This window comes from Panthera uncia, chromosome C2 (genome assembly GCF_023721935.1).
Source record: "Panthera uncia isolate 11264 chromosome C2, Puncia_PCG_1.0, whole genome shotgun sequence".
NCBI classification, from domain to species: domain Eukaryota; kingdom Metazoa; phylum Chordata; class Mammalia; order Carnivora; family Felidae; genus Panthera; species Panthera uncia.
The window spans coordinates 112715569-112859747 of NC_064810.1; the positions used below are offsets into that span (position 1 = coordinate 112715569).

Below are 144179 nucleotides of genomic sequence, written 5' to 3' on the forward strand. Positions count from 1 at the left end.
CTATTTGTTTTGCCTACAATTTTAATTGAAGATAAAACCTATGAGCAAATTACTTTTGCAAATAAAGTGCACAGTTCAATAAAGGTCACTAAAATTCTTAGAAAAAAAACCCCAACCATTGAAAAATAGAAGGAAATTTAGAATTATTCTCTGTCAGTGGTTCTCAAAGTGTGGCTTCTGGACCAGCAACATCAGCATTACTTGAGAACTTGTTAAAAACGAAAATTCTTGTGCTCCACCCCAGACCTATTGTTTCAGAAACTCTGGTGGAGAGGTCCAGCAGGCTTAATCTTCCCAGGTGATTCCTGTGCATGTTCAAGTGTGAGAATCTCTGGTCTAGACCATCCAATAGAGTGTCCGGTGGGTCATTAGGATGATATAACTTCATAGCAAGGTTCAAGAATTGGAACCTAAATCATTTGTGATGACTCACAAATTAGATAACCTCTTTTTCTCTTTGTCTTGAGAGAAGTATGACCATTGGGCATGATGGTATAATTTAAAGAATTTGAATTTTGAAGTGTGAAGATCTGGTTTCAATTTGCACCTTTATGTATGCAAGTCACTTAAGTACTTTGAACCATGGTTTCTAATCTGTTGAATGGGGATAATGATAGCCTCCCCACAACCCAGTCTCTTAGAGTTGCTGTGATCGCATGAAGACATGCATGTGAGGACAATTTGTAAATTATCCAGTGCTGTGCAAGTGTTAGTTTTCATACAATCATTGCTGCCAGTGTGATTGCAATTCTCAAAACTTACCCTTCTCACTTCCCCTGTCCCGGCCTCATAAAATTTAATTACCTCTTAAAATTTACATTTTACAAAGCAGATGTTTAAAAAGAAGAAATTGGAGACTTTTTAAATGAAAAAAACCAGAGTTCTTGCAATTTCTTTTATATATGAAATGATACATGTGGCTTCTTTCTTTGTTTCATGAATAGTCTTTTAAGCCTTTAATCCACAATGTAAAATGAATCAATAGCACACTTCAGTGATACCATGGCAATGATAATGCATTTGGAATGTTAAGTGTCAAATTTCCCTCACATATTTCAAAAATTGTTTTACATTTTTTTTCTGGTTTAACCTCTCTTGACATCAGTGAACTTAAGGCTTGTAATTGAAGGATAAGTGAGCAAAAAAGCAGTTCAAGTGATAATATATCTATTTCAATTCCTGTTTTCTGGACGGAGACCTTTTATGCTAAGTTCACGTGAGAATAAATTTTTATGACAAAATTATAACCCTCAGATCGCTGTTACTCAGGCAGGCTGAGATCTGTCCTGATATAATGGATTTTGTGACAATGAAATGCAAGAGAGTCTCCCAAAAGCTTTGCCTAAGGAATTTCTGACAGTAGCCTATATACTGCCAAAATTTTCAAGATGCTATTATGACTCATTTCTACTCATTACGGAAAAATGGCTTGGTATTTTAATCACGAAATACAGTTGTGAAGAAAAGGGGAAAGAAGTGTAAAGTGTAAGTGCATGATCTTTAAAATATTGTCATGTATTTATATTAGCTGCACTATTTAGTAAATGTTGCTTTTAAGATGGTTTTTAATTTGGAAGGTTGCATATATTTGCTATTCCTAATGTGACTTCCAATCATAATTTTCTGCATGTCACTAGTTGAATGAAAGGAGATGTCCTCTGTAATTAGAGGTAGTCTGAACTTCATATCGTTTCCTGCAAATTCTTTCTTTCCTAAGTGGTAGAATACTGCTTATGGTCCCATTTCAGTGGCTTCAGTTTTTTGAGGGAAAGTATATATTGCCTCAAAGTATTGTGACACATGCAGTTGAAAATATCACAGCATCTATAAAGGCCACATATTTTTTATTTTTTCCCTCTCCGTTTTATTGAGATGTAATAACATAAACATTGTGTAAGTTTAAGGTGTACAACCTGCTGATTTGATACATATATGTATTGTGAAATGATTACCTCAATAGAATTAGTTAACACCTCCATTACCTTACGTAATTACCTTTTTTTTTTTTTTTTGTGCTGAGATCATTTAAGGCTTACTCTCTTAACAGCTTTCAAGTATATGGTACAGTGTTGTTAACTATGGTCACCATGCTCTATATTAGATACCCAGAACTAATTCATCTTAAAGCTGGAAGTTTGTACCTTTTGACTAACATCTCCCCATTTCTCCCACCCCAGCACCTGGCAACCATTATTCTGCTGTTTTTAGGAGTTTGGCTTTTTTGGATTCTGCATGTGAAGTGATATCATACAGTATTTGTCTTTTTCTGTCTGACTTATTTCACTTAGTATAATGCCCTCAAGGATTATCTATGTTGTCACAGATGGCAGGATTGCCTTCTTTCTCAAGGCTGAATGATATTCCGGTGTATATGTATGTACGTGTATGTACATATATACACACGTATATACATATGTTACACACATATATGTATATTATACACACACACCCTATATGTATCTCACATCTTCTTTACCTGTTCACATATAGATGGACACCTAAGTTGTTTCCATGTCTCAGCAATTGTGAATAATGCTGCGGTAAGCATGGGAGTGCAGATATTTCTTTGAGATCTTGATTTCATTTTCTTTGGACATATACCATGAAGTGGGATTAGTGGATCATATGGTAGTTCTGGTAGTTCTTTTTTAGATTTTTTGAGGTCTCCATTCTATTTTCTATAGTGGCTGCAACAAATTTCCATTCCCGCAAGTAGTGCCCAAGCATTCCCTTTTTTTCCATATCCTCATCAACCCTTGTTATCTCTTGTCTTTTTGGTAATAGACATTGTAACAGGTATGAGGTAATACGTCATGTGGTTTCAATTTGCATTTCCCTGATGATTGGTGATACTGAATATCTTTTCATGTACCAGTTAGCTTTTTGTATGTCTTTGGAAAATGTCTATTCAGGTTCTCAGCCTAATTGGATTGCCTTTTTTTTTTTTTTTTTTTGATATTAAGTTGTATGAGTTCCTTGTATATATTAACCCCTTATCGGGTAGATGGTTTGCAAATATTTTCCCCCATTCCGTAGGTTGCCTTTTCATTTTGTTGGTTATTCCTTTTGCTCTACACAAGTTTTTTAGCTTGATGTAGTCCCACTTATTTATTTTGCTTTTGTGGCTGTGTCATATCCAAAAAATCATTGCCAAGACCAATGTCAAGGAGGGTTTACCCTATGTTTTCTTCCAGGAATTTTATGGTTTCAGGTCTTACATTTAAATCTGTAATCCATTTTGGGTTAAATGGTTTCCTTTTGCATAGAATATCTTTTTCCATTCCTTCACTTTGAACTTGTGTGTGTCCTTAAAAGTTGAAGTGAGCCTCTTATAGGCAGCATATGGTTAGTTTTGTTCTTTTATCCATTTTATGTCTTATTTATTCCATTTACATTTAGAGTAATTATTGATAGGTAAGTACTTACTGATGCCATCTTATATTTTCCTGCTGTATTATAGTTCTCTTGCTCCTTTCTTCCTCTCTTGCTGTTTTCCTCTGCAAGTTCCTGACTTCTCAAGTGGTGTGCTTTGGTTCTTTCTCTTTATCTTTCATCTATACTAAAGAATTTTACTTTGTGGTTACCAGAAGCTTACATAAGATGTCTTCTAGATGATATAACAGGGTATTTTACAGTGACAAGAATGTAAATTCAATAGCATACAAAAACTCTTCTCTCTTACTCCCCACCTTATATGTTTTTGATGCCACAATTTACCTCTTTTTATAGTGTGTATTCATTACCAAATTATTGTAGCTGTAGTTATTTTTAATTTTTTTAATGTTTATTTTTGAGACGGGGAGACAGAGCACGAGGGGGGAGGGGCAGAGAGAGAGGGAGACATAGAATCTGAAACAGGCTCCAGGCTCTGAGCTGTCAGCACAGAGCCCAATGCAGGGCTCAAACCCACGAACCATGAGATCATGACCTGAGCTGAAGTCGGACACTTAACTGACTGAGCCACCCAGGCATCCCGAAGCTGTAGTTATTTTTAATACTTTTGTCCTTTAACTGTTTTTTTAAATATGAAATTTATTGTCAAATTGGTTTCCATAGAACACCCAGTGCTTATCCCAACAGGCGCCCTCCTCAATACCCATCACCACCCTCCCCGCCCTCCCACCCTCCACCAACCCTCAGTTCTCAGTTTTTAAGAGTCTCTTATGCTTTGACTCCCTCCCTCTCTAACCTCTTTTTTTTTCTTCCCCTCCCCCCATAGACTTCTGTTAAGTTTCTCAGGATCCACATAAGAGTGAAAACATATGGTATCTGTCTTTCTCTGTATGACTTATTTCACTTAGCATAACACTCTCCAGTTCCATCCATGTTGCTACAAAAGGCCATATTTCATTCTTTCTCATTGCCATGTAGTATTCCATTGTATATACAAACCACAATTTCTTTATCCATTCACCAGTTGATGGACATTTAGGCTCTTTCCATACTTTGGCTATTGTTGAAAGTGCTGCTATAAACATTGGGGTACAAGTGCCCCTATGCATCAGCACTCCTGTATCCCTTGGGTCAAGTCCTAGCAGTGCTATTATTGCTGGGTCATAGGGTAGATCTATTTTTAATTTTTTGAGGAACCTCCACACTGTTTTCCAGAGCGGCTGCACCAGTTTGCATTCCCACCAACAGTGCAAGAGGGTTCCCGTTTCTCCACATCCTCGCCAGCATCTATAGTCTCCTGATTTGTTCATTTTGGCCACTCTGACTGGCGTGAGGTGATATCTGAGTGTGGTTTTGATTTGTATTTCCCTGATGAGGAGCGACATTGAGCATCTTTTCGTGTGCCTGTTGGCCATCTAGATGTCTTCTTTAGAGAAGTGTCTATTCATGTGTTCTGCCCATTTCTTCACTGGATTATTTGTTTTTCAGGTGTGGAGTTTGGTGAGCTCTTTATAGATTTTGGATACTAGCCCTTTGTCTGATATGTCATTTGCAAATATCTTTTCCCATTCCATTGGTTGCCTTTTAGTTTTGTTGACTGTTTCCTTTGCTGTGCAGAAGCTTTTTATCTTCATGAGGTCCCAATAGTTCATTTTTGCTTTTAATTCCCTTTGGGGATGTGTCAAGTAAGAAATTGCTGCGGCTGAGGTCAGAGAGGTTTTTTTTCCTGCTTTCTCCTCTAGGGTTTTGATGGTTTCCTGTCTCACATTCAGGTCCTTTATCCATTTTGAGTTTGTTTTTGTGAATGGTGTAAGAAAGTGGTCTCATTTCATCCTTCTGCATGTTGCTGTCCAGTTCTCCCAGCACCATTTGTTAAAGAGACTGTCTTTTTTCCATTGGATGTTCTTTCCTGCTTTGTCAAAGATGAGTTGGCCATACTTTTGTGGGTCTAGTTCTGGGGTTTCTATTCTATTCCATTGGTCTATGTGTCTGTTGTTGTGCCAATACCATGCTGTCTTGATGATTACAGCTTTGTAGTAGAGGCTAAAGTCTGGGATTGTGATGCCTCCTGCCTTGGTCTTCTTCAAAATTACTTTGGCTATTCGGGGCCTTTTGTGGTTCCATTCAAATTCCAGGATTGCTTGTTCTAGCTTCGAGAAGAATGCTGGTGCGATTTTGATTGGGATTTCATTGAATGTGTAGATAGCTTTGGGTAATATTGACATTTTAACAATATTTATTCTAATCCATGAGCATGGAATGTTTTACCATTTCTTTATATCTTCTTCAATTTCCTTCATAAGCTTTCTATAGTTTTCAGCATACAGATCTTTGACATCTTTGGTTAGGTTTATTCCTAGGTATTTTATGATTCTTGGTGCAATTGTGAATGGGATCAGTTTCTTTGTCTTTCTGTTGCTTCATTATTAGTGTATAAGAATGCAACCGATTTCTGTACATTGATTTTGTATCCTGAGACTTTGCTGAATTCATGTATCAGTTCTAGCAGACTTTTGGTGGAATCTGTCAGATTTTCCATGTATAATATCATGTCATCTGCAAAAAGTGAAAGCTTAACTTCATCTTTGTCAATTTTTATGCCTTTGATTTCCTTTTATTGTCTGCTGATGCTAGAACTTCCAACACTATGTTAAACAACAGTGGTGAGAGTGGATATCCCTGTCGTGTTCCTGATCTCAGGGAGAAAGCTCTCAGTTTTTTCCCATTGAGGATGATATTAGCTGTGGGCTTTTCATAAATGGCTTTTATGATGTTTAAGTATGTTCCTTCTATCCTGACTTTCTCAAGGGTTTTTATTAAGAAAAGATGCTGAATTTTGTCAAATGCTTTTTCTGCATCGATTGACAGGGTCATATGGTTCTTATCTTTTCTTTTATTAATGTGATGTATCACGTTGATTGATTTGTGAATGTTGAACCAGCCCTGCAGCCCAGGAATGAATCCCACTCGATCATGGTGTATAATTCTTTTTATATGCTGTTGAATTTGATTTGCTAGTATCTTATTGAGAATTTTTGTATCCATATTCATCAGGGATATTGGCCTGTAGTTCTCTTTTTTTACTGGGTCTCTGTCTGGTTTAGGAGTCAAAGTAATGCTGGCTTCATAGAATGAGTCTGGAAGTTTTCCTTCCCTTTCTATTTTTTTGGAATAGCTTGAGAAGGATATGTATTATTTCAGCTTTAAATGTCTGGTAGAATTCCCCTGGGAAGCCATGTGGTCCTGGACTCTTATTTGTTGGGAGATTTTTGATGACTGATTCAATTTCTTTGCTGGTTATGGGTCTGTTCAAGCTTTCTATTACCTCCTGATTGAGTTTTGGAAGCATGTGGTTGTTTAGGAATTTGTCCATTTCTTCCAGGTTGTCCAGTTTGTTGGCATATAATTTTTCATAGTATTCCCTGATAATTGCTTGTATTTCTGAGGGATTGGTTGTAATAATTCCATTTCCGTTCATGATTTTATCTGTTTGGGTCATCTCCCTTTTCTTTTTGAGAAGCCTGGCTAGAGGTTTATCAGTTTTGTTTATTTTTTCAAAAAACCAGCTCTTGGTTTCATTGATCTGCTCTACAGTTTTTTTAGATTCTATATTTTTGGTTCTGCTCTGATCTTTATTATTTCTCTTCTTCTGCTGGGCTTGGGGTGTCTTTGGTGTTCTGCTTCTGTTTCCTTTAGGTGTGCTGTTAGATTTTGTGTTTCGGATTTTTCTTGTTTCTTGAGATAGGCCTGGATTGCAATGTATTTTCCTCTCAGGACTGCCTTGGCTGCATCCCAAAGTGTTTGGATTGTTGTATTTTCATTTTCATTTGTTTCCATGTATTTTTAAATTTCTTCTCTAATTGCCTGGCTGACCCATTCATTCTTTAGTAGGGTGTTTTTTAACCTCCACGCTTTTGGAGGTTTTCCAGACTTTTTCCTGTGGTTGATTTCAAGTTTCATAGCATTGTGGTCTGAAAGTATGCATGGTATGATCTCAATTCTTGTATACTTATGAAGGGCTGTTTTGTGACCCAGTATGTGATCTATCTTGGAGAATGTTCCATGTGCACTCGAGAAGAAAGTATATTCTGTTGCTTTGGGATGCAGAGTTCTAAATATATCTGTCAAGTCCATCTGATCCAATAATCATTCAGGGCTCTTGTTTCTTTATTGATCCTGTGTGTGATCCTTTATTTATCCATTGTTGTAAGTGGAGTATTAATGTCCTCTACAATTATCACATTCTTATCAATAAGGTTGCTTATGTTTGTGATTGTTTTATATATTTGGGGGCTACTGTATTTGGCGCATAGACATTTATAATTGTTAGGTCTTCCTGATGGATAGACCCTGTAATGATTATATAATGCCCTTCTTCATCTCTTGTTACAGCCTTTAATTTAAAGTCTAGTTTGTCTGATAGAAGTATGGCTACTCCAGCTTTCTTTTGAGTTCCAGTAGCATGATAGATAGTTCTCCATCCTCTCACTTTCAATCTGAAGGTGTCCTCAGGTCTAAAGTGAGTCTCTTGTAGACAGAAAATAGGTGGGTCTTATTTTTTTATTCATTCTGATACCCTATGTCTTTTGGTTGGCACATTTAGTCCATTTACATTCAGTGTTATTATTGAAAGATATGGGTTTAGAGTCATTGTGATGTCTGTAGGTTTCATGCTTGTAGTGATGTCTCTGGCACTTTGTCTCACAGGATTCCCCTTAGGATCTCTTGTAGGGATGGTTTAGTGCTGATGAATTCCTTCAGTTTTTGTTTGGGAAGACCTTTATCTCTCCTTCTGTTCTAAATGACAGACCTGCTGGATAAAGGATTCTCGGTTGCATATTTTTTCTGTTCATCACATTGACGATTTCCTGCCATTCCTTCCTGGCCTGCCAAGTTTCAGTAGATAGATCCGTCACTAGTCTTATCAGTCTCCCTTTATATGTTAGAGCATGTTTATCCCTAGCTGCTTTCAGAATTTTCTCTTTATCATTGTATTTTGCCAGTTTCACTATGATATGTCGTGCAGAAAATCAATTCAAGTTATGTCTGAAGGGAGTTCTCTGCGCCTCTTGGATTTCTCTTTTTCCTTCTGCAGATCAGGGAAGTTCTCAGCTATGATTTGTTCAAGTACACCTTCAGCTCCTTTCTCTGTCTCTTCATCCTCTGGAATCCCTATTATACGGATATTGCGTTTCATCGCATCACTTAGTTCTCTAATTCTCCATTCATACTCCTGGCTTTTTTTTTTTTTTATCTCTCTTTTTCTCAGCTTCCTCTTTTTCCATAATTTTATCTTCTAATTCACCTATTCTCTCCTCTGCCTCTTCAACCCGAGCTGTGGTTGCCTCCATTTTATTTAACACCTCATTTATAGCATTTTTTAGCTCCTCCTGACTGTTTCTTACTCCCTTGATCTCTGTAGCAATAGACTCTCTTCTGTTCTATACTTTTTTCAAGCCCAGCATTAATTTTATGACTATTATTTTAAATTCATTCTCTGCTATATTGCTTAAATCGTTTTTGATCAGTTCATTAGCTGTCACTACTTCCTGGAGTTTCTTTTGAGGAGAGTTCTTCCGTTTCGTCATTTTGGTGTCCCTGTGGTGGCTCCAAACTGCAGGGCACTTCTCCTGTGCTGTCTGGAGTAACTTGTATTGGTGGGTGGGGCCGCAGTCAGACCCGATGTCTGCCCCCAGCCCACCGCTGGGGCCCCAGTCAGAGTGACGTGTACCCTATCTTCCCCTCTCCCAGGGGCAGGACTCACTATGGAGTGGCGTGGCCCCTGTCTGGGCTACTTGCACGCTGCCAGGCTTGTGGTGCTGCTTCTGTGGGATCTGGCGTATTAGCTGGGGTGGATCTGCAAGGTGCACAGGGGCGGGAGGGGCAGGCTCAGCTTGCTTTGCCTTCTGTGGTCCGCCGCGGGAGGGGCCCTGCGGCACTGGGAGGGAGGCAGACCTGTCAGAGGGATGGATCCACAGAAGCACAGCGTTGGGTGTTTGCGCTGTGCAAGCAAGTTCGGTGATGGGAACTGGTTCCCTTTGGGATTTTGGCTGGGGGATGGGCAAGGGAGATGGCACTTCCCAACACCTTTGTTTCCCGCTGAGCTGAGCTCTGTCCTCCGGGGCTCAACAACTCTCCCTCCCGTTGTCCTCTCGCCCTCCCGCTCTCCAAGCAGAGCTGTTGACTTATAACATTCCAGATGTTAAGTCCCGCTGGCTATCAGAACTCACTCTGTCCAGCCCCTCCGCTTTTGCAAGTCAGACTTGGGGGCTCTGTGTTGCTGGGCGGGCTGCCCCTCCACCGCCCCGGCTCCCTCCCGCCAGTCCGTGTAGTGCGCACCGCCTCTCCACCCTTCTTACCCTCTTCTGTGGGCCTCTCATCTACTTGGCTCTGGAGAGTCCGCTCTGCTAGACTTCTGGTGGTTTTCTGGATTATTTAGGCAGCTGTGAGTGGAATCTAAGTGATCAGCAGGACGTGGTGAGCCCAGTGTCCTCCTACCCTGCCATCTTCCTCCAGTCTCCCTTTAACTGTTTTTGAAACTATAGTTAAGTGGTTAATATAACACCATATTAGAGTATTATGAATTTGATTACATACTTACTTTTACCAGTGTGTTGCATATTTTTATATATTTCCATGTTACTAATATGAAAGAGCCCTTTCATTTCAACTTGAAGAACTTTTCAGTATTTCTTTTTTTTTAATTTAAAAAATAAAAAAAGGTTTTTATTTATTTTTTCTTTTTGAGAGAGAGAGACAGAGTGCAAGCTGGGGAGGGGCAGAGAGAGAGGGAGACAGAATCCAAAGCAGGCTCCAGGCTCCGAGCTGTCAGTACAGAGCCGAAACTCACGAACCATGAGATCATGACCTGAACCAAAGTCAGCCGCGTAACTCAGCCACCCAGATGTCCCTTTTTAAAATTAAAAAAAAAAACAAAACCAGTTTATTTATTTTTGAGAGAGAGAGAGAAAGAGAGAGAGAGAGGGAGGGAGGGAAGGAGGGGAAGGGAGGGAGGGAAGGAGGGGAAGGGAGGGAGGGGCGGAGAGAGGGAGACACAGAATCTGAAGCAGGGTCTAGGCTCTGAGCTGTCAGTGCAGAGCCTGATATGGGGCTTGAACTCATGAACTGTGAGATCATGACCTGAGCCACGCTTAACCAGTGGAGTCCCCCAGACTTCCCTATGTATTTCTTATAAGGCAGATCTAGTGATGATGAACTCTCTCAGCTTTTGTTTGAGAAAATTTTTTCTCTTCTTCATTTCCGAAGGAAAACTTTGTTAGATAAAGTTGGTTGGCATTTTTTTTTTCTTTCAGTGTTTGTCATATGTCATCCTATTCTCTCCTGGCCTGTAAGTTTTCTGTGTATAAATCTGATTGACTTATGGGGATTCCTTTGTAAATGATAAACTTCTTTTTACTTTTTAGATTCTATTGTAGAATCTACTTTTTAGATTCTATATTTGTCTTTGATATTTGCCAGTTTTATTATAACGTGCCTTGGATAAGATCTTTTGAGTTATATTTGTTTGGGGACTTACGAGCTTCATGAACTTGGGTGGGCAAATCTCTCACCAGATTTGGGATGTTCTCAGCTATTTTTTTCTTTAAATAAGCTTTTTGGCTCTTTCTCCCTCTCCTTTTCTGTGACTCCAGTAATGTGCATTTGTTTCTCTTGATGGTATGCCATAGTCCGTATAGACTTTCGTCACTCTTTTTTTAAAGAATTCTAAGTTTTGAGAGAGAGAGAGAGAAAGAGAGAGCGTGTGTGTGCACAAGTTGGGGAGGGGCAGAGAGAGAGAGAGAGAAGGAGAGGGAGGCACAGAATCTCAGGCAGGCTCCAGGCTCTGAGCTGTCAGTGCAGAGCCTGATGTGGGGCTCAAACCCATAAACCGTGAGATCATGACCTCAGCCGAAGTTAGATGCTTAAGTCATTGAGCCACCCATGAGTCCCTCTTTACTCTTTTCATTCATTAAAATATTTTAATCCTCAGGATGGATAATTTCAAAGTTCCTGTCTTCTATTTCATGGATTCTTTCTTCTGGTTGAGTCATTCTATTGATGCTGTTGCATTTTTCATTTCATTCATTGTTTACATTAGCTCCAGAATTTCTGTTAGGTTCTGTTTTATAATTTCTGTCCCTGTTAAACTTCTCATTTTGTTCATGTAGTGTTTTCCTGTGTTTTTTTTTTTTTTTTCTGGCAGGGGTGGGGCGGGCAGGAATGTTCTTTGTGCATTTTCTTATAGCTCATTGAGCTTCCTTAAAATAGCTATTTTGAATTAGCTGGTAAGTTGCAGGTCTCCATGTCTTTGGGGTCAGTTACTGGAAAATTATTGTTACCCTTTGATAGTGCCATGTTTGTTTGATTTTTCATGTTTCTTGAAATCTTATGTTGCTGTCTTCACATGTGAAGTAGCAATCACTTTATCCAGTCTTTATTGACTGACCTTGGGGAAGAAATACCTTCTGTCAGTCCTGCTAGAGATTCCGAGGCTTTTTTCAGACTTTCTGTGGATATGTCTGTTCCACACATCTTGCTCCCTCTCATGGCAGAATTCTTAAGCTTGTATGCCTTGTCTTGATCTTGCAGCGCACCAGGCTTGGTGCTTGGTGTTTGGTGTACTGACAGCCTCCCTCTTACAGAGCTAAATGTTCAAGTTTGTGGTTTCTCCTTGGCATGAAGATTCAGCCCAGCTTTTGGCAGGTTCGCTACCTGTCTGCCAAGCTTGTTCTCACTGTGATTGGTAGCACACACAGGGAGCCTGCCATGGGGTGTGGGTGTGTGTATGTGATGAGCATGTGGCACTGTGGCGCTTGTGGGCTAGATGGGGGATTTGCAGGTCACGTGTCTGTCTCCGTGACGCGTGGGTGGGCCTTATGATGGAGTTCCTGATAAGGTTAGCATCTGTGTTCCTTAGATATATTCCAAGCCCTGGCCGCTATCCTCCCAACTGCTCTTTGCTCCCTAGTCATGCAGCTCATGACTCACTGCTCTGGAGGAGAGAGAGAAATGAGTCTCTTTGGGAGCATCCCACACACCTGTGGAGGCCAGGGGCTCACACACACACCCTCTCTTTCCTCTGTGGGGAAAATTGCAGGCCAAGAGGGCCCTCTTGGGCCGAGCTGTGCCACCTTACAGGAGAGGTGATGTGGGTAGAGTAAAACTGTTCCTCTTACCCTCTCTGATGTGTCCAAATGCAGACATTTTTGCTCCAGTGGTGTGCTGGAGCTTCTCCACTAGACTCCTAGACTTCTATAACAAATAAATTGGCAGGCTTTAATCATTTTGTTAAATTTTAGGGTATTTAATTTTCTTGGTTTTGGTAATTGGAAATGTAATAGATATTTTATATATGTTTTCTGAATATTGCTAAGCAAACAAAAAAAAATTAATAGTAGTAACAACAAAAAAGAAGCAAATTGCTACACAAATTCTGAGATCCCTGAATTAGAGTTAATAGTTACTTTGATGTATGCAAATATTTTTCAATATTATGTTGAATTTTGTTTCCTATTATGCTTAAACTTTTGAGGATCAGTAATCCTTTGACTGTAATAATTTGTTGAGAGCTTTGCATGGGAGAAAATGTACATATGCACACGCACATGTCACTTTGTATCCACCATAGCAGAGCTTTGGGGAAGAACCACCCTTGGGTGTAGCAGTGGTGCCATTGTTTTTGTGCCAACCAACACCTACCTCAGTTAGGAACCACCTGAGCCAACCTCTAAGGTAAGTGTGCTTTGTCCCAAATACAAACAAAATGGAAATTAGTGGTTTACCTTGGTAAGCATTTATTATTTCAAATACTCACAAAAAATCTAGAAGATAGGCAGGATGGGAAAGGGTGATTGTATCTTACTGGGTGTCATTTGGTGGTAGATTCAGTTTTCTAACCCAAACCTGATTTCTAGTCCTATGATGTTGTGCAACACAACATCACTTTCCAAGGATTTCTACCCAGGACACATCTGGAACTGTTCTGCTAATTGTCATGAGCATAGGCTTCTACTATCCTATTTTTTGCTTCGATTCTTGAGAGCATTTTATGGTTCAAAATGATTGCTTGGAATCAGTCATCACAATTGTATTTCAGTTCCAAAGAAAGAAAGGATGGAGACGGACCAAAATGTATATGCCAGAGGTCTTTAAAGTTAGCTACTTAGACTTTGCCACATGCTGTTTACTCTTACAACTTACTGGCCAGATCAGTTGAAGAGCCATCTCTTTTGAAAGGGAAGTTTTGAATTTGAGACTTTGAGTGGCCATGTGCCCAGTTCAGAATTGGGAGACCTACTACTAGGAAGAAGGAAGAATAGATTTTTAGGGGACAACTAGAAGTTCTTAAAGTCAATCACAGTTTCTGGACTCCATTGTTTCTCGTAGATGCTCAAATAAATGAGTGTTCAACTAAGATTGCTTACTACTGCTACTTTGTATTATATGTATCCTTGGAAATTTGGAACCAATGCATATTCTTTTTTAGAAAAACTCCAATTTGTCTTTTTTATATTAAAGGTTAAAGATTAGTGTATAGTACTGAGAGAACCACGTGGTGGAATAAGAAGAGTTCTCTGTGATCTTTTCCCATGTCCAGAAAAGCCCAACATCCATCCATTTGGAATTACCAAAATCATTTAAATTCTTTATGAGAACAAGTTGCTAGTGGAGAGGGAGAGACAGAGAGAACTTGTATATTTTCAGTGATCTGTTGCAAGTTTCTCTGGGAATTATTTATTTTTTATCTAAAGAAAATCAGGCATAGATGTTTGCCTTAAATGAGAAACAGAAACTCTTGTCAATAAACCTAATGTTTACTTAGCCAATGAGCACTTACATAGTTATAGAAGATATACATTGTGTAGGATATGGGGTGGGAACCTCTGATATGACATTTTAAAATCAGTTTGGAGTTGCATGCCCACTGGAATCTCATTTATTTGAATTAGTGAAAATGGTAAGATATTTCATTTTCTCATATAATGGCAATGTATGTCTTAGCCACTAAACCAATGCCATAAAATAATAAATGTTCAATACTGAACAATGTCTCTTGAGTTAAAACTAGAAAATGAGTGAGGGTTTAGTAGTAAGAGTGTGTGTGTGTGTGTGTGTGTGTGTGTGTGTGTGTGTGTTTTGTGAGACATATTGTTAAGAATAGGAGGTAGCGGGGCGCCTGGGTGGCGCAGTCGGTTAAGCGTCCGACTTCAGCCAGGTCACGATCTCGCGGTCCGTGAGTTCGAGCCCCGCATCGGGCTCTGGGCTGATGGCTCGGAGCCTGGAGCCTGTTTCCGATTCTGTGTCTCCCTCTCTCTCTGCCCCTCCCCAGTTCATGCTCTGTCTCTCTCTGTCCCAAAAATAAAATAAAAAACGTTGAAAAAAAAAAATTAAAAAAAAAAAAAAAAGAATAGGAGGTAGCACAGTTTATAACTTGGGTACCAAGTCCTTTTACTAATAAATGAAAAATGACAAGAGAAGAATCACAGCATTGATTACTCAAACTTTCCCATAAATGACATTTCAGTTTTAAAATTTTAATGTATGTTTCTTCACATTTATTTTTATAATTCATATGAAGTCAAAGAAGCAAATACTCTGTGACACTGTCATGGACTCTGGGTCAGGAGTTCTCTCTTGTCCAGCAAGAGAGCGGATACAGGATTAAAATGCTAGATAGGCTAATGCCTGGGAGGAGACAAGAGTCCTGAGTAAGGGTCCTTGCTCCATTTTTATTAGGATCGGAAGTCTTACAAGCTTGATGGACGTGCACAGAGACAGTGAAACTGAACATTAACTCGTGGGCATGAGGGAAAGGGAGTTTTGAAGAGGTTTTAGGGGTTTGGGTCAATACAAAACAAAATCCTGGCACCTGGATGGCTAGCATGAGGCACCATGTCTTTTTATCTTAGCTAGCCTAGGGGATAAGACAAACAGAGCATGGTACCTTACAGTCAACAAGGCACGTTTCTGTTGCTAATAAGCTCTGCTCAGACCTGCTATGGTCTATAGCTCTGTTTACCTGTTTACCTATTTTGGTCCTTCCTTCCTGTGAAAGCAGCTTTATGCTATTGTACTAAATTGGGGGGCGTTTCCACGCTGAATATCCAATCTTGTTTACCTAATCTTGGATGCTTTCATTCTGAGGCTTCCTATATGCCTTGTTGACCCATGGGTGCAAGCTCAAGGAATTCCTAAGCTTATTCCCCACGTGACACTATGCCAAAGCTGTTCATTTATGGTGAAGAATAGTCTTGTTAGGTTTTTTTGGTTTTTAGCTACTCAAATGATTTTTATCTGATTGAGAAAAGAAATATTAAACTACATAATAGCTCAAATAGAATGGTATATAAAACTTGTATCTTTTATAATCTGAATAGTGGATGGGCACAGAAGATATTCAATAATTGGGATTATCTTTCTTACCTCCTCCACCTAAAGACCTAATGGAATTAGAAATATTTATGTGAATTTTAAGGTTAGAATTTCTCTTAGTCTTTTTTCAGATGAGTAAATGAGTGTGAATGAGTGAATAATTTCCATATGGTATGTTTGATAGAACAGATTTACTTCACATTTTTTCTTCTTCTAATTCTTTTTTTTTTTTTTTTTTTTTTGAGAGAGAGAGAGAGAGTGAGCATGTCAGTGGGGGAGAGGGACAGAGAGAGAAAATCTTAAGCAGGGTTCACACTCAGCACGGAGCCCAACAATGGGGCTCAATCCCACAACCCTGGGATCGTGACCTGATCCAAAATCAAGAGTCGGAAGCTCAACAAAATGAGCCACTCAGACACCATTTTCTGAGCCAGTTTGCTAAATATTTAGGTATAGATATTATATTTTTTTTATAAGAGGCAATGTAATCTCATAATCACAGTTTTGCCTTTTACTTTCTTGACTCTGTCAGCTTTTCCCCCTCTGCCTGTAAAACAACTTTGTTAGTATATATTGGTTTCCTCTGGACAGTTTTGCATGGGAAACTTTTACCTATTTCACAACTGTCAGAAATACCATCACCTTATAGATTTGATGGCATTATTTCTTTTATGGACCCATAAAGAATTAATGAGGATGTCCCAGATTATTTATCTGGTTTCTCAAGATCTTTGAGGATCTTCAAAAAACTTTGAGAGTGTTATGAGAAGGCAGTTCATAGGAAGTCAAGCAACTCTACTTGTCTTTCAGATTCTGGTCAGGCATCTGTGTTCTGGATTTCTAGAAAGTAGATACTACTGTTGTCACATGATGAGGCATTGAAAAATCGTGGTTGGAGAAAAGATATTTGTAATTCTTATCTTAAACAATAGGAACTATAGACAGTATAAAAGTAATAAGTTACTCTCATTGTCCTTGGTCAACAAGACTTTCTCACTTACACTTGTACTACATTTCCAGGCTTTTCCCCCATCCATTATAAGGGGCAGGGCTCACAGCTGAACGGACTGTCTTGGCTGTGTCTATTACTACCAAGAGATGTTTTGGCATGTAGTTTCCTCAGATGGTGACAGGTTAAATTAAACCATTTTGAAATTAAAAAAATTTTTTTGGGTGTTTATTTATTTATTTTGAGGGAGAGAGAGCACAGTTGGGGGGAGGGGCAGAGAGAAGATAAGACAGAATCCCAAGCAGGCTCTGCACCATCAACGCAGACCGCAATGCGGGGCGCAAACTCAACCGTGAGATCATGACCTGAGCAGAGATCAAGAGCTGGACGCTTAACTGACTGTGCCACCCAGGTGCCCCTAAACTATTTTGAATTTAATGTACATTATGTTGATGAGAACTGGATTGTTTGTTTGAAGCTCTGAGATTCATCTCAGTATGAACCACTTTATTTCCTACTAGGATATCCTTTTGCTATTGTGAAGATATAAACAATGTCTACTTCTATTAAAAAGAAATATATGTGCAGGCAAAATATGTTTTTGAATTGAAGATATTATTTCTTATTAACAGACTGCATGAGACACATTAATGCTTGATTATTAGTGCTAATAGAGAAATACAGAGAGTATAGTTTATCAAAAGACAAGATGCATTTTGGAATATAATTTAATTTAATTATATTAATACATGAAATGATGAAGCCATATGGAAAGTCTGATTCTGGAGAAACTGAAGGTTCTCATTTCTGTGTATCATGTTTCGCAGATGTACATATATCCCGCTGTATATCATGTTTCAAAATACTCAAAATAATACTTTTTGATGGTTTCAAACTTTATTTGGATCAAAGAAAGGTTGTTGAAAGCTTTCACTTAAAGCTGTTTGTTAAGGTGCTATTGAGAGTAAATAAAAACAAAAAGAAGTAACATAGAACTTAAGTGAGCAAGAGAGGGACCTATTCAGGTAATGTGGAAGCTATATCTAGGTGTAATTGAAGATTGACTTTCTGGCAGAAGGCATAAAGAAACATTATTTGGCTTATTCCAAACTGAGGCCAATTCTTTAGGAAGTATGCTTGAGGATATACTTGGCAATGAATTTAACAGCTAGCAAGGTCTCTTTACAGGTCGGCTTTATCTGAGATTCTGGAAGGAGAAAACAAAATTTGCCTTTATCTCGGAGCTCAAAGGCAAATGTGTGTTTGATGCCCAGGTTGTAAGCCCAGTCTAAAGAAGAACCTGATGTCGGGTCTGTAAAACATAAGCAATAAATATTTAATTAGAAACAAATGCTAATGTTTTTCTTGAAATGGAAATTCACTGGTGTAAAATTAGCAATAAAAAATAATTATGTGTACAGTTAATTGCAGTAAGGAATGGGAGTAGTGGTCTATATAGTATAGAGTGTAGAATAAAACATAATCATGGTTTTGGGATCCACCACCCATTTTAAATATGTGCTGCATTTTCAAAATTACATTTTGTTTGGGCCAGTACTCTAAATAAATTGAGTTTGTTTACTGGGCACACAGTGTTGCAGATCGAGGTGGTCTGGGCAAGTGCAAGCAGCTGTGTAAACCAACTAAGGAGGGGGTCACTGGTCACTGAAAACTCAACCAAAAAAAAATCATGCATACAAGCTAGGCAAAATTATGTTCTTCCTAATAGTTCAGGTCCCTTTCTATTCATGTTGCTTGGGTGAACTATTTTCTAGTTAAAAGACCAAGAAAGCTTAAATCAATTATTTTAAGGATGTATTTAATCCCCTAATCCAACTTTTCAATGTTAATTTTTATGAGATTTACTAAGAATGTTATTATTTGAAAATCTAAACAGACATCTAGAAGTTATATACATATAAGGTTTATACAAGTGCATGTGTATACTATAAATGCATTTATGTATATTTTCATTTGCATAATAGAAAAACTACTTTTTTGTATATAAAATAATTTATGTTCCAGGACAAGTGATGAGTTTAACTGATATTAATATTTTAGGTTTGAAGGATGAAAACTCAAAAGTTGTGATGAAGAAAGAAGAAATATTTTGGTAGAAATAGACAGGGTTGGCTCTTAAATTATTCAACAAATATTATTTATTTATTAAACAATTTTTTTTAACATTTATTTATTATTGAGAGACAGAGAGAGACAGAGCATGAGCGTGGGAGGGGCAGAGGGAGGAGGAGACACAGAATACGAAGCAGGCTCCAGGCTCTGAGCTGTCAGCACAGAGCCTGACACGGGGCTTGAACCCCCAAGCCACGAGATCATGACCTGAGTTGAAGTTGGACGCTTAATTACCTGAGCCACCCAGGCGCCCCAATTCAACAAATATTATTAAACCTTTAATATGCATGGTGTACTATACTTGGTACTGTGGAGGGTGGGTGTGTTCAGGTTACAAAGATAAAGATGATATTGATGTCTTTGGGAACTTACAGTTTAGGGGAGAGAAGTCAAAGATGCAAATCAATAGAGACAGGGAAGAATATGTAAGTACCATAAGAAAGGTAACAGTATAATCTTTATGTTGACTCTTACGTAGATTAAAAAAAATTATGTATGTCTGGTGAGGAGGTTGACATTTTATGCTCAATGCCTACTAAATACCGCCTTTATGATGGAGAGCCTTGAAGAAAAGCTAGTGTTTCTCCAGATGGAAATGGAAGAAAGGCATTCTGGCCAGTGAGCTACGAAGATGGAAAAGCATGGAGGCCTTTTTATGACGAGAGAGGTTCAGCTGGACTGGAACAAATGGAGAAGTGAGAGTTTGTGGGCAAAGCTCAGAAAACCTGATAAATCAGGACAAGGTGTTTTGTTTGGGAGGTGATAATAGTTATTTTAGTTCCATACTTAGGACTGGAAAAAGTAGAAACTGGTTAGGAGGTATTGTGAAATGAAAGCCTGAACTTGTGTAGAGTCATCACACTGGGCATAGCATTGAGTGGTCCGTGTCACAAATACTGGAATGGAAGAGTCACAAAATCTGATCAAAATGATGGAGATTTCAGTCTGGGTGGCTGAAGACAATCCACATATTATTAATAGAAACAGGAACTCAGAGAGGATAGTGATGAGGAAAAGAAAGGATAAAGGAGGGGAGACAAAAGGATGTTTAGCGCATTTAAGACGGAGCTTGAGAAAATGAATTTTGAAGTTATTGGGAGAAACATCATAAATGTTGTTTAGAAAGCAGCTCCCACACATTCAGGATCATTATCTTTTCTTGGTGAATTGATCCACTATCTTTTCTTGGTGAATTGATCCTTTTATCTTTATTAATGTCCCTCTTTGTTTCTAGCAAAGTTTTTTGGTTTGAAATTTACTTTATCTGATATTTAATATGGCTACTTCTCTTTGATTAATGTTTGTATGGTATATCTCTTTCTAGCCTTTCAACCCATCTGTGTCATATTTGAAGTGAGTTTATTGTAGGCAGTGTATTACTGAATCATTTTTTTTAAATCCACTCTGCCAATCTGTCTCTATTTAATATCTTTGGTTAAGTTTTGATATGACTTAAATCTACCATCTTATTTTTTTGATATTTATTTTGATACTGTTTGATATTTATTGTCTGATATTTGACTCTGTTTTTCATTCCTCTCTTTTATGTTTCTGGTTAAATGAACATTTTAAGGATTCCATTTTGATTGATTTATAATAACATTTTTGAGTATATTACGTTGTAAAGTTTTTAGTGGTTGCTCCAAGTATTACAATATACATACATAATTTATCACAACCTGCTAATATCAGTGTTTTACCATGTCAAGTGACATATAGAAATCTTGCACTTAGTTTCTCTTTATCTTCCTACTTTTTAAATATAGCTGTCTTGAGTACTTCTGAATATGCATGGAGCATCACATCAAATGGTGTTATAATTTTTCATTCCGCCATGATGAAGAGAAGATAGTCATTCATTTGTTCATTCATTCTTTCATTACATAATCCATTGTTCTTGTTTTCTTTCTACAGTTTCAAACATTCTCCTATTACCATTTATTTCTTATTTGGAGAACCTCCTTTAGCCATTTTTATTTTTTTTAAATGTTTATTTACTTGAGAGAGAGAGAGAGAGAGAGAGAGAGAGAGAGAGAATTTGTATGAGTGGGGGAGGGACAGAAAGAGGGCAGAAAGAGAGGGAGAGAGAGAATCCTGAGCAGGCTCCTTGTTCAGTGCTGACCCTAACATGGGACTCAATCTCATGATCACAAGATCATGACCTGAGCCAAAATCAACAGTCGTACACTTAACCAGGGCTCGATCTGACAACTCTGGGACCATGACCTAAGCTGAAATCAAGAGTCAGATGCTTAACTGACTGAGCCACTGAGGCACCCCTCCTTTAGCCATATTTAAAGGGTAGGTGTTTGGGTGATGAAATTTGTCTGAGAATGTCTTTATTTCCTCTTCTTTACTCTTCTTTCCTTTTTTTTAAGTTTATTTATTTATTTTTAGAGACAGAGAGGGAGCACAAGTGGGAGAGGGACAGAGAAAGAGAGAGAGAGAGGGAGAGAGAGAGAGGGAGAGAGAGAGATTCCCAAGCAGGCTTGTGCTGTCAGCACAGAGCCCAACCCAGGGCTTGATCCCCATGAATCTTGAGATCATGACCTGAGCCGAAATCAAAAGTTAGACACTTTACCAGATCAGTCACCCAGGTGCCCCTATTTCCTCTTCATTTCTGAAGGATATTTTTGCTGAATATAGAGTTTAAGGTAGATAGTTCTTGTCTTGTAGTACTAGAAAAATATCATCATTTCCTTTTGGCTTTCCATGGTTTCAACAAATCTATCATTTGAATTGTTTTTTTTCCCCCCCTCTGGATTGTTTCTGGTTGCTTTCAAAAGTTTTTTCTTTGTCTTTAGTTTTCAGAATTTTAAACATTTTTTTTATGTTTATTTTTGAAAGGGGGGGGGAGAATGCGAGTCGGGAGGGGCAGAGAAAGAGGGAGACATAGAATCTGAAGCAGGCTCCAGGCTCTGAGCTGTCAGCACAGAGCTCGATGCAGGACTTAAACCCACAAACTGTGAGATCATGACTTGAGCCCGTCTGACGCTCAACTGACTGAGCCACCCAGGTGCCTCTAGTTTTCAGAATTTTAATTATGATGCACTCAATGTGAGTTTTTTGAGTTTATCCTGTTTGACATTCACTCAGCTTTTTGATATATTGGTTTATGTTTTTAGGAACTTTTATAAATTTCAGTCTTTATTTTTCCATATTTTTTTTCCATTCTCACTCTCCTTCTCTTCTGAGATTTTGATGTTTTGAATGTTGGATCTTTTGTTATCGCACCTCAGGTCCCTGAAGCTTTGCTCATCTTTTTTCAATTTGTTTTCTCTCTTCAGATTGGCTTATTCTTTCTTTAAGTTCACTGATTCTTCCCTCCATCATATTCATTCTGCTATTGAGCCTTTCCAGTGAATTTTTAAATATTTTATTGTATTTTCCAGTTCTGTGATTTCCATTTGGTTCCTTTTTATGTCTTTCTTTCTTTTTTCTTTCTTTCTTTCTCTTTCTTTCTTTCTTTCTTTCAGTGAGATTATTTGTATTTTCATTTGTTTCAAGGCTATCTAATTACTTGTTAAAGTATTTTAATGATGGTGACTTTGAAATTCTTGTCAGATAATTCTAACGTATAAATCATCTCAGTTTTGGCATCTATTGATTGTCTTTTCTCTTTCATGCTGTTATTTTCCTCATTATTGGTGTGATAGTGATTTTTGATTGTATTTGGACATTTTGGCTATTATGTTAAATCTTAAATCTTAACTGATACCTATTTTAGCAGTCAGTCACTGTGTTTAGGATTAGCATTTAGGCTCTGGTCTTCTTCTGTGACTTGTGGTTCCGATGACAATATGGTTTTCAGAATCTTTGCATTGCTAATTTGGTCTGGTTGATTCCCCTAGTGCTGCTGGTCTCCCATTGATTGCTGCAGGTAACTACTACCTGAGTGAAAAGTGATCCCCCTAGCTTGGCCACTGGTGCCTTCCAGGTGACAAGTGCAGTCTCAAGCCTTTAAGGAAAGAGAGCACTTCCCTGATGGGAAAGAAGCAGAAGGAGGAGGAGGGGCCTGAAGAGAGAATCTTCTGATGTATGTGTGAAGTGTACCTGTTTTTTTGAAAATGTCAACTTTTAGAGGCAGTCGGCAGAGACCAAGTAGAAAAGGAGGAGGGGGAGGCAAACCAGGAGAGTTCATTGGTAAGGAAGGCCAAGGGATGGCAAGAAGAAGGGATATCAACAGGGTCCAGCATTGTAGGCAGTTTGTGGAGTGTGTGAGCTGAGATAACTGTAGTGGCTTTAGTGATTAAGAAGGCTGCCATTTTTAGCTAGAGTTGGGTTTAAGTTCATTAGAAAAAGGCATATAAAAATAAGAGTTTGGTAACAATGGAGTTAGGGTAAGTTGGAATTGTGTCTTGTATGGTGGTTTAGAGTATGCTAGATGTTTTAATAAACTTGGTCAATTTCTAGATGTACTAGTTCTCCATTTGCAGTTAAGTAAACTGTTGTGACGTTAAAGAGTATGGCTATTCTGTTTTGGCAAATTTATGTGACATTTCTCATTAAGATTAATAGTGGTTATTGAGAATGAATAGAATTTGTGATTTTTCATAATTATGTGATGTTACTAAGTTTAATAAATTTTCTTTTATGATACCACTTTTCGTATCTTTAAAACCTTAAATTTCAAGCAAAAACTATATAAGGCATGAAATAAATGCAACACCGAAAGCTTCTCACTTTAAGAATAAATTTTTCTAGAACTTAATCTATTGACTGTGTTACTTAGCTTTTTATTTGTGTACATCTGTACCTACTAAAATACGTATATATATTTATAAAAACCACTTGCTAAATACCAGGCACCCTATTAAGTGCTTTATGTATGTTAACTCATTTCATAAATTCCTATCACAACCTTAGGATTTAAGTACCATTTGCTGTTTTATAGAAGAGGAGACTTAGGCAAGGAGAGATTAACAATTTGCTCAAAGGCACTATCTAGTTCATAGTTGAGTAAGGAATCAAACCCAAGCTGCATATCTTCAGTTTGTGCTATTAACCATTGTACTATACCACCTACTGTATGTCAATCTATAGTTCTCCCAATTGGAAGTCTTCTTGGACTTGTGCAAGATAATTTTTTGTTGTTGATGACATTTTCTTAATATATTGATATTAAAAAAAGTCTACTCCTTTCAAGGCACATTAGGTTCAAGGAACTTACTGCAATACAGTCAAAACAAGTCAAAATAAAACTGAACCAAATTAGGAATCTGGTTTTAGTCCACAGGAGTCTACATAACATAATGCTTGTGGCTTAACATGTGTCTTTTGAAAAAAAGTATTATTGACATGCATAAACATAATGACCTGTACTTTTATGTCAATACTAAGTTCTATTTGAAGCAAGAGCTAAGCTAGGGATATGTGGGCATAAGTTGAAATTGAAGATGTGGTACTTAGACACTAAAACAAAAGCAACAGAACTAGAACCTTTACATCCTATTTCTTAATCCACCATATAGATTTCAGTTTAACACAATAGGAAGTGACTAGTGAAAGAGACATTAAACTGATTTTACGTGATCAAAGTGGCTGAAACTTTTGGCCAGCCCATTTTCCCACCAGGAGCTAGGGAGGAAGACTGTGTTTGCATAGGGACAAGGCCAAAAAAAGAGAGTCCAATTAAAAACAAAACAAAACAAAACAACCACAGAAAACTGTTGAGTTTGCCCCAACTAATTCTCATGAGTTCCAGTGAGGATACATGTTGGTTGGGAACAGGAAGGTGGATGAATTAAATCGCAAATTTATCTTGATAAAACAACTTCCATTGACCTTGTATCCTTGTAAAAGTTCAGTATAATTTGTTTCTAGAAAAATCTTATCCCCACAAAAGGGAAAAATGTGTTCCCTAGACTCACATAAAATTCAGAATCACCTGTTAAAACTGAGGTTTAAATTATCAGTTCTAAATGTTCTAATTTACAAGTTCTAAAATTTTCTTTAATATCTATAAAAAAGAATTAGGGAAAATGGCACAGTAAACAATAAGAAAGACTTACAGATAGTTGATGCTATTGGGCCATAGATGTAGCGGGTTTCATACCGAGTTGATAGAACATCAGTGCCGATCTTTGCAACTTTGGCCTGGAGAAAAAGGGAAGTTAGTGTTGGAATAATAGGAAACTATGTAAATGCTGTTAATTTATTGGGGATTAAAAAATAAATTTTACTGGTTTTTTGGCAATTGAAGATGAAAATAAAATCAATGGTTAAGTGAGAAATTTATTTTTGGGAAGATATATTGTCATTGTAAAGACAATGTGAAGACAAATGTGAAATAAGTTATAAACAGTCATGTCTCATTTTGTATTTCTACCCTTTCTTTTCTCTGTCTTCTTCCTCTCTCCCTTGTTTCCTCCCTTCTCCCCCCTCCCCCCGCTTTCTTGTTTTTGTCCTTTCTTCTAAAAATAATATTCTTTCTACTTCCTCTCAGATATTTTTTGGCTTCAGATATTTGTCTTTTCCAAAGTCAGTTTCTCCCATGGTCCTGTTTCCTTTGTTTTTATGGGCATCATATTGTCATAGGACTTTTTCCACATTGGATTTTAGCATGCCAAGGGAAGAGAAAGATGGTTGACTCCTCTTTAAAATAGTCGTTAAATTAGAGTTTCTTTTCCAGAGTTAATGCATTCATGACCTTTAATACACATTAGTGTTTTGTGCTATGAGAATGATTATTGGAATGAATTTTAATGGAATATAGTCACTAACGTATTTGTACCCTAAATGAAGATTTACTTTTAGTCTGTAATGTATATAACCAAAAGATAAATTTTTTCTTCTTAATCAGTTTAGTTGCTGCGTAGGAACTCTTTACTCAAAGTGGTTTGTTATGTGTATTTATATTTTTAATTCATAATACCATTTTTTAAGGGCAGATTGAAATTGCATCGCCGTATATTTTTGTGAACTAATCAAACTCATGGAGTTCAGATTCTCAGCTATTTTGGTTAAATAAATGACTATTGGCCACATATTGCTTGCATATTTTCTTTGTTGTATATATACAGATGGTTTTAATGACTAGTTTAAATCTCTCCTTCAACTGAAATTAAATGCTGTTGTGCTGAATACAATTGGCTGAAGTCAAAATGACAATTGTGACTTCTTTTAAAAAAATATACTTTTAAAAATATGAGGCAATATTGGAACCATCCATAGCTTTTACCAAATGTGTTATATTTATCAGCCCCCATGGGATCTGGGACACTGAACTTTATCTACTTTATTTCCTTTCTTTTACAGCAATTAACAATATCCCTTTTTATGGATTTTTGTCTATTCATACTTCCAGTTCTTGTGATGCGTTGGAACCCATATGCAGAGTTTTCGTTTGTTTTAAGCTAACATGATCAAATCAGTTTTTATGCAAAGGAAAAAGATACATAGTAGATTTTTGTTCTTGAAAGACAGTGCATTCTCAGTGAGGAGGCTTTACAAACACTTATAATGTTCTTTCTTTGGATAGTAAAATAATTAATATTGTTTCCAAGTTGATCCGGAGGATAAAAATACAATGGATCTTCTTAAATATGGCATCTTAGGGACAGGAATAGCAGATATCTTTGCTGTTCTGTTAGACTTTTGCTGTGTGTGGTTTTATAGTATGACCCATGGTGAATGTTTGGATAACAGTTTATGCATTCATGGAATTCTCCTCTGGATGGCCCACACATTTTTTCCTACTGGCTTTATCTTAGAATCACATTGAAAGATTTTATATCCTTTTATCACATGAAGAATTAATTTAGGAATTATGATTTTAACTCTAAGGTAAACTTTATTAGTTCTTTTCTTTGGTATGAAAGTGTGAAGTTCTTTCACCATAATGCAGTTGTTCATAAAGAACAGTTGTTCATGAAAGTCAGTGGTGGTGTGTGTCAGTGCATAAACCGTAGGTTTTTTTTCTACATACCAGGTCCTTGTAGTTAGGTGGCAGTTTTGATGTATATCCATAGGGAAACAATAGCATCTGGGAGTAGGAATGGAAGGTGATATAGGCCTTGATTGATTTCAGGTGGCTTCGAATGAAGTCAGTGACAGCTTTGGTCTCTTTCTCGGACTCTGGTTCTGGGCCCCGATAAGTTTCTGCACATGGGTCCTTGGTGTTCGGAAAAGCTGCAGTGGATGTGGAGGATGAGATCGCAGTTTGCTCCCCATCAGTAAAGATTCTGTCTCTTCTGATGTGGACTTGCAAAATGTTTTAAACATTTTCATTTCCCGGGTTTACAGGGCTGCCTCAATCTCTCTGGTGTCATAGTCATTGCAGACCAACTTTGTACATAAAACTCATAGGGTGACAGACCCAGCCCAATGGAATATTCTTAGCCTTGTTTATTTTGCTTCTGTTTCCCAGGGTCACAGGAATAATACATCAGAAGCAGCCCAGGGCCTGGAGCCAGATAGACCCCAGTTCCAGTTCAACCCTACTCCACAATTTGTTGGGGACTGGTGTGAATTTCATTTTTTGAGCCTGAGTTTCTTCATCCTGGTTCAGCAGGCAGCTCTCACTTAGGGATAGCTGCTATTCTCATAATTTTTATGGTAGAATAGAATTAAGAGCTGAGGTGGTATTTTCAACAAAATTAGTTACAGAAAAAATTTATGAATTGGGGTAGTGGTAATTTTTCCTTGACTGTAATGATGAAGTCATATTTGTCTAGCAACTGTCATCTGATATAGCAGACTTCTGCTTATCATTGCATTTCTGTTAAGCCTTTTCACTTTCGTTGCCCCCAGCTGTTTCTTTTCACAAACATCTGAAGAGCTATCTCTGTGTTGGTTTTAACCACTGGTATTTCTTGGCTTTTATCAGACCAGGAAGAGGAGGGACCCGAGACCTCTCTTCAGATCATCTGAATTTTTATGCATCTGGATGTGTCTGATTTTTAGCAAGCTAGATATATTAAGAAAGAGATGGTTTGATAAACAACCCCATCCCTACTTCCTCCCATATAACAAAACATTCATAATGTTTCTAAGGTAGGGATGATTATCTTTATTTTTTAGATTAGAAAATTAACACTCAGGGAATACATAATATTTGCTGAGATAAATAAGTGGTTTAACTGAGTTTGGTGTCTGAACAGTCTTTATAGCTCTTTTTCTTGAGATCAGGTCTACTACTCACAGTTCCATGAGGCATTAAAGTTCCTGTTGAGGTCAGTGCCGATGCAGTTGGAGTTTTGGTTCTTGGAACGATTTTTTCTCCACATGCGATTCTGCAGGATTGAATGATGGAAGTGTTTACATCAGATCAATTTGCATTTTTCAGTTCGATCATTTCAGATCCTCTCTGCAGGTGTCTACAGTTTTATTTGCAACATACCTAGTTAACTTGAGGCTCTTTATTATGAAGAAAAATATATTGTTTTCTTATAATTTGTAACATTTTCAGCAACATTGTTTTTTATATAAATATTCTAAGGCCTTGGTAGGATAATTTAGTTAGCTTTAAAAACTGTTGATTAGTTCTCGGTACTAGAAAATTATCAACAATGTTCTGAAATTACCTATGATTTAAATTATAACTTCATTACATTCTTCACCATTTATAGATTTCAGGTATAATACAGGTCAAATTGTGACTGTTAGAGCATAATTTCCAGAAAATAAGTGGATGTGATAGTATCTGTCTGAAAGTTCAGTATGAATCTTTTAAAAAAAAAAAAAATTTTTTTAACATTTATTTATTTTTGAGACAGAGAGAGACAGAGCATGAACGGGGGAGGGGCAGAGAGAGAGGGAGACACAGAATCGGAAGCAGGCTCCAGGCTCTGAGCCATCAGCCCAGAGCCCGACGCGGGGCTCGAACTCACGGACCGTGAGATCGTGACCTGAAGTCGGACGCTCAACCGACTGAGCCACCCAGGCGCCCCGAGTATGAATCTTTTTTAACAGCAGTGAGTCAATACAGGATTCCATTAAAGGACAGATTATTTGTGTCAGTCTTTATTTTTTGATACAGTTATTCCACATCAAATTTTGTTACAGATAGATTGGAATACAGTGCCTTTTGCTTTGAGGTCAGTGTTCTTAATATCTTTTTTTTTTTTTTTAAGTTTTATTTGTTTATTTTGGGAGAGAGAGAGAAAGAGACAGAGCATGCGAGAGGGAGTGGGGGAGGGGCAGGGAAAAAGGGAAAGAGAGTAGCCCAAGCAGGCTCTGTGCTGTGAGCACAGAGCTCCATGTGGGTCTCGATCTCATGAACCACGAGATCCTGACCTGAGCAGAAATCAAGAGTTAGATGCTTAAGTGACTGAGCCACCCAGGTGCTCCAGTGTGTTCATAATGTCTTTAAATGACTTTTATTTTTAGGTGGAATGTGCTTTTGCCATATCCTATAACATACATTTCCTTTATAATTATTGCTTAATTTCATTTTCCTCACCAGCTTCAGCGGCAAAAATTTCTTATTATTTCAAGGACACCTACTGCAACCAGCAAATCATGCTTGCCTTAGTCTGAAATTGAAATTCTTAAAAATATATTTTTCTGAATCAGAATTAACTGGCTATCCAACTTAATACATAGCAATCACTGTGCATTCAAGTTGGTAAATACTATGTTGTCCAAATGTGAACAAGAGACCATAGAGCGTTACCTGTGTCCATGACCAAATATATCCATCAACATTGAATACAGGAAGAACATAGAAATTCATTCGGTCCAGGAGTTTGGTCATAATTTTGTTTTTACCATAAGTTTTGGCTGCCTGTAGGAGTAGGAAAAAATTAAACTATTGGTGTAAAGTTTAACACCATGTGGAAAGCTGTGGTTATAATAGTAATAACTATCACTCCTTAAGTCATTTACTCAAGTTCACATGATTTCAAACATATTTCCCCTAAATAGCATAAAAATAAGTGACCCATATAAAAGTCACTTATTCAGACTGGTGAAATTAATTGAACTGAACATTCTTTAAAGGATCATTTTGTCAAGACAGTAGCATTCCACATACAGCATGCAAGATGTTTTATAGGAAGAATGGAGGCCAAGTGAAAAATTAGCAGTACATACTGTTCTAAATGGATTCTTTCCCTCACATCCTCTAGGTAAATATAGATTGAGTTCATAAACATAAGAATCTGTAACTATTGGAGAAAATTCATAAATTAATTATAAACAGGATTAAATAAAAATGTTCCATTAATAAAAGGCTCAAGCATTTAGATTGGCCAATCAACTCCTTTTCTCTTATCAGATTGAAATTTATCTAATTATCTGTACTTTCTATGGCTACCTAAAATCTCTCTCATTCTTGGAAAATCTCTTCCAGGTACATCTGTTCCAGAGCCAAGAGATTTTTTGCAGCCCTATCACATGTATTCCTTTGTAGCTCTTGGCCCTCAGCTGGAAGAGCTAAAACAAGTGTAGAGATAAATCAGTTCTCCTGGCAGAATCATTCCTAGTGAAAGTATCTATGCCCAGAAAGCCATTGTCATTCATATTACATCAACATGTTGTATGCAAAAGCTGGCAGAAAAGAGAAAGTTATTAGATGGTGGGAGTCAGAATAGACTAGAATGAGAGGAACAACAACTTATAAACTGAATTTGCCTTTAAAAAAAGTGAGTTATTTTTCACTTGGAAAGGAAATTAACTATGAAAATTCCAAGTGCCAATTGATTGGCCAATTAATTATCTAAACAGGAGCTAGAGATCTATATGCTTTGAGCTCATTGAAGAAAGGCAAAGATTGTAGCTTGTAATATGAAGATAGTTTCAGATCATCCATACTTCACTATAGGAGAAACCGTATCATGCCCCCCCCCCCCAAAAAAAAATTCTTTTACTTTTATAAACTGTCAGCTGGAAGTCAAGAATTTTGAAGGAAGGTGTCAATTTTATAAAAACCCCAACGATGAGTAAAATCCAGAGCGTTTATTTCCTGACAGCACCAAATGTGGGCCCTTCTAGTTAAGTGGAACTGCATTCATTTGGAAAGGGGTGTTGCCACTCCGTGAAGTGCTGGAGATTTGACAATCAAAGGAGAATTGTATGAGCGTTCCGATTCACTTACCTGATAGACAAACCACTGGCAGAATGCTGGGGAGATCCATTCTCGTGCATGAATGCCACAATCCATAAAAATAGCCTTTCTCCTTTCATCCCTTTTCCCAATCTATTTAAAATTAAACTTGAGATATTATTTTGCATGAACTCACACATTGATCCCTTGTTGTCCAATAACTCATTCCTGTGCTCAAAGCAATTCTTTCCCCTGCCTTCTGTTGAATAACTGTTTATGCACATATTGTTTTCAGGGAGGATCACTTCACTCTATATCCTGAAGTGTCTATACATAATTCATAATCGATTATATAGTATATCTTTAAAAAAATTTTTCCTAGTGTTAGAGTTGCTTTTATGGTTTTTAAAACAATCACAATATATTGTTTTTCTTATTTTATTGTTAATATCCTTTGGTTTGAGAAATAGATGATAGGTTATTTTGTTTTGGCCATTTCCTTTTGTTTTTCTGGCTTCATAAATGGGATGTTTAGCCTGGGGTGGAAAAGATTTTGTAGTTGTGTTTGCAGTGGGGAAGAGGAATGGTGGCTGGATATTTGAAGGGCTGTCATTTTGAAGGGAATTTAGATTTGTTTTGGCTAGTTGGAGAGAATGAATGGATGGGAATTCAGGGTAAGGAAGGGCTTCTCATTTATTAAGGGGATGCTTCAGGGAGCAGTGTCTCTGGATGTGCAAGCATCCAGCAGCAGCTGAATGGCAATTGTCAGCTCCATCATAGAAGGGAATTCTCTATTAACATAGGATTGAAATGCCTCACTTACTGTTCTGGGACCCTATGATTCTGTGATATTTAAACTTCTCTTAACTTAAACACTTAAACACACTCTGACTTAAACACTTAGTCATCAGTTACACTGAATTTTAATGGATGGAACACTATTTTATACACCAGGCACATCATAAACTCTTATAATAAAGGTATGGGACAAGGTATTTGTCTGAGTTTGTCCGTTGTGTCTCACAAATGGTTTATTCAAGGACTTTCTTGGTTTCACCTAAAACCACCTATCACTTCTATTTTTGAATGGACATTTAGAGCTTATATGTTCTTCAAAAAGATAAGACTTTATTGTCTCAAAATTCACTAGCTGTGTCAAAGTAACTTTAAAATTTTCTTTTTTAACGTTTATTTATTTTTGAGACAGAGAGAGACAGAGCATGAACGGGGGAGGGTCAGAGAGAAGGAGACACAGAATCTGAAACAGGCTCCAGGCTCTGAGCTGTCAGTACAGAGCCCGACGCGGGGCTTGAACTCACGGACCGTGAGATCATGACCAGAGCTGAAGTCGGCCGCTTAACCGACTGAGCCACCCAGGCGCCCCTCAAAGTAACTTTTAAATTAGTGTTTTTTCAACAATTATAAGAATCAGTAGTTCTTGAATTATTTTTACCTTGAGAACATATAGTGGATTATCTTCAACAGTGGTTCCAATTTTAATACGAGAGACCATTTCAGGATGCTTATGCACCATTTTTTCAGTCCAAGCAACAATCTTAAGAGCAAAACCAATTTTGAGGAATTAGAATAAAAAAAAAAAATAAATGAGAACAAATATTAAGGGTTACAGTTTTTTTACAGGCATTTTATACTATACCTTGTCCCAGTTATTGTATTTTGCATAGCTGTGCCTGCCTGGGATATCTTCTTTAACATCAAACTGTTTTTCAATCTCTTCTTGTAGATCATGGATCAAGATTCTGTGTGACAGGGGAATGATAAAATACACATTTACTGGAGGAAAAAAACCCACAGTTATCTTTCATTTACAGAAATTTTCTCTTCCTTCTGCTCTATCTTTGATCAGGGTTGTCCTGTTTCTTCATTATTCTCTAACCATCTCTTTTATAAATGTTGTATGTATGGCTTCATATATTCCCATTTATCTGGAGCTGTGCTGTTCAAGGTGGTGGTCTGGGCACATATGGCCTTAGAGCACTTAAAAATGGGGCTTGTCCAAAAAAGAGGTTGCTGATATGTAAAATATGCACTAGATTATGAAGACTTTGTATAAAAATTATGTAAAATACCTCACTAATGAGTTTTATATTCATTACATGTTGAAAAATAATATTTTTCAGTATTAGATTAGATTTAATATTAGATTAAATAAAATATATTGCTGAATAAATTTTGCCTGTTGCTTTTTAACTTTTTTAATGTGGCTACTAGAATCTTTAAAATTGGACATGTGGCATGCATTATATTGCTGTTGGTCAGCCTTGATTTGTAATCACTCTCTAACTTTCTTCAAATGCACACATACACACAATACAGGCAATAGTGGATATTCTTATGTACAAATTTGCTGACCATCCCTTATCACTTCACACTTCCAGAGCTGGGAGAAACTTGAATAACAATAATAGTATTTAGTGCTAATAGTATTTAGCGCTTACCATGTGCTAGTCATTGCTCTAACCACCTTATATACATTAACTCATTTAATTGTCACATGAAATTATTACCCCCATTTTACAGATGAGAAAACCAAGGTACAAAGTGTTTAAATAACTTGTCCATAGCTGTAGAGCTGGAAAATGGTTAGGCTGATATGGAGGGGGTGAAATAAGATGCAGGAAGAATTCTTAGGAGGCTAATATTGGGGATCCAAAAGTCTTATACCTTTACCCTCTTCTCTATTTTCATCTTATTCCTGAGTTATTTCATCTCATCACCTCATTCAGTTCCGTGGCTCTAATGGTGACATAATGGTTTCCCACATTTGTATTTCCAGTTCTGGACTCTCCCCTGAAACTACCACTGCTCTAGCTCTTCCCCTGCCTCTCCCGGGGCTTATGCGTCCAGTTGCCTACATGACATTTCCACTTGATTATCCATTTGTTTCATATGTTCCATACTTTATTTTACATACATTATTTTATTTTTATCTTAATAATATTATTACATACATTATTTTACATACATTACATACATTATTTTTATCTTGCTAATATTATTACCCTTTTACAGATGGGGTCATTGTTGCTCATAAAGCTTAAATACCCATAATTTGTGTATGTTGGGGTTGGGAATTTGAATGCAACCTTGTCTGACTTTAAGATTTATATTTTAAAAATGCCATTGTCATCTCATATATACACAAATATTTTTGTATACTTTGTCTGTTTTGGGATTTTCTCTTGTGCTCCACTGATCTGTTTTCCTGCTCTTGTGTAAGAACCAAACCATATTAAATTATAGTTTTAATATTGAATTTTAATATTTAATGTAGTGTCTCCTTATTCTTGTTTCCAAATTTTTGAGTAATTTTACCTGTTATTAATAAATTTTTTTCAGGATCATTTTAGAAATTAATAGAATTATTAGAAAAATATAGGCTCTTCATTAGAATTATATTAAATTAAGAATACATTTGAGAAGAATCTTAATAATAATGGACGATAATATAGCTGTCTGATTTTTCAGTAAAATTTTGTATATTTTGTGTATTTATATATTTTTATTAGCCTTGTGAGTGGCTTTTTTTCTCACTAAACATTTGAACTGGTTATTATTCATATATTAAAAAACTTATTGCTTTGGTTATACTTATATATTAGCTATCTTATTAGTTAAAAAACTATGTTTTTACTTCTAAGGATTTTTTAGCAATGTCTTTATGGGTTTTATAAGGGTTTTAGGGTAGTTATTTCTTCTGCAAAAAATTATGCTTTGTACTTTTTTCCAATAACTATTTTTTCCCCTTGCTTTATTGCATTGGCTAAACTCTGAACAATGGAAAATAATAGTGGTGAAAGAGGGCATTCTATTTTTTTTCCCGGTTTCAACAAGAAAATCTGTCTTTCACCACAGTATATAATGTTGATTGCCATTTGAGATTAATATGGCAATGTCTGTTGATACGATCAAATTGTTATCCATTGATGTACAGTTGCATTGAATTTTATATTAGATTCCTTAATGTTAAATATATTACAGCCATAAGAGATTAACAAACACCCTCACATAAAGCTTCATTCTTCTTATTTAAAATTTTTTTGTTTATTTATTTATTTTGGGAGAGAGAGAGAAAGAGAGAAGCAGAGAGATGAGAGAGAGAAAATCCCAAGCAGGCTCTGCTCTGTCAGCACAGAGCCTGATGTGGGGCTCGATCTCAGAAACCGTGAGATCATAACCTGAGCTGAAATCAAGAGTCAGATGTTCAACTGACTGAGCCACCCAGGTGTCCCCATAGTATTTTAGATATAATTATTAAAAAGCTTGTTTAATCTAGAAGGAATACATTGGACATAGGTAAAATGGCTTGTGGGAAGCAAGCATACTATCAGTCAGTGTTAGCTTAAGGAAAATAAACTAATAAATAGAAGGATTTAGCAAACATAGGTCAGTGGTCCTTTGGTGCAAATCCAAAGACCCAATATATTTTAATAATGTAAATAGCCCTTCTGGTTATCATCCTTTTATAGCACAGTGTGAAAATTTAGGTTGGTAATAGTAATCCCTCAACTATATTAAACTATAGTATTCACTATATTTTACAGGGCAGACGGAGATCAATGGCTTATAATAGAAATACTTCAGTGAAGTATTTAAAATCAGGGATGTTTTGAATTTGTACTTGAGCAGTTTCCTTATTTGGATTATCATATATGCCATTGACTTCTTATAAAAGCATTACTGCTGTGGATGAAATGCATGTGTATTTTCCCTCTGTTTTCAGTAAGTCCTATATAGGAAGATACTGTCTATTTTTTAACATTCATTCAAGTCATTTAGGACAGTATCATGCATTCTTACCTCCATAAATCCTATCATGTAAGGAAGTGGTAACCTGGTGGGAAGAGGCGCTATGGTCATTTCTGGGTTCCAACCCCATTGTGGCTTATACTTTATGTGATATTGGGGGAGGGAGGTTAACTATCTCTCTGAACCTCCGTTTACTCACTTTTACAATGGAACCAAACATCAGCCAGGATTGTGGTGAGGATGAAATGAATTGAACTGTGGGAAGCGATTGGCAAGCCATAGGTTCCCAGGGAAGTTGGGTCAGAAAATTGACAACCAATTCACAGACTTAACGTGTCTTTAAACAAGGCTTTGGCGGTATGTGGTTGTTTGACTCTGATACTTCGATTTCTTACGATAATGAACTGTGACACTGTAGCACCAACTCTATTTGTCGGTTTCTTCTTGCTGATTGACTGGCTGATCTGAGTTTGGAGACAGAAGATAAATGAGGTATACTTCTAATTAGAGTTTATTTAGCACATGACACCAAGTACTACTCATGAATATTGATTCCCATTAACATTACTGACAAACACATTATTATGCACATTATATCTAATTCACTGTATGCTTGGCTTTTTGACTTATGATGAATCTGGGATTTCTCAGAAGAAAAATTGTGACAACAGATTTGGAGTCACGTTGCACTAAAGCTCACGAAGCCTGAGAGAACCATTGGAAATTACATTATGGGTGGTCACTATAGACAATGAATTCCTTTAATTAATTGTTTTAAGTTCTAAAGAGGGTGTGAGGCTTTTGCTCTACCTGCATTTATGGAAGTAGAAGAACCAGGCAAAAGAGAAATTTTATGGTCCCAGAGGTTGATTCGTAACATAAGGCAGTATTAATTAGTCACAGGGAGCTCGTATCTAAGAATATTTTTAGACTTACACATATCAATTTAGCCTCTGTGATAACAATAGCAAAAGAGAATCGTGTGAGCTAAAATACGACCTTTCCACAAAGCAGCTGCATGAGGACATGAGAATGGTGCCAGATTGTTGCTGATAGGGACTAGAAATTAAGCCTAAGGCTGGAAATTAAGAGCCAGGGCCAGATGTTATTTTCATGAGCCCTTCCACTAACCAGCAGCCAGGCTTAAGCAGATGAAACCAAATTACTTTCTCCCAAATATTATTTTAGTGTTCCAAGATTTGCTTAATTTGTTAAAGAAATTCCTAAATGTAGATGAAAGGATAAATAATTATCACTGAGGATTTAATGATGGAAATGGCTAATGTTTATTGAACCTGTATTATGTGCCAGACATTCAGCTCAGCACGGTATTTACATTCTGTCATTTAATTTTCAAATCATCACTATTAATTTGGTACCATTTTCACTCCCAAAAGTTAGATAGAGGTTTCCAAAGCTGACATAACTGTTAAAATGCAGAATTTGGGATTTTAACCTAGAGGTGTCTGACCTCAGTGTTCTCGAGCCATTGTACAACAGTGCCTCCAGGCACAAGGAGTGAAATTCCCTGGGTATCGCCCTCGGATCTGTAGTCTTAGTCTGCTGAGTACTATGCAGCATTCGCCCAGCTGATCAACTCTCCTGGAAGGCTGTGCCCCAAGGTCAGGAAATAGATAAGAAGTTCAGAGAAGAGGCAGGATGAATCCTATTTTGACAATTTCAATACTCCCTCCATCTGTTAGTTTTAAAGAGTAACAGAGAAATGGAGAATGGTAGGTCAATGTATGTGACTGCCATAGGCTCTGGTGTGTGTGTGTGTGTGTGTGTGTGTGTGTGTGTGTGTGTGTGTACATGCAGTGGGGAAGCGTGTTCCAGGGAGGCAGTCATTGTTTTGTGCCTTATAAACTGGTCTGGATTGCCTCTACTCCTCCATGTCAATGTTCCATCAGGATAGGGGCTATTCAAATAGCATGATTTCATGTTTCCACAAGATCCCATTTGTCCCTAGTAGCCCCCTGAGTTACCATGTATCCAACTTTGCATTTACTGACATGGATTTCTCAACATTTGAGGCATACCTCTGTGTTGGATATAAACTTTAAGGCACTAATATATTCACTAGGAGGGAAGGGGAGCATGTGGTGATAGCCTTTAGTTATTCCTTATTATACAGTGTGTATGTGTGCATGTGTGTGTGTGTGCACTCATTTAAACACATGTATAAGTGGTCTTTCCCTCACTTGCATAAGTAGAAGTAAAGGAACCAGGCAAATGGCAATTTTATGGTCCCAGTCACTCTTGGAAAACCTCTATGAAATACCATTATAAAGATGAAGAAAATGAGGTTAAGAGAAGTTAAATAAATCATCAATGTTTAAGTAGCTAATGTGTGGTTTAAATGGTACTTGACTTGGACAGCCTCATGGAGAATCCAAATTCTTATTTACCACACTCTTCTGCTTTCCACCATGACCAACATCTCTTTGCCATCTGTATCAGGTATAACTATACCTGCTTTACTCTTGGGCAAGTAATATATAAAAATGTAGAGAAGAAGGAAGAATGAATGGGACAAGACATTAGAATGGTTTATTTGATTGAAATACTTATTTGATAGGACTGTGTATATACTTGGAATATGAATTTGTGTCTGACTAAGCTTTATTAGGTAATTGGGCATTAATCTGAAGTGTTGATGAGTAAGTTTGGTATAGAATAGTCAGTTCAATGTGGATTTCTTTTGCATTTCCCATATAATCTTATGTGCATCTTAATAAGATTTCACTTAATTATATAATTTGAGTTTTACTATATTTGTGTTACATCATATATATTGATAGTTGTTTTCTGAATTACCTTTCATTACCAGTTCTTTATTTTCTGATTTTAACTCTTGATCAAAGAAAAGATCTATCTTTTGCATATATAATCCTAGGTGTATTTTAATATGATTTCACTTAATTGTATAATTTGAGTTTTATTGTGTTTGTGTTACATCATATATATTGATAGTTTTCTGAATTACCTTTCATTAACAATTCTTTATTTTCTAATTTTAACTTTTGATCAAAGAACAGATAATCTAAAATGTATCTGAAATACAAATATCTAAAAGGTAAAGCAGTTAGTAAAAACACTAGGGTTTTTAACTGCTGACTCTAATAAATATGGTGTCTGCTCCTTTAGACTCCGTCCAATAGGTGTGCTTTTCTTTAGACATTTTTTTCACCAGTCTATTCAGATTTGTTGGTATGTATATGTTGTTTGTTTTTTGGACTTGGTCTTTTATGATTTTGTGAAAGTATAAACAAAAATGGAGCAAACATGCTACTTTCAAATCAAATCTGTCTTAGTAATTTAATTTTCTAAAAAAAATTACACAGATACTTTAAACTAAAGAGTGGTTTATATGCACTGTCTAATGAAGGGTGTCTAAGTAAATCATTGTGTCAAACCAGCCTCTTAATGTGGTTTTATTCAGACTGCTGCCTGGGTCCACCAGATGTTTCTGTTCTTAGAACACTCTTCTGTTACTGACTGGCACCAAGTAACACATATAATTAATATGCAAATAAAATTATCTATATAATTAGTACTTGGAGACAAGATTTAAGTAGTCCTTGTCTGCACAGATCACTTTACATATTTATATTTCTGAGGAAGGTAACTATCTAATTATGTGGCTTTCCCACAACTGTGGCTAATTTGGACCAATTTCTAGAAATCATGTCCTAATTAGATAAAACTAATTTTTATTGGTAGTTTAACACTTTGGGTCTTGAAGTAGATAGCAAAGAAGTATTTTGGCATAAGACAAAGTGAAAAGCACACTATATTTGTGAGGATCTGGATTTAGACCTCTGTTTGAGTCAGAATTGTTTCAGGCTAGGAGAGACCTGGAAGTCCAAAGAGGAGAGAGAGAGGTGCCACCTGCCTAGTTATCTTCTGTCACAGTGATTTATTCCACTGTCCATACTCATGTCAGGCAACTAGCTTTTTGTCTACATTACCAGAATATTAAGGAAGACATAATACTTCATTTTTCTGCTGCTATTCAAATCATATTAAACAAAATTGACAAACTAAAATTTATTTTAGCTCAGGATGGATACTTAGTAAGAATTAGTTGATCACAGGAATTTGTGGCAGGTCTATAGTAATGAAGTAAAATGAATATAGTAATTGAGGCACACATTTAAGAAGACTGGCTGTGAAGTGAATCAAGAGACATGGTCACCATGGGGTATCCAGGGTGGAGGGGTGATTTCTTTTAGATGCAAGAATGAAGACCATCTGAACCTTAGCATAAGCAGAGTCTATAATACACTACCAGTTTCTGAGATCTTCGAGGTACATTTAAAAGTGTCTATTTCTAATTTTAATGGTGAAATTTTAATGGTGAATAGAAAAGTATGTATTGATACATTACAAAGGGTTAAATGCTTATATAAATTAATTTTGAATATGTGCTCCTCAATTATTAACTTCTACATTTGTTTCACAATCTCTTTAAACAACAGCAAAAACAAAGACAATGATCAACAACAATCACAGATAATGGCCTGCTAACTTTTTAATCCATTAAGCTATGAAAAAGAATTTTGCTTACTTGTCTTATATTTGTCTTTCCTTAATTTTAATTGAGTTTATATTTATTGAGGATACTGTAGCAATATAAACACAATCAAGTCATGATAAGCAGCAGTAAATCCTGCTCTGCAATGTCTCAGCCAGAAGAAGAAGGCTTTTTTAGTTATTGCTCGATGTTGGGTAGCAGAGGCATGAAACAGCAATTCAAAAAGAAAGAGCTAGTGTTTAGCACTGTTTTGAGTGGTGAAGGTCTCAGTAAAGGGAATTGCTGGTGGGTGCCTGGGTGGCTCAGTTGTTTAAGTGTCCAACTCTTAATTTCAGCTGGGGTCACGATCTCACTTTTCTTGAGATTGAGCCCCATGTTGGGTCCTGTGCTGACAGCATGGAACCTGCTTGGGATTCTCTGGGATTCTTGGGATTCTCTCTCTGCCCCTCCCCCACTTGCCCTCTGCCTCTATCTCTCTCAAAATAAATAAAAAATATATATATTTTATTTATTTATTTATTTATTTATTTTTTTCAACGTTTTTTATTTATTTTTGGGACAGAGAGAGACAGAGCATGAACGGGGGAGGGGCAGAGAGAGAGGGAGACACAGAATCGGAAACAGGATCCAGGCTCCGAGCCATCAGCCCAGAGCCTGACGCGGGGCTCGAACTCACGGACCGCGAGATCGTGGCCTGGCTGAAGTCGGACGCTTAACCGACTGCGCCACCCAGGCGCCCCAAAAAAATATATATTTTAAAAGGAATTGCTGAGATGACAGGAGCTGGTGGAGTGAAAACAGGACCCCTCACTACATCAAACACATTTTTTTTATGTTCCCTGTGAATCTTTTTTTCTTTTTTTTAAATATGAAATTTATTGTCAAATTGGTTTCCATACAACACCCAGTGCTCATCCCAACAGGTGCCCCCCTCAATGCCCATCAAACACATTTTGTTTTTTATGTTATGTCTGTGTCTGTGATATTCATGTCTGAGCTCCCTTGTTCACTGCCCCAGGGCCTAGACTGTGCGTGGCCCATGGTTGGTGCTCAGTGAGTTTTAAGTTTCCCTTATTTCTCTGTGGGACCATAATGACTCATTTCTGTCTCTTTGGCCATTTGAGAATTCTCTCCTGTTGAATTTAAGTCTTACTCAATTGCATTGCTTTGCTTTCTCTGAGGAAGAATTTATTTCACAAAGAATTATTTATTAGATATCTTATATTCCCACATCTCTGACTTAAAGATGAGCACAGTTATTTGGGTCTCCTTTTATTTAGCAGGCGAATTCAAATTCTCAAGAATGAGGTGCTCACCATAGAGCCTGAGCTCTGTGTTGATTACCTGTCAGAGGTGATGAGTGTGGTTAAACCATCTATGCCTGCAGCAGTGCATGATATCCTTACTAGGGGATGGGTTTTGGAGATGGCAGATATAGATAAATGCCCTTCTTGCAGATCAGAACAAAAAAGATGGGAGTTGATTGGCCAAGTTTGATTTTATCCCCTCTATAATTAGGCCTCAATAGTCTGGAAGTAACTATAAGTTTTATCTCATAGAGCTTTCATTTTCTTGGCCCAATTAAAAAATAATACTTCCCTCTCAATTTCAAGATTCCTCAAACTTTGAACATCTAACACATTGGAATATTTCATAGGACTTACTCATAGTGCATTTTATTTTGATCCAAAGAAGACTGGATGGACTGGGATTCCTTTTCATTAACTCGGAAATCTATTGTCATATTAGCAGCTACGTGGTGAGCGGCATCTGGATACCAGAAGTCAAGCTGTGGAGATGAGTTCAATGTTAGTCACAGTTCCTTGTTCACTCAACACGTATTTCTTAAGAAATAATTATGTATCATATACTACAAAAAGAATTTGGGGTTCAATGTGGCTAAGGTATTGACTCTTCTCTTAATAAGCTTATGAGAGTTTGCAAATATACTGTTGAATATTAGGGAGTGAGAAAGAAACCATTTGTACTGATCACTTTGTCAGGACATAGATAGTATGTATAAATGCAACAACAAAAAAAAGAGTAGCTTTTGGTCTATCTGTTTGATTCTACCATCTTGGAGTTGATTGGAGTTGTTTCACAATTGATTTAGCCATAGAATCTGACTCTAATTGGGAATATAGATTAAAAAATGGCTCTCCCACCCTGCCCCTGAGTCAGGCCTCAAAACCAGTTGCCTCTGTAAACTTTGAAATTCCTAGAAGGTTTGTGTCCAACAGAAGGCATAATCGCCAGCCCTGTCATTTTTCTAGCAATATGTTCTTGGGCAATACTAAGACTCCTTGGGTTTCACAGGCGCCTGGGTGGCCCAGTGGGTTAAGCATCTGACTCTTGATTTTAGCTCAGGTCATGATCTCACAGTTGGTGAGTTCCAGCCCTGCATCAAGCTCTGTGCTGATAGCATGGAGCCTGCTTGGGATTCACTCTCTTCCTCTTTCTGCCCCTCCCCTGTTCATGCTCTATCAAAATAAATAAATAACACTTAAAAAAAAAAAAACAACAAACCTCCTTGGGTTTTACGTCTCTTCCCCAAAAATAGGGTTAAGAGGACTCCATCGGGAGTGTTGTAAAGATTGTGAAATGCACATGAGGTCTGGGACATGCAGGAATTTAACAACTGTTGATTCCCTTCTCTTTTTCTTCCTTTAGCTGAGAATTTCAGAAATTTGGTGAATGGACCCAAAAGGATGACATTTGGATTAAAATAAGAGAAGATTTCAGTTCTTGTTGTTGTTCTTCAAAACCATGCTCAAGGAGTGCCTGGGTGGCTTAGTTAGTTAAGCATCAGGCTCTTGATTTTGGCTCAGTTCAGGATCTCACAGTTCGTGGGTTTGAGCCCCACGTTGGTCTCTGCGTTGATGGCATGGAGCCTGCTTGGGATTCTCTCTCTCTCCCGCACTCTCTGCCCCTCCCCCACACACTGGCATGCTCTCTCTCCACAATAAATAAATAAAAAAAAAAACCATAATTGTGAAAACAAATGAAATACAATTTTACAACTTGGGAAATGTGAAGGAAAGGTGCATTTTCCACCCACCATTCCAAGCTTGTAGACATGTCTAAGTCCACCTGGCTATTTTGTAATTGATTCGCATTCTACCTCTAGGCCAGCCAGTTATGTGCTGATATGAGGCTGCTATGAACCAACCAATATTTATTGGTTTATTTTTATCGGATTCCTACGGCATAAATTGGACATATGAGGGATGCAGTATGATTTAAAGTCATTTTTGGTGTTCATGGAGCTTGAAGAGTGAGAAAAAGGGTGGTGGAGCAGGAGACCATAGAGCCTAGCAGTTTGGCAGGTTATGAAGGACTTCAAATGCCACACCAATACCAACAGAAACTTCTTTAACCATGCTTATTATGGCCAGGAGCCCTTCTGAACATTAACTCTTAGCTTACTTAGCCTTTATAACAACCTTAGGAAGTAGGTATGATTATTATCCTCAAATTACCGAGGAGGAGACTGAGATCCAGAGAGGTTAAGTAACTTGCCTAAGGCCACAGAGCTAGCGTATGGCTAGTATTTGAAACTCTGAAGGCCATGCTCTTTCCACACTAGGCGACATCTCACTAAAAAGCTTCAGGTGCAGGAATAGAATAATCAAGTTTTAGAGCAATCAGGTTGCAGTGCAGATTTGGTTTGTGGGAGGCAGGGCTAGAGGCTATTGAAGGATAAGAGGCTATTGAAAGTGTCCTGGTAAAATGTAGGGCAGACATGAATTTGGCAGTGGCAAGGGAATGAAAAGTGTGGATTTGAAACACATTTGGGAATTAGAAGAGCAGAACTTTTGACTGGTTTGATGTGGTGGTGAGGGTGTGTGTGACTGGAATAAATCCCAGATTCAGTTCTGGGTTTAAGTCTGCTGTGTCGTTTAGGTCATTTAAGTAACTGTCTTTGAACTTCAGTCCTTTTGTTTTAAGTGGGTTTATGCCACTGACACTGAAAATCTGGTGGAGAATTTGAAGTGACATGTATCGGGTGGCTGGCACAGTGTATGGGAGCAGCTGAGTAAATGATAAAGTGACTGTGTTAGCTCATTGGATTTTATTTTATTCTAAATGCTTATTTATTTGTTCTGAGAGAGAGAGAGAGAATGAGCTGGGAAGGGGCAGAGAGAGAATCCTAAGCAGGCTCCATGCCCAGTGCAGACCCCAGTGTGCTGCTCGATCCCACAACTGTGAGACCATGACCTGAGCCGAAATCAAGAGTTGGATGCTTAACCGACTGAGCCTCCCAGGTGCTCCTAGCTTTTTGGATTTTAAAATAGTGATTGAACTTTAGGACTTGAACTTTAGATTGAATTTTAAATAGGATTGAACTTTAAAACTTTCCTTTCAAAGTGGACCTACTCTTGGGAAGGGTCACATCTTGGTATTATCAACCATTACTTTGATGTTATCAGTTAACCAGTACCTTGATGGTATCATAATTTTAAGAGAAACTATGCCACTGGTGGAGATCAGGGTGGCAAAGAGGAGGGAGGGGAAAGAGGCCCCCATAAAGGTATCACAAGTGCCTGACTCCTTATTTCACAATTTTACCTAGAAAAAGCTGTTGTTTGCAAAGCTTTGGGGAGGGAAAACAGGACTGGTAATTTCGGAAAAAAATAAGCAAAAACAAGGGAAGTAGCGGCAATTGGCTGAATTACCCAAGTAGCTCCTGCCACTTCTTCCATCTTTGTTTCGGGAAGCTCCGTGTGCGTTAAAAATAAAATACAAAAGAGGCAGCTTTTAGAGAACAGAAAGAAAAGATACAATAACCCTCTAGATGCTTTACCTGGTTGGTTTGGGCCAAGTCCTTTATGACGTTTGCTTGTTTTTCATCCTGGAGCTTCACGCGGAGCACTTTCTCCCTTTGAGAATGCAAGAAGATGAAACACGTGAACTGTAAAGCAGCATTCCTTCACCCTCATCCTATACAGAGCCTGGAACACAGGGTGGGGAGATTTACCGGTCGAAGCGGACAGGAGCAATTGCAAGGGTGGTAGCAATCAGACCCACAGGCAGGATGAACCGCATGGTTCTTCTGTGCCTGCCCCAAGACCCTCTGCCAGCTTTATGCCTCAGCTCTTATCTGGATGAGCAGCTGATTTCCTGTGAGGGTTCTCTGGTGGATGAAACGTCCCTCCCCCTGCGTTTGCTAGTTGGGGAGGGAGGGGTGGGAAAAGCACTAACACTAAACGCCCATTTTGTGGCAGATGCAATGTTATGCTCCTTACCTACCTTTTACAATTGGGAATACCCATTTTACAGATGGCAAGCAAAGTAATTTTTTAGGAAATAACTTGCCCAATGTAGCAGAGCTAGTATGTTCACAGAGTTGAGATTTGAACCCAGTTCTTTGTTCTCAAATACTGCTTTTCCATATGTTTGAATTGAATGATGGAAGAAATCCGTTTAAATTTGCACTTGGAACCTGAGGTGAATTGGGGATCTGGCTACGGAACCTTGGCGGGTGGTCCTTAATAACATAAAATATGTTTTTGAAGCTACATTGTAACTTATCAAAACACAGAATATTTTGAATGTACTAAAAATACTATAACCTCAAAAACATTGATGTTTCGTCATCTGTGAAATGGAGATGCAAACTGGATTCTGGCAGGAGGCTGTGAAGGCTAAATGCGATACCATCTGTGAAGGACTTGGTGGATGGTAGGTGCAAAAAAATATGCCCGTGCCTTCTAAGCACTTGGTAAAAAGACTTACAGTTGGCCACTATCAACTGGAGTATCAGTAAATATCATGTGCTGGGTGAAAGTGATGGCTGTGTTTTTTAGAGGTGAAATATCTTTCTGTTTTTGTTTTACTGGGGGCTACTTCAGGAAAGTTTTTTTATGTTACAGCTTTTCTTTTTGGAGTTTTATTTTCTGACTCTTCAAGTAATAAATTCCTACTGAAAATAATTGACCAAAATACAGAAAATTTGAAGGAAGGTAGAAATCACCCTTAATCCTAGCATTCTTATATATTTTCTTAAAGCCATTTTTTTGTGTGTGTGTGACTAGTTTTAAAACTGTAGAGAAGGCTTGTGTGTCTGTTTTTCAGGTTAAGTAGGAAGGATGCTTGTATTTTATTTGGAGGAAAGGATCCTGCCATCTCTCAGGCTAAAACTCTAATTATAAATAATCTTGGACTTCTTAATATCTGTTACGTATTTCTGTTCCCTGTTTCTAGAATAGGACATTGACAAGTGATGCTTTTTTTTTTTTTTTTTTTTAAGACTTCCAAATCCTCCCTGATTTAGTTAGCTTCTAAAGAACAGATACAATAGATGGATTTCAAGAATATTCTGGAGCTGTTTCTCAGAACTGGTGTGATTTCTTGGCAGGCATAGTTCTGTATAATCTTGTATTATCGCCTCAAAATTTACGGAAGATCTTGGCACATGTATGGTATAGGATGAATAGCTATTGGACAGCGTGTCATTTTAGGATTGACTGTGTAAGGTGGTGTGATATTTCATAGATCAAATTAATCTCTTTCGAAAGATTTAACGTTGAATGCCTCACACAACAAAAATTTTCCACCCTTCTGGATCTTTGAACTCCGTGGAGTTTTGCAGTAGTATATGCCTAGCTGCAGTTTAAAATCTTGCTTTATTTTTTAAACTATGTATTTTGTGCATATATTTAAACATTATCACTATAAAAGATGTATCTTAGAAAATGAAAGTGAAGATTCTCTTGTGATTTTACTAGAGTCTTTCAAATGATTCTCCAAATCAAATCCAAGAAGCTTCTGGATTACCTTTAGATATATCATAAAGGATGTGTTGAAAGAAAAATGTGTTGCCTTTCATTGTGGATATTGAATATTGCAGCTTCCCTGCAAAATGCCGCAGAAATACTTGTCTTCATTCGTTGAAGGGAAGGTGACATTTCTGGACAAAGATGTGGGTGTGTGATTCAGGCAGTGAGAGAGCTGGCTAGAGGGGGAGTGACCACCTGCTCAAATGAGGTGACCTAAGAGGCTCATCAAGACCCCATTTGGCCTCCAAATAACCTCATTGACTGTCATGATTCCTTCTGTTTTTCTTCTGTGCCTGAAATTTTCTTTTGATCAACTCATATAGGTTATGTGGCAAAAACCGGTGACTACACGGGATGTTATTCTAGATACGTAGAATTCCCATATTCCAGACTTGCTGCTTTGGCAGGGTGAGAGCTTGGGACTGAGGAAGGACTCAGAGCCTGTCCTGGGATCTCAGTGTGGGAGAAATTTAAAGGAGGGAGGAGCAGAGATGCCCTTACAGCCAGAGGCTTCTGGTAGGCCAGTTTAGGCAGGAACCCTGGACAGTTTCTGGTCCACCTGGCAGGAGGTCATATGGTATTGCACTGGGAATGTCTAAAGCAGAAATCTCTTTCTGTTTTTTTTCTCAGTTTAGCTCAAGCAAGTGGCACCCCTAGCCAGAGAGCTGTTGACTTTCAGTCAGCCAGAGGTATAGCAAAAATGTTTCTGGTATGAGAAATCTTGGATACATGTGAATTTAAATGAGATCTTATTTGTGTATTTACTTTCCTAGTCCTTATTTGTCTTAAAAATTCCTTGGAATTTTTGACAATTTCTAATTTAAAGCACTTAATTTAGAGACCTTGGAGGGCTCTTTATGGTTTACACACATGACTTCTGAACTTTGGGTCACGGCATACCTTAGTTTGAGGTCAGTGTTACTTGCTAGAGGTGGATTATGGGAGTGTTTTGTGGAACTACCTGTGGATTGAATGGTATACCTTCAGCAGTGTAACTTCACTTAGGTAACTCTGGCTGAGTTAGCTTTATAATTTGTTTATAATTTAAACAACATGGGGGAAAGATAATTTAGCTAAATTACATCTATGTTTTTATTACTGCCAGTAGTGCTTGAGAATTCATGGGATTTTCTTTTTTTGCACTTACGTGTCTGTTTCTCTGCTTCTTTAAATGATGTATTACTAAATTATTTTGCCGAGGATTGCTGGACGAATTGTAGCAGCAGCACTGCTACCACCTAGTGGACAATTAATGCAATTAATCATTCTTTGGCTTGACAACTTCGAAACACACCTCGGTGACTTCAAAGGGTTCTGGTTTTGAATAGAACAGTATCAAAAATATTTTAATATATTTTGCCAGATATGGAATCCTATTTTACTTGAATCCACACAGAAAGCAATTAGCTCATATTTTAAAGTAGAGTACTAAAGTAGATTATAAATTAAGAGATGCCTGCAAATTGTAACTAGATACCTATTATTATATTTTAAAATTTGAACTTCACATAATACTCTCTAACATTACCATGTTCAGTTCTATTTCTGGGAAACTTCAAATCATGGAATAATTTTTGCCTCTTTTGTTTCAGGCCTAACAGGTGCACCCAGGGTTCCTGACACCCTCTTGTTTTATTTCCAACCTGCTTTCCACACCTTAGCTGGCTGGTGTTTTAAAAACTCTGGTCGTGTCATTTGCAATCTAATGTTTTCAATGGCTTCCCATTGTTCATATACTGATTTTTCTAAATCCTTAACCTCTTTGCTGTGCCTTATGGCCTTTACTTCCCTCCTCAGCCCCTGAACAAGCCCTTCTTCGCTCAACTCTCTAGGTTCCTCCCTCCCTGACTTTCTTCTTACAGGTTCTGAATAGTCACAGAGTTTGGAAGAGGCACTCCCTTCCTCCAGCTACTTGTGACTTATTTTTCAAGTTCCAGCACTCCCTGAGAGAGCCTTCCCCCCACCCCCCATCCGGGAGGTAGATCTTTTAAATGGTCTTTTAATGTAATTTGTCTAGCACTTACTTGCTTAGTGTAAATTAAATCATGAACTATTAAATAATTAGTTTAATAGGTAATTATTTCATGTCTGTCTTCCCAAATGTCCATTGAAGGCAGAAATGTCTTCCTTTTTCATTGCTCTGCCCCTGATTGCTTACCAAAGTGTTTGGCATGTAGTAGACAGTTCATAAAATAAATGAGCTGAGGGACACCTGGGTGGCTCAGTTGGTTAAGCGTCTGACTCTTGGTTTTGACTCCGGTCATGATCTCATGGTTCGTGAGATTGAGCCCCATGTTGGACTCCGTGCTGGCAGTGTGGAACCTGCTTGGGATTCCTCTCTCTCTCTCTCTCTCTCTCTCTCTCTCTCTCTCCCTCTCTCCCTCTCTCCCTCTCTCCCTCTCTCCCTCTCTCCCTCTCTCCCTCTCTTTCTCAAAATAAATAAACTTAGAAAAAAATAAATGAACTGAGATGAAATCTAAACGAAGATGGGGTCTTTCACCAAACTGAGTTTTCTTAAATTTCCCCTTATATTTCTCCTTCCTTATATGCCCTCATTATAACCTGTGCATGTCTGCAGTCTTCCAGAGCTGGCAAATACCCTGAGGACTTTTAACTCCTATATGGCTGATCCTCATCAACACCCTGTGTGGCTTGCTTAGTCATTTGTTCACATCATTTCTTTTTTCTAAAGAAGTAGGCAATTTGCCAGGTTTTATAATTACAATAGATTCACTTTTATTATTACAAGTATTAAAAGATCCAAGTAGTTTAATAGACCGATAGCGTAAAAGAAAGATTAGGATCTGGAAAATTTACAGGGAAACAAAAATAAGAGCTCAGGATTGGAAATAAATGAAGAGTGAGCACTTGGAAATAAGGCTGTCAGCATTTTCTACTAGTATGGATGTTCCATGACGTATCTGGCAAGGTACTTGATGGCTAGCATCGTTTCTTCACAGGTTGGCCGAATCTGGGATTCAGGGAGGACAAAGCCATATCTGCCTTTATCCCGGAGTTCGAAGGTAAAAGAATATTTGATTCCTTGGTCATAAGCCCAGTCATCAGAGCCCCCAGCAGCAGGATCTGCAATGTGCAAACAGCAGAAAAACAGAAAAACAAAAAACCAAAAAACTTAAAATCCAGGAAGAAAATTAAAAAAACAAAAAAACACACAAATGAAAGATGGTAATTTGTAATTACAACTGTTTTACAGGGAAAAATATTCTAGAAAACTGGATTATAAAGGCTATGGGGGTGTTTTAAAAACTCAGGACAATCTTACCTTTAAGCTTAATTATAGTGGGAATGACATGTTTCATACTCCAGGAAGTATGTAATTTATAATATAATATAAACTTCCCACTGTGCTTGTATGCTATAGTAGACTATAACATATGTAATTTGTTGACAAAATATATATAGTTTCTGGAAAAAGAGTATTTGTGTCCTGGGAAAATAAGGTAAGCTTCGTGATGACTGGTGATAGGCGAGAACTCCAAATCCCGAGGAAACAGGGCTGAATGATGAAATTGGAGCATCTTGAGGGCAGTGCTGTGCCTTTATATTGGTTTCCTCAGGGCCTGGCATCTGGTCTGGCATAGATTGGGTATTTATTCAGCTATTCATTCAATAACAGTTATGATGTTACTGCCACGTGGATTTTATATTTATTCAGTCATTAGCTCATTTGTTCATTCATTCATTGATTAATTCATTAATTCATTCTTTGATCTGTTTATTCCGTCAACAGTTGTACAGCCCTCACTGGGCAGCAGGCCACGGGCTGTACTCTGGAGGTGCCAGGATAGAGGCAAGATGTGACTTCTGCCCTCCGAGGTTTATGGTATAATGGAAAAAGAACCTTCATTGAACTAGTCTGAATAAAATATGCAAGAAATTCACAATATATGACTAAGTGGGCTATTTCTGTTGGAACCCTGTAAGAAAACAGTATGCCCCATATGATTCAGAGCAGTTGAAAAAAGTCCAAGAGTACAGAGAACTGTATTCAATATAAAACCTAAAAGAAAACAACAACCCAGGATTGGAGCCTCTCCAGCTGCACAGGAGGCCCTGTGATGACAGGACTGGCCCTTTTCCCTTGTATTTTTAGTCCTTTCAGATCTGGGGCAAAAAGAAATCATGCACAGGCAAAGGAAAATAGAAGTAGAAGTGGAAAGTGGGGCCTGCAGGATGTGCCTTCCCAGTGACACTCAAACTCTGTAGCATCTAAGTGAAATCTGAACTCTGGGGTCCAGCCCCTACCGAACCCTCTTGCTGTGTGTCTCTTGACATTTGCTCTAACACACTGAGTGACTGGTCAGAGGGGCTCACATCTATCCCTGGAAAGTGGCTTGAGCCCGAATTAGCCCTCACACCTGCAGTCTGTTTAGTCAGGGAAACACTCCTTCTTAATGCTTGTCTCCAGCAGTTGTCCTTCCAGGTAAAGCTTCTGAGTCATTCTCCTGGGCAGTCATCCCTGATACCATGGGATGGGCTATTTGGTCCTAGGTGGTGCTCCTTCTTTGCTCATCCTCTGTCCTAGCACTTAGCATCCCTATGTTTAGTTTTCCTGCTTCCCTACTGTGGGTTCTTAGAAGACTGTGCTGGTCTCCCCCCCTCCCCCTTTCCCTTTCTCCTTCTCTCTTGCCTTCTCTCCATCCTTCCTTTCTTCTCTAGCACCTAGTATGGGCCTGGCACATAGTAGTGGGAGCTCAATGGATGTTTATAGAGAGCAAATGTTTTTATGGGTTGAAAGGGATATTTTTTCCGAACAGAAAACTGACGACACGTTGTATAAAAAATTCACTGTCAGGCAAAAGCCACATGCTTCAGATGATCTAAGGAAAGTCTCTGGGAACCATTTGTCGCCTTTTTAGGCATGCAGTCTCTTTGCACAGTTCTGAAGCCAAAACTCACAGATTGTTGTAGCTCCTGGGCCATATGTGTACTTGGTGCCATGCAGTGTGGCAAGTTCTTTTACGGTAGCTTTAGCCAGGGCATTCTGCAAAAGAACCAGCAGTTAGTCAGTAAATAAGTGAAAGCACACACTGACAAACAAACAAGTATCTGTACATTATTTTTAAGACATTGAAGAGACACAAGACACAGTTTGGGTTAGTTTTCTACTTACTCAGGGCCCATTCTGAGTTTTTAGCTGACCTAGTCACGTGATCCAAGTCATTCTTGGGTGAGGATGTCTTACCTCATGCCCTCTCCAGGCACTCACGCCGAGCTTCCCTCTGTTCCACACAGAACGTGTTGTGTTGTGGCAATACCATTTGCTGGCCTCTGAGTTCTCAGTGATTTTTTTCTGTCTTTTATCTCCATGTCTGCAGGGTCCAGGCCAAGGCTTACCACTTAGTGGTTGTCCAGGAACTAATTGTTGGAACTCTGAGGACAATTAGCACTCTTGCCCTCTTATTTAAGAATTAGGTCCTTACATTTATTTCAAATCATTGTTGCAGTAACCGGCAATAAGTTCTATTTTAGTCGGAGGACAATCTTTTACTTTCTTTTCTTTTTCATTTACATAGAACTTAGTGTGTCTTTTCCCCCAGGTATTCTTATTTAGACTTGTTAAACTTTTTTTTTTTTTAAACCTTAGTTCAGGCTAGAGAAATGAAGCTACAGTAATCTGTAACTGTCCCAGATATCACATTCATTGATACAGTAAAATGTCACTGTATATTAAGAATTAGGCTATGTCTGAGGATTAGTGTGGCAAATCTGTATTGTCTCTGGTGCTTGTACAAAGAGAAAAGCTGGAGACAAGGAGGTCTTTGTGGTTGTGCAAAGAGGTTGTCTACCTAATGCAGGCAAACAAACAAATCAAATACGTACAAAGTAACCCCAAACAAAAGAAAACAAAACAAAAACTACCTGGAAATGTGGTAGGTTATAAAGTCAAGATGAAATAGTATTATATGAGCTGGGGTAAGAGTATTAAAAACTACACATATGAACGATTGGATATTCAATATAGTGTTTGCTGCCATCATAGAGATTCTTAGGAATTGGCAGTTCCAGGGATGAGGGTGGTTCTGGCTTTGAAGATTTTTAGACTGAAGAATTAGACAACATCTATTTCAAAATGAAGAACATTCGAATTCCAGAATTTAAAAAAGTGGCAAGTATTAACGTGTGTGTGTGTGTGTGTGTGTGTGTGTGTGTGTGTTAGAAGCAGCATCGTTCTCTTCAAGGATCCACTGCTTTTCTGTTCCCCTGCACCCAACTACTCAAGGGCAAGGGCTCTATACCCCCAATCCTCCCTAACTCCCTAACATCCACTGACATACTGCATATTTAAATGAATCACTTGAAAAGGAAGGCCTGACTTGGCTGTCTTGGGAATAGATTTGAGAATCTGATTGTTTACTACAGAATTAGCCATAATTCATTCTGGTTGTGAAACTAGCCATATTTCATACTTTGGCATCATGATTATGTCTCGTACATATGCTTGGAAAGCTGTGAGGTTGGTGATGAAATCAAAATACTCCGGGTATTGCAAAGTAGGAACTTCCCTTAGTCCTTGTTCTAATATCAAAACCAGTTTAGTGGTATCTTATGTCAAATTGACCAGGGCATGGCTATAAAACTTCAAGGTTCCAGCTCCTAAATTGCTAATGCTTTATCAACCAAGTGGTAAATTGGAAAATTTAAAAAGAATTATAAAATAGAATAATTCTATTTTTTTAGATTTTCTGGTTTGGTCCACTGAAATGGGGTAATCAGTTTCTTGGAACTAATTTATTGTTCTCAGAGTTTGGGGACAGTGACTTGAAACTTGTAGGGTTTTACTTCCCTTTTTTTTTCCCCACCTGGTAAACGAATATATGCTTTCTCTTACTGCATGGAATCTTTCACTGTTGTGGTCTAAATGTGTAGCCCTGTTGTTTGAATCTTATTCTGACCAACATACTAGAGCCAGGTCTCGTCTCTACCCTCTAGTACAGGGCCTGCTGCAGACTGAAATGAGAATAATCTATTCACAATTGCATAATGCTCAGAATAGATTTGAAACCATCTTTTACAGATGTGAAACATGGTGAGGTACTAATTATTTTTAGTAAGTAAATTGTATATTTTCTCCTCTTCTGTAATTTCATTAACTTGCATTCATCTGAGGATATCTGTAGTTATTTTTCTGTAATGCAGAACCTCGGATCCTAAAGCACTCTTATTCCTTCCCTACTTACCTTTCTTAGGCTTTTCATCTGTTCTGGGTTTTTTTTCCCCTGTCTTTAAGCCTTGAATTATTACTTTTAGCTAGAGATACAATTCTAAGAAGTTCTGAGGGTCTCAGTTTCAGCATTATGACTATGATTAACAGTACCGTATTGTACTTGAAGGTTGCTATGAGAATAGAGCTTTAATGTTCTCGCCATAACGACAAAGCAACAAAATAGCAACAGCAACAAAATGATAATTATGTGAAGTAAAGGATGTATTAGCTAATGTGGTGTCCATTTCCCAATGTATATGTGTACCAAATCAACACACTGTACCCCTTAAACCGATACAATGTTATATGTCAATTATATTTCAATAAAGCTGGAGAAATAAAGAAGTGTGATTCTTCAGGATTAGTTCCAAACATGAACAGTTATGAAGACTAGAGGAGATTTAAGACAAGAAGGTCACTGTCATTATCTATTAAACTCCTGAGTGCCTGTTGACCTTCAAGTCTCTTAATAAGGTTATTGGTATGACATAATATTTGAGTTATCTGACAAAACCGAAGGGGCCTACTTGTGATCTGTTCTCTCTTTTGACTTATCAACTTACCATTGTAGTCATAACTACCATTAGGGCCACACAAAACCGTGCAGTTTGCCTTTCCTCAAAGTGATAATAACCAAGTGCTTTCTAAGACTTCGTAAGCATCCTCTGGAAGTGGTTGTTCTGCCTTTGTTGCAGACCCCAATATCTCAGATTGATGTTAGTTTAAAAAGGATGTTAATTTGTTCCTGCCACTGGTGCACATTGCAGGAACCTTTAGTTTGTGTCAGCCTTTGCTCTCCTTGTCCTCAGTTGCTCTAACCTTTTGATACCTACTCATCACTCATCTTCTGAGTGTCACCTCATCACCACATCTCTCAGTGGCTTTCTCACCTTCTGTTGAAGTCCGGCCTCCTTTTGGGCATAGAGTGCGGGCTAGGCCCTCCCTCTTCTCCCAGTCTGCACCCCTTGCTGTGCATTCCTCTTCCTTCCGAGCTAGGTTACCTTGAGCTACTTCTTACCCATGCCTGCCTCTTCTTACCCCCATCACATTGGGTATCCTTCTCCCTTTGTTGAGGTTCTCTTCTCATCTTTGTTGATTTGGAGAATTACTGTTGTCCTTCCAGATTCAGTTTTAGTGTCACCTTCTCTGTGAAGTTGCCCCTGACTCTCTTAGAGAGCATTGATTCACCCCTCTTTTGTGAAAGCTCATACCACTATCAGAGTTCCTGTCACTCTATTCTATAATGAATTGTTTTTTTGCATCTATTTGCCCCACCCCTCAGGCAAGCCCCCCTGTGGAAAGGGATTCTTGGCTATTTACTTTGTATCTGCAGCAGATTGTATAGCATCTAGCACATGGTTGGTTGATTGAGTCTTATCCTAGGACTTTGGGGCGTTACAGATGGGCCTGATTTGGGTGGGTGTGCAGGATGCTGAGCTCTGTAAAGGCTGGGACATGTGTGAGTAGAGATTGGGGATGTTTGTGGGGAGGGTGGTGGTACCATGTAGTGATAGTTGATGGGTTGCCACAATTACACGATACGTCTGCTGTGCATTTTACTTATTTCCAGTAATTAAAAAAAAATGAAGTGTGTGGACCCTTTCTCTCAGCTTCTCCAAAGCTAAGAGACAAAAAAAAAAACCAAAAACCCAGAACAGACATTAATTGACCAAAATATCATATTTTAAATTCCAATGATCTTAACAAAAATCCCTGGAATCACTGTGGGTCTTTTCTTTTGAAGAGTTCAAATACTTTCACAAATGTTACTCATTTATCTTTCCAACACTATCTGTCCACATTTCATCAGCATAGAATTTTCTAGCAAAATGGAATGCCACGTGGGGCAGCACGCTCAGTGGGAATGTTCCAACCAAGCTGGGTGACTGACCCCAGCCAGGAATGGTAAAAGAGAGATAATTCCTGCATTCGCTAAAATGTTAGAGTGGTAACTCCTTTCCCTTGTACATTTCTGTAAAAAGGGACTAAGACAGCTGACGAAAGACCCGCAGAAGCAATGGCACATCAGAAAGCATGATCCACATCTTGAAACTCCAATTAAAGACTCTTTCTATACAACCTGTTATTTGAGGGACATCTTACATCCTTGCTCAATGGGTTCAAAATAAGAACTAACATTTACATAAAACCTTAGACTTTACAAAGAGCTCTTGATAAGAGCTAGATATTTTTATCCCCATTTTACAGATAAAAGAACTGAAACTCAGAGAGGATAAAAGAACTTTCCCAAGGGCATGCAGCCCCATAAGTGGCTGACTTGAGCTAGGTTCTTCTTGCTTTAAATCCTGTGCTCTTTTTCACTTCTCCTTGTGGCCTTCGAATACTTCAAAAGAAGTGTTGCTGGAGCTGGTTTTACCAATTGTAAAGAACAGAAGGAAGCTAAATATAAATCAGCCTCAGAGAAAACTTTGCTTTCAGTCAAGGCCAAACATGGCCAGCCTTTATTAATCCTTAGATATGAGTTTCCTACCATGTCTTATGCATGTTCTCTTTTGTCACCTGTTTTCTTAAAAAGAGGCCTTGGTCATAGAGCAAAAGACAGAGAGAGTCTAAAGTGTCACATCTAACTCAAAGCCCAAGAGACAAAAGACCAACTAGTGTAATGTTTCTCAGGCTCTGAGCTCCAGGGGGCTGGTAAGATGAATAAGGTGAGGGTGTTCTTTTCCACTGACCTGCGTTCCCAGATAACATGTGATCAGGAAGCCCCTGTCTCATGGCTGTGCCCATGGTCTTCACTGCAAGCCAGAGTCATGGGAGGTGGGGGGCTGCCTCTTCGGGTCTTCCGCTGGTCCATTATTCCAGTACAAGGAAACAAAAGTTCCAAACTGACTATGGGGTATAAGCCAATTCGAAGGAAATTTTCTCCAGAACTTTGTTTCTAACTGGAAGTTCTGAGTTTAACTATTCCTCCGGGTGAATACATGTGATAATGGAAGCATCAAAATGATCTTTAACTGCCGTTTCCTTCCTTCTGTTCTGTGATAATGGGTAACTTACACCAAGGGACCAATGAGGAATTTAACTTTTATAATTTTGATGCAAGAGGAGAAGCCTGCAAGGCCCACAGGCAGGCACTGAGGAGAAGGCCTTTGGGACTTGAAAAGACAAACATGTTTCTGAGAAAAACAGGAGGGTAAACAAGTGCAGGCTCTGGTTGCAAAGCCCGAGATTAGAGAAAGGCAAGGAGTTAGGGGAAAGGCTTGGCTTGGGAGAGCTGGGCCTGCCCATCTTGGCAGAGCTCATGGGGAGAGTGGGAATGCTTGCACTGATGTAAAGCAGTTTTTTCTTTGGCTGATCTACATACATACTTTTCAGCTCTTTAAAATCAAGGAAAATGTGAACGGTGAGTCAGCTGAAGTTGCAAAGTCTAGAGTATTTGTGTGTGTGTGTGTGTGTGTGTGTGTGTGTGTGTAGGTGGTACTTCTTCCAAATAAATATTAAAAAATAAATGCTGTATAATGAGAATGTACTGTATCTTTTGCACTTCAGATTTGCAGAACACTATAAACTATTTGTGAGGAGGGTGAAAGCCAGGGGCCTTGAGCCAGGAATGTGACTTTGTTCTTATCTTAGTTTTAAAGCAGGGTTTCTCAACCTCAGCACTCTTGACATGTGGGCTGGATAATTCTTTGTTGTGGGGGCTGTCCTGTGCATTGTAGAATGTTTATCTGCATCCTCTGGCCTCTACCCACGAGATGCCTATAGCACTCCTACAGTTATGACAACCAAAAGTGCCTCTCTGACATTGCCAAATGTCTCCTAGGGGGTCGGCCGCAGCGGGGGGGGGGGGGGGCGCAAAACTAGTTTACAGGAAAGTCAGATAAAAAACATAATTATGGTAAACACGAGTGTATTTTAGAGACAAAATTGAAAAGGAGGACAACCATTTTGAAGGTTCTCTGAATGCCTATCTTCTTTGCTGATGATGGTATAAGTGTCTCTTAAACACTGCTGCTAGGTCAATGCTGCTAAAATATCACTTTACTAGCCAGGTTGCCAGATTTAGCAAAAAATACAGAATGCCCTATTAAATTTAAATTTCAGATAAAGAGCGAATACTTCTTCAGTATAAGTCTGCAATATTTGGAAGATATGTACACTAAAAATTGTTATTTCTCTGAAATTCAAATCTAACTGGGAGTCCTGTATTTCAGATGGCAATCATATTTACCAGGTTACAGGCTCTAGGGCCTGCTATGACACGGGACTCATTGTGACGTTTAAGTCCCTCCAAAATCTCCTTACCTCACTCCCGCTCTTCCTCCACAAGAACACTTGAAACAGGCTGATCCTTCTCATCCCTCTCCATTTTTCAGTGTCCTTCTTGCACATTTGTTGGCTCTTCTGTCTGCCTAAAATGCTCTCTTCAGCCCTCTGTCACCCAAACCCTGCCCATCCTTCAAGGCCCAGAATAAATTGTTTCTCCTTTCTATAACTTTCATTGAATAGCTTTATCACATGTTACCATTTTCCTGCCCTGCATTCCTACTACTGTGCTTAGTTTGAAACTCCACATTCTGTACTTCTCTTGTACGGTTTCTGATATCTGAGTCTTAACATTTCAATAAGATCTGACGTTTCTAATAGCAAAAACCATGGTTTACGCTGAGCACTTGATAGGTACTCAGTGAAATTTTTGGTAATTACCTGATGAGCCATGTACTGACCAGGCCTCTGTAGGAGAACTTTAATAGGCCAAGAAGTCACTTAAAGTGTATAGTGATAAAACAACAACCAGTTTCTCTAATTAAATAAATTCTGCGGTTGTCATCTAAATTTTTTTTTTTTTTTTTTGTATTATAAGTGAAATTTAAAAGTTCTGAGAAAATACCTGAAGTGAATATTTTGTGTCTCAGGTCCTGGTCTGCCTTAGCTGCTGGTGGCCTGCCTGACAGTGGGACTATATCCTTGTCATTTTTGTTATTAGGCAGGGACGTGGGGACAGCTGTGATTGGGTATGCACATGGGCCTGCAATTATCCACCTTCTAATCACAGCGTTTCTTCCCTCTGATTTTTATGTTTATCTCTAATCATGGTCTTGCTTTGTGCTCACATGCTTGGGTGGAGCATTGGATTTCTATCTTGGTAGCTCATTAGCTAAAACTTTAATTAAGAGGTAGTGAAGTGCCATTGGACTAGAAGGTGTTAGGCTTTAGGAATGGATTCTTCTCTTTCGGTCAAGTTTAATAATTTTTCAGAAAGACCGTCATCTTTCTCCTGGTTAGAGAGTATATGCCCATGAAAGTATGGGCTAGAGTCATAAAGACTGGGCCCTGAGAAGTTAGGCATCTCAGCTGACCAGTGTAAATCCTTAGCAGTATCCAGGCACAGAGGTAATAATGTGTTTGTGGGAAGAAAGGCAATTTGATGAATGTTCTGCAAAATGGCTACATGGGCTACCCAATGTGTGGGTGTCTCTGGAAATTGGGGCAGTCTAGTCCTTCAGGATCCAATAGCTCTAGGCCCAAGGCTGTCTCTACTACTGGTGTTGGCTTAGCAAAACCTTCATTATTGCAGCTGGTAATTGAGAAAGCAGAACCAGAGAAATTTCAAGATTTCCAGCTGTAAAGTTCCATGCTTCTAATGTAGAAACGTGGTGTGAGAGGTATGTCCTGGCACCTTTGTGTGGTGCATATCAGTTTCCAGTTTGGTCAGTCTGGGGAACGGGTCAAGATACTTAGTTGACCAGTTATTATTCTGGGTTCCTGCTTTTGGACTTAGAAATGGTATTATGATAATAATAATTATTATTAATAGTGCCACATAGGCCCTTTTGGCGGGGAAGATGGACCAAAGATTTGGAGTTTCTTCCCTGCTCAGTAAATGCAAAGATATAGATAGTTTTGAAAACCTTTTCAATTAATTCTCCTAGTTTTTATTTACTCTGACAATAAAGAGGTCATACGATCCAGCATTTCATTATCTTTTAGAATTTTGGAAATGTAATTATATTCTTTTTGTGGGCCTTAAAACTTCTTCTGATGATAGTGATAGCTTCATATTGAATAAGTCAACACCGAGGAACTGGATAGTGTATGAAGCCATTGGAAACTCACAGTGCACTTTGTATTCTTTCTTTAAATAATGTAGTATGTGTAAAAGCAGTTAGCAAAGTGGAAAGCATTATACATGTAAGATATTTTTATGATTCTTCATATTTTTCACTGATCTGTAGACATATTTTTTGGTAGCTTTCTTTGTAATTCATGCTATTACTTCTCTTGTTCTTTTACTTCATTGGTCTTGTGCATTCTCTGAAGGTTGTCTCATGATATGAATAATTGTCAGGCAATCACATGAAACATCTTTCAGAAATGAAGCCACATTTTTATCATGACTCAGATATCAAAGATTGCCGTGTGTCCTAAATTTGCGCTGAGAATTCTACTATAGGTGCAGGATAATTTCCTTCAGTTTACAGTCTTATTCTCCTTGAAGCATTTTTTTTTTTTTTGCTACAAATATAATCTTGTAGGTTTTATAAATGTAAAGATAAATAAGAATCATATCCATATCTATGCACTCAATTCTGTGTAAGACAAAGTCCACTTTAAGAAATTCTAAGTTATTTATAATGTGGTATGCCAAGAATTCATCTTGTTAATCTTTCCCTACCTTTAGTTTTCTACAGCGGGATCACATTTTTTTCTAGCTGAGAATTAATTTAAAAGCACTAGATTTGGATGGAACATTTACTGTACCCAGATCAAGACTTCTACTTTTTGTTCTTAATATCCTCATTACAAATAAAAACTGTGAAAAAGCCAACATTTTTCTTTATGAGAAACTCAGATTCTTTTTTGGCTATGTGTATTTACTCATTAACACTACAGTTGTGAGTTGCTCTAGCAGAATGTACTTAAGAAGTTAGTGAATTGGAATTATGCAAAATAAGAAAACGATGGAAAGGATCTCTAGTTATTCAAAAGATTTAAGTTATTTTGGGGTGCTGGATTAAATTCAGATTCCCAATGAATCAAATAATCAAATTAACATTCACTTTAGATTTTACTAGTGACGCTTAAGTATTTCTTTTAAGACGCTAGGCAAAAGCTTAATCATAGAAAAAAATGATTGGAAATTAAAGTAACTTTTAAATCAATTACTGTGATATAAGTACAATTAAATTTGCAGGTCAGCCACCTATCTTGTCATGCTCAGAAAGGGTAAGAAGTAGCATATATTTTTTCTTGAATTTATTGGTTTCGTGAATATAAAAGTAAACATCCAACATAAGATTATTTTATGGTTTGTATTTTTTGTATTATGGTTTGTATTTTTGTATCCAGATTATGAATATTTTACTGGATATAATTCTGTTTATTCCAATTCTTTGTTAATTAGAATTAACTTATTCCCCAATAAGAAAAAGTATTGATGATTGGTGAAGCAGCTCATTTCCAAAGAACACTTTAAAATTTTTCTGTTAGCATTAGTCTTTTAGAATTTGGGTTTAAAACTGGATATATTAAGCAAACTGGATATATTGATTATTGTTACACTTAATATGGCTTTGTCTTTTTCTTTTCTGATGTGGCACAGTTTAAACATATTCACATGAATAAAGCAAACAACAGAGCCCCACCTTCTTTCCTCAGGGACTGAAATCTGGGATTGAAATGAGGATCTGACCACACCCATCTCTGGGATAGCAGGACTGTGAGCACCCACTGGGAACACTTAACAGATGGAGCATAATTGGAAAATTGAAATAGTTAATGGTTCCAGCTAATGATGTTTTCCTTTGTTTTTTTGGCTGTGGACAGGGAAAATGGGAAGCTTTTTGAAAAATAGATTTTTTTTTTTTAATGAAAAGGACCTAGTTTTCTAAGAGGCTGAGTTATTTTCCCGTTTTGCTCTTCACAAAATATTTATAGTATTACATATTTTATTTGGTCTCTGAAAGACTGAAAGTACAAAACAACAGTTTCCAGTTGTTAAAGTCACTGGCTCTTCAAATTTATGCATTTAGGTAAGCCAAATATCTATGTCATTGTCTAAGTGGGAGCCCCCCCCTCCCCTTTATTTTTTGGCATAACTCAAATGCTTTAAATCTTACACTTGTTCTTAAGGTCATTGGTCCCAACTTATGGCAGCCAGATGTTTCATAAACTAGAAAATATTGTTTGAAGGATTCAAACCTGCTGATTTTAAAAAATTATGCATTGATATGTGATATTTGTTAATGTGAATGTTATAAAATTCTTATATTATTTGACGTTTCATGTGGTTATATCATGATTTTCTAACAAGATTGCGTTTTTTTGTGTCATAGACACTTAAATATTTTTTTGCATTATTTCCTATATCTAGGAAGTACCCATTCATACTATTCATTCATTGATTGCTTTACTACTGTGTCTCATATAATCAAACAGTGGAATAAGCAATTTTAAGATCTTATCACTTAACCCAGTATCAACCAAATATGCCAAATTCTAATGACATCTGCCATGCTCTGCCTATGTCAGATCCAGCTCAAGGCAACTTGACAGAATTGACTTTCTGTTTGTGTGTGAGATGAAGCAACCTTGTTGATATCCCAGATGCATCTGAAATCATCATGTAGTTAGTATTGTGGTGAAGCAGGAGTAAGTGTAGCTATTGTCATTTTGACAATTAGTGACTAAACTGGTTTAAATGTTGGGAACTGTTTCCCCCCATTAAAATCATATCTCTTTTAGCCAATTTATCAGCCAATTCCAGATTCCTTATAAATCTGTACTAAGTTTTTTCTTTGCTTCTACTGCCAAAAATTAATGGAACTTTTAGAAATTGTTTTTATATATTTTTTTTCTCAGGAATAGGATTTAAAAATTTTCAACAGTGAAATACCATATTTACTACCACAACTACTTACCAGCTCAGCATTGTTCTCTGTGAGTTTATAATCATAGGAGTAAGGATAGAGCATCATTTGGGAGTATGAGTGGATTGTCACATATGCTTTGATGGAAGAGAGGTTGCTGCGGATGAAATTAGCCAGGGCCTTGGTCTCTCTTTCGGACTCTGCAGCAGGTCCACAGTAAGTGTCATCACAGGGCTTTCGAGAGGCTCCGACTTCTACAAAAACATATGTCATTAATGGAATGGTCACCTACTAAAGTTCTTACAAAGCATGCTTCAAACTTCCAAATTAGAGAGTTAAAAATAAGCTGTTTTTGGGGCTCCTGGGTGGCTCAGTTGGTTGAGTGCCTGACTCTCGATTTTGGCCCAGGTCATGATCTCGTTGTTTCGGTTTGTGAGATCAAGCCCCACGTTGGGCTCAGCGCTGACAGTGTGAAGCCTGCTTGGGATTCTCTCTCCTCTCTCTCTCTGTCCCTCCCCCTGCTCATGCTCTTTCTCAAAATAAATAAATAAACTGAAAAAGAAAAGCTGTTTTTATAGGCACCCTCGTGATCATGTAGGTATATAAGGCATGCACATACATTTAGTCATGAGATTAGGGTCTTATGTTTTTAAGCTAATGGGGTAAAAAGTTGCATGTGAAATTATCAGTGTGTCTTTGTGTAGTATTATACAATGAAATCTCAATATAGTGCAAGAAAATTAATAAGGGAGAAACTAACATACATGAGAAATTTTCTTATTACTTGTAATCATTTTCTGAGAGTTGAATCACAAAATTGTAATTATATCACATTTTAATTTAAATAATTATTTAATGACTGTCTCCTCTAGATGATACATTTCAAAGTAGTAGAATTCTGTCTGGATTGCTCAGCCTTGTGTTTCCAGCATCTAGCACAGCTGGGAACACTATACAGCACACAATATATTTTTTTGAGTGAATAGATAAACTGTGCTTTCAGAAAGCTAGAATTCTAAAATGTAAACCTTGACATTTTTTCTTATTTTAGACACTGTTTTGTTTTCCTATGTTGTTTGTCCTCCCAGGCTTTTCAACAGATGCATGGCAAAATGGTCAGCTAGATACTTACTGCACCAACCAGCATCAAAATTTCTGTTGGGGTCTGTGCCAATGCAGGTGGTTCCAATCTGGGTGGAGCGAGTCTTTCTCCACATTCGGTTCTGAAAGTGGATTGTGTGGTTAGGTCAAGTATAATAGGAAGTGGGTTGGTTTTAATTTCATCAGCCCCTCTCAGTATTGGTTCATATACCTTGGTCCAGGTGTAGATATAGCCGTCAATATTGACCACAGGCAAGACATAAAAGTCTAACATGTTGAGAAGTTCTGTCATGTGGCTCTCATGTCCATAGGTGCGAATAGCCTGTGTATGAATTAGGAAGAGAATTTCATGGAAAAATGGAATGTGTGAAATTTACATAGACTGTATGAATATTGACTTTGTTAATAATATCTACCTATTGAGGTAGCTATTTAATATTTAAAAGGCAGTTAGCAAAATTTTACCCATAGTTTTGATTAAAATAGTTTTTAATTCTTCTCTGTTTCCAGGACATTCTGTTACATCCATATATAACTCGAATAATTATTTATTTAACTTTTCACTTTAAAGATGAGCAAAGATTTAATAAAACTAGACTATTAAAAAACATATTCATTTTCTAATAGTAACTGCAGTAAATTTTTTTCAAAGTGAGTAGGATATGAAGGTAAGACCTGTTTTTAGTAAGTAAGGAATGTCTATGGGTGGCTATGGGTGTTTCTGCTATCATCTAGAAATTTATTTAAGTTTTGTGAAACCTCCTGTAGATAGTCTCACTGGAGAGAATGTCCAATAAGGAAGAGGAATGAAGAAGCCCCCCTTTATGAAGTGAGCTCACACTGGTAGATTTTGGGTGGCTCTCACAAAAGCCTGCATAAAGTTGAAAGTCTCCTTCTTACTCCTCTGTATTGAGAAGGGAACCCTGTTAAGGGACTAGCTACCCCTGCTAAGTAATGTGGACATTCCTCTATGAATGAAGGACCTCATACTCATTAATTATGTTCTTTTAGTCATAGTTCCTCAGCCACAGTATCATGTTAAACTTCAATTCAACTCTTCCCTAGGCATTTTTGAGTAGACTTTAAAATAGTTAAGGCTTCTATGTATTAATAGTTTTAATATACTTTTTGTGACTCTACACATGTATATTCATTATAAAAACACATGATAAAATATGTGATGTTTAGTTTGGAGGAGCTACAGAACCGTGTTCTTTTTAGTGGTCTAATCTTAGAGATAACCAAAGTAATAATAAAAGTTTTTCCCTTCCAGAGGGCAGATGGCAAGATACCCATTGAAGTTAAATGGTGACAACTGGATACATAACATGTCTAGAAACCAAGACCATGACAAATATATACACAAGTGTTTCACACAAAAGACCGTATTTTGTATATAATTATATTCTTAATTTTAAAAGTACTTCAATATTTTAAACTTTTAATTCTGAAATAATTTTAGACTTAGAGAAGAGTTGCTAATGCAAAGGGTTCCCGTATGCCCTTTATTCAGCTTCTCCTAATGTTATCATCTAACTCAATCATGGTACAGCGATCAAAGTAAAGGAATTAACATTGACACAGTAATATAAGTTAAACCATAGGTTTTATTTAGAGTTTGCCAGTTTTTCCACTATTATTTTCTGCTCTAGGATCCAATATACAATCCCACACTATGCTGGTTGTCATGTTTCCTTTGTCTCCTCTTCTCTGTGAGAGTTCCTCAGTCTTTGTTTTTTATGACTTTGACACTGTTGAAGAGTACTAGTCTGGTTACTTTGCAGAAGCCCCCTCAATTTGGATTTGTCTCAATTTTTCTTTATGATTAGAGGAAGGTTATGCATTTTTAGGAAGAATACCATAAAGATATTGTGTCTTTTCCGTACATAATACCCGGTGGTACATGATATTGATTTTGTCTTATGCTGATGATGTTACCAGTGATGGTAACCTTGATCACTATTTGGTTAAATAGTTTCTGCTGTTTCTCTACTGTAAACTTTGTCTTTGTAATTTAATACATATTTTTGGGGAGATACTTTGAAACTGCAAATGTCCTATTTGTCTTTAAACGTTTACTCACTAATTTTTGCATCCATACGTAGATTTTCATGAAATGATTATTACTGTGGTGTTCTAATGGTAATTTTCTCTTTTGTCCATCCTTTGTATATCCATTAGTTATAATTCTTCTTTAAGAAAGATTGTTCCTTCTTTCCCTTTTATATATTTATTGAATAATTTGTTTATATCAATATGGACTCATGGATATTTAAAAAATTTCAGTTAAAGGGATTTCACATATATCTTATTACAATTACAAGGAGTGAAAAACAGTATCATTTAGAGTAGGGACCACTATTCATTGTTGTTGTTGTTGTTTTGTGAAGTATACGACAGTTATTGTCCAAAAGATAATGACGAAGCTAGTGGTTTATCCACATTTACTTTTAAATGACCTCTCCATTATACTACCGGTTAGTCTCTCCACCAAAGGTGGGTGAGAAAGTTCTGATGAGTCCAATTTAAATAAATCAAATTTGATAACTGTTTTAAAATCTTACAGGGGTTCCTGGGTGGCTGAGTCAGTTAAATGTCCGACTTTGGCTTAGGTCATGATCTCACGGTTCGTTCGTGAGTTGGAGCCCCGCATTGGGCTCTGTGCTGACAGTGCAGAGCCTGCTTGGGATTCTTTCTCTCTCCCTCTCTTCTCTCTGCCCTTCCTCTGTGCGCTCTCTCTCAAAATAAATAAAGTTAAAAAAGTTTACAAAAACTTAAAATTTTACCTTATAAATGTTCCCTAAAATTGGGAACTTGTAATTAGGATTTTTTTTTTCTGTGTTACTACTCTTATTATAGCCTGGTTATAAGAAATTGAAGTTTTTTGTTAAATAAAAAAACACTTTCTACTTCCCTCCGCCCAAAATCATTCTATATACTGACCTCTCTCACAAACCATTGGCAAAATGCAGGGGAAATCCACTCTCTGGCATGGAAACCACAGTCCATGAAAATGGCAGGCTTATGTGGTCTAGCTTTGCCAACCTATTGCAAGCAAAGAAAAAGGGAAACGGTGATTCATCACATTCAGGGGTTAACATTCACTACCCGTCTGGGCTTTGGATTCAACAGGTGAAACTTGACAGCAGCAAGAGATATATCCTGTGATTAAATTAAAACACAATACTAGCACAGTATGTTCTTGCCTCTAGACACTCACAGTGTTTGAACTGAAGGCTTACATGGCTGTTTATTATTTTTATTAAGCTTGACAAGCTCATATTTTTCAGAAGATGCTGATTACACTGCTTAATTGTACTCACGTGGGGGTTATTTTCAGCTGCTATTATTAGGTGACATGACCAAGACAACTGGATGAGTAATTAGAAGTAATCATGATTGTTGCTAATCTTGTAAGAATTTTCTTTCTCTCCCACTTACTCCTTGTCTTTTTATTTTCTTCATTAGAATTACATGACAAAAATGGCATTAGAGGACGACAGAAACAAATTGTTGCTACGCTTTGTAATGTTGCCTGATAGACGTGAAGTTTATGAACCTCTTTAGCAAATGGATTTGCAAACAACATCTGGGAGAGAAGAATTTCATCAAGGTAGGTGATCATTTACATTGCTTACAGGAATGTGGTTAAATTTATAGGACTTCTCTTATTTTATTGCATTTTCCTTTTGAATAAATCAAAATAATGATTTAAAAATCCACATATGATAAAAGAAGCTAGGGAATCTGTTTGATTCCCTGGGGCATATAGACAGGGAAAGAGTTATAACAATGCTGGGATGAGCATGTCTGTGTAACAGATGTTAATGTGTTAGAACTCGTTGATTTAAAGCCCTCAGACATGGCAAGGTCATGGTTAAAAATGATTACCTTGAGGAGATACATAGTGCGTCCTTCAAATGTGGTTCCGATGGCTCTGCGAGAGATGAGGCCTGGATTCTCAGTGGCGACTTGTTGAGTCCAAGCCTCTATCTACCAATGCAACCATTTGTGGATTAATGTGCCATTCTTAGTTCAGTTCCCAAAACAATGTCTGTCTAAATCATGTGCACATCATACCGTTTCCCATTTGTTGTACTTCTCATAACTGTGTCCAGTGGCACGGACCTGGCTGTCAAACTGGCCTTCTAACACAGATCTCAGGTTGCTTATCAATACCCTGCAATAAACCAAAGGGGAGGCTCCTGTGAACATACGAGTATTTCCCATTGAACATGTGCAAAAACTTAGAGTCACTGTGTTAGTAAATGGTGCAGTACATTCTCCACGGAGTCGCATGTGTCCTCTGATCATTCCTGATGCCCTTCAACAGAGCTGCTCATCACAAAGAGTGAACATATCGTTGGAGAGTGCAGGTAAGGCAGGCTCTTTTCTCAGGCCAAACTTGAGATATTTACATTTCCTTGGACTCTAAATTCAGAAAATGGTTTCCCCTGGCACCTGGGGCATTCTGGATCAGGGCCTTGGGCAGCCACACAAAAGTATGCACTTGAGCCCTATCTATGGTCTTTCTTCCCCAGGACTTCCCTGGTTTTAGCACTAAAAGTCACATGTCCCAGGAGCCAGTCAGTCCCAGGTAAACTGAGACAGTTGGTCACTTGAGGGCCTTTCTCTAGGTTTTGAGAAAAATGTCTTGATGGGTGGAAATTCAGAAATATTAATAAACTAAAAATTTATTATTAGGCAAAAAATTCTGGGGTTGAAGAACTAGTTTCTGCTTGCCTATTTTTGGTTGGTTTAAAGTAATCAAAGAATGGCTCTGTAGCAAAGTATTATGAAAATTGGTGACAGACCTTTGAGGCCTGCTTATTTCCATAAATGATTGTTCAGGTGAAAGTTCCTATTATAAAAGGCAGGCTGGAAGGTGTGGATTATGTGTGACTTCATTTGTCTTTGCTACTTACTGTTGAATGTAAAAAGTATGTTCTGAAAGGACAAAATTTTATGAGCATTAATGTCCTTGATCACAGCACTGTGAATATTATGGACAGAAGCTAGTTTGCAGAAACTTGTATTATCCACAGTGAAGCCTTGAAATGTTTTTATCTGACATACAGAGAATTGCAGCCACATATCAAAAAGTCTACTTCTCCTGTGGCTGCTCCAAGGGCTTTCTGATGAAGTGTGTCAGGGACATCCTCTGAACCTCCCTCCTAGTCTCTTCTTCGTTTGGTTAACTTGGGAACGAACTTGTGTCTGTTTATGGAAAATGCAATAAATTAATACTAAATAATACTTGCTCCCTAGCCAGAGGCAAATACTGTCATTTAAAATGTTTTTAAATGTTTATTTGTATATTTATTTTTGAGAGAGAGAGAGAGAGAGAGAGAGAGAGTGAGTGTGAATGGGGGAGGGGCAGAGAGAGAGACACAGAATCCTAAGCAGGCTCCAGGCTCTGAGCTGTCAGCATAGAGCCCAAGCCAGGCTCAGACTCACAAACCTGAACCAAAGTCAGATGCTTAAGGACTGAGCCACCCAGGTGCCCCCAGGCAAATACTATCTTAAGGTCTTAACTGTCTTAAGGTGGTATTGAAAAGAAAAGGGAAAAGGAGCAGACTTAAAAATTTTGCTTGCAGAAAGAAAGTTTCTCTTTGAGCAGCCCTCAGTACTTTGTTAGTATACTCATTTTTACGGCTGCTGTAAATTACCACAAATGTAGTATGGTATAAAACAACATGAATTTATTATTTTATAGTGCTGTAAGTTAGAAGTCCAACACCGGTCTCAATGGGCTAAAATCAAGGTGTCAACAAATCAAGGTGCTTCTTTCTAGAAGTTGTATGGGAGAATCTGATTCCTTGCCCCTTCCAGCTCCTAGAGGCTGCCCACATTCCTTGGCTGTTTGCCCTTGTCTTTGAACTTTGAAGCCAGCAACAGCAGCTCAAGTCCTCTGCATGTAACATCACTCTGACCTCCTCTTCTGCCTCCCTTTAACGCTTGTAAGGACCTTGTGATCATGTTGGGCCTATCTGGACAATCTAGGATAATCTACCTATTTTAAGTTTAGCTGTTTAGCAACTTTAACGCCATCTACAACTCTAACTCCTCTTTGCCATGTAATGTGACATATTCAGGTCTTCTGGGGATTAAGATGTAGACATTTTTGGGGTGGGGGGCCATCATTCTGCCTGCTACAGTTAATAATGTTTATAGTATGTTCTATAATTATATTCAACACCCAAATTGGATTGTTAAGGGATAGGGCAGAAGTAGCAAGAATCCAGAATTAGGAATCAAAAGGTCAGGGGTCATAGTTTTGACTAACTTGTAAGTTGACTTCAGAAAAATTATTTAATATCTGGGCCTTAATTTCATAATTTTGAGAAGGGGGCATTTGATTAGCCAGTATTAATGTCCTTTTCAGTTGTAAAATGCAGTGACTGGACTCATAGGCCTTGGTCATAGATGTCTTTCAAGGTTTATGAAAAAAAAAAAATTAAGCTAAAAGTGCCAGTTACCACCTTCATAACTCCAGGAAAACACTTAAAATAGATAGTTTAGGAAAGTGATTTTCAAATATAATATTTATAAAAACCAAAAACAAAACCAGAGCAAAGCAAGCAAAACAAAAACTTGAAAACAAAAAATAAAATTGGCCAAAACCTTTAAGAAAACATCTATATTCCATTCTAAGATCATCCATTTAAAGGAACACATCCTGTGTAACAAAGATGAACTTCTCTGACTGAATGGCAAAGCTAAAACTCCACGAGGAAACCGTAAATGGCATCTACTTTCACTGTGACAAGATTTTTCATCGTCAGTGAGCGAGTACAATATCATCTAGGTCACATGGCTTGTTAGTGGGTGCCCAGAGAAAAGAAATCATCACTGAAATGCTTCCAGGCATTCCACAGCCTCAAGACCTTCAATAGACAATTGTGTCTAAGACCTTAACTGTGGCCAGCTCTGTTCTGTCAGCAACTAGCTCTGAATAGAGGGACAAGAGACCTTCCCCTGCTATGGCTATCCTTTCTCTGTACCTAATCCAAAAAGTCACATTATTTAGAAGACTTAGTGACTATGTATGGATTAGTGTTTTGTTTGGTAGTTAGATGAGACATCCTGGTAGAGTTATTACTATGTTAACTGTTAAACGTTTTCATCAATATTAAGGACAAAGGAGCATTAAAAAACTGTTAAATTTGGGGCGCCTGGGTGGCGCAGTCGGTTAAGCGTCCGACTTCAGCCAGGTCACGATCTCGCGGTCCGTGAGTTCGAGCCCCGCGTCAGGCTCTGGGCTGATGGCTCGGAGCCTGGAGCCTGTTTCCGATTCTGTGTCTCCCTCTCTCTCTGCCCCTCCCCCGTTCATGCTCTGTCTCTCTCTGTCCCAAAAATAAATGAAATAAAACAAAACAAAACAAAACAAACAAACAAAAAAAAAAACTGTTAAATTTAAGATGACACCCAAGAGTAAAAGTACCCTCTAGTAAGTTGCAAAAGAGCATCAGAATGAGGTTAATGTGGTGCTGACTTTTGCCTGAAGGCAAGGGATTGACCTGAAATGATCCTATCCAGCCTTGTGATTATTTGATTTTATTAGATTTAGGACAAAGCACTACTTTAGCTGTATTACAAATATTATTACCAAATAATGAGCTTCTATTCTAGGAGATTAAAATAATGCCTCTTAATGTAATAGGGACTACATTACAGCTCCAAAATACAGGGGCATGTACACTATTTTATACTTTTCTATGTTCCTTTTATAGTGCCACCCAACTTCTTCTATACTAACATGCAAGCAAATTAGATTACAGGGACTCCCAACAAAACAAGGAACGGAATGTCTGAGAAGGAGAGACACGACTAACTTTTTTCCCCTTATAGATTCTTGAAAAAGGAGTATTTGGTTAGTTCCCATACTACATGCCCATTGCTCTTGAAGAACACTGTTAAGTACCCATTGCTATCCAAGGACGTTCCTGTCTTAATCTGAAATACGCAGAAAAAAAGCAGTATAGGTAGTTAGTAACAATCAGTTTCTTCCTAGGTTGGATAGGGGAAAGACAACCATCCTGCAGTTTGTAGGAAGGTATTCTGTGAAGGGCTGCCCACCAAAAGGTCTGTCAGCCTGGCTTCAGGACGAAAAGTTGGAGATTTGCACCATCTAATTCCTGGTTTTTCTGTACCTAAGTGTACAGCATAGGCATAAAAATAGTGATTTTTCTTGGTGTACACATTGTGAATTTTTTCCCATGGCAACTCAGAAACTGATTAAAGCTGCCAAAGTGATACAAGTCTTGGTGAAGAAGGTTTGGAACCATGGGAAAAATCTGCAAAGCTTTTTATTGGAAGTTGTGCAGTAGCCGGTTCCTGTCGCATGTAAACACAGCTACAAATTCTTGCCGACAGGAAACTGTCTAAACACAAATTAGTTACCATATGAGGTAATAATGGGATGCACAGGGACTGCTTGCAGCCCCAGCAAGGATATTGCTGGTGTGCTTCTCCAGGATTTCTAGGGACTTATTATTATTTAATATTTAGACAATTATATGCTACAAATGTGCTAAGCAGCAAACAGAAACAAAAATTAACAAGAGCTTAGCTCTTGGGAATATCCTATGTTCTAGATGAGACAACATTTACATCCAGTTCCCAAAAAGTTTACCCACTAAAAAAGGATTGAACTTTCTATCTGATAAAAGGAATGCGATTAGAAGCCATTTTACTGCTTTGGGATATAGGTAGAATTAGGACATGATTCAGGTAGCTAGGGTTAGCTTATGGTCTCTGATATTCCTTTGTTTTTCTTAAGGAATTATAAAGAATCTGTCACTTAAAAAATATTACTGAGGACTACTAAAGGTTAGGATTTTTGACGTTCTTCCTAGTGTAATAAGAAGAGCAAAAAGTCACAGACATGAATCTTAATCAAATTTTGAAACTTAACTGTGTTATATGTTTTTTTTTTTTTTGAAGAGTCAATTCTTAAGGTCACATTTTGACACTTTCCTCAGGCAGAAGCAGATAGCTAAGCTATATGAGCCATGATAATGGGGTTAAGCAAAACAGTTTCTGTTGACCTTTAAACAATGTATCATCTCCCTCTTTGTACAATAGTAAACCATAGCAGCGGTCACAGCAATAGTAGTATCAGTTGCAACTTATTTGTGTATTGTTTTGTTCATCTTCACAGATTTTTGAGAGAGGCATAGTATCTTCACATTATGGATTAGGAAACTGAAATTCACAAACATGAAGCACATTATCTAAGGTCACAACCAGGAAGGTTCAGACCCAGGATTTGGATCTGGTCTGTGTTTTATGGAACACTTACTTGTTGTGTTAGGCTGCACCACTTCTGACGACGTACAGACCTCATAGGTAACAATTCTTACGTCTTCACTAGCATAAATACTATTCTATATTTTTAAAATGTCAAAACAAGAGAAGATTTTTTATGAAATTCTTTAAGGTATATTTACCCAAAATATAATGAGGACTTGAGCTTGTGGTAGGCTGCTCTTGGATAAACATTTGAATGTTCAGGACTGGAGCTTGACAAACTGCCTGTTTGCTTCTCACTGACCCACTCCCTGGAGGAATAACTGTTTGGGATAAAAGTCCTCATTTCTTTCTTCCCTCTAGTGCAAATGCCTTCGGGTCAGCATAGTCTCTCCCAGTTATAAGGTTACATACAGGTTATATAATCTGTTCTCTGCCTAGAGTATGATTTTTTCTTTTCTTTGGCTAATGCTGGCTCATCTTTAAGTTCTCAGCTGAAGCCTCATTTCCTCCAGTGGCCTTCTCTGACCCTAGAGTTGGTCATTTCCCCCCTATATATCCAGCTCTTTGCTCTTCTTGACAGCTGTTACACAATTTTGCAATTCTTTGTTTAAAGTCTGTTTTCCTCTGAAGGGAGGAGGGCCATATCTGTCCTTTTTTGGGCTTGGTATATATAGGCATTTACTATCTATTTGTTGTATCGACAGTGGACAACTGCTTCTACTTAGGAAGACATTCTCATCTGGAGAGGCTTAGATGGACCAGTGTGGTATTTGGAGACAGGAGATAGGGTCATCAGCTTAGCCAACTCTGTATTAGGCCTTTGAGGAATCACTTTTCTTTCTTTTAGTCCTTATCTTCACGACTTCTACCATTAGAGATAGTGGTGGGGCCTTGAGGTTGCACAGAAGAACCATTCAGTCTGACCCTAGTCTGGTCCTTAATCTTAAAGGAGCATGAGGAAGAAAAAAAAAAACACAAAAACTGGAGATATCACAATTCCAGATTTTAAGATATATTACAAAGCAGTAGTAATTAAAACACTATGGCACTGGCATAAAAATAGACACATAGCTTAATGGTTTAGAACAGAAAACCTAGAAATAAACCCACAATTACATGGCCAATTAATCTCTGACAAAAGAGGAATGAATACACAATGGGAAAAAGACAGTGTCTTCAACAAATAATGTTTGGGAAACTGGCGAGCTGCATGCAAAAGAATGAAACTGGACCACTTTCTTTCACCATACACAAAAATGAACTCAAAATGGATTAAAGATGTAATGTGAGACCTGAATCCATAAAAATCCTTAAAGTGAGTATGGGCCGTAATCTCTCTGATACCGGCCATAGCAGCATTTTTCTAGATGTCTCCTGAGGCAAGGGAGATAAAAGCAAAAATAAACTATTGGGACTATATCAAAATTCTTTCTGCACAATGAGGGAAATAATCAACAAAAGTAAAATACAACATATGGAGTGGGAGAAGATACTTGTAAATGACATATTCGATAAAGGGTTATTATCTAAAGTATATAAAGGACTGGTACAAATCAATACCCTGAAATGAATAATGCAATTAAAAGATGGGCAGAAGACATGAAGAGACAGTTCTCCAAAGAAGACATCCAGATGGACAACAGACACATGAAAGGATGCTCAAAGGCACCCATATCAGGGAAGTGCACATCAAAACTACAATGAGATATCACCTCACACCTGTCAGAATGGCTAAAATAAAAAAAAAAAAAAAAAACCACAAGAAGCAAGTGCTCACAGAGTATGTGGAGAAAAAGGAACCCTTTGCATTGTTGGTGGGAATGCAAATTGGTGCAGCCATTGTGGAAAACACTATAGAGTTTTCTCAAAGAGTTAAAAATAGAACTACCCTATGATCCAGGAATCACACTACTGGTTCTTTACCCTTCAAACACAAAAACATTAATTCAAATGGATACATGCACCTCTTTTTTTTTTTTTCAATTGCAGCATTATTTACAATATCCAAATTATGGAAGCAGCCTAAGTGTCCATACACTTCGATATAATGGATAAAGAAGGTGTGGTGTATGTATACAATGGAATATTGTTCAGTCATAAAAAAGAATGAAATCTTGCCACTTGCAACAACATGGACAGAGCTAGAGAGTATAATGCTAAGTGAAATAAGTCAGTCAGAAAAAGACAAATACTATATGATCTCACTCATATCTGGAATTTAAGAAACAAAACAAGTGAGCAAAGAAAAGAGAGACAAACCAAGAAACAGATTCTTTTTTAAAAAAATTTTTAATGTTTATTTATTTTTGAGAGACAGAGACAGAGCACGAGCAAGGAAAGGGCAGAGAGACAGGAAGACACAGAACCCAAAGCAGGCTCCAGGCTCTGAGCTGTCAGCGCAGAGCCTGATGTGGGGCTTGAACCCATGGACCATGAGATCATGGCCTGAGCCGAAGTCAGTTGCTTATCCAAATGAGCCACCCAGGTGACCCAAGAAACAGACTCTTAAAGAGAAAAAAACCGATGGTTACCAGAGGGGATATGGGTGGGGGAATGGGGAAGAAAGAGGATGGGGATTAAGAAGTACACTTTTCATGGTGAAGAAATTTAAAATGATAATAAAATAGGAATAATTGGTTAAGTTGAAATAAATATTTATTGAGTCCAGTGTGCGTACACAAGAAGTCAGGAGCATGAGAGTCCTAATTCATAAGGACTTCTCACTTGGAAAGAAGGCTTGATGTAATTTAGGTCTAAAACTGTCTAGCTGATTGATAATAGAGTGTTCATGATTTGACCTGTAGTCTGTGTATCATTTGTAAACCAGTAGCAGGTCAGGTGTCTTGCTGAATTGGAGTTCAAAAGTGAAAGCCATTTTTATTAGAACAGTAACTAAAAAAAAATCTACTGGGCTTAAAGTCTTAAGATTTGGAATGTAGGGCCAGTTTTGCCATGATCTATTTTTTGGAGCCCTAGGGAAGCCTGTTCTTGGTCTTAGTTTTGCCTTCCCAGGGTTATTCAGAGGCTAAGATGAGAACATACGTGGGAGAGAATTTTAATAGTTATAAAACATAAACTTACTCATATTGTAGTTCATGTTGCTTCAGAAAATCTTCCACAGTGAAAATATCTTCTGCTTTAACACGGAAGTCAACTGTACTGTGAGGTTTAATCTGTGTGACAGAATCTGGTTTCCAGAAGTCAATCTGAATAAAGAGTAAGATATATTGTATTTGACACCTATAATTCAATGGGTGAATTATCATCAAGCACGCTAGTACTCTACTCCAGTGAGTTATTTTTAAATTCAAATCATCCATGAAATCTCTTAAAAACATTTCCTTTGAGTGAACAAGTTGGAACCAAAAGTTAGATGTTAATAACAATGTTTACACATACATACATGGCCTTAACTGATTATCATCAAACATGAAGAACATGTAATTGTTTCCCATAATGCTAGTTAGTTGCAATGTTTTCTATAATGGTTCTTTTCTATTTATTGATTTTCTGGAGCAGTTTCTTATTGAGATAGTGGTGTTTGTGGTAATGGATAAATGTGCTGGAATGAATGATGATGAATTAACTAGAACCACAAAATTTAATAGAAAGAGATTGAGCTTTCATTTTTACTTTTGAATTGATGTATTTTGTTCATTTGTACTTGGAACTCAGCACTGTTCTTGCCACTGTAATGTGTAGAACCAAGATCTACATCTCTGACCTGTGGAGGATATATCAGAGAGGAAAAATGCCTCTTTCCACAGTGGTCATCTTGGCATCATGGCCAGAAACAAAGTGCTCTCAAAGATCCAGACATTTTCATTCATTCAATTATTCATCTGCTGTTACTAGGGACCTATTATGTGCTAGGCTCTGTGCCTGAAACTAGGAATACATTAGTGAGCGAATCAAACATAGCTTCTGTCTTTACCGGGAAGGTTTTAGAGACATTTATGCACAAAAATAACAGGATGACATATTTGAGAATTCTAATGTTTTCTCTTTTGGATGTATGGTTTCAAGTCTCCTTTTTTTTTCCCCCATGGAAAAACATTAACTAAGGATGTGTTGCCTCTCTCAGGTGTCTGTTTTCCTGTTTCCTCCTTGAGTTGAGAAAAGACCTTGAAGCTTGAGGTGATCCTGACAGTGGGTCTTTCTCTGCCCCTGCGTCTCACCCAGTCCCTGTTTATATGTTTATGAGCTAGTCTCCAGCCTGAGGCAGGTGATATTTAGGATCACTGTTTGGAAACTTAGAAGGGAGTTTGGGCAAGACTTAGAGGTTGTTCAATTGAAACTAATTAGGTAAGATATTAACATGACTCAGTTTCAGGTACACTTGCCTATGGAGAATCCAATAACCTATATCCTGTCCTGGTAATCTTGAGACCATTGTAGATATCTAGTGGGTGCTGAGTCATGAGTCAGGACCACAGGGAGTGTCAGGGCAGTAGGAGGCAGAGACGTTAGGACAATATCAGAAGGGATTCCAGAAGAAAAGTGTGATTGTCAGTAAGGTGTTGAAAGGAGACAGTACTGATGATTTGATAAGGATTAGCTACAGAATGTGATCTAGTGAGTCATAGATGAGAAAATAAAGATGAAAGTTAAAAGATAGTGGGAGGAGGTATAAAGGCATGCCATGATAAGAACAGAGAAAACAAGGGTCTGGTGATGAATTCTAGTTAGCCAACATGGTAAAGAGAAGGGCAATGAAGACAAGCACATTATAGGAGAAAGCATATTTTTAAAAGTTAACTCTGAATTTGTGTTCCTAAGAATGCCTGTCCTTCCAAGGTGGGATGGGAGAGGGATGTGTATCTTTATTATAGATACAGAGGTTTTGAATTGGTAAAGCACACAAAGTCTTCCAGACATCAGTAGGGAACTTGACAGTGCCCCACCCACACATAATGCTGGGACCTTTTAGTGTACTCAGGGGACCCCTTACGTCCCCGAGCTTCATCTCTGTGAAGGCTCTTTCCTCTGGAACTGGAAAAAGCCAAGCTAACAGCTTGCAGCAGCCAGGAGGTGGCAAAGAAATAACTCTTTACAGAGAAGCACTCAACCAGTGAGCCTGGGAAGTGGATGTGTAAATATTCCAATTCTCTCATTTCTTAGGTGGGATAATTCTGAGGTGGGCGATTTTACCCTTTCTTGGAGTTTCTCTGTAGGAGTAAGCTCTAATCATCGTCTATGGTAGTTGTCTTAATAGTATCCCCTTTGTTGTCTGCCTTCCATTCTCTGCATCACTCCTTACTTCTTTACCAGTGTTCCTTGTACTTCCCAAACAAAATCTTGGCCCCCAAATCTTTGTCTAAGATTCTACTTTGAGGAACCTATATTAAGACACTAGCTTTTCACTTAGAGCAGCATGTACCTGTATGATATCTTGGTGATGGTTCTGATACAATCTTCAATACATTCAGTGCCAATTCAGAATAGCCTAATTGCTTTATGAGTGGGTTTTCTTTGTGATATTAAGTTGAAAGCTGCCTTTCCTAATCTCTTACTTCTTACTCATTGGTCTTGGCTCTCGGAAATATTGGGAGATCTCTCTCTCTCTATCTGCCTATCTACACACATATCTGTATCTATATGTCTGTATTTATATCTCTATATCTATCTGTCTGTCTGTCTATCGAGACTGAGAGAGATAGAGACTTTTAAGATTCTGCAGTGAGAATGATAGATTCTTTAAAATGGGGGTAGAGAAATCTCATGAATGTGTTTTTACAGAAAACTTGAAGACCTAACCTGAGGCACTATAAATTTCAGTCTGACATGGGGAAAATTTGTCAGCAAATATACCAGCATCCAACGCTATGAAGTTCTTCAGCTGTGATGCAGACTTACTATACTGGAGTTAGTTGCTAGTGCTTCTTAGGAGAAATGGAACCAAAAATCAAGAAGAACTCTATAGCCTCATAGATGTTTACCAATGTATCAAGTATGGATAAAATTAATAAACTCAAAATATTCTCACAAGGAGATAAATATACATTTCAGTAATCACCAAGACCATGTGAGCGAGATCTAAGTCTGAAATATGGAAATAGAGTAAAATATATGATGTGAGATATGGGGAATTGAATTATATGTTAAGAAATTGTAAAACTGAGGTTATAAAATTATAAATCCAGGAAGCTGAGTTAAAAAAAACTGTAAAGAGCATTTGTTGGAGGATAAAGGAATATCTTTAAATGATAGCACAGTGGGAATGTTAACTTAATCAGCCAGCTGGCTAATAACTGAAGAGTCTTTCTTAAAATATATTATAGAACCAACACAAAAGCAAGATTAAGTATGTCCACTGTAAATTCTTTTAGGCTTTTAAAAGAATAAGTAGTGGTGTTGGAGATCTTTGGTTCTTTACAAATTTACACAGTTTGTTTCTTCACGTTGCATTTGACTATAAGTTGAACATCTGATAGACTATTTTATCTTGATGGAATTTTCCTTTCCTGTTTGGAGGGTTGACTTCTAATCCAGGCATAGTTCCAGACAGTAGGGGGCAACTTAGTAGTATAGTGGGAGTGATGAGAACACTGGAAGACTGTAACCATGTTACTCTGGGCATATAGACGAACATGGACCTCATCATAGAGAAACAGAGTTCAAGAAAGCACAGAGCAAAGAGGATAGGTTTTATGGTTAGTGCCTGCAATAAAGGAAAAAGTGCAATTCTGATTACAAGGAGATAAAATAAACCCCTTAGTATATAATTACAGATGAAAAGGGGAGGCTGCTAGAGTCCTATGTCATCACAGATCTCTCTAGTGTATTCAACTTGTGAGAAGATATGTTTAAAAGCTGGGAGGAAGGACACATAGCCAAGGATGAATACAAAGACTAGATGCCCTTGTAATGATCTTATCAGGAAGGCTATAGTACAGAATATGCTGCACTTGCAGATTGCTAAGGAGAAAAAAATATCTCCTTTTCATTCATGTGGGAAACAAAATGAATAAAGAAGAAATGTGCAGTCCCATTGCTTAGAGACAAAGCATGATGCTTGCAGCAGGAAGAAAAGAAAGTTTTCCCGTTTAACTGTTGTTTGGCTTTTGACTTTTCCGAGGGGGTATACCATTTCTTGTTTCTTCTGCTTCCACTGAGAGATGAAATTGCCATAAGTAAAGAATTTTTCACATGTTACGATTTTTAGTAGAAATGCCTTCTTTGGAAAGAGAACATAGAGGCCCAAGATAGATGAGGAGACAGGGGATTATACTGGCCATGTAAATTGCATTTATATTCCAGTTGTAGTGATGATAATAATAACAAATTCTTAAATAGTTATCACTATGTTCCAAGTGCTTCACTGATATCAAGTCTTTTAAATCTCATAACAATCCTATAAGGTAAATACTGTTATTCATCTCATTTGGCAAATGAGAAAGTTGAGATCCAGAGAGATGTCTAAAGTCCAGCTAGCAAGTGGTAGAACCAGGAATTGAATCTAGGAGTCTGAGTCCAGATTCTCTGCTCTTGACTATTGTAAAATGCTGAATTTTAGGTAACTAAAATAATAAAGCACATGTGATTGCAGAACTTCTCCAGCAATCTTGGAGGAATCAGAGCTTGAAGGAATCACTGAGGAGTGGAGGGGGTAAATCTTGGATTTCATAAGGAGGAAAACAGGTGAATTCCAGAAGCAGGAGCTCGTGGGGTTTAGCATGGATTCTGGCAAAGCTGTGGAGTAAACTGGAAGCAGATGGATTGTGAATGCTCAGAAAAGGAAGCTGTGATCCCTGGGAGCCAGCATAGTTTAGAGCAAGAGTAAGTCAGGCCTAATTAACTTCATCTTCTTATTGAAAGAGACCACTAGCCTGATATAATGCTGAATCTAGATCTTAGCAAAGCATTTGTAAAGTCTCTGCATTTATATTCTTCTTTACAAGCTGGAAAGCACAGTGTTAGCTGGAGCTGACACCCCAGTAATGTGGGTAATTGAGCAAACATCTGAGGATAGTTGGTTAATGAATCACTTTCAATACTTAACATATTGGAAGCTCTTGATAAATATGTATTGAATGAATGAACCATGAAGGAGGCCTCTAATTCTGTGCTGACCCCTGATTGACTTAATATTTATCTTTATTAATGACAAAGATAAAAGTTGGGAAGGAGTGCTTGTCAAACTTGCTGGTGATGCAAAGCTAGGGGGAAGAATTATTTCCATGGATGACTGAATTAGTTTTTTAAATGATATCATCATGCTGAAAATAAACTATAAAGATGAATTTTAACACAGTAAATCTGAAATCCTGCATTTAGGTAAAAAATAAATTAGGCAAGAAGAAATAATACCTTGTCTAAGAATGATTCATGTGAAAAAAGAATAATCTACTGGTTTCTATTGGCCATAGGCTTATTATAAACTAAGAGTATTCTTTAACTGTTCAAGATGTTTAAAAGAATCTCAGGCCCCATTAACAAATGTCTGTTTTACAGATGAAGACAGGCAATTGTCCTATTATCTAGTACTGTATTAATCTAATGTATCTAATACTGTATTAATCAGAGCATACCTAGAAGTCTAGTGCCAATTCTGAAAGCTACATTTTAAAAAAGAAATACAGGCAGATTGAGCTATATCCAAAGGTGACCAGGAATGATCAGTGTAAACGAGTGCTAAGAGAAATGATAGAAGGCCTGGAAAAGGTAAATCTTACATGTAAGACAATATTTGGCTCAACTAAGTCCAATGGGCCAAAGTTAGAGAAGGTAGCTTTCAGCTTCATGTAACAGTTGACTTGTGAGGCAAATGGGCTACTCTGAAAAGCAGCATTCCTTCCATCCTTAAAAGTTCTCAAACAGTTTTTATTAAGGCTAGCAATCAGAGATGGTATTTCTATGGAGGAAATTCCAGTTTGAGTGGAAGGCCGGAATACATGACTACTTATTTTCTTTCAATATTAAACTTTTGAATCTATTTCAGATTATGACACTGTACCTTCTTCTTCTTCTTCTTCTTCTTTTTTTTTTTTTGGTCCATAACTTAAAAGCCAAAAGAAAAAAAAAACCCTATAAAAAGATAGATAGATAGATAGGTATTTAGGGGTCTAGCAAATTATTTTGGTTTATATTTCATGAAGAAACAACTTTGGCCCAAGTGAGCTATTTGTGGTCAACAGTAGCTTCCTGCTACACTACATATATAATTAAAAATATCAGTTCTCATCCCATATTCAGTGGATTTACTTTAAGTAGTATAGAGATTTTGGTTTCTTGAAAGTAAAAGAAAAGTATGGAAATCATTCATGGCTTTTTACCTTCTTTGCCCCCAACTCCTTCATGTCATATCATTAAGAGGACCTGAAGCAAGGTCATGAAAACTCAAGCTGTTTGATTTGGAATGAAAGAAAATCAAAGGGAACAGATGATACATGGGATGTGGAAATGAATTTCAAGTTGGACAGAAGCCCAGTTTTTCAGTAATATCCAAGTTGATCATTTTTCACTTTTGCCTTAGAAGGGAAGTGACTGTACATTAGATGTTCTGTGACCTTTGCGACTGTTCCAACTCATCCAGTTGTCATGTCCTGTCAACTCCTTCAAAAGTTACCATGGATTTATAATACTATAGGGCTATGGTAATCTAATTTAGGCAGGGGAAAAAAAAAGGTATTGTGGCATTAAATGTTTTTCAGTTTATTTCTTGCTATAGTTAATATTTCAGTCATTCTTCCTTTGATGGAATCACAGTGCACTCTAAGATTTTAAAGTAATTGTGAAGCAAACCTATAGTATTGGATCATTATTTACCTGGGTGGTGCTGGCCAACTCATGGAGTAAGCTGATGTGATTTTCATCTTCAACATTGACACGGAACACCTTCTCACTGAATGGCGAGGTAGCAGAAGAAGAAGAGAAAATGTAAAATTTGGTAATGCATTCAAATTTGGGGGATAGCAAGGAAGAGGACTTGCTCATATAAGGAGTTGCTTACTTACCCTTCAAAGTGCTCACCAGAATGGTGAGCAGATGCTAGGGCCACAGTCACAAGAAGTAAGAGGGCCAACATTGTGACTGACTTGGTCCTTTGGGTGTGTTTCACCTGCATTTATAATCCAAGGTGGTGTTTGTTTTCTTCTTCTGATTGCAGATAGGCACTATCAAATCTTGATTAATGGTTTTCCTGGCATTGTTGCCTTGGTAGGTGTGTAAAGTCTGAGAGGATATCTCTCTCAACACCTGTGGATACAGAGCAAATAATCTCAAGTTCAACCTATTTAATTTGGATGTTAGGCCTTGAATAGTTTGGAGGTAAATGAGTTTTAAATAAAATCTATTTTATAATTTAAATTCTTCGTTGCCAATTTGTATGCCTTTTATTTCTTTTGTTGTCTGATTGCTGAGGCTAGGACTTCTAGTACTATGTTGAACGACAGTGGTGAGAGTGGACATCCCTGTCATGTAAGAAGTCAAACTTTCACTCTTCACAGATGACATGAATGTGTGGAAAACCCAAAAAACTCCACCAAAAAACCTGTTAGAACTGATATACATGAATTCAGCAAAGTTGCAGGATATCAATTCAACATATAGAAATCAGTTGCATTTCTATACACTAATAATGAAGCAGCAGAAAGAGAAATCAAGGAATTTATTCCACTTACAATTGCAGCAAAGCCTATAAGATACCTAGGGACAAACCTAACCAAAGAGGTAAAAAATCAATACACTGAAAACTATAGAAAGCTTATGAAAAAAAAATGAATAAGACACAAAGAAATGGAGAAACGGCCATGATCATGGATTGGAAGAACAAATATTATTTATGTGTTGATACCACCCAAAGCAATCTACACATTCGGTGCAATCCCTATCAGAATAACAAAAACATTCTTCACAGAGCTAGAACAAACAATCCTGAAATTTGTATGGAACCAGAAAAAAAACCCAAATAGCCAAAGCAATCCTGAAAAAGAAACCAAAGCTGGAGGTATCACGATTCTGTACTTCAAGCTGTATTACAAAGCTGTAATAACAAGACATAGGTGCTGGCACAAAAACAGACACATGGATCAATGGAACAGAGTAAAGAACCCAGAAATGGACCCAAAGATGTATGTGCAACTAAACTTAGACAAAGTAGGAAAGAGTATCCAATGGGAAAAAGTCTCTTCAGCAAATGGTGTTGGGAAAACTGGACAGGTACATGCAGAAGAATGAAACTGGACCACTTTCATACACCATACACAAAAATGAATTCAAAATGGATGAAAGACCTGAATATGAGACAGGAAGCCATCAAAATCTTAGAGGAGAAACGGGCAGCAACTACTTTGCCCTCGGCCACAGCAACTTCTTACTCAACATCTCTGGAGGCAAGAGAAATACAAACAAAAATGAACTATTGGGACCTCAGCAAGATAAAAAGCGTCTGCACAGCAAAGGAAACAATTAACAAAACTAAAGGACAACTGATGGAATGGGAGAAGATATTTGCAAATGACATATTGGGTAAAGGGTTAGTATCCAAAATCTATATAGAACTTTACAAACCAAACAAACAAAAAATAAATAACCCAATGAATAAGTGGGCAGAAGACATGAATAGACACTTTTCCAAAGAAGACATCCAGATGGCTAATGGACACATGCAAAGATGCTCAACATTACCCATCATCAGAGAAATACAAATCAAAACTACAATGAGGTGCCACCTGCCACCTGTCAGAATGGCTAAAATGAATAACTCAGGAAACAATAGATGTTGGCGAGGATATGGAGAAAGGGGAATCCTTTTGCACTGCTTGTGGGAATGCAAACTGGTGTAGCCACTCTGGAAAACAGTATGGAGATTCCTCAAAAAATTAAAAATAGAACTGCCCTATAACTCAGCAGTTGTACTACTAGTGGGTATTTATCCAAAGGGTACAAAAAATGCTTATTTTAAGGAGGGGGGGAACATGCACCCTAATGTTTATAGCAGTGCTATCAACAGTAGCCAACTTACGGAAAGAGCCCATATGTCCATCAACTGATGAATGGATAAAAAAGACACACACACACACACACACACACACACACACACACACACCAGACTATTACTCAGTGATCAAAAAGAATGAAATATTTCCATTTGCAACAATGTGGATGGAGCTGGAGTGTATTATGCTTAGTGAAATAAGTCAGAGAAAGACAGATATCATAGGATTTCACTTGTGTGGAATTTAAGAAACACAGTAGATAAACATAAGGGAAGGGAAGGAAAAATAAGATAAAAATGGAAAGGAAGGCAAACCATAAGAGGCTCATTTTTTTTAAAGTTTATTTATTTATTTTGAGAGAGGCAGAGAGAGAGCCCAAGTTGGGGAGGGGCAGAGAGAGAGGGGGACAGGATCTGAAGCAGGCTCTATGCTGAGAGCAGAGAGAGCCCAATGTGTGGCTCAAACACACGAATTGTGAGATCATAACCTGAGCTGAGGTCAGACACTTAACAGACTGAGGCATTCAGGTGCCCCAAGAGACCCTTAAATACAGAAAGCAAATGGAGGGTTGCTGGAGGGAAAGTGGATGGCGTGGGGGGGAATGGGCTAAATGGGTGATGGGCATTAAGGAGGGCACTTGGGCTGAGCACTCGGTGTTTTATGTAAGTGATGAATCATTGGGTTCTACTCCTGAAACCAATGCTACACTGTATGTTAACTAAATTGAATTTAAATTAAAAAATATATTTTATAATTTTTTGTAGTATATTCTTCATTTTGAATTGAGAATTATATGTAATAAATTATATAGATATAAGTGTAACATTTGATGAGTTTTGACAAATGTATATATACTCATGTAACAAACATCTCAATCAAAGTTTAGAGCATTTTCATCAGAACTCTCAAAATAACTAAGAAGTTCTTTTGAGAACTTTCTAGTATTTCTGTATTCCCCTCAGGCAACCACTATTTGGATTTTTAGCTTCATACATTAGTTTTGCCTGTACTAAAACTTCATATAAATGAGATCATACCATAAATATTCCTTTGTGTCTGGCTTCTTTCATTGAAGATAATGTTTTTGAGATATATTAGTATTTTTGTTTGCATTATTAGCTTGTTATTCTTTAATACCAAGTAATATTTCATTGTGTGAATATACGACAATTTGTTTATTCATTTTCTTGTTGATGGATACTTGTGTTGTTTCCAATTTTGTGTTATTATGAATAGAGCTGTCGTAAAAATTTTTTTACAGACCTTTTTGTTGACATAGGTTTTCACCTTGGGGGAGGTAAATATCTAAGAGTGGAATTGCTAAATAATAATGTAGGTGAAGGTTTAACCTAAGATTCTGCCAAACTTTTTCCCATAGTAGTTGTACCAGTTTAAGCTTGTACCAGTATCCAGTTGCTCGAGTGAGTGTGCGCTGGTATCTAATTGTGCTTTTAATTTGTATTTATTTCCCTGAAACTTATGATGTTGTATATCTTTTCATATATGCATTGACCATTTGTAATTCTTTGTTGTCAAGCATCTATTGGGGTCAGTTGCCTTTTTGAAAAAATTTGGTTATTTGGCTTATTATTGCTTTGTAGCGGTTCTTTATATATTCTGCGTAGAAGTCCTTTGTTAGAAATATGTATGACAAGTATTTCTTCTCAGTAGGTGGCTTTCATTTTCATTTTCTCAGTTTTATCTTTTTATGAGCAGAAGTTTTAAATTTTGATGAAGCTTCAGTTTATATACGTTTTCCTTTTAAAGTTCATGCCTTTTACATTCTTTCCAACAAATCTTTGCCTATCCCAAGGTCTCAAACATATTTGCCTATGTTTCTTAAAAGAGCTTTGTCATTTGGGTTTTATGGTGTGAAGTATGGATCAACAAACTTAAAATATGGATCTCCAGTATATTACTGTATGTTAAGAAGACTTCTTTCCCCATTTAATTACTTTGGTTTCTCTGTCAAAATTCATTTGACCATATATGTGGAGTGTAATTTTGGACTTTCTATTATATTCTATTGATCTTGTCTAGTTTTATACCACTATTACAATGTCTTGATTATTATACTTTATAGTAAGTCTTAACATGAAATAAGTCCTCCAACTTTATTCTTTTCTAAGTTTGATTCCAAATACTTCACATTTCCATTTATATTTTGGTACCAACTTGTCAATTTCTATGAAGAATCTTGCTGGGATTTTGATTGGGATTACATTGAATCTATAGATCAATTTGGGGAGAACTGATATAATATTTAGACTTTGAACTTATACGCATGCTATCTCTGTATATTAATCTGGGTCTTTGTCAAAAAACGGAAGGGTCTGAAATTTTATCCTACTTATAAGATGATAAGCTGTCCTTCCACAGTTTCATAGAGGCTGGCAGAAGACATGAAATTCCTGGGTCAGAATCAAAGGGCATTATTATGCATGACATAGCAGACGGCATAGACTTTATGGTTGTATCGGTCTTTTAATTTTCCAGTCCCATAGGGAAATGTGAAGGTGTCCCAGTTGGATGCTGGGTACAGAGGTTTGTGTCACAGTTGAGGAATATTGAGTTTAGGAAACTCTCAACCTCATGAGGGGCCTGCTAGCAAATCTGTTCAACTTTTGCCTTTGACGTTTGCTTTATTATCCTGGAGGGCAAACAGAACTTTCCTTTGCCACAAAGGGAGATGTCACTTCTGTCTTCCAAGCTGTTTGCTATTTAAACATCTTTGAAAAGATAGTCCAGAATAAGAGCTGTCCTGGGATGTATAGAAACAGAGGGATCCATGGAGAATTGTCTCTCATTACCTACCCTTTTCTATACCCTCTTGATTTCTGGTGAATTTCCTCATGAGTATGCTACTCTGTTGGTCACTCTGATCAATCTGACTGACAGGGGCTAGGACCAAATCCATTCAATTTATCTAATGTGGCATTTAATTAAGGTTAATATCCACAGGACTCTAAGCAGCATGATGAAACCAATCTGTAACATTGACCTCAGCCATTCCTCCCCAGGGTATGAGACCCAACCAGCTGAAAAAATTCCATAAGCCATCAATGTCTGCTTTAGAAAGCCAGGTGGCTTTCTTCTTCAATTTCAGTATTGACTGTTTCGCTTCACCTGAGGCAATAATACAGTGACAACAGATAACTACTGAACAAACTCTATCATGGCCTGCAAGGAGGGAGTCTATGGGAATTCTATCATGCATAACAACCCTGGTCTAAACAATAAACTAGCTAAATGCAAGAGAAAACTCATTCATGCAAGTGAAGTGTTTAGCAGTAGTGCTGGCTTCACAAGTTCAGTTGATGATTTACACGTCTTTCTTTTTGGTGAATTCTGCCATGTGATAATAGGCCACTGTTAGGTTCAGTTTTACATCCTACTGAATTGGCAGTTCTATTGGAAAGGTAGTTTCTTCTCAAAAATCTAACCCAGATTTTCATATTGAATCTTAGTGGACTTACTTGGCACATGCATCTGCCTATATTTGAAGCAATTCTGTGGTCAGGATGATGGGATGTGCTGATTGGCCAGGCCTAAGTCATTTGACCACTCCTAGAATCTTGGCATACACCCCATGCAAAATTTCTAATACAGCTATTACTGCTGCCATTGCCACCCTTCCCCGGATGAATCTTGAGCAGTCCTCACTTGTATCTGTCACCAGTTCCCAAGCCAAAGTCAAGATCTTAGGTCAGTGTCCCAGTTTCAAGAGAGGCTGGGAAAGTGGGATTCTGAATTTTAACTTTCATAGTGGGAGCCTTGTATGGCTCTTTAGCTAGAGTATTCTACAAACTTAGAGAAGCAGTTCAGATCTGGACAGTTAAAAAGAATTACAGATATACACTAAAGGAGGGCATAATCATTTGTGGATGACTTGTGGTGTTGTACTTGGAACTTTAAACATACTAGAGAATTTATTTCAGTTGATGCTTTGTGAATGCAAATAGAGGGCAATTAGGATTTCCAGTTAGTAATTAAAATTTTTTTTGTTAGCTGTAATAGTTTGTCCGTAGATATTGAGATTTCTGCTTCCTATCTCATGTTTATACATTTAAATTCTTATTTTTTATTCACAGCTTGGTGACTAATAAGTCCCAAAGCACCTTTGTGTCTGTGTTTCATGTAACGGTGTGAGATTTTGGGAGAGTGTGTAAACTGCCCCATGGTGTTATAATTCATTCTATATGAGGTCTCAGTTTCTGGAAAAGCGTTTCTCCAAACATATTCCATGGTGTTAAATAGGAAGGGGTTCTGAGGTCAGATGTGTTTGCTTTACGCTAAAAGAAACAAGCTCCTTTAGTGTAGGGTTCTTAGAGTCTTTAATGTGTATGGTAAATCATCAAAAAGGGGGCTCTGACAGCATTTCCCCAAGTATCTCACAGTAGAGCACTGGGTTGGTTAAGTCTGGTTGAAATTGGAAGACTTAGGACGTTTGCTGCATTCTGGTATGTTTGGTTGTGGTACATTTTCTTCAAAAGCATCACTTAGGACCAGTGATTTTGGGAACACATTTTGGGAAACTTTAGACTGAGATCACAAATGGAATCACATTAACTAAAGAGTTTGGTTTCGTGGATTCTTAGTCTGTTTTGTTCAAGGACAAAGAGTTTATTGTGACTTCAGCATTAAGGTCACTAGGCTAAGTGCTATGGAGCATTCAGAGATGAAAGGGACTTAATTTCTGCTCTTCAAGCCTTGTTGTGCCAGGCATGCAAGTGGTTAGGCACAAATATTAAAGGAGTAGTTTTCTTGACATCTTCCTTCTTTGTTTTAGAGTGTGGATTTAACAATTGGGTCAATGGATGATTCTGGGTAAACTGTTCTCTCAACTTGTGTGCTACATAGAACTAGTGGGTGAGGGCTCTTCTTCACTGTTAAGGACAAAATGATATAAGGGAAGAGAGATAAATTAGGGAATGTGTAATTTCTGTTTAATCAGAGAAAATAGTTCTAATGACTTGGACGGGTTCAAGTATTTTGTACATGTATTTGTGTGTTGATATCGAACAAGAGGAATTTTATTTTATTTTATTTTATTTTATTTTATTTTATTTTATTTTTTATTTATTTAAAAAAATTTTTAAACATTTATTTATTTTTGAGACAGAGAGAGACAGAGAGAGACAGAGCATGAACGGGGGAGGGTCAGAGAGAGAGGGAGCACAGAATCTGAAACAGGCTCCAGGCTCTGAGCTGTCAGGACAGAGCCCGACGCGGGCTTGAACTCATGGACTGCGAGATCATGACCTGAGCTGAAGTCGGACGCTCAACTGACTGAGCCACCCAGGCGCCCCCAGAACAAGAGGAATTTTATATAAAAATTATTTGTTCGTAAATCTTGTATCATCATCATCATCATCATTATCATCATATTCTATCATCAATTGCTAGACCATTTACTATGAAAGGAGAACTTTGGGGCTTTGATTCTGATATTAAAAACACAATAGGATTTCAGATGATAGAGGCGAAGCTCCTAAATGGAGAATTATTTCTGAAAAGTTAGCTTTTTTTTTTGTTTCTATCTAGCAAAAGAAATGATTAGTTCAGTCAAAATTCTGCTCAAATCCTTACCTTAACTGAATTGTCCAGTTGTTTGTGAGGCAGCCAGAATTTCCCTATAACTTGATGGGTGTAACTGATTGATGACCCAATCTGTTGGTATTGCTCCAAGGGGGCAAAAACAACCAGAAAATGTTATCCAGGTGCACCAATGGCCTGTTAGCTTTGTGTAATTATATTTAATATGCAAATAAGCTGTTTTTTTTTTTTTTTTTTTTATGGATGTGAAGAAGGAGGCTTGTAAACATTTTCTTGGCTGGTTTTTCTCTCTGGCATTTACTGATGTTGATGTATGTTTATACATATGTTTTTAAACATGATTATCATCATTAATGGATGTGGTCTGCATATCTCTGGGGGAATGTTGTTTACTACTGAATTGTAGACCAGTATTTTTGAAAGCTGGAAGATAAACAGGACAACTTCACCCCATAAATCTTACCACCTGACTCATCAATTTGAGGTTCCTTGTTGAAACAAGGAAAACATCTTTAATCAAGCAAATATTTGGAAACTGCAAACATATCTCTATTTGGAATTTGGGAGATAATTAAAATGGACAAGTTGTGATTGATTAACTCTTGAAGAATGGGTTAGTTTGAAGGCAGTTGGTTCTCCTTCTATCCTTGTATCAACACTCCATCAACCGGAATTAAGAAAACAGCATAACTAGGCTCCAGCTCCTTGCTGAGGGCAATTAATCAGGACAGAAGAGTAGGGAGGTAGATTGGAATGGTGCCAAATAAATCAACCTATTTTTGTACCTACATTTATCTTTGTTAATTCTTATAGGCCATCTATCTTAATATTTTGATACTTGATTTGTGTGTTAGATTATGGATTTTAGGAAAAAAATCCAAGGTATTTTGAATTATTAAATGAATAAATTAAATGTTATATTTCCATATTAACATCTTTACTTTATTGGAAACAAACTTGTAAGAAGACGTACATTTATATCTTTAATTAAAATATGAGAAATGTTTGTTTTTTGCTAGTTTGTAAGGTAGTGGGGAATTATCTTTATTCTTAACATGCCGTAACAAAACATCAAATTGCTTAAAACCTTTTGAGAAAAGGGCAGGTTTTAATAAATAAATGTTAATTAAAATTCTGTATGGGTAGAGAAATAAAAGCATAAAATCAATTCCAAAAAACAAAATGCCGATATTTTCTGACAACCTGTTTAATATTTACCTGATATGAATCTTCAAAAAGGTCTGTGTTCTACTTTGTATGGCTCCAGTTCAATTTCAATTTATTCTTAAAGTTAGCTTGGAAGGGCAACCTCCAGGTGCACAGATAATACAGCTGATGCTGTCATTTGGCAGTTTACTTCTAACCACCAGATTGTTTTTTCTGTCCTCAGATTCTGACTCATTGAGACTCTTGTGCTTTTTATTATATTACTATGAGGTCATTTGATAGGCTAACCTATGATGGCCATTCTGGTTGACATGGTTGAGGGTAACAGGTTGACCATAGATTCTCCTCGAGTCATTTGAAAAAGTTGACATTTAAGTGCTTAAAAGATGATGAGTACAATGGATGTTAGCACTTGGATGTTCACCCTTTGGGAGGGATATATTTTAACGCTGGAATGTTTTACGGTCCCTTTGAAGAACTAGATATTTTATCACCATACTTTAAAATAATAAGATCCTTCAAAAGACTTTTGAGAATTAAATAGCTAAATTGACACCTTGATTGAGATTTAAAACAAGATTCAGAATCTTTGACTGTTCAGTTTCCTTTTACCTTGGAAGTTTTGGTCTCCAAACACAAGGAGGGTTGAAGTTGCTTCACAATTAATGACCTAATTTTGCAGCACTGCATGCTGTTCCCCAACATTGATCTGACTTGGAGGCAAGTCTGTTAAACATGATGTCAGCAGGAATTATTTTGACAGCTGCCAGAAGCAGTAACATAAGGCTCAAGAAGTTTTCATTTTAGAATGTGGTAGCCCAGAATATTCATCTGTATATATACTAATGGGCAGTCAAAGATGGTAGCAAAGTGTTCAAGAAAAGAAGCCACAAGGAAAGGTAATCACATTAATCAACCCAAGAAAACATCAGTTTTCTCAGGAAACATTGGGAGGTAAGGCTGAAACACATGAAAATATCCTTCCTAATTTCAAATCCGAACAGCAGTATCAAAGGCACATTCTTCCTTTTGATGGTGTCTGGTATTGCTTTATTGCCATGAGTGGTGATTACAAACTGCATGAAATGCCATCCCCGATACATGGAATATTGGCTGTTGACAGGTCCCTCTTCATCTGAGAAGACTGCCTCTGTGGATGGGCTACAGTTTTCATTTTCAGGATTGATGGTCCAGTATCAGATTATATGATAAACTTGCTCAAAGCATGATCTTGTGTTTTCTAACGGTGTTAGAAAACATTCAGTGTCTGCATTTCAGAATGGTAACGCAAGGATAAATCAAATAGCAAATTAAATTTAGGTATGCCATCTGCTGCCTTTGTTTTATGAATTCTAGCCCATAGGACATTGACTGGGCATGAATGTATAAGCCATTGTCTTTTATTGTTGGACTTACTACAAATATTGGACAAATGTTCATCCATGCTGTCAGTCTTCTTGGAAAGAGTAAAATTCAGCAAAAGTGAAAAATTCTTTTAGTTGTTGTAGGTTTCTTGTTTTAATAAAAATGAACCACAACAGAAGAAAAAACAGCATGTATTCGTTTCTCCAAGTGCAACATCTCAGCAGGCTTTAGGAACTCATCCACAAGGGGTAAATTGTCTAATGCGTAATTGTAAGCAGAACTGTAAAAAGCCATATTAGGCTTCCATGATTTTATTCTCTTCTTCTGGTAAAAGGTCATTACTTCTCCCTGGGCCCCTAATGGTTAAGCCTTTTACAACTTTTTCATTTCCAAGAAAGTTCTTGATTTCTTCTGATGGTGACTCTTATGCCATGTCTTTACTTCACAGTGTTTTCTGTAAGCCATTATGTTTTTTCCAGAGTTTCTGAGGAAATTTTCTTAATACTCCTTAAAAAATTAAATTTTGAAAAGTCTCCACTTTCTTTGAGCACTTTAGTGTAAAGTATGAATTTATAGCCAATGAAATTACCTTTTGGTATTATCATTTACATGCATTTTAAACTTTTGATGTCTATGGCTAGTCTGGCTCTCTAGCAGCATTGGCTGAAATTCAGTGGTTACCAGGACCAGTAAGAGCTGCTTTTCAAGGACTTTCGTAGATTTTTAGCTAACACCATAAAATGAGTTCTCTATTTCTGAGGCTAATAAAAGTCTTAATGATATGTGCATCCAACAGATGGGACAGAGGGCTATTTTGGCAGTGGGCAGTTGAAATCTGCCCTCAGTTTGTATAAGGCTCTCACTAAAGTCAATAAAAGGTAATTTTCACACACAATTTAATTCAGAGTATAAAATGTGGGAAGAGTAGCTGGTTTAAGTCCAATGGGCATAAGGGTAGCATTTGGTAAAAGTTTTGTTTGATGGCAAATTTTAACTGACAGACAAGCTGATCAAAAACATACGATCAGGTCACAAATTGTGGACAATGGAAGGGCCTCAGAGGCACAGGAAGGACACAGCTGAAATAATCATCCCCAACATCTCTGGCATAAGCAGTGATGATTGGGGAAAAAGAAAAAAAAAAGCTCTTTCTCTCTCTTTTTTATTCCTAGTTTTTTTTTTTTTCCTTTTCGAAACCATGCATTTGGTCATGTTTCTACTTAGCATGTTATCCAACAAACAAAATGTTCACATAAACCAGTAGCATGGTGTGGGAGCATCACAATGGGCATCAGGCAGATCCAGAATATATACTCCAGCCATGTAGGGTCAGGTCTGTGGCTCAGATCTCCTGATGTAAAAGAGAGACTCCATACATTCTTTCTGGTTATGGTGAGGGGATATCATGTTTAATGCAGGTATCATGTTTAATGCAGATAAATGAAAATTATGCATAGGAACCATTAGTGACTGCTTTTTCATGAATTTATTAAATGACTTATTAATGATTTATTCACATTAATAGCTTACATGTGTTTTGGGAATAATAAAAAAAGTCAGTGTGTTTTTAACATGCATTATTTTATCTGATGGCTGGTGATCTCTGAACGTGGTTAAATGTATGCATGGTAGGTATGAAGAACAGGCATTCTGGCTCATTCATTGTTAAATCTTTGAAGGCAGATACTGTTAACTCTATATACCAAGAATACATGTCAAATGAAAAATGGCTTTATAGTCATGGAATTGGTAACATTTTGTAGACTACCGTAGGTTTTCTCAATATTACCACTGTTGACATGTTGGGCTGGATAACTGTCTCTTGTGCAGCCTGTCCTGTGCCTTGTAGGATGTTTAGCACTTTCCCCTGACAGTGCTGATTAGATGCCAGTGGTAATCTCCCTTACTGCCTCTGACAACCAAACACGTCTTCAGACATTGGGTAATGTCGCCTCAGGGCTAAATTTCTCCTGTTGGGTCCACTGATGGGATTAGCTTGCTTTCAAATCTAGCTATGGCTTACTTGAACTTTAGTAAGGCTGTAGATGGAGAGGCAAATCAGGAAAAAAGCGTATGTGTAGTAGGTTTAGATTAGACATTGGTTTTGGTTTTTTGATGTCTGTGTCCGCATACGTAAGAGCCAATAAAGCATTAAATAGCAAGATGGTGTCAGCGACAATAAGGTACTTACATGATGCTAGCATGAAAACGATGCTTGCTCCAGTAGATTATTCTTTGGAACTGTGCAGAACAGAGAGGTTGGCAGCTTTGTAGGCAGCTGCAGTTTTGTGAGATGAAGTGGAACAACTTTACCCAGGACAAAAGAAATTTTAAGCATGGCTTGAGGAGTGGAAGCTGAGGTGTGACAAGTGGCCTACAAAGAGGGCAGCAGTTATGAAGTGGGGGGGGGGGGGGGCTTTTCTTGAATAGAAGTAATTTGATTTCTTTACTGTTCCATGCATTTGTTCCTTGTGAACATATACAAGGGCTTTCAGGCCCTTAGGGAAACTGAATTCCCTGCACAGTCCAGCTGAGAATAGAGGCTGTGACCATAGTAAATGGGCTGGATGCTTCTTATTGTTCCTCATCGTTCCTGAGCTCGAGTCCCTCTATTCTTTCCAGGTGAAGACAAACTAGAACAGGAGGAACTAGGGCCTGTGTGTTTATGTCTCCTTTTTTTTTCTCTTTTGTTATTTAGTGATGATACTATCTCCCAAAAGTGAAGTGAGGAAGAGGGACTCATTTCTTGCTAATTCTTGTCACTTTATGATCCAGGTAAATTATTTTTGTTATCCTTGACATTTTCCCATTGACTGTAGTACATTCTGGACTTTGGCCTGCCTGTGCAAGTACTAGACATTCTTCCTTATTGATGTGCTTTTTTTCTTTCATTCTTAACACATATTTTTAAAAGAAAACTCTTTATTTAGAATTTATATTTATTCATTTTGAGAGAGAGAGAAAGAGAGAAAGAGAGTGAGCGAGCACAAGCGCACAAGTGGGGGAGGGACAGAGAGAGAGAGAGAGAGACAGAGAGAGAATCCCAAGCAGGCTCTGTGCTGTCAGCAGAGAGCCCATTGTGGGGCTCGAATTCACCAACCCTGAGATCATGACATGAGCCAAAATGAGGAGTTGGATGCTTAACTGACTGAGCCACCCAGGTGCCCCTCTTTATTTAGGATTTTTAAAAAAGTAGAAACAATCTTAAAAAGCTAATGTAATTTGCTAATTTCTGAGTTATAGAATTCTTAAAACGTGTAACTCCTTACCAGGTGATTTTAAAAGAGGGTAGTTTCAGGAATGAAGTGAATGGTGCATTTTCATTTAGAACAAGACTGTGCTTTGGTGAGAGTTTGAGTGTGGATGCTGAAGTGCATTTAAGGGTTAGGAGATTATGATAATTGTTGGGAGCCTGCTTAAGTGTTCATATCTTTTTGATAATAGATCTGTTTCAAGTTGTCTTTCGTCATTCCAGATGCCATAGTTGTCCAAACATCCGTGCCTTTGTTCAAGCTCTGCCAGCTGCTTGAAATATCTTCTTTTCTGAATTCCAGCTGAAACAATCCTTTACCTCCTTACTAGAGTTCATTGAACCCAGGACACAGTGTTCCCTGCAAACCAGCGCCTCGCGCCCCCCCCCCCCTTTTCATATGTCTCAATTAACTGGGGTTCTTACAATGAATAGAATGTCATCAAATTGGTGAATTTTTTCTTGTATACAAAATAATGGTTTATTTTATAAATGGTGGTGATTTAGATGTGATGAAATACATTATGAATGTAAATGCCAAGGTGTTATCCCAGTAGAAATGTGCAGTAGGCAGTTGGAATTGATGGGGGCTTTGGAGAGGTGAAGGTGCAAAATCTATTCACCCGTTCCAATAACTCCCCAAGTCTCAATGCATTATAGCATCAACCCTAAGACCTAAACCGCTGAGAGGTCATGTAAACTAAGGATTGATGAGGAAGTAAATTTACAAAGTTCTGTAACTGTAACCAGAATTCAATTTTAGAACCTTTCTGTTGCCCTAGATAGATCTCTTAGGTTCCTTTGCAGGCAATCCCTGCTCCCACCCCTAGTTCCAGGTAGTCACTGATCTGCTTTCTATCTCTTAGGTTTTTATTCTCTAGATATTTCAAATAAGTGGAATAATAGAATATGAGTCTTTTGCACCTGGCTTATTTCATTTAGCATAATGATTTTGAGGTTCATCTATAATGTATCATCTATGACTAGTTCATATCTTTTTATTCCTGAGTAATATTTTATTGTCTGGATGGGCCACATGTTGTTTATACCTTCACTAGTTAATGGGCAGTTGGATTGTTTCTACTTTTTGGTAATTATGAGTAATGCTGCTAAGAACATTCATATTTAATTCTTTATGTGGATATGTGCTTTCATTTCTCTTGGGTACCAACACAATAATTTCTTGATCAAACTATGGATTTTTGTCTCAAGAGCAGGATGTTATTCTATAGACATCTTTGAAAATTTCTTTTTACATGGGGTTGTATTGAGACCTTGAGTTATATACCTAAAAATTAAAATACTAATGAGTATGTGAATATGAGAAGTGCAGCTAAAAGGCTGTTAAAATTTACTTGGCATCTGGTACAATTTACTGTCATTCACTGGTAACTACCTCCAGTCTTCCTGTCTGGAATAAAAATGACATATACATTATATTTACTACTCTGCTAATACCATCAAAAAGCCTAGCAATTGTCATTTCCAGACTGTCTGCTGTGAGGTGATGTAGCAATCTAATTCTTTAAAACTGTGTCCTTGAGTGTATCATTTCATCCCTTCTCTTTTTGTCCTTTTATGGTTGAAGGGCATTTCACATTTGAAAACTGGGATGTAGGTTGATTCTTAAAGGGGCCGAGAAGAAAAAAGTAATTTGTTTTAAAACCTTTCTAAATTCAGAACAACATTCAGGGTAGTTTATTAATTTACCAGAGAAGTTAAGAGATTGGAAAAATTTCCTCATCTTGATTTGCTCTGTTTCCTGCCTTCATACACTGCAGAGCAATGTAGAGCATAATTCCACATTTGCACATTTTTGACAGTATGAATAGGGAAAATGTTAGGATGACAAATGTTAAAATAACATTAAGAACAACAATACTTCTCAGGACATTTCTACTAAATAGGTAGTGAGCGATTTAAGATTTAGGATATGGTATTCATTCATTCATTCATTCATTCATTCATTCATTCATCACTAAACTAGCCTTTTCTTATTTCCAAAGATATTTATGTAGCGTTTACCATGTTCTGGGCACTGAGTTAGGCACCTAGATGACAAATGTGAACAGGTTTATATTGTACATGGTAAAGAAAGAAGCTATTTAGCAGATGATTTTCACAACTAATTAAAAAAAACTTAATTTGCTTTAGGAGAAGAAATGGCAACTTTTGGTTAATTGATTTAAAGATCTTTGGGACTTCCCTTTGCTTGTTTGTTGGAATAACTTGGTGGGTATTTTTCCTGAATCACCTGTGCATTTGGTATTTAGCAGCTTCTAAAACTAGGAAAAAAATGACCAAGAACTAGAAGAATCATTCTCTAAGGTGAGAGTTCCAAGACCTCCAAGAGGAGCTCTTTTGAACACTATGTCTCTTGTTAAAACCCAAGTAGAAAGGTGTAAATATTGTTCAAAATAAAAATATTAGATTAATTATAAGCACTTTATATGGAATAAAAAGTATGTGCTGTGTCCTACACATTTAAAATTCTTGCACATTTTCTCACACTATTGATATAGTACAAGATGCTTAATGTTTGCTTTAGTTGAATGGGATATGATAATTACTTAGTTAAAAATGGCTACTTGCTTGGGTACCAGATTCCCAGATGAGGCATGATTTAATTTTTAAATTCAGACTTTCCTGAATCACAATGAGCACTAATCACATGACAAGTATGGAATGAAATTTCTTATAAATTAGAGAAAATGCTAGTTTAAGTATTGAGAAGAAAGTCTAGAAACTAATGATCCTATCATCTAAGAGAAAAGCAATTTTCAACATAGGTATTTATCAAGTTATACTTCAGACTTACAAATTCTAATTCAAAGGGGTATGGAGTTGTCCAGTGACCTTGCAAAAACAGTCTTACCATAGTACAATATATGTATTTTCCAAAGTGTTGACATACATAATCATGGTTGAGCTGTGATTGGTATTTAGCAGCTTACTTTTTCTTTCTAGATTTTTCTTATATAACATTAACAAACATCAAGTTCCAGTAATGTGATACTGTGATTTATAATAAGAAATATATATTTGGTCTTTGTCCCTGTTCCTGGCACAGAACTCCTAAACCGTTGGAATTGCCTAAGATAAGGGTGATAAATATGTCTTGATACTCAAAACAAGCCCCTTTCAATCTGAATTTAAGTTAATGAGGTGGCTTTTGGAATGCACCTAAGGATGGGGGCTGGTTGCCAGGGGGTTGACTAGAGGGTTGGAACTTTCAGTCCCATCTCCCTGACCTTTTTTGGAGGCAAGAGAGGCTGGAGGTTGAATCAGTCTCCAATGGACAAAGATTTAATCAGTTGTGCCTTTATAATGAAACCTTCATAAAACCCCAAAGGGTTGAGGTTTGGAGCACATGTGGAGATTCAGGGAGAATGGTCTGACCAGAGAGCTTGGACGTTCTGATCCCTTTCCCACATACCTTGCCCTATGTATGTCTTCCATCTGGCTGTTCATGAGTTATATCCTTTTATAACAAACCAATAATCTAGTATGTACAGTGTTTCTCTGAGTCCTGTGAGCCATTTTAGCAAATTAATTGAGCCCAAGGAGAAGGGCATAGGAACCTGTGATCTATAGCCAGTTGGCCAGAAGCACAGGTGAGAGCCTGGACTTAGAATTGGTGTGGGGCAATCTTGTGGGGCTGAGCCCTTAACCTAGCCTTGGTTCTAGCCCCCTAGGACCACAGTGGGATCTGATGTTATCTCCAAGTAGATAGTGTCAGAATTGAGTTAAATTGTAGGACACCCAGCTGGTGTCACAGAAAATTGCTTGGTGGTATTAGCAACACACATACACACACACACACACACACGCGCGCGCACACACACACACATCAGAAATATCAACCAGTGCCAAACTAGTAATTGCGCTTTAAAGATTCCTTATTTGTCAGTATAGCTTTTAAATAGAAAAAAAATTGCATTTGGTACTGAAATATTAGAATAGGATACAGCTATGTTCATCGTCTTCTGGGATTAGGATCAGAGAGATCGGAGTTCCATAAATACGCCTCTACAACCACAGGCCCATTGGAGAAAGTGGGGGTTTTGAATACCAAAGGAAACAGGCCCTAAGGAACACTCAGCCTCCTGTTTTCTCCTGGTGCTGTGCATATGCTGATGGTGGCCAGGTGGAGGATTTGGCTAGCCCAACTAATTGCTTCTGTCTGGAGGAATAAGCAAATAGTGCAGTCATAGTGTGCTACCCCTAGATACAAATTAAACAGCACTAAAGTGCACTTAGAAGAAATTAACAAAGCTCCAGAATGGAAAGTGACTTTAAAAAATTCATTCTCTTTTTATTTCAATGTTACGATTAATGGGAAATGAATAAATGAAAAGACCAAGGAGAGAGAGGAAATAGTAAGGGATTATTACCACAACACAAAGCTTTTATAGATATCATATTTGAATGGGCTAAATAAAGGAGATGGGAATTTAAACATTTTTGCAGTTTTAAAGATTACTATTACTTTAAAAAATATTGTTTTGGAAATCCTCAAGCTAAGCCATTATGCTTAGGATTTCAAATTACGGAAATTACAAAATTTAACTTATTCTCTAATAGAAACAATGCTATAGCTGTTTTCCCTCTACGTGGATGTGATTTTTCTTTCTGTGTATCAAGGCAGATGCTACAGTCCTAGGCACAATAAGAGCTGCTTACACTTGAAGTTAAAATCATACTTCTACTAACTTTGATGTATGAAAAATAGCACAGCATTGGCACACCATTGGTATATATTTCACTAAGTATAAGGAGAACAAAATAGATTTTGATGCAGGTAAATAGCATTCCATATTACACCAAATTCAGCTCTGCTTCCTTTTCATAGTTTGAAAATATGATCTTGTCAGTTGAGTGGGTCAGATACAAACTCTCATCATATTATTTATTGAGAATTTCTTCTATGCCAGAATTTCTTCTAAGCCTGGCATAGAAGAAATTAATGTGGATTGCTTATATTGATTTTCATAATTGCTCTTTGAATTACTCTATATTTGAAGAAACTGGGGCTTAGGAAAAGTAACTGCTTAAGGTCACACAATTGGTCAGGAGAGCCAAGATTTGAATCAGAGACATCATGTTTATTTGAACTTGAAACAACAAGCAGGAAGACTTTGTGTTGTCTGGGAAGGGATGAGTCATATGAGAAAGAAGTGTGCAAAATTAGGTGTGACTTTGACACAGATGCTTCTTTCTACCTGCCTCCTGATTGATTGGCTCTTCTTCATGGGGAATTATGAACAAGATAATGCAGAATGCTTCATGTCAGAACACTGAAGTAATTGGAATATTTCTCTCTCAATCTCTCTCTCTCTCTCTCTCTCTTTTTTTTTTTTTTTTTTTTGGCTAGATGGCATAGTATTAAGTGCTTTTTCCCAATTGGCATTCCTATAAATTATTGTTATTTTTTCAGTTTTCTACCCAGGTGGCTGATTTTTTTGTTGCAAAATTAGTTCAGATGGTCTTATACAAAATTACAGGAAATGTTACACGTGCTTTATTGAAGTGAAATATTTAACATTTAATGAATTCCCTTGCCTCATTGGTAACTCTATTCAGTACAATTTAAAAATAAATTTCATTTATGAGTCTCTTGTTTTCCTATTGTTTCTGTGTTTATTCAGTATTTTAATTTAACTACTTATTGGAGGACTTAATGGTTTTCTAGATTACTCAGCAGTGGTCCAGAACACCAACCAGATAATTCAGTGGCCTCTAAGAGAATAACCATATAAGATGCTTCTAGAATATTATTTGAGGAGGAGGGTGCCAAGTATGTATGTGAAATATGATTACATTTTTGAGTGCCAGTGTATAGTTGTGTATTTGAGGTATATGGATGATAGTTTTAAGTGTTTAAGCTTCCTTACAGTCTTTTTGACTGTCCAGAAATGTTTTTAGGTTTGCTAATACCACTTTCTATAATGACATGGGATTGACTAACTAATGCAACCTCAGTTTTCATAGGAAGAACTTGATATTTAAGTGATAAAACTTATGCCTGTAAATAGTCTACTTTGGAGATTGGATAACTTTGCTGGTTGTATACTGACCAAAGTGAGCAAACGATTGCTGATTTTGTTCTGAACTGTGTGCTGCTTTCTTTCTTTCACTTATGATGAGGAGGCCTGGCCTGGAGCAAGCTGTATCCATCTCCTACTTTGGCTGCAGGTCATGGTGCATTTCCCTCTTTGCCCAAACTTCCACTGTTTGCTATGAGCAGAGCAATTCAAGAGCCTGTTCCTGGGGAGTCTGATCATATGCTGAGTGTACCCAGAGTGGATTATGGAAAGTGAGAAAAGAAAGTGAAGTGCAGGAAGAGAATGGGAGGAGATAGTAAGGAAAGACAGGCTAAGAAAAAATAGAAACTGTAGGAAAAGGGGACAGAGAAGGGGATTAAGAGATTCAGAGTAAGTCTGGAGAAAGGGAGGAATAGAAAGAAACAGAGAAGATTCATTTTTTTGTACCTTTCTTCTTCTAAATGAGGATTCTCAACCTCGGAACCATGGAGAAATTTCAAGGGGTTCATGAGTTGGGATTTGAAAAAATTACATACTCGTTTTCTCTCGCTTCCCACTGAAATTTGGCATTTTCCTCAACCGTAACTATACGCCAGAAATCATTGTAGTGTTAGCAACATGTTATTTCTTTAATAGAAATAACAAATATTTTCATATCACAATGGAATTATTATAGATATCTTGAAATACTACTTACATTCTCAACTACTTCGAAATTACAGTATTTACTAGAATTGCCTAGGTCTTCTTTTTTTAATGCTTTAATAAAAAGCACATATACTATATCATACATTAGGTTTTTAAATATTTTATAACTGTATTTCAATATAATCAGTTTCCTTCTCAATCATTTTCAATTTTATTTTATGTACTTAAAAATATTATTCTGAGTCTATAGACATCACTGGATACTAAAAGGGTCTATGGCCCAAAAAAGGTTAAAAATCTCTGCTGTACAGGAAAACTTCACACGTGAATAGTTCATAGCGTGCCTGGGATGTTTATGCTCTCAGTCTCCAGGGTGGCAGGTCCTCAAACAGCCCTGTCTGTACAAACATTAACTTTATGTATACTATGACATAAGAAAGGTTGGGGAACACTGATCTAAATTACTAAAGAGTGATTTCACTCTTTTAAGACTCTGGTCGTCTGAAGACATCTCAACTCAATTATAGCAGACATGGTGCTCGTGTGGGTGACTGTTGAGGACAGATGGCCAGTTATCCATGTAATCTGTATATCTCATAGAGCGTAATGCTACCAGTCTCTGTAAACATAGGTAGTTACAAAAGGGGTAATTTCTTATTAATGCACAAAACTTTTTGTGAGAGGTTTGGTGACTTTCTCTTCATGTAGTTCCCTCCCCCCTTTTTATGTAATATGTAAGGTTGAATTTTAATCCAGAGTCACACTCCAGATGTCACTTAGTCGTCTCTAGTCTAGAAAATGTTTGCGGCCAATGTCTCCTCAATTTTTGAACAATGAAATTATTAGAAAAAAGGACATTCTAGTTGATTAGATCGTTGGGTCCTTTTATGGGCTCCTGAATTTTTCTCTGTGCCACTTGGTGTCTGAGTCCCCAACTTTGCCAGTGAAAGGCTTTAAATAAAATGGAATTTTTTTTCTCTTTAAACCGTAACCAACAACGATAGTCCAAGGACTGTACCGAAAGTGTCATGCTCAGATGAGCAGTACTGAAGTGTAGAACAAGATCACTAACTGGCCATCGATGACATATCTTGTTTCTTGGTATCTAGGAGACCGAAAATCATTTGGTTTGCTTTATCTAGGCCACAGCTGTCTTGGGCCTGATTCCAATCATTTTGATCTGGTGAGGATTCTTGTTGGCAACATAAATGCAGTTGAAGAGGGGCTGTAATGACACGGTAGTGACAGCTGAAATGCATTTCCTCATTTTGATCTACGTGAATGTTCTCAGTAGTATTGCTGGAGACCATATGCTTATTCCTCTCACACGTCTAGGAGAAGATTTTTTTTAAAGGAACCAAAAGGTATTTTTTTTTTTCTTCATTTAAACTCTGGACAAAGAGCAGTTGTGAGCCAGTGTTGGTTAATCCATCATATTATAAAGTATGAAAATCAATAAATAGAAAACTTCAAATGCCCCTCTGTGTCTCCCCTTCCCCATCTCCAAGGATTTCATTCATCAGGAGAGGCAGCATCACAGCAGATTTGTTAGCCTAATGATGATGTATTTTCTTTTAACCAGTTTGTATGCAATAATTGATCAAAAGTCTTCATAAGAGGCTTCCCAGAGCAATTCATTAGTTCAGTAAAACAATGTGAGGAATAGTTGGAACATGCTTGCTTCATAATCATTTTGTTAGGGGGAAAAAAAAACCATAGCAGCTGTAGTTCAGTGTAGATGGCCATCAGAAACAGTTGATTTATCAAAATGAATTGATCTTGGCAGTTTCCATTCTGGGGCTTAGATAGAGCAACACAATTAGAGTTCAGTGCTGTTCACATAGCCAGAACAAAGTAATGTTGGCTCATTTTCCACTACTAACATTATGGGTTACACCATAGATTGAAAATTCAGAATTTATCCAGCTGTACAGATTAATCCACAGAGCTAAGTGATCAATAAATGGAGTAAAAGCATTCCATGCTCACCTTCCTTTGGAAAATGGCAGGTCAATATCTTCTTTTAAACCTGGACCTGCTGTCTTATCCCAAAGCACAGAGCATCAATAGTGATGTAACATACCCTGGCATACCAGGAAAACGATGGATTGAGACAGTTGAAGCTAAACTTGCAAAATGACTCCCCACAACGTTCCCCCAGCCTCTGCCCTGGAAATGGATTATTGCTCTGACCCTCCATAAGATAAGGTTGCCCTTTGGGAAACCCTCAATTAATTAGTGCATATAATCCTGATTTTTAACCATAGATCATAGCCTTGTACAGTTGCATGCATCCATAACTTCTGTCCTTTTCCAATACACATACTCTCTCTTCTTAAGAACTATGGTTTGATTGATTTGGTTTAGCAGCTGCCTCCTTACAGCACTTGCCTCCCAGATACACAGATTATATTGATAACTGGCCATCTGTGCTCGACAGTCACCCACACCAGCTCCAAATCTTTTTGGCTTCTATTTCTAAGCTGTCAGTGGGATGCTTGACCCTCAGGTACTGGGAAACAGTCAGAGATGCAAAGAGCTTTGGATTACACACAAGGGATCCAGAGCTGAATGATGCCATGAAAGTAGCCTATATGGTAGTATCACACCCCCCCCCCCCTTAAAATGCAGATAGATTCTGCAAATATGTTAAACTTATTTTCATATTACCTACCTTGTCTTGCCTAAGAGGAAGCAGATTTTCCAGGCCAATGCTCATTTGTTGTTGCCACCAAACTTTTAAGATCCAAATCAGGCTCTCGCTCACACTGCCAGGAAGAATGCTCAGCTGAATATATTATCTGCTTCCAACATTTCCTCATTCTGGAGACTTTGTGGTCTGCCTAACTGTGTTGCCTTGGGTGCCAAATCTGTTCTGTGGAGACCAATTGGGGAACTTAGCAGAGAGGCAGTGAACTTACTCACTAGGAAAGTCATAGTCACAGGGCTAAGGGAAAACAAACCAAATTCCCACATCCCACAGTGAGAAGTCTGTGGCTTGCTGCTGAAGGCAGGAGTAAAAAGTCTTAGCCATGCTAAGACTGCTTTGAGGTTGGTGTGACTGAAAGAAATTTCTTGAAGGTCCAAGTCTGCTGAGTAGTCCTAGGCCCTGCCTTGACATCCATTCTACTTCAGGTTAAGCAACATTAACTCCCAAGAGCTGCCAAGTTCTTATGATCAAATGTATTCATGAACCATATTGCACTGGAAATACTATCGGAGATAAACAGAGTAAAGTCTAGAGATTTGATTTGTATACTTTTACTCTGTTTTCTGTGAGAAATAGCCATTACTGCACCTTTCACTGTGCAAAAGGCAGACTGATTAAACAAATAATTGAGGACTAAGAACCTAGGCTTGGAGTCATAGCCTGCCTCCAGAGCTAATCTGGGATATCAGCCTCCTCTTTGTCCATGTTCTTAGGATATGGTACACAGGGATTGGTGATTACTGAGCAAGGATGAATTCCTCTCCTTAAAAGTCTTCAGATCATGTGATTTCAGGGTATTTTCAGCATTTTCACCAAATCCCCTGTAGTTAATTAGTAGCTCTTGTTGCTGATTCTCTCTACTCATGCCGTTCCCCAAATTGAAATGTCCTCATGGATCTTGTTTACCACATATATAAAGACATCAGTAATGTCCACCAGAGGAAGGCCAAAGGGAGATAGTGTGGCTTGGGGACAGAGCATTGAGTTGAGGGCAAGATGCAGTGGGTAGCTTCGCGATGTTACACAAGGCACTTAACTTTTCTGAACACAGTGCGCTGCTCTGAAAAATGAGAGGCTTCTTTTGACGGTAAGGTCCTATTGTGACCCTTAGAAAAAGCAAACAATGCCTGAAGCTTCCAAACACATATAACAAGACTGCATTAGTGTTTGTAAATATAAACTACACCTGTTAGTACCAACATGGTATAAATAGAAAATAAATAGTGTATCTTGCTTGGCACATATTTAAAAAGTCAGTTTACTTTTTTTCAAACATTTTCCCATGATACTTCAATTTATAGTTTTGCTGTGCTTCAGGAATTTTGAGGATGTTATTTAAAATTAGCAAGATTTGGACATAATTGGGCATTTGTAGTATGGTTGTCTTTAGCAGTTTATGAGAAGCCCTGTCCCCAGTGATGTGCTTCTGATGTTGCATTCTCATCGTAGCCCAGGGCTTTTCCTCACCTCATCTGTTTCCTTCTCCCCAGAGCCCTGTGTCAGAGGCAATGAATGCTTAAGTAGGCTCTGTCAGGAAAACTCTTGGTGACCTTGGAAACGCTATTTAACCTTTCCATGGATCAGCATCCAAGTTGCAAAGCAAAAATGACAGAAACTGCCTCTTTCACAAATCTATGAGTTATGACTAAGAAAAAGGATTGTAAAACACTCTGCAAAACTGAAGTGCGACAGTCACGTCTGGTAATGTGAATAATTTACCAGCTCATGCCTGGCAGCCATGACCGGACCATTATAGCAGGTTGCTTTGTGGAAGTCCAGGTCACTGCCTACTGGAAATGGCAAAAAAATGGATGACAAAAACTTTCACCAGCATCAGATGATTGTTAACAGGAAAATTGTGGATATTCTGAAGTTTATGTGAGGCATATCAGTGCTATAAGAAAGTGTTTCTTCTGTGGTTATGGTCAAACACTGTTAGTGTGGCTTCTTTCTTTATAACAAAGTTTTTTTTTTTTTTCTAAGAGAAGAAAACAGATTTTGCATATGACGTATGACAGCCACAATGAGGCTTTCTTATGTATGAAAGACATTGACAATCAGCCCCACGGGGTTTATATAATTTGAGAATATAGTTTTAAAAATCATATTACAGGCGGCAGTACTTAAGATTAATACAGAGGCCATTTACCTTTTTTATTACATGTTTTAGTAGCACTTAGCAGCTTGGTTTATGAAAGAAAAAAATTGAATATAATGTGTCAAAAGAAAAAGTCTTTGCTATAAAAATTAACATAAGAAGGTGATACTACACTTCTGTTTTAGGAGAGAAAGTTGTAGAAAGTTTTCTGCAGAGTGTAGCTTATCATCTGAGAGTTGATCTTCTGCGAGAGGCTACCTAGAGAGGAATTAAGAAAGAACTTCTCTGGAAGTGGCAATTGTGGGAAGGCCAAAAGGAGTGTGTTTATAACGGGGTGTGGGGAGACCACTGGGAGACCAGTGAGAGACCAGTTTACAGAGGTAACAGCACATGCAAAGGCCTCAGACGAGAGAGGTTGACATGTTTTGGGAGCTGGTCGAATAGTGTGGCTGGGGCATCATCCATAGGACGGGGCATGGCAGAGTAGAGTTTAAGAGGTATACGGTTAAAAATTAAAAAAAATAGTTTGTAAAGTAAAAACTTAATTTACTTATTCATGCATCAAAAGTTATTGTGTCTACAATAATCTGCATAACTTGAGCCACAGAACTGGGCAGGTATGTAGTATGGATTGGTGAACTGGGGGAGAAAAGCCATGAAGGGCAGGGAGCTATTTTTGGAGAGAGGACAGAAAAAGGGGAAAGGGGGGTGCAGCACACCAGGTTCATGCAGGAAAAGCACTGGAGAGAAAGAGCAAGAGTGGAAACACTCACAAGGGACTGAACAAGAGGTCTATTCCCGAAAACCATTGATGGGTAGAAAGGAGAGGGTTTCAATACCACTAAGATTCTATAAATGGTGGAGCACAGAGTAGAAATTTCAGAGCTCAATACCTGATGGTGCACTGTTGAGGAGCAAATCCCCAGGAGCAGGCAGTGAGGTCTGAGGGTCCGTGGGCCACACAGGGAGAAATGTTCCCCTGCTTGGAGTGCATTTGGTTGAGGCCATACGGCCTCACCACAGGCAAAGGTCCCAGCAGACCCCAGAGAGCAGCCACATTTGCTGGTATTGGGACAAAGGCACCAGAGTGCAGTGAAACCTGGTGCTGGCTGTGTGTTGTGATTTACCATAATCTCTGAACCTATGCTGCTGCAAGATCTCATGAACGTTTTCTGGGGCAAGCTGGCACCAGGCCATTGCTTAGTGAGACCCTTCCCCAGAGAGTTGGAGCAGGTCCAAGCCACAAAGTTCTCTGAGATGAGGGGTTTGGAAGCACAGCCCTATCTGAGATAGAATTCGGGAGGAAGGTTTCACCTGGCAGGCTGACAGCTTGGACACAGAATAGAAGTGAGGAATGGATGGAGATAAAGAAGGTGTGCTTAGGGTGCTTGATTGCAGGTCAGTGAGAACGCAAAGTTCCTGTGCCAGGGAATAGGGTGCTGAGTGAAGGCATTTCCACCACTCCCGCACACGTACATGCACGCCACAGAGATCCACTCCAGTAAGCTAAGCAGTGCCACCTAGTGGAGAAGGAGCCATTACACCAAACCCCGCCCAACTGTTACCTCCAAGCACATCTCCCTAGAAGACCAGCACAAGTCACTCCACCTCCTTAGTGTACAGAGTGTAGAGTGCTTTATAGTTTGGGTTCTAGGGGAAATGGGATATAACTTCATTTGGGTTTCATTCTATTTGCTCGTTCATCTATTTGTTTTTGTTTTTTTTTCCATGTTTTTGCTTCTGTGTTTAAATGTTGTTTTTCCCTTTTTCTTGGATACAGAAAGAGAAAAATTTGTTTTTATTTTCTTTAAAATTTTTTTTAAAATTCTTTTTACTATGTTTTTTATTTTTTGTAAATCTTTTTATTCTTTTTCACTTTCTTCATTTATTTTATTCTATTTTATTATATATGCTTTTTTTACTTTTTAAACTTTCTCTTTTCTTTTCTTTCTCCCCCCACCTTTTTCTCTATTCTATCAAGCTTCTTTCAACAACCAGATGAAAACACACCTAGAATCTAGCTTCCTTTATTTGATTTTTGTGTTGTTTTTGATTTTTAATTTTATTAATTCCTTTTCTTCCTCTAAAATGACAAAATCAAGGAATTTACCCCAAAAGATAGAACAGGAAGAAATGACAGCCAGGGGCTTAATCAACACAGATATAAGCAAGATGTCTGAACTAGAATTAAGATTTAATTTTTAATTCTTAGCATTAAGAATTCTAGAAATAGAATTAGATGGGGTTAAAAAAAAACAGAATCCTTTTCTGTGGAGATAAAAGAAGTGAAATCTAGTCAAGATGAAATAAAAAATGCTATAGTCAAGATGCAATCTCGAATGGCTGCCATGGTGGCAAGAATGGACAAAGGAGAATAGCAAATCAGTGATATGGAAGACAAAATTATGGAGAATAATGAAGCAGGGAAAAAGAGGGAAACTAAGGCAAAAGAGCATGATACAAGAATTAGAAAACTCAGTGACTTATTAAAAAGGAATAACATCCGAATCATAAGAGTCCCAGAAGATGAAGAGAGAGAAAAAGGGGTAGAAAATTTATGAGAGCAAATTATAGTGGAAAACTTTCCTAATCTGGGGAAAGACACAGACATCAAAATCCAAGAATCACAGAGAACTCCCAGTAGATTCAGCAAACACCGATCATCAACAAGGCACATCATGGTCAAATTCACAAAATACACAGACAAGAAAAGAGTTATGAAAGCAACAAGGGGAAAAAAAAGTCCTTATCCTATAAGGGACGGCAGATCAGGTTCACAGCAGATCTATCCACAGAAACTTGGCAGGCCAGAAAGGAGAGGTGCAGGATATATTCAACATGCTGAATCAGAAAAATATGCAGCCAAGAATTCTTTATCCAGCAAGGCTGTCATTCAAAATAGAAGGAGAGATAAAGAGTTTCTCAGGCAAACAAAAACTAAAGGAGTTTGTGACCACTAAACCAGTCTTGCAAGAAATTTTAGGGGGGACTCTCTGAGGGGAGAAAAGATGAAACAAAACAAAAGAAGGCCAAAAGCAACAAAGACTAGAAAGGACCAAAGAACACCATGAGAAACTCCAACACTACAGGCAACACAATGGCACTAAATTCATATCTTTCAGTACTCACTGTAAATGTCAATGGGCTAAACACTCCAATCAAAAGACATAGGGTATCAGAATGGATAAGGAAACAAAATCCATCTATATGCTGTTTACAAGAGACCCATTTTAGACCTAAAGACACCTTCAGATTGAAAGTAAGGGGATGGAGAACCATCTATCATGCTAATGGTCACCAAAAGAAAGCAGGAGTAGCCATATTTACATCAGATAATGTAGATTTTAAAATAAAGATGTAACAAGAGATGAAGGACATTTATCATAATTAAGGGGTCTATTCACCATGAAGATCTAACAGTTGTAGACATTTATGCCCCCAAAGTGGAACACCCAAATATATAAATCAATCACAAACATAAACTCATTGATAATAATACCATAATAGTAGGGGACTTCAACACTCCACTTACAACAATGGACAGATCATCTAAGTAGAAAACCAACAAGGAACCAATGGCTTTGAACGAAACACTGGACCAGATGGACTTAACAGATATATTCAGAACATTTCATCCTAAAGCAGCAGAATACATATTCTTCTAGAGTGCACATGGAGCATTCTCCAGAATAGATCACATACTGGGACACAAATCAGCCCTTAACAAGTATGAAAAGATCAAGATCATACCATGCAATTTTCAGACCACAATGCTATGAAACTTGAAATCAACCACAAGAAAAAATTTGGAAAGACCATGAATAATTGGAGATTAAAGAACATCCTACTAAAGAATGAATGGGTTAACCAGAAATTAAAGAGGAAATTAAAAAGTACATGGAAGCCAATGAAAATGAAAACACAGCAGCCCCAAACTTCTGGGATGCAGCAAAGGCTGTCATAAGAGGGAAGTATATAGCAATCCAGGCCTTCCTAAAGAAGGAAGAAAGGTCTCTGATACATAACCTACAAAAAAATCAATGATATTGAAATCAAAAAAACAGTAGAACAGATCAATGAAACCAAGAGCTGGTTCTTTGAAAGAATTAACAAAATTGATAAACCCTAGCCAGATTGATCAAAAATAAAAGGAAAGGACCCAAATAAATAAGATAAATAATGAAAGAGGAGAGATAACAACCAACACTGCAGAAATATAAACAATAATAAAAGAATATTATGAGCAATTATATGCCAATAAATTGGGCAATTTGGAAGAAATGGACAGATTCTTAGAAACATATAAACTATCAAAACTGAAAGAGGAAGAAATAAAAAATTTGAACAGACCCATAACCAGTAAAGAAATTAAATAAGTAATAAAAAATCTCCCAAAAAACATGAGTCCAGGGCTGGATGGCTTCCCAGGGGAATTCTACCAAACTTTTAAAGAAGAGTTAACACCTATTCTTTTGAATCTGCTCCAAAAAATAGAAATGGAAGGAAAACTTCTAATCTCATTCTAATCAAGGCCAGCATTACCTTGATTCTAAAACCAGAGACCCCACTAAAAAGGGGAACTACAGACCAATTTCCCTGATGAACATGGATGCAAAAATTCTCAACAAAATACTAGCCAGTTGGATCCAACAATACATTAAAAGAATTATTCACCACAAACAAGTGGGATTTATACCTGGGATGCAGGCTGGTTCAATATTCACAAATCAAACAATGTGATACATCATATTAATAAAAGAAAGAATAAACACCACATGATCATCTCAATAGATGCTGAGAAAGCATTTGACAAAATACAGCATCCTTTGTTGATAAAAACCCTCAAGAAAGTAGGGATAGAAGGATCATACCTCAAGATCATAAAGGCCATATATGAAAGACCCACCCCTAATATCATCCTCAATGGGGAAAAACTGAGAGCTTTTTCCCTAAGGTCAGGAACACAACAAGGATGTCCACTCTCAACACTGTTATTCGACATAGTGTTGGAAGTCCTAGCCTCCTCAATCAGATAACACAAAGAAATAAAAGGCATCCAAATTGGCCAGGAGGAAGTCAAACTGTCACTCTTCACAGACGACATGTTACTACTCTATGTGGAAAACCCAAAAGATTCCACAAAAAAACTTCTAGAACAGATCTGTGAATTCAGCAAAGTCACAGGATATAAAATCAATGTACCGAAATCGGTTGCATTTCTATATACCAATAATAAAGCAGCAGAAAGAGAAATTAAGGAATGTATCCCATTTACAATTGCACCCAAACCCATCAAATACCTAGGAATAAACCTAACCAAGGAGGTGAAAAATCTATACACTGAAAACTATAGAAAGCTTATGAAAGAAATTGAAGAAGACACACAGAATAAGGAGAAAAACATTCCATGCTCATGGATTGGAAGAACAAATATTATTAAAATGTCGATACTACCCAAAGCAATCTACATATTCAATGTAATCCCTATCAAAATAACACCAGTATTCTTCACAGAGAGAGAACAAACAATTCTAAAATTTGTATGGAACCAGAAAAGACCCCAAATAGCCAAAGCAATCCTGAAAAAGAAACCAAAGCTTGAGGTATCACAATTCCTTACTTCAAGCTGTATTACAAAGCTGTAATCATCGAGACATTTGGTATGGCACAAAAACAGACACATAGATTAATGGAACAGAATAGAGAACCAAGGGACTCACAAACATATGGCCAGCTAATCTTTGACAAAGCAGGAAGGAATATCCTATGGAATAAAGTAAATGGTGCTGGGAAAGCTGGACAGCGACATGCAGAAGAATGAACCTGGACCACTTTCTTACACTATACACAAAAACAAACTCAAAATAGATGAAAGACCTAAACGTAAGACAGGAAGCCATCAAAATCCCAGAGGGGAGTGCAGACAAAAACCTCTTTGACCTCAGTCGCAGCAACTGCCTTACCAGAGACAAGGGAAACAAAAGCAAAAATGAACTATTGGGACCTCATCAAGATAAAAAGCTTCTGCACAGCGAAGGAAACAATCAGCAACACTAAAAGGCAATTGATGGAATGGGAGAAGATATTTGCAAATGACACATCAGATAAAGGGTTAGTATCCAAAATCTATAAAGAACTTAACAAACTCAACACCCAAAAAACAAATAATCCAGTGAAGGAATGGACAAAAGATATGAATAGAGACTTTTCTAAAGAAGACATCCAGATGGCTAACAGACACATGAAAAGAAGCTCAACATTGCTCATCATCAGGGAAATACAAATCAAAACCACAATGAGGTACTACCACACATCTGTCCGAATGGTTAAAATGAACAACTTAAGCAACAACAGATGTTGGAGAGGATGCAGAGAAAGAAGAACCCCTTTGCACTGCTGGCGGGAATGCAAACTGGTGCAGCCACTCCAGAAAACAATATGGAGGTTCCTCAAAAAATTAAAAATAGACCCAGATATTGCACTACTAGGTATTTATCTAAAGGATACTGGCTGGTCCTTTAGCACTGGTGTGCTATTTCGAAGGGGCACATGCACCCTGATGTTTATAGCACCAGTATCAACAATAGCCAAAGTATGGAAAGAGCCCAAATGCCCATCTACTAATGAATGGGTAAAGAAGATGTGGTATATTTATATACAATGGAATATTAATTGGCAATGAAAAATGAAATCTTGCCATTTGCAACAATGTGGATAGAACTAGAATGTATTATGCTAAGTGAAATTCATCAGTCAGAGAAAGACAAATATCATATGACTTCACTCATATGTGGAATTTAAGATACAAACAGATGAACATAAGGGAAGGGAAGCAAAAATAACACAAAAATAGGGAGGGGGACAAAACACAAGAGACTCTTAAATACAGAGAACAAATTGAGGGTTGTTGGAGGCGTTTTGGATGAGGGGATGGGCTAAATGGGCAAAGAGCATTAAGGAGGACACTTGTTGGGATGAGCAATGGGTGTTCTATATAAGGGATGAATCACTGGATTGTTTGTTCTTGCTCTGTAAAGAATGCTGGTGTCATTTTGATAACATTTCAATTTTTAACTTTTTTAAAAATCTTTTTTTAAATGTTAATTTATTTTTGAGAGAGAGAGAGATAGACAGACAGAGTGGAAGTCGGGGAGAGGCAGAGAGAGAGAGAGGGAGACACAGAATCTGAAGCAGGTTCCATGCTGTGAGCTGTCAACACAGAACCCGATGCAGGGCTTGAACTCATGAACCATGAGATCATGGCCTGAGCCAAAGTTGGATGCTTAACCAACTAAGCCATCCAGGCACTCCAACATTTCAATTTTTTGAATAAAAAATAACTTCAAAACTAGGGAAAACTTTTAAGAATAGGATAAGGAACTTTTTTTTCCTGACACATTTACGAGTAAGTGATACCGTATTACATGATTATTTCAATGTGTAATTCTTATAGACAAGAAAATTCTCCTCCATAATCACAAGCAACCCAACCATCAAAATCAGGAAATTAACATAGATGCATTACTACCATCTAATCAGACTCCATTCCAGTTTTGCCTGTTGTCTCAATAATGCCCTTCTAAAAAAAAGTTTATTTATTTATTTTTGAGAGAGAGAGGGAGAGAGAGCAAATGCGAGCAGGGAGGGCCAAGGAGGGAAGGAGACAGAGAATCCCAAGCAGGCTTCATGCTGTCAGCACAGAGTCCGATGCGGGCCTCAAACCCACACTCCGTGAGATCATGACCTGAGCTGAAATCAAGAGTCAGGATCTCAACCAACTGACTCACCCAGGTGCCCTGATAATTGCTCTTTATAGTAAAAGGGTTGAATGTGCAGTCATGTACTGTGTACAGTTTTCAGATCCCTTTAGCCTTCTTGAGGTGGAACAGTTCCTCAGTCTTGCTGGACTTTCATGTTGAAACTTTTGAAGCTTCTAGTCCAGTTATTTTGTGTAATGTCTTTCAGTTTTGTGTCTATGATGTTTCATCATGGTCAGGCTTATATGTATTTTGATAGGAGTATCACAGAAGTAATACCATATTCTTCTCATTGCATCTTATCGGGTAGCAAGTGGTTTTGATTTGTCCTGTTATTAGTGAATCATGATCATGATTAAGGTGGTATCTATCAGGATTTTCCACTGTTAAGGTACTGTTTATCTCTTTGTAATTAATAGGGATTTTGTGGAGAAATACTTTGAAACTATATACGTACCCCATTCTTCATTAAACTTACACACAGTAGCTTTAGCCATTGATGTTTCTTGGCTGAATTAATTATTACTCTGATGGTTATGAAATTGTAGCTTGCTGATTTGTTTATTCTATCTCCATTTATTCATTGGATGTCTACTGTAAGGAAAAGCTTTATTTTTTTCCACATTTAGATATTCAATTATTTATAGCAGTATAGACTCATGAATTCTTATTTTATTCTGTGGATTATAATCCACTGCAATAATTCTTTATTTTGATGTCAAAATTGTCCAAAATTTGGCTAGGAATTTCTTTATACTGATGTCTCTGTCTTTGTTATTTCCCCATGATTCTTTGAGCCTTTTCTTACTTTCTGTCCTAAAGATGTTCCAGACTCACCTTATACTGTTTTTTGCCATTGTCCTTGAAGCAGCCATTTTTCCAAGGAACCTGGCTCCTTTCAGTGGAGAGTGGTTATTTAGAAACTAAGATCTGAGTGTTAGGTATAATCATTGCCACTATTCCCAAGTTCTATCACATTCTCTCTCTCTGTCTCTCTGTCTTCATTCTCTGTCTTTCCATGTACATAAATCAACATATGTATACATACTTCTATATTTACTTCCCAAATTGTCTATATTGACACCAAAGAGTTTCACTGATACCTTCATTTTCAATACATTTTATTTTATTCTCTTTCCGCATTTGCCACTACATTCTCCAACAGTGAGGAAACTGACTCCCATTATCCTCAATATATTTATTTATTGCACCAGTCTTACCTGTATGTAGCCCATTTCTCATTGTAACTGTGCCCGCCACTCAGTGACCTTTCACAGACACCCATTTGCTCAGCTGCACTGACTTTTGAACTGAAACATTAGCACTTAAAAAAAATTACATTCATCATATATTTTTATTCCTAGAATCTCTTTTTAAAAAATCTCTTAAAAAATCTGTGTGTGTGTGCATTTAGTTTATTTAAAGAAGGGATTCTTAGGAATGGGTGTGGGGGCACTGGGGAGACCAACAGGCAGAATGGGCAAAGATCTATTTCTTTGATCATTTGAAACTTACTTTCATATTGATTTGCAAGTTTATTATGGACTATTATCATCTGTTCTTTGGGTTCAGATTATCCCATTAGTTGCATCTACCCATTCTGCTTCAGCATAGCTCATGTCTGTTTAGGGCTTATCATTTTTACTGTCAGCAGTTCTTTAATACATTTTGTTCACACAGAAGTCCTAGTGTCCTGGGTTGTGGACTTGTTCCTGTGGAGTCATTCCTATGGAATGATTTTGTTTGTCTCTTCCAAGAATTTATGAGTTTTACAGGTTGGGACAAAGTATTCTAGTTATTTCTCATATTGGGATTTCCATACCCAGAGAATATGACCCTCATACCCATGAGTGACACAGCTTTGGTGTTCTGCTTTCCTGCCAGGGGTTCCTTTTCACCCTTATTCTACATGCATGACAAACTTCCTTATAGCTCTCTGAGGCTGGCAGGCAGAACTTGTAGAATAGAAAGCACAGCTGGGGTGGCTGGGTGGCTCGGTGGTTAAGCATCCTACTCTTGATTTCAGCTCAGGTCATGATCTCATCATGGTTGGTGAGATCGAGCTCTGCACTGATAGCATGGAGCCAGCTTGAGATTCTCTCTCTTCCTCTCTCTCTCCCCCGCCCCTGATCATTCTCTCTCTCTCTCTCAAAATAAATAAATAAACACTAAAAAAAAAAAAAAAAAGAAAGAAAGCACAGCCTTTTATGGCTCCTGGTTTTATGCAAAGCTTAGTTCTGACTCTTGTGGGTTTGACTTCTCCTCTCCTATCTCCTAACATGTTAAATTCCAGCTTCCAGCCCCTATAGCCTATATCTGATTCTGATACCCCTGGTGAGTGGTTTCATCTCCTCTTTATCCTTAGTAGTTTTAGTTTTCTCTTTGGTTCTGGCACCTAGGAATTTTCCTATCTTGTATACTTGACTATGTATTAAAATAGCTTTATATTTTGATTTTTTGTTATGTATTAGTACACATTTTAATGTTTTGAGTAGGGAAGTCTGTATTGTTTTCAGTAATGAAATATTATAAATGGCTGTAAAATGTTTAACAGTAGTGGACTACTGAAATAAAGTATAATGTAGTTGTAAGATGAACTAATACATAACTATTAAAAATAATGTAGTTGAAATACAATAAAGTAGATAGGAAATGCTTATAATATTAGGTTAGGAAGCATGATATAAAATTATAGGATGTTAATTATGTAAAACAATAAAAATGTGTAAGACAAATATCAATAAGAACATACTAGAATGTTAGTATGGTTTTTGGGATTTTTATTGAATTAACTTTATTTTATGTAGAGATAACAGAAAAGTAACTTTGACAAACATTCCTAAAAATTACATAGAATTCCTTAATAATAATAATAATAATAATAATAATAACAACAACAACAACAACGACGACGACAACAACAATACTGGTGGTACTTTATGACTCTAATATTAGCTAATTATCTGGATATTGGTTAAAATAAAATACTCTGATGTTGAGGACTAGGGAAAACTAAGCAATTAAAATTGTGATTTCGGAACTGATTTTATTCTTTCAGTTTTGATATTACTTTAAAAATAAAGAAATGCAAAGAGTATTCAAGGACTGTGAAGACTGTCTTGACTGGCTATACCTTAAAAGTAAAAATAGTTTTTAGGAGGCTTAATTGAATCATTTTCCCTATACATCTGGGATTGAATAAAAAGTTTTGAAAATGAGGAAAGTACTTTGATTTCCAACCATTGTAAACATTCTCAAAGGTATTTTGCTGTTTGAATTAGAATTGAATATTAATAAGAAATAACCTTCATATGATTATCTAAATTAAGCGTAAATAAAATTCTGTAACTTAGCCAATCTTTTGTTTTCCTTAGTGCCCCAAGGACTAAAATTTAAATTTTATACTCACTAAAATAATAAATACTACTAATTATCAGTTCATAGAATAGTATATATATTTGTATTCAAGCAGATTTTTATAGTTACCAATAAAAAAATAATGCATTTTAAAATCTGGCTGTGTATATAATTAAAAGCTGGTTAACTGTGTCCGGTTAGTGGTTTCATCTTAGGGTACATTGAAATATATGCAGTTTTGAGTTGTGTAGTTGCAAGAAAAAGGTCCAAACTGAGCCAAACCAAAATATGCATCGGCATGTATCCCAGATGCAGACTTTATAATAAAGTTGTTGTTTCAGGCACTTTACCATCGTTAGACCATTTGATGTACTTTTATGCCTGTTTAACTCTTCACCCATTATTTTGTCTGGAAATGCTCACAACTATAAGTTATATTTCTAATCGTTGTGTTCTTTTGAATTGGCTACATCTCTATCATTACTTGCAACTGGTTTTCCAATGACTTTTTCTGCCTTCTATTTCAAATCAGTCTTCTCATCAATGTTTCTTCCATCTTCACTGTTGTTGTTTTGATGCTTTCCCATCCTTTCTCATAACTAGAAAATTATAGAATTTTTACACATTGGGGAAACCAGCAAGGTTGCTTGGTCCAGTAGCCTTGAGGCTGAGAGGCCACTATCTCAGATCACCTGTGCCCTGCTGGCACACCTGTACCCTTGGAAGTGGCATGCCAATTGGGCAGCCTTGCATTATTCTATCTTGTCTCTGTTTCATTAGGATTTCATCTATAGGGTCTGAAATTCTCATATACTTCAGCCCTTTTCGCATTTATTAAAACTTTTGAATGAGTGAACCAACACTTAAAATGTATAAAATTATTTGATTAAGTACTGAAATCCTCAAATGCGTATAGCTCTTAAGAATGGTCCCAGCCTGCATGTCACTAGTCCTCATCCATGTTTATAAGCAAATAAGTGTGGCTTTTCTGGAATCTCTGGGTGCTTGTGGGTGAATTGTCTTGAGTAGTTAGGGGGGAAATATTGTCAACTGAATCTTGAGATCTTGAGGAAATTTATGTACAATTTTATAAATATGCACACAGGTGCTGATTTTATACAATTATATTCTACTGTCCTCTCCTTCCATTCCTTTCTCTCCTTTTCCTTTCCTCTTTCTCTTCTTATTTAAAAAAAATTTTTTTTAACATGTATTCATTTTTGAGAGTCAAAGAGAGACAGCATGAGTTAGAGGGGTGAGGAGTGCAGAGAGAGTGAGACGCAGAATCGGAAGCAGGTTCCAGGGTCTGAGCTGTTAGCACAGTGACCAATGTGGGGCTTGAACTCACTGACCTAGAGATTATGACCTGAGCTGAAGTTAGATGCTTAACCGACTGACCCACCCAGGTGCCCCATCCTCTTTCTTTTCTTAAATCTAGTCCTTTGAGCAATTTAAGGTTATTAGGAATTTATCCCTTATTTTTTGAATTTTGTCTTACATATAGGAGTTAATTTACTTATTTTAAGGAAAGAACTGTGTTCAGGAACAATTCCCTGGAGAAAATAGTCTCAAAACCATATTATTTGAAAAAGGGATAGTACTCTTTAATCTTGAATTGTTGTGAAATAAGGAAAAAAGACTCTTTTAAGGGGAGGCAGGAAGAAGTTAAACGTTTACCAAGCAACTCATTTTATGCTAGGCACTACCTTAGCCTTTCATATATATAATATTGAACCATATATGTTATATATAGGCTCTTCTCTTCACATTATTATATAAGATATATTGTTATATGCAAATAACACTTTCTATTTTCCTTTGCTGCCAAAATGGAGCCGATAAACAAGTACAATTATGATCTTTTCTTTAGTCTCCCGATGATCTCTTACCTTCCTCTATGTGGTTCTTATTTATCTCTTTATCTTTAGTGTTCTAGTTCATCTGTCTTTTTTGTATGTTCTTTCTTTCAAATCCTTTTTCTGAATAAACAAGCATGTATCAATAAAATAAGGATTGGGGTAGATGATTGTGAAGGTACCTTTCGACCAGGAGTATTCTGTTCCTTTTTAGTGAGAGTAAAAAAAGTTACCAGATATTCAAAATTCTCCTCTTCATCTTTCCAATTGAGGGTGATTTCTCCAGTTCCTTATATCTGAATCAAAATTCCTACCAAATTTCTGTTCCTGTGAGATAATTTCACTTCAACCTAGAGAGCATCTAATTTAAGATTTTGGCATATAATGAGCATTTCACAAATTCCAAGATCTGTGGGCGCATTTTCTTCTGAAGGAAAAATATAGTAATTTTTAAGAAATAATGCTAGATACAATTTGGTAAAGGAAAAAAAAGTCTTAGAGAAGATCTTTGTTCCTTGCAATGTTTTTGTTCCATCTTAAAAAAAACCTGTGCATACCCTGGCTGTGAAATAAGATCTTGGGAAATCAATTATTTCTTTTTGGATAAAAGCAATAAATTATAAATAGTGGAGGGAACAATAGACTGAGTGAGGCACAGGGAATAATCTGAGGTGTTTGGAAGAACATGGACTTTGGAGATAGAAATATATGGGTTCAAATCCCAAATTCCCAGTTTACTGGCTACCTGGCTTCATGTAATTTCCATAACTATTGACTCTGATTTTCTTATCTATGAAAAGAAGAAAATAATACTCACTTGGGTGGGTTGTTCTGAGACATCAAGTACCTACTTCTGTGCCTGGCATCTGGTAGGCGCCCTGTAAATAGTACCTGTTATTATTAATAATCAACAAAGCCCTGGTTTAAGTTCTGGTCTTGGTGCTATGTGATCTTGGGCAAATCATTTTGTTTCCCTAATGAAGTTTATAATTCTTGGCCATATCTCCCGGGGAGAATGTTGTATGATGAATGTTGAGAATCATGGCTCTGTGTGGTACATCCATCTTTAGTTATGGTCAAGAACACCTTGGATGAAACTTGAAGCTTGGCTGTCTGGATTTGAATTTGAACCTCAATGCTCACCAGTCATTTGACCTTGGGCAAAACTGTTGGTTAACTTGTTGGGTCTCACTCAGTGTTCACATTTGTGTTATGAGGATGACAGTAGCACCTATTCCACAGATTGTTGTAGGAAATATATAAGTTAATGTATGAAAACAGCTGGCATATTATAAATACTTAGTGAATATTAGGTATTAGTGATATTTGGGTCATTTTCAGAATAATATTAATGCTGATATTGAAATGAATCACAAAGAAGTATGGTTTAGAGGAGGGGGGCATGAGCTTTGGCATGAGACACAGTACAGTTCAAGTTTTTACTGTTTTCCAACCTTTCAGAGTTTCAGTCTTTTAAATGTAAATACTATTATTCACCTCTTATGGCAGTTGTGAAGGTTAAGTAACCTCTTGACTTCTTATTATTAGTGGCGAGAAACTTAGTAGGGGGTAATTCCATTTTCCTGGTACTGGAAGAGTGCAATGGGGATAGTAAATCAACTAGGAACTCATGGTGACGGGGGCTGTTTATAACCCAGGATTGATCTTTAAGCTCCATAAGACCACCCAGGGCTGGACATTTTATTCTTCCATTTTCTCAAGTTGAGGAACCAGGAAGATGCTCTCTTTTGAATCTCCCCTCTGGCACTCTTGCTTGAAACAGACAGCTATCATTGATATTACTAACATTTACTGAGGGCCTGATACCTACCAAGTTCTTTGCTACACATTACTTCGCTCTACCTTTCCGATAACTCTGAGGTTGAGCCAGTATTTCTGTTTGACAGATGATTAAATTGAGGCTCAGAGAGATGAAGTGACTTGCTTTAAGAGTACATGACTCATGGCAATTGAACAAAGACTTAAACGACCCATTCCACTGCACCCAGAGTCCTCCCTATGAACCAAACATGAACCTCTCACTGTACCTGTGGGAAGACTGTGTCCATCAGTTGAGCCTGCCAAGATAGAAAAATGGAACTCTTGCAATCCACTCTAGCTTGAAGTACACAAAATTGCCCTTTAAGCTTGGAATCTAGACAGCAGGTTTGCAGAGGCAGACCCTTGATCTGGTAACATTTTTTACCTTGACCTATTTCAATCTGTTCCCATCTGGTTCTGGAATAGAACTAATGGCAAGAGTAATCTCCATGGGGGCTGCATGCCTCTGTGGTATCCAAACCAATGGCTGATGAGATAGTGGAAACAGAGGTTACAAATTCTTGATTTATACAGTCAGATGTCTTCCCTTTAGGATAATTCTGTTAAGTTTTACCATAGTATACTGTTGATACTGTTTTCTGAAGCAAAACTTGCATTTTGTGCATGTGTATTGGGTAACTGATTCTTTATCTGCTCAATTTGCATCCTGGCATTTTTATGTGTAATAGACATGACTGTAATACTCAAGAATACTCACGTAATTTCATAATATGGGATTATGATAATAACACAAATGGTAGACCTTTTTGGCTATGCACAGAGTTTTGCAAATAGTGACTTAGGAAAAAGTGTGACTTTCAATGACTTATTATTGGTTGAGACATCTTCCACAGAAATATTAGAGTAGAATAATTGGTGATTTATCTTAGGTTTTCTGATCTACAGATTGCTGAATGCATATTTGTGATATTATTTATTTTTAAATACAGTTTTATTTATTTTGAGAAAGAGAGAGAGAGAATGAGAATGGGGAAGGGGCAGAGAAAGAGAAAGGGAGAGAGAGAATCCCAAGCAGGCTCCATGCTGTCTGCATGGAGCCCAACATGGGGTTCAGGGCTCAATCCCACAAACTGCGAGATCATGACCTAAGCCGAAACCAAGAGTCAGATGTTTAACTGACTGAGCCACCCAGGTGCCCCTGTGATATTATTTCTTAATAAGACTATAGGTATATTCATGTGTACTAAGACAGGCATAATGAGGAATGCATTTATGATACAGGTTTACCTTATGTCCCATTACTGGATTCCTTGAAGTATACTCTAAATTCATGTGTTCATAGTTTATGTCATTATTTTGTGAATAATGTAATTACTGCATTTCCTTGTTATTATAAGGATTCATTTACTAAATATAATGCTTTAAAATATACCACAAACAAAAAGCTGGTTTGGCATTTTTAAATTTCAAAAATTAGGTGTCCTGGATTCCTGAATCCTGGATCCACATCCTAGTTTCCAGAACCTATATTCTTATATGAGAAATATATTACCTTACATAGCAGGGGACTTAGGATAGCAGATAGAATTAAGGTTGTTTATAAGCTGATGCTGACATGGAGATACAGGATTATCTGGGTGGGCACCATGTAAACATATAGGCCCTGAAGAGTGGAAGAGAAAGACAGAAGAGGTCAGAGTGATGCAGTGTGAGAAAGACTCCACCTGTCTGCTAGCTTTGAATACAGAGGAGGGGGCTACAAGCCAAGGAATGCAAACACCCTCTAGAAGCTGGAAAAGGCCAGGAAACAGATCCTTCACAGCTCTCATAGAAGAATGCAGACTTGCTGACTCCTAGATTTTAATTTTAGCCCAGTGAGACCTGTGTCAGACTTCTGACCTACAGAGCTGTAACATAATAAATGTGTGTGGTTAGAGCACCAAGTTCATCGTAATTTATTACAGCAGCAGCAGAAAACCAATACAGCATTTAGTATAATTATTGACAGGTGAGGGCTTGTTTTATTTATTTTTATTCTGTTGGTTCTATGTTTTTTATTTCTGCTTTCCTTGACTTCTGTGGACTATTTGCACAGTTTTTAAGAGTTGTATCTTGTTTATGTGTAGTGTTTTTGAGTGTATCATATTGTTTAGTTTTTTTTTAATGGTTGCTGTAGGTACTATATTATATGTACATAAGTGCTCACAGTCTACCCCTAATGTCCTTTTACCTTCCTCCATTTATAATTGGCTTAATATTTCCTCTATATACATTTAGGGCCACATCAGACAGTTTTATACTTTTTCCTTCAACAGTCAAACATAATTTAGAAACCTTAATAGAAGGAGAAACTATATTGTATTTACTTACTGTTTTTTTTTCTTTTTTTTTTTTCTTACTGTGTTTTCTTACTATGTTTTTTTCTTCTTTTATGAGATTCCAAGTTTGTTCCTTTTACCATTTCCTTTCTGTTCAGAGAACCTCCTGGAGCCATTCTTTTAGGATAGGTTTGCTGGTGTCTGTAAGTTTATCACTCTTGCCAAAATATGGAAAGTGTTAAGCCATTTTGCCTTTGAGTACGTTTTCAGCTCTGCCCTCTCTCTTTCTGGAGCTCTGGTGACACGAATGTGAAATTTTTTAAATAGTCTCCCAGGCCCCTGAGGCTCAGTTTGTTTGTTTGTTTGTTTGTTTGTTTGTTTATTACCATCTGTTTTCTCACTTTTTCATATTGGGTAAGTTCTATTGTTCTTTCATTTCTCTGATGCATTCTTATGCCCCCTTCATTTTGTTGTTGAGATTATTCGCTGAGACTTTTATTTTGGTTATTTTCTGCTTCTAAAATTTCCATTTGGTTCTCCTTTATATCTTCTATTCATTTGCTGAGACTTTGTTCCTTTGCTGATGCTTCTAATTTTTTTGTTTTGTTTTGTTTTAGGAGTGTTCATAATTACTCAATGAAACGTTTCTATACAAACTGCTTTAAAATCATTGCCAGATAATTCTAACATCTTTGTCATCTCAGTGATTTTCTTTTTCATTCAATTTCAAATTTCCTGGTTCTTGGTGTGATGAGTGATTTTATATTGGAACCTGGACATTTTGAACATTATATTGTGACACTGTGGATCTTACTTAAGCCTTCTGATTTACCTGGCTTTCTCTGACACTACTCTGTCAGGGGAGGGGACAGTGCTACCTCATTGCTGCCAGAGGGAGTTAGAAGTTCAGGTTTCCCACTTAACCTCTTCTGGCACCTCAGTGGAGGGGTTGTTCTAACCTTACTGCAGGGAGGGATGGGAGTTCTGGCATACCATGTGGTCTCTACTGAGACCACAGTGTAGGTATAGTGAAATTCCTTACTTTCTGCCAGGCCTTCTGATGCTACCCCATTGGGGAGGAAGTGAGGGGGTGCCTTGTTACTATTGGAAGAAGGTAGAATTCCAAGCCTTCCAGCGGTCTTTACTGACCTTATGGGAGGAACTTATTTCTGGCCAGAGGAGATGAAAGTCCCAGCTCACTACTTGATTCTCACTGACTCCACCCTGGCAGGGCTGTTGGGGCACCTCATTACAGCCTTATGAAGCTGGAAGTCTGGTGCTCTGTATTGTCCTTTGCCTGGTGTGTATGGGAGTGAGGTCATAGTTTTTTCTGTGGTATTTATCTGGAGTAGAGCAGTTATTATCTAAAAGCGTTATTTCTAGGCTGCCCTTTTCCTAGTCCTTTGATTAGGGAGAGCGAGCTTTCATTGGGGCTTATTTTGTTTGTGTCCATGGATGTTTCTGGGTTGTCCTATTATTCAACTTCAGAAAGAGAACCCAGGGACTCACCATCCTATCTTTCTAGGGTCCTGAAGTCCTTGTGCAGTCTGCTGCCTCTCTCCATCTTTCAGTCTTCTTGTTTTTATCCTATATATAATGTCCATGGTTTTAGTTGCACTTAGTGGGAGTAATAGGGAAAAGCACCCCTATTCCATCTTCCCTGAAGTGAATGTCCTCAGGGGCTATATTTTTATTATTCCTTTGGTATCTCCAACTGTTCCAAATGCATATATAGAGTGCCAGACACTTTTAGGAAAAAAAATATATTTAGGAAATAATTTTTAAGAAACAATATTTGATCTCTTGTGAAGCACTTATCTATGTTCATTCATCGATTTGACAGATATTTTTCTAGGTATAGAGGCCACCACAGCAGCTTCCTAACTGGTCTCTCTGTGTCTACCCGTGCCCTCCCTAACATTTATTCTCCACATAGTTGCCAGAGTGAGCCTTTACAAAAGTAAAGCAGATCATGAACTCTTCTCCTTAAACTGCTCATGATTTCCCACCATAATCAGAATGAATTGAGAGTGTTTATTATGATTAATTCAAGTAAGAGAAAAATTCCACAGTGAGGACCCCTGGAGTTCTGACCTTGGCTCTGCCACCCAGATAAGGGTGTGACCTTGAGAAAGCATTTGATCCCTTTAGGGCTCCTTTCTCGGACTTAAAAATCAGGGAGTTTGGTGACCCATCCCAAACTTCCCACTATCCTTGAATATTCTGTGAAGGTAACAGACATGAACACTTATGTACTTATGTATATAGGATTTTTCATATTTGTGTAGATGTATATCTCTTCTTGTTTCAGAAGGAGTCCAGGAAGATTGTACTCTGATGTCACTGAGAATATAACCCTTAAATAACCTACATAACCATTGCAAACTTTGCGCATCTTCCCCACTTTGATTTGCCATTCTTTCTGCCTGGAAGGCTCCTCTCCCAGATATTACTGTGACTGACTTCTCATTACCTTTGTTCAAGGTCACCACCACAGTGAGGTCTTCCCTGATACTACCCTATTTGCAGCAGAATCCCTGTCCTACCTCTAACCCTGGCAGTCACTATCTTTTTGTCTCCTTTATTTTTCTCATAGTACTTACCACCTATATGTTCTATGTATTTTACTATTTACCTATATTCTACTTATTTTACTTACCTATCCCATTAGTTATCTTCTTACTTCTAAAATGTAATTTCTTTTTTTTAAAAATTTTTTTTAACGTTTTATTTATTTTTGAGACAGAGAGAGACAGAACATGAACAGGGGAGGGGCAGAGAGAGAGGGAGACACAGAATCGGAAGCAGGCTCCAGGCTCTGAGCCATCAGCCCAGAGCCCGACGCGGGGCTCGAACTCACGGACCGTGAGATCGTGACCTGAGCTGAAGTCGGACGCTTAACTGACTGAGCCACCTAGGCGCCCCTCTAAAATGTAATTTCTATGATGACAAAGGTTGTTTATTATTTTTTAATGTTTCTTAAGTTCTGTATATCCAACAATTTTAGGAGTGCTAGGTGCTCAAAAATATTTGTTGAATGAATATTAAATTCATGTCTGGTTGTGCAGTTTAACTCTACTTTGTCATTAACAGTGACAGAGAGAAAGAGTTGACACTCTCAGATTTTTCTTTTTGTCAGCCTTCAGCTTTGCTTTCATAGATCAGTTGCCCAGTACGCTGAACCAGGCTTCTAAAGGTACATTTCATTTAAGTGCAATATCAAATTATTGCAAGGAATCAGATTTCAGCACCACTTGGAACATGTGAGAACAATATTTAGGCCAACAAAATGCACAACATACTAATTGTCTACTGAACCTATCAAGATTGTGTATGTTGGAGTGTGGTCTCACACAAACAAAGGCATTGATTGACACGGTGCGTAGTATTGTGATCAAGACTGACTCAGCTATGTGGATATTTCAGCTTGTGATTACTTTGCTAAGTGCAGATGCTGAGCTATGGCTGGAGATGTGGGTGGGCTTGTAGAGTCCTTTTCAGCATGTACATACACACCTGCATTTTTATGGACCCCGTCACCGTAGGTGGTGTCCTATCTGCTCTTTTGCATCTCCCCTTAGAAATGATTTTCTGGTCTGGGGAACAAGAATGGCTCAGAGGAAACGTTGGAATTATTATCTTCTTAATTTGCTTTGAGGTGCCATTAATCTTTCTATTAATAATGCTAAAATGCCAAATGAAAAGGAGCATTTTGTTTAAAAAACTGAAGACATACATGTTCAAGTTTTCAGTTTGGCCACCAACTTTGAGTCTGGTGAACATCTAGCTTAAGAGTGTAAGGAAAAAAATCGCTTTTAAAATAATAAATCTTGATTTTTTTTATGCCAGTATTTTTTATGGGCTTAACAGCCTTACTTAGCAATGACTAGCCAAATCCTGGGTCTTATTCTGAAGATGCGTAGAAAAAATAAACAACCCTGAAGGAGAATCTTCAGTTTATTTGGCGCCTGCACCTTTGGCCTCCTTCCAGTTATTCTGGGCCTGTGTAGGTTTCTGCCGAGTTTTCAGTAACAAGTGGGGCCTGACATTTCCTTAGCTTATTCATGAGGTCAGTTTTATTTCTCAGGCAGACTATTTATCTTGTTCATTACATTAACAAACTATTGGGATAAGAAACAAACTGGCCTGGACAGAGGTGACTTTCTTAATTCATGTTAGTTTATGAGACCAAGATTGCAGCATCGCCACTCTGTACAAAAAAAAAAAAAAACCACAAAAAACAAAACGAAAAAGCTCCAACCACCCACCCACCCAACCAAGAAAACTAAAAGTCTTCTCAACGGACTTTGCAGAATCTCCCAAGTTGTTTTATGCTCTCCCTCAGTCAGAATGATTTTGCTCATTATGCATTGTAGATGGTGAAGCTGTTGGTAAGATTTACCTTCTTAGGTTTTTTTATTTTATTGAGAACCAGGGTCTGCACAAAATGCTATACATCATTTGAAAGAAGATAGATTGGAAATGGAAGCCATTACTAAGTCCTGAAACATGAGATCCTGAGCCTGAATGGTGGCTTAACAATTCATTCCCTCCAAGATAACCTGACTTGATAAAGCTAGATTGGTGAGAATCTCATGTACGATACGGTGTGTTTATAAAGTTACAGATCATTTCCTTTACTTTCCTGAACATGTTTTTCACATTGGTTTCAAGTTGGTCCAGCTGCCTCTAGCAGAGTATCTCAAAGGCATAACTGCCCTAAATATGATAGATAGCTAGCAGCTGTTGTTGCAAAACTGACACTGCATTGGAATGGGCTCGACAGTGAAGCTGTGCTTTTGCAGAAGCCACACACTCTGAAATACTTGTCTTTGTGATAAGCTTTTGCATGAAGTCTGTCTTGATGGTAACAGTGAGAATGTGCATCCTGCCCTCTTCGGATTTTGTTATAAATCTTTCCAAAAGAGCTAAGTAAACAAAGATGTTATATACATTTATCAACTGAGATTCAACATTTTCTACGCTGATTTCACACGTATTTTTGTTTCCTATACCCTACACCACAAATTGGACTCTCTCCCCCTTAGCCATTAACTATGTACATTTGGATTTACTTTATGATTTTTGCACTGATGAATGCATTATTTCCGTGTAGGTAGAGAATATGGCAATACATAATGTTAAGTGGGTCTTTGGGGAGGAAATGGAATTTGTAAAAATCATCTAATCCATGTGGGTATTTTCCAGCTCATCTCGGTACTCTTTTAATTCAGGCTTTTTCTTAAATACTGTATTTGCAATTTAAGCACTGCCACATGCTGCCACTGCCGTTACAAAGATACATTAGATCGATAGAATGATGCTGCATTCTTTATGACTGAAGAAAATAATGACTTCCTCTGTTCTCTCTAATCATGCTTTTATGGTTCGTTTTCCAAAATACTGCATACTTGACCTTAAAAGGGGAAAAAGACTGCACATTTCATTTAACGAGTAATAAAAAGTTGGGTTCTCATTTTGTGTTTAAACCTATGGGGAATACATTTTACTATAAGATATTTTCATCGTGATCTCTAGGTCTCAGGCAATTCTGGCTGACTCTGACTGTTTGAGGACTGTATGTCTCAATAATTGAAAATAGAGGCAGTGGACTTTGACCTATTTTACTTTCTGTGTTTCTAAGTTGAAAACTACTTTTCAGTCTTCCATGATATTTTAGGAAGCCACTCTTTTTAAGTAAGAGGAAAGAAGAAAACAAAACTCAAACTTTATCCTCTCTTCTTCATCATGAACATTTTAATGGTGCTTCTGTTACAAATTCTAAAATAAAGGGTGATAATGATATTATCTGTCGCACCTTATTTAAAAGGCAGAGCACTTCTTACGCGCTCCTCTGAGAGAAGTACATTATTTGAACACTTTTCTGATTTAAAGAATACATTTGAGAAACCTGTTCCCCACCAAAGCTTTAGATTTCTTACATCAGGAAATATGTGTCCACCATCATTTACATAAATGGGAAGAACCCCCAAAGAACACTAAATATAGTTAAAACTATTTCAAACATAATAAAAAGTGTAACTACTGCTTTCCTTTGGAAATGAAATAGCATTGTAGATAAGATAGAAAGTTAAATTGGGACTTTCCCTTTAGTTGGCTAAGAACCCAAACTCCCCCAATTTTGGTTACATAGACCTTACTCTGAAGTTATGAGGTTAAGGAATAGCATAAGTCTTTTTGGCAGTTTCACAAAATTTCTACCTGTCAGTTTGGGCCAGAGAATTTAAATAAAAGTGCATACTATTTGTGTAATGCAGTGTCGAAAGTACTTCAGTAATGCTGGTTAATTTAGTAAACTGCAAAATTACTCATGACGCTGATAGTCCATATAGTTTAGAATTTTTACTTTCGTTATTGATAATTATACAATATTCATCTTTAAGAAGTCTTTGGAAATTTCAAGTAATATATTTTAGAGAATACATTTCAGGGAATCTGTATGCTTTATTTTATTCTGACCAGCACTAAGTGAGTAGCAATTTGACAAATCTATTTGTTTTCTCTTGGGCTAATTGGAGAAAGATGCTCAGAGATTCTGTTAGTCTCATTATGCTTCTCTAAGCTTCAGTAGAGTATTGAATCCATGTTTCATAGCCTCCTTTCAGAATGAGTTATTAGTTTCAGTGAAACATAAAATATTCACTTAATTCATTTACTGATCATTCAAGAATTTGGTGTTCTGTTGCTAACACCGGGTAGAAAACATGTTTCACTTATCATTAGGATTTATTTGATGAATGTCAACTTGCAAAATATCCAAGTGAATCGGCATTAAAATTTAATCAGAAATTAGTGGCTAAATTGTCAGTCTATACATAATCCAGACAATTTACTGCCACTTGCTAAATAAGTTTTTCAGATTTGTTATTTTCAGTCTTTATAATTGACACTCGTAATTACAGACGCTCACTCCGTAAAGGAAGGCAAACAGCAAAACTTGCTTGGAGGTTTATGTGTATATAGGAGTGGCAATGGTGGGGGGTGATTTTGCTGAGTGTCCGCTCTGCACTGAACATGCTAAGTAATTACACAGGTCTCATTTTTGTGCAATTGTATGTTTGGAAAGTGAATCACACCTTGACCATTGTGCACAATTTTAGTTCCTCAGCTCTGTCTACTGGTTTGTCCTTGCTTGCAGTAATATCGGAGTGGGAAGCCATGGAGACTTTCTTATTCATCAGCAACAAGATTTACTTATGGGATCTTAGAGCTGTTAGAGACTTTGGAGCTCATCTAATTCAATCCCCTAATTTTATGGGGGAGGAAACTGGAACATGGGAGGTTAAACAACTTTCTCAATATCCCACAGTCACTAAGTTGTGGGCTTATTGTACTTCTGGACCATTTCCATGCATTCCAAGTCTGTGGTATGTGGATGGGCTTTCTTAGGCCTCGAATCTCTGAATTAGATGGATTCCCTTATCTGGTTTTATCTTACTATTTATTTTATTGTATATTTATTTTATTTCATTGTCTACCTCTGCTTTCAGTGCCATCTTGTTCCATCTCTTTTTGTGGTATCTGGATCTTTGCAAATATCTTACTGTTGCTGTGTTGGGCTTGGGGATTCTGAGAAATCATGCCAGAGTCCGACATTATGGGGCTTGAGTGAAAGTAAATTAAGACTTATCGAGATGTATATCAGGAAGCTCAGTCGCAAAGCTGATGGAAAGACTAAGCCTGAACATACAGCTCTTCCCATGTGTTACATGATGCATTCTTTGGTGCCTGCATTACCTATTAAACTTTTATAAGCGTTTTGTTGTTGTTGTTGTTGTTCAAGCCAGTACTAGAAGAATGAGAAGTTTACGGAAGGATCAAAGCATTTATTCCTCAATTTCCTTGAGCTGTAGTACGAATCCCTTGACATTGGTGAATCTATTCATAGAAACATGTGTTTGTCAGAGAAAAAGAAGTCACTCAGTATCCGGTCAGTGAAATACTCATTCATTGAGTGGTGTGTGTGTGTGTGTGTGTGTGTGTATGTATCAGGGTATGATAGATTATTATTTCCACAAACCTATGTTTTCTTTGGGCTGGCAAGGGGATATTACTCAACAAGTTGCTTTGAATTCATTGTGAAAATAATTTTCCCCAAACTCTCTAACAACTTTGGTTTGCAAGTTTTTCTTCAATAATTATAAATGTTGAAGATATAAGACATTTGTTACAATAATTGAAAATAACCTTCCTGGCTCCCAGTTTTCATCTTCTTGAAGCTCTTTTCTCAATGATAGTCTCAGGCATGTTTGCACCATGGTAAGGAGCGCTGCCCTCTAAAGTGTGTATTGATATACTCAGAGATGGTTTTGGTTGACACAAATTAATTAGAATTGTAAATTATTACATAACACTTCCATTCTTCATTGGGAGCTGTAGTTAAAAGGCTGGCACTGCCTAATTAACCGGCTCGATCCTGCCTTGTCAGTGAGGCTGGTCCATAAAGAATTTGATGCTTTCTTTCCTGAAACAAACAAAAATAGCTTTGGAACTGTCAGGAAAAAACAGCAGCTCTTGAAGGCTAATCATTACCAGCTTTTGTCATGTGGTTGTAATTGTTGCATGAATTCTGCTTCAATCAGGGAAAAATATGCTTAAGTGCCAGTAAAAGTTTTTATGCTGCTATGAAATTTTGCAATTTATGGCTTTGTACAGATCAGCCTGTGTTACTAGGCAACACTGTATGTGTCGTTGACTCAAATTATTCCTTAATCCCCGGCATTGCTACAAACTCCAGCTAAAAAAACAAAAAACTATAATAAACTATTGTAACATAGGGTTAAATGTGATGACAGAATTGAAGTGGAAGTTATGATGCTGAAAAAGAAGCAGTATTTTTTTTAAAAAAATACACTGGATGGGAAACAATAAGAATATTTAGAGCTTAACCGTAGTCACCTCAGGAAAAAAAAAATAGTAGTTCAAATGAATTTAATGATTATGTAGTTCTCTGATTGGCCATTAAGCCGGCCAGGTTTTTGGCACTTAAGCAATCATATTTGTGATGCTGGTTTTAATTAAGAAGTACACTGCAGGATATTCAATGACCAGGGAAGTGTGGTATTGCTGCTTGCTTGCTGTGCATCCATATGCATTTGAGAGAAGATAAAACCCTGAAAGAGATATAATGGCTCTTTCTCTCCATCTTTAAATAGACAGTCTGCTTGAGACATTGCTGTGCAGACTGAGTCTTATAATTTACATGAAGTCTAAGCATTGCCACTTAACAGGCAAGAAATCTCAACTTGTTCCTCGAAGTAATACCAAATTAAATGGCAAGGACAGAGTCATAGACACTTCAGAGATGTTTGATGACTCAGAACAAGGTTAGGGAAACCGGAGAATCCGTGTGGGAGAAGCCATAGTAACCTTAGTTTGTGGTTTGAAGTGTTTTCTGATTTGAATGCATTTAGTGTTTTGAGTTTCTCCTATTTTATTTCCCAAACAGCCTAAATGATACTTGATAGATAGTTACTATGTCAAAAGTAACAAAAGTCCAGTTTCAAGCAGAAGCTCCCCAAGGTTCATTTTTGTACACTCTCACAATGTAGGAAATGCTTCCTAGATGACAGCATGTGGCTTAAAGACCTAGGAAATAGGAAATTTAAGCTCAAACTCTGGCTGAACTCTGACCTCCCATGGTGGATCTTCACCTACAGTTTGAGAAGATAACACTTCTAAAGTAAGGTTGGATTCCTCCCTGTCACAGTCCCTTTGCTTTGCAGGTTCAGGGTCTCAGGAGCTGGGAATCATGACCCTGGGGCATGTGGAAGTTGTCACTATGAAGAAATAATGACAAGCTGCTGCTGAGCTGGGTTTGGCTTATTTGAGCAGCTTCCACATGAACCTAGGCTTCTCCTTCCTAATTACCTGCAAACCTAACTTACCTTTTCCCCCTTCCCCAGATTCCCTGGGGGGTGACTTGTCATTTCCTCTAATTGCCTTTTCCTATTATCAGGGTTGACCTATGGTGTGATTTTAAGAGTCCTAGAAACATCTTCTCCAAAGTTCTCTCCCTTCTGTCTGATATTTAAGAGTTGGAATCCCATTTTCAAATCCCATTTCTTGTAAGGCGTTGTCCTGTGTTAAAGCAGAAAGCCTCCAAGAGGGCTAGGTTTACCTTTTAGGTAATGAGGGGTTGCAGAAGATTATATTCAATGACTTTTCCTTTCCTAAAGTTGATAACGTGTGAAACTTTATTAGATCCTTTATGGTGAAACCGATAATGGACAGGGGAAGAAAATTTATAAGAGTGTAAGGTATTTGGGAAGTAAGACATTAGCCCTGAAGGTTATGAAAAGAACATATAGTTCAAGGGGACAAAAATTAATCTTTAACTTCAGTAAAATTAATCACCTGCCACCAGTATTTTTTAAAACGTGAGGTTGCATTAACACTGATAATTTTTAAGCTCACATATGGTAAATTGAGACTATTTTACTTAGAATGTGTACATTTAGGTATTAGCTACATAATGATTTATATTTTAAAATAAAGATGATGTCATTTAAAAATTTTCAAGCAACTGTAGAATATGAGAGATCTTAGAAACTAAGCCCAGTAGATATGTTAAATGGATATAAGGGGAAAAAGGTTGAGAAGCTGGTTCTACTTAAAAATCCACTGGATGAACCCCAGGAGTGTACCTTCATGAGTGGATGTCCACACAGATCGTGAGGGCACTTCCATATACAAAACAGTAGATAGTCCCTGGCAGGTAGGAATAGCAAGAAGTGACATATCAGACTGGCAGAAAAATATGAAGATTGGTGGAGGATGAATCCTGAATAAATAAAATTATGAGACCCTCTGTTCCATGAGGAGTTTTTCTGCTTTCCACCATTTCAGACTGGTGCTGATATTGAGCATCATTAAACTATCAGTAATGGGTGAACAATTGTCTTAGTTGTATGTGTTAGAATTTCTCTAAGGAAGTATTCTGACGATCCGCTTTGGGGAGAAGACAACTCTCTGCTTCAGGTCTGGTTGATATTCGGCAGTGGGGAGCTGTTGGGATGAATGGCTAGGCTGCTTTATGTGAGAAAATAAGGGCAACTGGGTTTGCTTTCTCAAGGGAGGTGGTAATAATAGAGGAAAGTGCCGAGAAAGAGAGGGTTGTGGGTGAGATGGCATGAGGCTGCGGACTACATGGGGTCTCGGGAGAAACGTCCAGAGGGACGGAGGGCTCTTTGAATCAAAGGTGTCCTTTAATGCCTATGAATGTGGTGCGTGTGTGTAATTGGAGCTGTTTTACATGTGTATCACATGGAACAGGGGCATCCTACAGCCTGTATGGAATAGTGAGATGATGTCTAAACTGAACTGGGGGAAGCAGGTAGATAGAATGAGACCATGGAAATGTAAACTTCACAGACTTCTGCAGAAAATTTTGGAGATCTTGAACTTCCTCATGGAATGAGTCAATCTTATCTAACATTTTAATGGACCCAGAGGTCCCCACTGACATCACAAATCCATCACTACTCCTGACAAGCACACCATTGGATGACTCTTATACCACAGTACTGGATACCCTCATGTCACCACCTTCCTTGAATTGCTGGTGTCATGCTCTTGGTCTTTATGGAAATGGTACAAGACCAATCACATAAAACTCAGGGCTAAATGAAAGATGCTGCTTGAAAATGATCCATCATGTGGCTTTTTATCTGCATCAACAATCCTCTGTGAGAGATTCCCTTAAGGATTCTAGTGTCAGGAAGACTCCGCTCCATTTGGGAGCCTGGTCTGCTGTTAATAACAAGAACTGGAGGTGTTGTAATGTTCTTCTTTTCATCCCAGCTGTGAGAAGTTCAGAACCCAGTGTTTTCTTTTTCAGTCACAACTACTCTGTTAGCCTGCATTGTCAGTGGTTTTGCTTTTTCTCTTCTGTGGCCCTTGTTTCTGGTTTCTATGATATCACCCTGTTTTACTGTGCTGTTTATTGGAAGCTGCTCAAATCCTCCGTGGAAATATTTAGAGTAAAAATAAAATACACCTTTGATTTTGTTCAATAAAAATTTTCATTAGAATCACATCAAATGCTAGAAATCCTATAGAGTGCCCTGGAAGAGCTACCAGCTGTCCTGTCGTGCCCACGTCTTTCATTTTTGCACTTGGTGTCTTCTCTGAGGATTAGCTGCTCAGTGGGACCCACACCTTCATTTTGTCTCCCATGGAAGTGGAAGTGCAACCACAGGCTTTACATCTTGCTACCAGCTGCCTTTGTTCCCCACATTCATGAATGAATTTAAAATATAAAACATTTTGCACAAGCCTAATAGATTTACCTACTTAGCCCCGGAAATGATGCTGCATTTTCTATTACAGTTTTTCCACCAAATAGATTGTTTGGATGAAGTTCATGTGCAGTGCAGTTTAGAAGGTGAGTGGGAGCACATAAAAGGGGGGGGAGAGGAGGGGAGAAGCATGTAAAAGAGAGGGGGTCATAAAACCTGGGAGACCAAATGCTTTCTTATTTACCCCCATATATGGCTGCTAATACACACTGCTTGAATGGTGCTCTTCCCTTCCTTCTTGATCCCAGGGGTTCTCAACCTTGGCCCTAGTGACATTTTGGAGTAGATAATTCTTTCTTTGTGGGACTGTCCTGGGTGTTATGTAGCAGCATCTGTAGCCTCTCCCCACTGGATGCCAGTAGCAGTTTCCTCACCTGAGTTGTGATAACCAAAATTTTTTCCAGACATTGCCAAATATGCCCTGGAGCACAAAATCATCCCCAGGTGAGAATCAGTGATCTACCTCTATGCCCTCCTTTCCTATCATGATAGGTTTCATTATTACTTTCTGATTCATCTTGGCTGCTGGAACTTTCATCATGTCATGGTCATTCTTTCAGCCTGTGGCCGAATTGCCTTGTTTTTTAATGTTTCGTATGTAACTACTGCTTTCTGTCTGTCCTGCAGCTAGAAGCAAAAGGTGGAGTGGTGAGCGTGTTTTGCCTTAACAGTTGCAACTCTCTTATCTCTCAGTTTTAAGTACTATCCACTTTGTGGCGATTTTCTGTCATCCTCCTAGAACTGTCCTCAGGACTCATGGCTGTGATCTTATCACCTTTATCCTCCCATTTTCTGGGCATAGTTGAAATAAATCATACTTTGTTTTTATCCAGGTGTATTCTTCATCTAAATTTATCGTCAAATCTTAACTGTATACCTTAAAAGAAAATCTGTCTCAGAATGTAATATAGTTTCTCCACAATGCTTTTTTTTTTCTTTTTCCTTATCCTTTTCCTTTTTTCTTTTTTTTTTTTTGAGAGGGAGTGAGAGAGAGCGAGTGTGCAGGTGCACATGGGGGTGGGACAGAAGAAGAGAGAGAGGGAATCCCAAGCAGGCTCCACACCCAATGTGGAGCTCAATGCAGGGCCCAATCCCATGACCCTGGGATCATGATTGGGGCTGAAATCAAGCATTGGGCACTTCAGCGACTGGGACACCCAGGTACCCCCATAATGTTTTTTTTTAAACATTATTCCATTAGGTTGTAAGAAGGTGAAATTTGTGATGAAAATTATTTTAGGAATTTCCTTACCCCTCCCATTTAGGAAATGCTATCTAAAATCTTGGATACAGAGAGGACCAGAGAGCACTGAACTAATTACTGTGACGGTTAGCAGTCATAGCCTGCTTATTTGCTAGACCCAGGATAAGCTCATCCAAAATCAAATTACAATAAATGTAAAATCCAGTGTTATATTGTATAAGGTCAATTAGTACTTTCCATTAATGAGCCCAACTTTCAAGGACAAAGACTATTGAAATTCTAGCCTGAAACCCAGTAAGTATGGGTTTAAGACAAAGTAAAATATTACTTACATTGATTTTGAATAAGTAGATGTGGGCAATATTTTGGAAGGTACCTATATGATTTGTGTTTATGATGCCCCCCCCCTTTTTTTTTTGGAGGGATGCCACATAGTTTAGTAAATATGAGCATAGATGGTGAAGTCAAAATGACTGTCTTAAAATTTCAACTCTAGCAGTTAACAGTCATGTTATTTTGCACTGACTGATTATACAAAATCTCTAAGCCTCTTTTTGTCTCATTGGATAATGATAGAACTGATAAGATTGGTTGTTGTGAGGATTAAATAATATAATACATATAAGCAGAGATCTCTGACGGTCCTATGTAAGCATTTGATAAATGGTGGCTGTCATTTCGATTTTGCTGAAGATTGGATTTTGGTGGATAATTGTGACAGCAATCCCATTCTCAGCTGGTTTAAGAGAAAAGAGAAGTCTGTAGGGTAATGCTATCTCCTGGAACAGATAGCGAATTTTAAAATGATGTTGTCAGGACTTGGTTTCTCTCCATTTCTTGGTCTAGACTTTCATATGTTGGTTTCATACATGGACTTTGTTCTTAGGCTTCCTGTGAAAATGCCAAGAAATTCTCACCTCTCCCTTTGGAATAATCAAATGGTTACAACCACTCCTCAGGCATTTGGCTCATAGCTCCTTTGAAAATCAGGAAATTGACCTTGATTGAGATTATTTAGGTTATGTGCCCATCCCATTGCAATCAGAGGAATATGATGGGCAGATTTGGTTAGGCCTTCTCACATTCCCCATTGGGTATACTGGCAATGGGAGTAGAGCCCTAACCATACTCTGGACTAACTGTGGGAAGGGGCGGACACTGAGTGGAGATAGGGGGCTGTTTCTGGAAGAAGGTGGAACAGATAGGGGGACTCAAGGAACAGCCATAAAAGTGATATCAGTGGAAAGTTTCCTTCTTTCCTCCCTTCCTCCCTTCCTCCCTCTCTCTTTCCCTCCCTCTCTTTTTCTTTTCTTTTCTTTTCTTTTCTTTTCTTTTCTTTTCTTTTCTCTTTCCTTTTCTTTCTTTCTCTTTCTTTCTTTCTTTCTTTCTTTCTCTCTTTCTCTTTCTTTCACTTGTTCTTTCTACTATCCACTTGCTACACGAATGAATGAAAAACACAGTTACTTATTTGTAAGGGCATCAGATTATGTATCTGGGGACTCTCTTCTTCTTTGTTGGTGCATATCTTCAATGATTGAAATTGAGATGCAGTTTTAAAGAAATGCTCACATGTCCTCTGGCTAATATACTTTGCTTTGTGTCCATTCAATACTCCTTAGAAATGTGGCTATAACAATAGCAGCCAGGAGAATGCCAGATCAAAGAGAATCCAGATCTGTGGTCTTTCCCATCATACGGTGCTGGCTGATTCATAGCCACTCTGCCTAGGAGTCTGCATATATGATGTTCTCCTCTCTGTGGTGAACTCTATGAGGGCTTCTTTCTGTTGGTGAACCCCAGCATGCTTTCAATCTGCCATTTAGTAGAATTGAAGCTTATTTTGTGAAAATTATCATTTAGCAACTGTGTATACTGGATGGTACAGCAGAACTTTGTCAGGCATAGAGGTTCTGTGAGATAGATCCCAACTCATTGGGAGGGTCAGCTAGGATTACTATTTGTCATTTTGTTCAGTTTTTCAAAGGAAGCTTACTAGGACATCGAAAGAATGAAGAAATGGGCTCAGAGGCATATATGGCTCCTTACCGTTTTGATATTTGAAGCAAAATAATTATAGTAGCAAACTGGCTTTTAATAGTTTCAAAATTAACATTCATCAAATTTACATCTCTTGTGCACATAGATAAGTATTTTTCAATCATTCTGCTTGAAGGGCAAAACTTAGGGTATTTAAACTCGTAGAGGGTTATTATGCAGAGCTTAGTTGTGTATGAGTGATTTAGAATTAAACACTATTAGAGCTGAATTCTCTTCTTCTAACTTACAGTCTTTTGAAAAAAAGATAGTAATCTAATTCTGGCTCTTTCTGATTGTGAAAATTTATTCCTTTGGACCTCATTTACCTTATTTCTCAAGTAAGTTAGATCAACTCACTGAACGAAGGTCTTGTCCATTCATTGGATTTAGGGTAGGAAGTGGTACTCAGAGGTTCGATGAGACTTAGAGAACATGCAGGTCATTTGAGCTCTCAGGTGATATGGGGTGCTCATTTCCTCTCTGTACTTACCATTTCACATGGTCTAGATCATATAATTGTTTTGGCAACACAAGAGCGTTTTATCAGTGTGCCGCCTCAGGGGGAGATCTCCATTTACAATAATGTATAATAGTAAGTACTATCAATAAGTACCCTTAGTTCCATCCAACTGCAAATCCTTCTATATCACCACACCTCTTTCCCTCTAACATACACACTACGCTGGATGTCCTGTCCCCACCCTGTCATGAGGAGACCTATGAAAGAGGGACAGCCCATATGACCCCTTACTTTTTAAAATGTTTTTAAAGTTTATAAATGTTTATAAATGTTTTTAAAGTCTGTTTATTTTGAGAGAGGGGGAGAGAGCAGGGGAGGGGCAGAGAGAGAGAGAGAGAGAGAGAGAGAGAGAGGGAATCGTAAGCAGACCCCACACTGTCAGCACAGAGCCCCACGTGGAGCTTGAACTCATAAACTATGAGATCATGACCTGAGCCGAAATCAAGACCAGATGCTTAACCAACTGAGCCACCTAGGTGCCCTATATGACCCTTTAAGTTAAGGACCAAGAATATATTTTGGGACCTAGACTGGTATCATTCCTGCTGGATGGCAAATGAATGATGTCCTGGCTGCTACAAAAAAGAAAAAAATACATGTTTTTAATTAAGCATTTTTTTAATTTTTAAAATTTATTTGTTAATTGAAGTATAGTTGACACACAATGTTACGTTAGTTTCAAGTGTACAACATAGTGATTCAGTAAGTCTATATGTTATACTGTGCTCACCACAAGTGTAGTTACCATCTGTTACCATACAACATTATTACAGTACCATTGACTATATTCCCTATGCTGTACCTTTTATTCCTCTGACTTATTCCATCACTAGAAACCTGTATCTTCCACTCCACTTCACCCATTTTGCCCATCCCCCTACCTACCTCCCCTCTGGCAGCCATCAGTTTATTCTCTGTATTTATGGGTCTGTTTTTCCTTTTTGTTTGTTATTTTTTAGATTCCACATATAAGTGAAATCACATAGTATTTGTCTTTCTCTGTCTGACATATTTCTCTTCGCATAATACCCTCAAGGTTCATCCATGTTGTTGCAAATAGCAAGGTTCATTCTTTTATGGCTGAATAATATTCCATTGTGTGTGTGTGTGTGTGTGTGTGTGTGTACACACATATATCAAATCATCTTTATCCATATCACTGGACACTTGGGTTGCTGCCATATCTTGGCTATTATAAATAATGCTGCTGTAAACATAGTGGTGCATATATCTTTTTGAATTAGTTTTTTTTTTTTATTCCTTTGGGTAAATTCCCAGGGGTTTAATTCCTGGATCATTTGGTATTTCTATTTTTAACCTTCTGAGGAACCTCCCTGCTGTTTTCATCAGTGGCCACACCAATTCACATATCCATCAGTGGTACATGAGGGATCCTTGTTCTCCACATCCTTGTCAACACTTGTTATTTCTAGAATCAAAAAGATTCTAGCCATTCTGATAGGTTTAAGGTGATATCTCATTGTGGTTTTGATTTGCATTTTCCTAATAATGAGTGATGTTGAGTATCTTTTCATGTGTCTCTTGGCCATCAGAGAGGAAATTCTTATTGGTCAAGCAGGAAGGAACACATATAGATATTAGCTATGCACGCTGGTTCTGAAGTATGACATGGGCATCAGACACAGGTAGAATCGAGGACTCAAGCATCTCAGGACTTTTTGTCTTTTCTGTTAACTTCACTCTCACTGGGGACATGGTTACTAATAGATTCCAAACTTAATTTCACAAGTTTCAGCAGTGGGGAAGGACCAACTGTTCATCAGTATCTGTTTGAAGGATTCTTAGGGAAAAATATATGTAATTGGTTCACTTCAAGCCTGGGCCAATAAATGGTGGTAGTCCTGTCCTTGGGTGAGGTGGGGAAATTCCTATGATAAAGGGTGAAGGCACCCTGTGTAGATAGTTGCACAGGTGTTCACTACACAAATATATCAGACAATGGTGAATATAGTTACAGAATCATATTTTAACTTTCAAATTTTTAAATTTTAAAAATCTGACTCTCTGACCACTAGCTCAAATATTCCACCTCTTCCATTTTCTTATTCCCACTACATTTATTTTTCAGTCTTATCAAAGCCTCCAGTCTGGTTCTAGAGAGGACCTTTTCCTTCCTAACATGCAGCCTGAAATAAATAAAAATCATACAGTTGAGTGTTGCCCCATACCATTGTCTACTGTTTATAACTTGCCTCCCTCCTTAATATTTAGGTCTCATCTTCTGGTTGGTCTGGGTCCAGGGGATACAACATGGCTCTGGGGACCTAAACATCCCTATGCACCTCTTTTATGAGGGTTGCATCCTGACCATTGAGGCAGTGGGTGGCTGCCTCCAGACTTCTTTTCACACCTCAGTGTCATCAGCTCCTGATTTATTTCCTTCTCTACCCTCAGGGAAATCACCTTTTGTTCCAATTTTGTTCCAAAATTCCCTGGGACTCATTTGCTTCATTCACTTCACTTTTGTGATTTGTCTGAATCTGTTTTCTCTTGTCTGGTTCCAGTGTATAGAGTTATAAAACTGAGACTGTGGTATCAGATCTCTGTGAGTCTTTCCATGGCTGCCAATCAGGGTACTTCACACTTGGCTCGATCTCATACTGCCCATGGAAGCTGATTGAAACGTTTGCTGTTGGACTGTACATGGGGATGGGTGGGCACCTGTCTTTCTGCATAGTTTTATTCCTTTATGCTTAAATTTTAAAATATCCCAGAATATGTCCATGAAGCGTAAATTATGGCATCTCATCCTAACATTTTGGTAAGTAGAGTCTCCACTTCAATATTAAGTTGTTCTTACTGAAGAAGCAAGATTAATCACTGAAGTTACCAATGTCCATTTCACAAAATGGGATTGGGAAAAAAATCACAATATAATTTGATGAAATTGAAGTGA

At 37.6% G+C, this 144179-nt stretch overlaps 2 protein-coding genes across 2 annotated transcripts; both read right to left on the reverse strand.

Annotated features, from left to right (window-relative positions):
• Positions 1–17139: 17139 nt before the first annotated feature.
• Positions 17140–45240, reverse strand: CPA3 (carboxypeptidase A3). Its single transcript, XM_049629712.1, has 11 exons — positions 45119–45240; positions 44945–45020; positions 41805–41929; positions 32491–32593; positions 32287–32388; positions 30885–30986; positions 29463–29573; positions 27990–28080; positions 26775–26977; positions 24859–24943; positions 17140–18026 (listed from the first exon to the last, which is right to left on the reverse strand). The coding sequence occupies exons 1-11, from the start codon at positions 45184–45186 to the stop codon at positions 17839–17841; spliced, it is 1254 nt and encodes a 417-aa protein (XP_049485669.1). The 5' UTR covers positions 45187–45240; the 3' UTR covers positions 17140–17838.
• A 4396-nt stretch (positions 45241–49636) lies between these two features.
• Positions 49637–83376, reverse strand: CPB1 (carboxypeptidase B1). Its single transcript, XM_049629744.1, has 11 exons — positions 83291–83376; positions 83103–83178; positions 76416–76540; positions 68160–68259; positions 67971–68072; positions 67023–67124; positions 64291–64401; positions 64111–64201; positions 63030–63232; positions 51840–51924; positions 49637–50003 (listed from the first exon to the last, which is right to left on the reverse strand). Exons 1-11 carry the CDS (start codon positions 83359–83361, stop codon positions 49816–49818), a joined length of 1254 nt encoding a protein of 417 aa, XP_049485701.1. The 5' UTR covers positions 83362–83376; the 3' UTR covers positions 49637–49815.
• Between the last annotated feature and the right edge of the window lie 60803 nt (positions 83377–144179).

Coding starts and splice junctions, on each gene's coding strand:
- CPB1 (XM_049629744.1), bottom strand. CDS start 83,361: ATGTTGGCCCTCTTACTTCTTGTGACTGTGGCCCTAGCATCTGCTCAC. Junction 83,179..83,290: donor TCTGGTGAGCACTTTGAAGG/GTAAGTAAGCAA, acceptor CTCGCCATTCAG/TGAGAAGGTGTTCCGTGTCA. Junction 67,125..67,970: donor GCACTATGTATCTCCTCAAG/GTAATCATTTTT, acceptor TGCTTGCAATAG/GTTGGCAAAGCTAGACCACA.
- CPA3 (XM_049629712.1), bottom strand. CDS start 45,186: ATGCGGTTCATCCTGCCTGTGGGTCTGATTGCTACCACCCTTGCAATT. Junction 28,081..29,462: donor ATATTTGGTCATGGACACAG/GTAACGCTCTAT, acceptor TCAATCCTGCAG/AATCGCATGTGGAGAAAAAA. Junction 26,978..27,989: donor CTTTAATGCCTCATGGAACT/GTGAGTAGTAGA, acceptor CATCCACTGCAG/CTTTTCCGAACACCAAGGAC.